This window comes from Stenella coeruleoalba (genome assembly GCF_951394435.1).
Source record: "Stenella coeruleoalba genome assembly, chromosome: 14".
NCBI classification, from domain to species: Eukaryota; Metazoa; Chordata; class Mammalia; order Artiodactyla; family Delphinidae; genus Stenella; species Stenella coeruleoalba.
The window spans coordinates 26,567,826-26,669,575 of NC_137160.1; the positions used below are offsets into that span (position 1 = coordinate 26,567,826).

The window sequence follows — 101,750 nt, forward strand, 5'->3', positions numbered from 1 at the left end:
CACCGCACCAGAAATCGTTTATCATAATTCAAACCGCATCTGTTAAGATGAAACAGATTTTGATATCTTTTTCCTGTGTTTAATGTCATACACATCTCAATGCCTGTTTGTTTCACTGGCTGATGTGCCTGAGAAAACCAAATATTTTATTTTAAATTATTTATGTATTTATCTTTGGCTGTGTTGGGTCTTCGTTGCTGCGCACGGGCTTTTCTCTAGTTGCGGCAAGCGGGGGCTACTCTTCGTTTTGGTGCGCGGGCTTCTCATTGCAGTGGCTCCTCTTGTCGCAGAGCACGGGCTTTAGACGCACGGGCTTCAGTAGCTGTGGTGCCCGGGCTCAGTAGTTGTGGCTCACGGGCTTAGTTGCTCCACGGCACGTGGGATCTTCCCGGACCAGGGCTTGAACCTGTGTCCCCTGCATTGGCAGGCAGATTCTTAACCACTGCGCCACCAGGGAAGTCTCCCAAATATTTTTAAATGCCCTTGGGAGTAAATCACTAAGGAAGACAGCAGAACGTAGCTCCAACTCCTAGACACGTATCTTCTAGTTGGGAAACTGAGCTATCTTCAGCTAGTTCTGGCCTCTCCAGTTCGCCACAGTCCCCCACCTCTTCCTTGTCTTCCTTTACCCATGTGTAACTATATTCCAAGTTCCTATAGCATTTGAGTTATGACCTCTGCTTTAGAAGAAAATACCACATGTGGAATTAGGTTCAAATTTCCTCCAACAACTAACGGGCCAATCTCCTATATCCCTATAAACTTAGATATACTTTTAGTCTACTTTTAAAAAAATAACCAGAGACTCTAAACAGTAGATTAGTCATGTATTAGTTGATCTCTCTCAAAGCCCCACTAAAAGAAGAGGAAAGGAATAAAGATGTTATAAACCAACAAGGACAACCCACAAGAGAATGGTAGAGGAGACAGCAGTGGATGACAGGCTTCAGTAATTCGGGAGATGGAAAGAAGATGATGGAGTGTTGATAACTAAAATCAACGCAAAGGAAAAAAACCAAGATTCATCCTGTAGATTATCACCTCAAAGACTCAAGGCTTGGAGACACTGGGTAGAGTGGTCGTGAGGTGTGAGGCAAGGTTGAGAAGCAAGGAATTGGTTCAAAGCTGGGAAAGTGGCTGGAGCCCCAGAAACCCTGAGCAGCCAGGCAGGAGAGGGTGGGGGGGGGGGGTGGGTTACGCTCTGGAGAAATGGAACTATGAACGTTCAGGCCTTGGAGAAACTGGACATGGTGGTGGGCCAGGCTGAGAGGCAGGGCTGAAAACGGGATTAGGGAAATCTCTGCCTGTTCTACAGCCATTGTCTGGTCCCCTTCCCCTTTACAACCAGGACCAGAGAGCGTGGGAATGGAGTTGAAAGTTAATCTGATATGTTTGGCCATTTAGAAGACAATACTGATGGATATCGGACAGATATGAAAATGTTGCCCAAAAAATTAAGAATAAGTACTTAGAAAATTAAGCAAAGGAAAAAAATGAGGCAGTTATTAATTCCAAGAAAGACAAAACTCAACAAGGAAATGTAATCCTAATCCACTAGTTGGCTCTTCATTAAACAATGTACAGTGAACAATATCATAAAAATATTGATTATTGAGTTAACCTAAAACTGTAGTAAAACTGTTTGGGGATGATTAGGGAAAGACGTGTGTGGTAGGGATGGGGCAAAGGGCTGAAAAGGCTATATTTCATTTCATCCAAAGCAGGAAGTCATTAGATAATGTATAAAACTGATAAGAAGCCACCAAAATAAAGGCATGACCTAAAAGCATATGTGCGTGATCATTTGTAGACAAACTTTCCAAGGAATGAGAAGAGAAGGATGGACTGTGTGACTGAATGTACAAAGATGAACTTGGAGATTCTTAAAAGGAATGGAGGGAGGATGTGGAGGTGGGTTTTGGAAGTGGAAGGTTACCGGTATGTGCTGGGAGGGATGGCCAACCACACTTACCTGAACGGAATCAGGAACTCCAGAGCAGTAAGCTAAAAGGGCCCAACCCTATTGTCACAAAGCATGCTGTCCACGGGAGCCCTCCTCTGCCCCTCTGCCTGTTCATTCTTAGGTACACATATAGTGCACACTTAACCTGCTTTCCAACCACAGCAAATTAGCTATTATTGAGGTTCCATCCACTTGAGATTTTATGAAATCAGAAAGGGTGGCAAAGGCCGCAAGCAAATGGACTAACAGCTATAAGAAATGTCAGCTGACAGCCTGACAAAATAACCCAAAAGCACAGACGGCAGATGTTGGAAATTGAACAGCACAGCAGTCTAGGCCATTGAGCTTAGAGACCTCCATGCCTGCATATCGGCAGTGCTCACAGGGTACTACCTAGTGACCATGAAGAAGTTTCAGCTGAGCTTCTACTAAGATGAAATGTCTTTTTGTTTCTTTTAAACTCATTCAGTTTGACTACATTTTCCATAAAATGATATTTTAAGAGGCATTTGAGAATATTCTATTCAAAACAATCAAAACCCCAAATGTTTTTGTTTAAAAGGGTGAAATACTTTGGACTATTTAGCCCAAATGTCCCTTTTCCTGGAAGTGTTTTCTTCTGTGGAGGAGTCTGCCTTGCAGGGATGAAGAAAACAAGGCAAGGGAGACAACAAAAGGTGACCATAGGAAAATTCTAAGCAGGGGGAGGGGTGGCATTACTTAGTGGAAGCCTTCAAAATTTACCAGGAGTTGAAAGTAGATGCCTCAGATTGTGGGTTTCTGAATGAGATGTTTCTAGCTGTTTCCAACCCCGTAAGGAGATGTGGAGGAGCCTAAGCGCAGGGAAGACTGTTCAAGAAGCTCAGGTACCCCATCCTAAGTTTTGGATCCAATGAGGAGCTGTGGCAATGGAAAGAGAAGGGCAGAATACACAGGATGTGAGATGTGAAGATGTTATTAGGGGCCAGAACTCAAAACACTGCAACTGGTAGGTAGTAATAGTGGGGTGCTTGTTACCACTGCTATTAGCTCATCTCCAGAGATGGGCCAGTGATATTCCTGAGTGGGGCTAGTCTGGTAGGGGTTTGCTCTGCTGATAAAACTGACTGGAGTCAGAATCAGGGAGAGCAGATGAGATTCAGAATATTGTCAAGAGAAGCAGATGCTGCTTCTCTTCCTTGCTCCCACCCTTATCCACCCTTGAACTGTCAGCTGTCAGATGGTCTGTCAAGCTTAGCTTCTGATTGGCTCCCCAACTTAGAACCACCCTCTGCATCCCAACACAACTTTCCTTACCACATCTTTTTCGAAATGAAAATGCCAGGGCTTCCCTGGTGTCGCAGTGGTTGAGAATCTGCCAGCTAATGCAGGGGACACGGGTTCGAGCCCTGGTCTGGGAGGATCCCACATGCCACGGAGCAACTAGGCCCGTGAGCCACAACTACTGAGCCTACGCGTCTGGAGCCTGTGCTTCGCGACAAGAGAGGCCCCAATAGTAAGAGGCCCATGCACCGTGATGAAGAGTGGCCCCCGCTTGCCGCAACTGGAGAAAGCCCTCGCACAGAAACGAAGACCCAACACAGCCAAAAATTAATTAATTAATTAAGAAAAAAGGCTGCAATAGTAAGAGGCCCATGCACCACTATGAAGAGTGGCCTCCGCTTGCCACAACTAGAGAAAGCCCTCGCACAGAAATGAAGACCCAACACAGCAAAAATAATAAACTCCTACCCCCAACATCTTTAAAAAAAAAAATGAAAATGCCAGTTCACAAATGAGGAACACTACAAGAAATCATTCATCTAAATTTTATGGGATCTCGTGAGAAAAGTCTCCGTTGCAAGACCTCATAGCACACATACCTGTAATTGGAATCTTCAATATTTTGCTGACATCGACCATGAAAATATATATTTCCAAAATGGTACAGTTGTCCAAATTAATCCAGTCTTCAAGAATAATTTTCTGTTTTCTATTCCAAGCATAATATTCTTCTTTCACTTACACTAATTAATGAGGAGGCCTCTGTAGTTGTCTTTGTGGCCAAGTCAGGGTAAATGTGATTTCACACAGACTCGAATTCACTTTGCCAGGCTGAGTATCTCTGAGTCAGATTTTTTGCTGAAGGCTTGGTGTGGGCCAGCACATCCAAAAAGTCAGCAGTGGTCACTGTATCCAGCTGGATCCCAGGTAAACTGCTGCTCTCTAGATAAAAACACAAGAGGAACAGCACAACAGTCTACCTAATGGTGATCAGTGCTCTTGAAACATTAATAGACCTTCTTTCAAGACAATGCACAATGCAGCATTCTTAATGGTTAAGGCAGCAACAGGCAAGACTAAAGAGGGCTGGGGAAAAAAGTCTTTAATGTGCAACTCAGCCCCTGAAGCCCATACACAAAATGTGACTTAAATGTATCATTATAAAGTGTTATTTAATATTTATATAGTGCCACAAATGGATCCAGCCCAACATAGTGTGCCAGGGCAATAAAAGCCCGAGCCCTAAGGAGTTTATCATCCGGGGGCAAAGTTGATCCGAAACAGAACAGCAGAGGAGGAAGGAGTTGGGTGCAGAAGGAGGATTTTTGACCAAAGAATGAGTGCCAGTGTAACAAGCCACAGAGAACAGGGGCAAGGTGCCACCTGCTGGTGAAAGACCAATTTTTAAAAACAAATTTCTCTCCCAGAGCACCTTGGCTGTCATCCTCACCATACCTGACTGCTGATTTTCAAGGGCATTGAAGATCTTCCTCACAGGCCGCATGGCTGCTTCCCTGCAGACTAGCTTGATGTCCGAGCCCGAGTAGCCCTCCATCTCCTGAAACAGCCGCAAACCCAGCCATTAGGCAGCAGGCAGAATGCTGGTGGTGGTTACATTCTTACAGGCAGGACAGGGGGTCAGAGCCCCTGTTTGGATTCTGTATCCGTCACCCATGGACACTATATAAAGATTCCCAGATAAATAGTGTTTAGGGTGAGAGAGGCTGCTAATGTGTTTGGATAACCTAAGGATCTGGGCCACAAACAACTTCCTAACACCATCCAAACGTAGGTGGTGAGATGCTGGTGACGACTGGCCCACCCAAGCCAGCCTAATGGGGCCCTTGTGCCCAAATTCAAGGATGGCAAAATTTGGTAGACACTTCTGTTCTTGTAAATAGGATTATAACCTGCCTTTAAGGAACCTCAGAGAACATCACATTCAAGTGTCCTCTCAAGGAGGCAATGACACCAGTGGGCATGGGGGTAACATGCTTTTCCTTTTGTGAAAGACTTGCATTTAATCATCACAGCAATCCTCTATGGCCTGTTACCCATTTTACAGATGAAGAAGCTGAGGCTCAGAGAGGAAGTGACTTCCTTGATGGCACACAGTTAATAAGTGGCAGGGCCAGAATCTGACCGTAGGTCCTCTGAGTCTAAACCCTATTCCACTTTATCACATCTCTGCTTGAATGTTCCCGAGGGACAAAGAGCTTGGTCTTTCATGAAGGAAAGGCCCGTTGCACTTGTTGGGGCAGCTTGGATCTTTTCTAAGTGACTCGAGGCTCCGAACAGCTGAGAAGACGGTCACAGGGCGGCCCCTGGGCCTAGGCGCCTCCCCAGGCAGCTCACCCTGCTCAGCAGGCTGTAGTCCAGCTCCGCGCGCAGCTCCAGGGCACAGCTCCTGCTCACGGGCGGCAGCCAGTGGTGGATCATGGCCTGCCTGGCCTCCTGGCTTGGGAGGTCCACCAGAATCCTCTTCTCCAGGCGCCGCAACATGGCACAGTCTAGGTCCCTGAGTCACGTCCAAAACACAGGAACTGGTTAGAGCAGTAACTCACTTCTTAAGCAACAACTATATTTGAAGAACAAATTTAGCAGGAACCAATCCTGCATCTTAACTGTTACTCTACATCTAAGTCTGAGTGGGTAGGACCATTACTTCATGTTGTTTGGGAGAAACAAATGGTTAAAAAGAAGAAAAAAAGAAAGGAGAGATAGGGAGGGAGGGAGTAAGGAAGGAAAAAAAAGAGAAAGGAAATATACATCCCCCAGATACCTCATGTGAAGGAGGTAGTTTTAGGTGACTTAGTTTGAGGGGGAATAAATCCAGCTAACACCAACCAAACGTGAGCATTCCCACTGCAGTTGTAACATCAATTATTCAATCTGACCCTGCCAACGAGTACACTATTCCTGACATAACTTGGGCACTCTGGGAAGTACGCTAATTCTTCAAAAACTCTCATATATTCTGGAGTGAATGACTATCTCACTCCATTGCTCTGGTGAAGTAAAGTGCGAATGCTCCTTCCTGGGCACCCAGTGCAAATGTGGCCCTTTGAAACACTCATTCCTGGCCTCCCAAAACACTGTCAGGCCAGGTTTATGCACTTTGCATCTGCAAGCCATTTCCTTATATTTCTTAATATAAAAATTTCAAGCAAATAGGAAAGTAGAATAAAACAACAAATATCCACATACCTACCATCTTGATTCAACAACAGTTAACATTTTGCCGTATCTGCTTCATACGCATTTATCTATTCTTGTTAAATTATTTCAATGTAAATTACATCATGAAACCCCACCCCCCAACGCTTCAGTATGCATTTCCCAAAAAAGGGACATTTCCTTATATAATACCATTATGACACTAACAGAATTAACACAGATTGAATAATATGTCTAATGCCCATTCCATAGTAAAATCTCTCCCATCACCCCCAAAATATGTTTTACAGTTTTCCCAACCAACATTCAATCAAGGATTATGCACTACATATGATTATGTCTCTTAAATCTCTTGTAATCCAAAGCAGTCTCCTTGCCTTGGCCCCTTTTTGAATAGGTAAGGCTAGTTGTACGATGTCCCACATTCTGGATTCGTCTGATGTTTTCCTAATGGTATCAGGTAACTGGTTTCTGTATCCCCTGTCCTCCAAGATGGAAGTTAGACCTCAAAGCTTAATCAGAATCAGGATGAACATTTTTGGCAAGTATATTTCACAGATAATATGTTTTCGCATTCATTACATTGGAATCCAATGTTGGTGTGCCTCACTGCTAGTGATGGGATGTTTAATTACTGAGATCATCTGGTGACCACAGCTCTCTTCACTGGACGATCTCTCAGGCATCTCTTTGTAAGGAGTAAATATTCTACATACAGTACTTTAGCACCATGTGAACACCCCCTTCCCCATCCCTTTCAACTAGTGGTTTTAGCATCTGCTGATGATCTTTGAATCAACTGTTTCATGAGAGTGGTGCAAAATGGTGATTTAAAACTTTTTTCCATTCCAAATGATTATGTAGAATTATTATGTAAAGTAGAGCTTTCCCTCATTAACTGGGGCTCTTTGGTTACCTTGAGTTACCATTCCTATTAAAAACAGATCATTTTTGAGTGTGAGTTTGTGAACCCTTTTTACGTTAAAATTTCAAGCTCCTAGATGGGAGGGAAGTATCTCTTTGATTTTCTAGCACAGAAATGAGGAAATGCCTGTGTGTTGGTCTGGCTTAGCCGATAATAAAGAGTAACAATGAAAAGCATCATCACCGGATTTTCTCACTCATAAAGATACCAAGAATTTCCAAAGCACCCTCGCTTTTTTCTTATTCTGAATCTATGTCATGATATTTCCTTTTAGATCGAAAACATGAAAATACCCTTCCAGGGAGCATATCTGAATCCTAAACTGGAGCAACCAGGTTTCTTAAAAGATTGTGTCTTTTCTTTACCTATTATTCCTCCCGTCCTGAGCTGAGAATCCACTCCAGGGCTGCTTTCCCGGCAATAAAAAGTACCTATTTCTTTTTTGTATTTGCTTTGTTCTTATCAGCTTCACCCTGTTGAAATTCATCTCAGCAGAGAAAGCCACCTGCACAACCACGCCCCCTCTCAGGGCCAACATTTATATTCCAGACACAGGGTTGAGGGAACTTTGCAGAGCTCTAGGAAATTATTTTTTACGTTTGAAATATTAATAAAAGCTAGTGCTTAAATAGCACTCACCAGGTGGCAGGTACTGTCTCAAGCATTTTTCAGATATTAATTAATTCTCAGAACCTACCTATGAGGTAGGTAATATCTTTGTTTAAGATGAGGAAACTGAGGCATAGAGGTCGAGTAGCTTGCCTGAAGTCAAGGCTAGTGAATGGCGGCCCTGAACTTGAACCCGAACAGTGAGACTCTGGAGACTGTGCCTCAGTAACTGGCCTGATACTAGCACAGTAACAGCAGGGAGACCCCAAGTCACATCACGGTGAAATCTCAGAACCCTGAGAACGAACAAAGGATCATAAAAGCTTCCAGAGAGGAAAAACAGGTTGCATCAATGAATGGAGAATAAGATTTCTCATCATCAATGTGAGATATTAAAAGAAAATAGAGCAATGCCTTCAAAATTCTGAGGAAAAATAATTTTTTATAACTTTACTTTTGGCTGCATTGGGTCTCTGTTGCTGCGCGTGGGCTTTCTCTAGTTGCGGCGAGCAGGGGCTACTCTTCATTGCAGTGTGCAGGCTTCTTATTGCAGTGGCTTCTCTTGTTGCAAAGCACGGGCTCTGAGCACGCGGGCTTCAGCAGTTGTGGCACGTGGGCTCAGTAGTTGCAGTGTGCAGGTTCTAGGGCACGCAGGCTTCAGTAGTTGTGACATGCAGGCTCAGTAGTTGTGGCTCGTGGGCTCTAGAGCGCAGGCTCAGTAGTTGTGGCGCACGGGCTTAGTTGCTCCGTGGCACGTGGGATCTTCCTGGACCAGGGATCGAACCTGTGTCCCCTGCATTGGCAGGTGCATTCTTAAGCACTGTGCCACCAGGGAAGTCCAGGAAAAATAATTTCCAGTGTAGAAATCTGTATCTTGAGCAAACCATCAATTAAGTGGGAGGATAGAATAAAGACATTTTCAATATGCAGAGCCTAAAAAATATTACCTCCCATGTACCCTTTATCGGGAAAGTACTGGAGGACCAAAGGGAGGGAGAAACCAAACCAAAGGGCCACATGGGCTCCAAGAAACGGAGGGTCTGACACAGAGAGAGAAGGAAACCTCCAGGATGATGCAGGGGGTGCCTAGGGTGCAGAGGACAATCCGCTCATTTTGGAGAAGGAGAGAAGGCTCTGGAAGATGTGCCTCCAAGAAGATAAACTTGACTGAATACCTGGTATGTCTGAGTAAATCCAGAGCTGTTTTAGACAGTTAGCAGAGAGATGGGCCTCGATTAGTGGCAGGAGGAGGTGAGTGAGGGGGCACGAAAGGAGGGGGGTCAGGGAGATATAGAGAAGAGACACCATTAGACTCACATTTAGGAATTCGGTCCAGCAACATTGCCCACCCGCCAAGTGTATTGTCACTGCTGAGTCTCCGATACACAGAAGTGAATATGACAAACTCCTTACTTCAATGTAAATAATAGGCAATAACTGGGAGGTTTGGGCCTTGGACTGCAGGAATGTTGGTCCTGTAAACTTTAAAAATGAAATAAGACTTGGGAACCTGAAGCTAAAACCAGGAAGGAAGAGAGAATAAGCTGGGGAAATGGCAGTGCTGGGTTGATGAGCAGTTGCCGTATTTCCCCCAAGGCCTTTCCTTGGACCAGCTGCCCCTCCTGAAAGGGCAGGGGCTGCAGAAGGAAGGCTCTTTGGTGGGAGCACCTCTGGTCTCTTCATCCCAGCCAGGGGGACTGCTTATTGAAAGGAAGACCAGATCCCCAAATGCCCTAGGAAAATGCAGGCAGGCAGAGGGAGGTGGGAAAACAATCCCTCACTATAAATGACTGTATTGATCAGCTAATGCCCTAAAGCAAGAGATTTACCTCAAAACTGCTTGTAGGCACAAAATAAGTGCAACTCTCTGACAGCCAGGCCTGATTAATGCACTTTTAATGACATCAATAATTATAATCATACAAGGGAGGAAACAAAGGACAAATGGAATTTACCCAGAAATCATTCTTTATGCCAATATATTTATGTGAAAAAATTTAACCTGCGGCAACCAGAAAACACTCCCTTTAGCTGCTACATTTTGATTTTCACACCCAAGTTATTCTGTTCTCACATCTCCTTCATCTTGGTCATTTGGTACTTCCATCACCTCGAAGGTCAAAAGCAACCAGCAAGAGTGACTGTGACACAGTGACGGCTCACAGACATCACAGCCTGGCCACTGGACCGGTGCCCGCTGCTATATACAAGGTGGCAGCGCCCACTGGTCACCTAGACAGCTTGCATGGGCCACGCGGCCTTGCACCTGAGCACCTGGGCTCCCACGCCAAATCTTCGGGGCCCTTCCTCAGCCCCTGGCCTGTCTCCTCTGTTAAACCATGTTGTTCCTGGGATAATGATCATTCCAAATTTTACAGAATTTGGAAATCAAACATAATTCTAGTGTGTTCATTCCATAGTGAAAACATTAAGTTCAAATCATCTCAGTGTGACAAGAGAAAAGGATCCTTCAGTTTTGTAGGCAAAGTCTTTGCAGTATGTCCCTAACCAACGTGAAGTCAGAGATCGTGGCAATCTTTGAAAAGCAGATTCAGGAATTGTATTCTTTGGTAGATGACAGGGAGTCAATGAATAAAGCACTGAAGTTTACTTTGTCTCCTGCACTGAGCTCTGTGTAAGTTGACTCCTACCTACACTTCCCACTTGGGCCAAACTGCTCTGTCGGCCGTTATCTGAATCTACATTTTGCCATCCTAGTTGAGCATGTACTCAGGTCATTTTCTTTACTTGGAACTTCCAGTTGGTCTACCAAGAGCCAGGTCCTTTTCACAGGTCCAGTGCAAGTGCTCTCTACCCCCTTTTCTTCTAAATATCTTTAATCAGAAATGGCCTCTTCCCGATATAATTTTATTCTACTTATTGTCTGTACCAGCCACGTGGCTGGCTGTATCCTCACTTCTTAGTGATTTGCGTTTATATCTCATCCATTGTCCCATCAGATAGCCAGCCTCTAGAGGCCAAGGATCATGGACCATATATCTTGGGTTCCCCCTCCTTCCATCATGCAGAATACTCACAGTAGATACTCAATAGATACTACTTGAGTGAATGAATAAACTTTCAGTTCAGGGCTACTGGCTTCATGTAAGTGATCTGCTTCCTTAAAGCCCAGTCTTTATTTACGAAGGTAAATCTGCTTTGTTGAAAATTAGCATTTTATAAGCATCATTAGTTCGAATTAACAGAGAAAACAAGCATCAACTTAGGAATAAAGCATTCTATTTTCATCTTTAGTTAAAAAAAAAAAACAACATGGAAATGATGATTCAGCTCACTTGGCTGGGCAGTGCTTTTGAAGATGAGGTGAAAGATGTAGTTTCCATAGGGGGCCTCTCATCTCCAGAGACTGCACTTCTCATTCTGAAGAGTGAGCTCACAAGCAAGAGACAAGGGGATCCAACAGGAGAGCCATCAGTTCAGTCTATGTCCTACTGATGTTAGGGTAAGAGCATCACATATTTATAATAAAGAATGACAATTACTTCGAGTTACTAGAATACCAACAAGGAGATATATTCCTATTACTCTTGCCAGAAAATGTATGACCAATAATTGAGAGAAGAAATGGGAATCTTCTTTTTCCAGCAAAATGATGAACTAGATATTCAGAAATCTCTTGTTATAAAGCCACTTTAAAAGCTCGGTGAATTATAGGAAGGAATCACTTTTGGTATACACAACAAATGAGTCCACAGGAAGCAGCAAAATTCTCAAGCCCTAAAAATGAAGAGGAAGCCAAACATCAAGACTGGGCAGCTGAAATTGAAGCTGTGGCTGAGTGTCTGCCTCTTAGTTACAAAAAAAAGTTTGGATTTTAAAGTCTACCTGTGGCACAGCATAGAAGGCCTTGGGCCCATTCAAGATGGTAGGTAGAAACAAGGCCCATCACGTAAAACAAAAAACCAGGTGGCACATCCTCTATGAAAGGATGGGTTAGAAAAATATCCCCACTAGCAATGGAAAGAACCAAGGGAATCTGTCTTATACTTTGGGGTGGGAAAAAGTCTTCACTGATAATTCAGAATCCGACCTACCCTCACTGGCATGGATGAAGAAACCCTATGCTAAGAAATTAGCTTACAGTTGTCCAAAGCCTGTCAGACATAAATTTTCTGTGAAAGGACACGTGTAAGACTCTCACAGATAGAGTTCCCCTCACTAAATGTAAGCTCACCATCCCAAATTCTGAAACATATAACGAACCACCAAGAATGAGAGTCTGAAGAAGAAACTAAGAACAGAATTAAACTCCACTGATACAGACGATAAAATAATTGTGTTTAAGATGTATAAAATGATAAAAGAGGGAATCAAAAATAAGAGAGAGACTCGCTTCTGGCCAAGATGGAGTAGCCCATCCTTCTCTAGTCCACACACTACTACTAAAATTCATTGCATGTAATACAGCTTCTAAACATAGGAAGACGCTGGAAAGAAGGAGGACGAGGGGCTAGGGAGCGGGGGACATGAGGAACGGCAGGGCAGTGTTCTCAGGTTTCTGTTTTGCCTCCCTCAGACCTCCCACACGGGGCGCTGGAGAAGCCCACTGACAAACTGCTAACAGGCACAGACAGAAGCCTCAAGGAAAGCTCATTCTCTCTAACAAACGGCTGGGAAGAGCAGGTCCACCAGGACACAAAGCCTTTTTGATAATACCTGCCCTACCCCAGCTAAACGTCAGAGGGAAAACTGCCCCCCACAGAGTGTCTGTGCTGGGAGTCGTGGTGGAAGGAGCTTGGTCCAATGCGCTGGTGCCATATTAAAACCCTCAAGAAAAAGAAAAGTCAAATAAATTAAGGCCCACCCATACGTGGGATTCTATATGGAATTAGGTAGATTTTCAAAGTTGTCCACAATGTATTAAGTGAAAGAAAAAAACAGGCCATAGAACAAAATAATACGTATCCATGTTCACATTTCTGTTTGTGTGTGTGGGGCGTGGGGTGGTGTCTGTGTGTACAGTTATAGGGGACTGTGCACTTTCAAGCAACCCCAAAGCATATAAAATATGACTTTTATAATGAACATGTATTATTTTTCTAAATAGCCAAAATGGTGAAAATGATTTCCCTCTTGGGGAAAAAAATTACCACAGAAGGATACAAAGGCAACAAATGAGAGCAAATAACCAAGCCATCTTCACCATCAGGGTGTATACAGAGATGATGATACTTACGTCACAGTGGTGAAACTATGAGTAGTTTTTCCCTGATTCTCAAATTTTCTGTAAAATGGTTATGTTAATTTTATACTTTTTAAAATTTGGTTTTAGAATTACAGTTCACATGTCAACCTGCACCCTGTTAAGATAAAGTAATGCCACAGCAGGCCAGGCTGCACTCAATTCATGTCTGATGAAACCAAAAAACTGAGAAGGTGTGAATGGCGCAAGGGCAAGGTTACTCCTAGTAACCTCCTGCCCAGTCAGTCCTGGGCCTGCCCCGCTGCACCTACCAAATCCTGCACCACACACTTTTTTCCTGGTTGTGTCAGAATCACCCATCAACCACATATGGAGGGTCATGAACTTGGTATCATTGCACAGGTTAGTGAAGCTTTGTATGGAGAGAAGCAATTTCAAGCAAAGCAATTTGACCACTGGTAGGCACGGACATACTATTGCTAAAAAACAAAATTCAAATGAGTAAATTTAAAGATCTAATTGGCTTTGTTCAACGATTCAGGAATCCAGGAGCATCCCATCTAGCAAATAGAAAGGAGCTCTGAAGACACGTACAAAATGGAAAATGTTTTATGGGCAGAAGGAGATGCAACAAGAAAGTTATGAGCAAAGAGTGGATTGTTTTGGGTAAGGTCACCTTCTTTTGGGGAACAGCAGAGTCTATCCAGTGGATTACCTCACTAGTACTGACCAGGTAATTCCAGACTGACTGGTTAAGATTACATTCCTGGGAGAGGCTGAAACTGCTATTAGGTTAAGTATTGAGTCTCAGTTTGATGATGTGGGCTTAGAACAAGTGACTTCATTTGGGGCCTGTTGTCCCTTTTTTAAAATGATAAAAGATTTTAAAAACCTGAAAGCATGATTGAATGCTATTGCAATGAAAGATGCAACTATCAGATCAGAGTGAGTTAATGCAAACCACTGTTTCCTGAAAGGTTTTCAAATAGAACATTGGTCTTATGAGATGCTCCTTAAGGAAGGGATTCTGGGGTCAAATAAATATGGAATGTACTGCTTTCTCATAGCTTTTCTTGGAGAGTCACAACACACAATAGCATCTTAAAGGCACTGCGAACTCCTGCCAGGGTGGAAATCAGTTGAACTGTAACTCAGTATCTCTGAGTTAAATTAGATCCCACTAGATCCCATTTTTGGATAAAGACCTGTGGGGAACCATTCTTGGAGAAATGTTGATCTAGAGGGTAATGATAGTCAAGGCACGAGGCCAAAAGGTAGGACCTCAGAGAGCACAGCTTCTCCCTAGAGCCCAGGAGACACATGGAGCTACTGCGGAAAAACCCAGGGTTATGTCTGCTGACCCCTTCAATCACATGTATACACGTCTATAGGAATCTCATGCCAGACAGGAGAGAGCCCATATGGGAAGAAGTCAGTTTACATGGGTACATTCTTCCACATTCCCAGTGCCAGAAGCTCTAGGATCTTATGCTTTCTTTACATATTAAGATTTTTTTTTTTTTAAATCCAGACTGTGGTCATACTAGGTGGATGATTTTTAAAAGGGATAGTGAAATGTCTAGCCCTTTTGCAAATAACAAGGAAAAGATGAGTTTCAACACGCTTCACACATACAATTTTTATACCTTCTTTGTACAAACTATCATCAAGTTTAGTAGACATCTAAAGATGGCATTTGCCTTAATAGCCCTGTTCAGTATTTTGTTTCCCTCTGTACTCCTAGGCCTGAGTTTGTGAATACTCAACAATACTAACTGTGCTTGTTAAACATTTCTTCCATGGCTATTACTTTAAGTGGTAATATTAAATATGCAACATTCGTTATTCTTCTCATTGCTAATTTACACATCAAATGACACAGATGAGCTGTTATTTCTTGCTTCCTTCTTGTCCTTTCTGTGATGCTATAGATCAAGGAAAGAGGTCCTCAGAGGAGAAGCACTGAATAAATCAAGATGCTGCACGCCACCTCACTGCTGAGAAGGGAGAAAATGACTAGCCCTTTGAGACAGAACAGATTTGTCTAGGGAAAGTGATAAGTTAACAAGCAATAGGTGATAGCCTAATGCCTTGGAAGATGCTGTAGATAAGAAATACCACTAACCAACCATAAAGAATTTCTTTGGGGATTTTACGACTGGATTTTTACATAGTTTGGTATAATTTAGTTATTTCCCCAACAAGCATAGATTGCTTGAATCAGATAAGTTTATTCCCTCATCTAAGACCCTGAAGCCAAAATAAAAGTCTGTCCCAATACTCTTTTTTTTTTTTTTGGTCCCAATACTCTTGATAAAAATATACTATTTCCTAATTTAAGGACTTGGACAGTATGTAGCAAAATACTTAAAAATAAAAACTATGCCCTTTCATACAGCAATCCTACTTCCAGAAATCTGTACTCAAGAAATAACTAATTGTTGGTCAAAGATTTTTATTCAAGGAAGTTCATTTCAGTGTTATTTATAATAGAGAAAGTTGGGAGCATCATTTATGTTCAACAGGAAAGGAATGATTAACTAAATTGTGGTATATTCACATGTGGGAATTTTGGGCAGCCATTACAAAATCCAATTTTCAAGGATTATTTAATGACGTTGGAAATGTTCTTACTATAATGTTAAGTAATGAAAGCAGGACCCTGGTGGGAATACAAAATGTACAACCTCTATGGAGGGAAATTTGGCAAATCTCTACTATAATTTCATGCACATTAACCCTTTGACCCAGCAACTCTACTTCCAGGAACCTTCCCCAAAGATACACTGGCAAACACGCAAAGTGATACATGCACACCATTACTCACTGCAACATTACTTATAAGAGCAAAAGAGTAGCAACAGCCCAAATGCCCATCAGTAGGTGACTGGGGTAGATTATCATATGAACAAGATGGAATACTCGCAGCTACAAAGGGAAGGAGGGAGAACTTTCTGTACTTATTTGGAAAGATCTCCAGAACATTTTGTTATGGAAAAAATAAAAATACAGAACAATTTCTATAATATGCCGCTTTTTGTGTAAGTAAACCAAGTTCAGTTATTTTATGGAGTTCTTAAAAAAAACTTGACAGTTTATTTGTGGAGGATGTGACAGTCTGTCTCTAAATAATGTCTTTCTAAATAATGTCTGTCATTCCTTCCATTAGTCCAGTGAGCCTCAGCCGGGGGTAATTTTGCCCCCCTCCCTGGGGAACATGTGGCAATGTCTGGAGACCTATTTGGCGGTCACAACGGGGGGTGATGCTACCAGCATCTAGTGGGGAGAGACCAAGGATGCTGCTCAGCATGGTACAGCGCACAGGAGGCCCCACAGCAAAGAATTCTCTGGCCCCAAATGTCAAGAGTGCTGAAGATGAAAAATCCAGAATTAGCTCTTCCATCTTAGTTATGCCATGTCTGTACCATTTTCTTCATCAAAATGTTACTGTTATGATAGGTTTGGTATTATTACTGAAAATTCTGTTATAGTCACAAATATAAAATATATCTACATATTAGGATAAAGTGAATAACAATTATATTAATGTTGTTAAGAACTAAAATGTTCACAATTAGAGAAAAGACACAAATATAAAATCAAATAATTTAAAAACCTTGTAATCTTAAATTTGAGTGGTAAATATTAGTATGAACTCATCATTTGCCTCTTTTTAAAACTAGGTATGTATTTCCTAGCTCTGCCCAATCAAAAGGCCAGGAAGCAATGATAATCCAGTAGCAAGGAACACCCATAACTGTGAGACTGTGATCTCTAAATATATTTCCCATTAAAGGGAACCAGGGCTCTGTGAATCAATGGCTGATTCCAGGTCTGGAGCAGAATATCAAATTGAGCCTGGGTCACCTTGTGCAAATGACAAAGAAGCTTGGCCCTGCCACACCTAACAGAAGGGGAAGCTAAGAAATAGAATCCAAAAGTTGGGGTTCTGTTATGAAAGTAGAAGGATGAAGTAAATATTGGGAGGCAGGGGCTTCCCTGGTGGCGCAGTGGTTGAGAGACCGCCTACCGATGCAGGGGACATGGGTTCGTGCCCCGGTCCGGGAAGATCCCACATGCTGCGGAGCGGCTGGGCCCGTGAGCCATGGCCGCTGAGCCTGCGTGTCCGGAGCCTGTGCTCCGCAATGGGAGAGGCCACAACAGTGAGAGACCCGCATACCGCAAAAAAAAAAAAAAAAAAATATTGGGAGGCAGTTATCAATCTCTGCCACAGCAGCATGGGGGCTGACAATCAGTCTCTGATCTGCCCTGTCCAGTAGAGTAGCTGCCGACCACATGTGGCTACTGGGCACCTGAAGCAAGGCTAGTCCAAACTGAAGCATGCCCTAAGTATAAAGTGTACACTGGATTTCAAAGATTTAGTATGAAAAAAAGAATGTAAATATCACAATAATTTTTATATTGATTATATATGGAAATGATAGTATTTTAGATATATTGGGTTAAATAAAATATGTTATCAAAATTGCATATTATCTGTTTCTTTTGATAATTTTTAATGTGGCTACTAGACATTTTTTAAGTATGTGTGCCTCACATTATATTTCTATTAGACAGCGCTGCTCTAGAAAAACCAGTTACAGGGTCTTCTGAAAGGCTCGGAGCTTGGGAAATGGGACAGACATGGGAAGTTTAGCAAAGGCATGGAGAAAGAGGAACAAAAAATTCAGAGAGGGAGGGAGGGAGGGAGGGAAGACAGACTAGTGGCCACAGAACAGAAGAAAATATCTACAAATCTGATAGAGGACGAAACAAATCTTATCACTCAATAATTTAAAAACGGACAAAGGATTTGAAAAGACATTTCACCAAAGAAGATATGCAATTGGCCAATAAGTACACGAAAAGATGCTCAATATCACTAGTCATCATGGAAATGCAAATCAAAGAGAGGAGGTACCACTGCTCATCCACTAGGATGACTATAATCAAAACGACAGAGAATATCAAGTGTTGATGAGGATGTGACGGAACTGGAACTTTCATCCATGGCTAGTAAGAATGTAAAATGGTGCAGCCACTTTGGAAAACAGATTGGTCGCTCCTCAATTAAACATAGAGTTACCATAATAATTGCACTCAGAGGTATAAAAATAGGCAAATCTATAGAAACAGAAAATAGATTAGTGGTTGCTTAGTGCTGGGGGTGGGAGATGGGGATGACTGCTAATGGGTACAGGGTGTCTTTTCAGGGTAAAGAAAAATATTCTAAAATTGATTGTAGTGACGATTGTATAATCATATAAATATAGCTAAAACCATGAATTGTACACATTAAATGGTGAATTGTATGGTATGTGAGCGATATCTCAATAAAGCTGTAAAAAAAAACTAATGATGTTATACCAAACAAGTCATGAGATCATAGTGAGAGAGAGAGAGAGAAAGAGAGAGAGAAAGAGAGAGGGAGGGAGGGAGGGAGGGAGACTGACTCATTGGTTACCACTGGAGGTTGCTAGGGCACAACTCATGACTCTAAAAATCAAAGAGAAAGAATTCTGATTTTCAAGTATGAACTACATTTCAGGGTAACCAAATAACCCTATTGGATGGGGCAAAGTTCTACGGTAGAGAATAATTCCAGCTATCAATCAGAAGGAATGATAGAATCACACCTCTAGTGAAATAAATGATTCAGGCAAAGATCATCAATGGATGCTACAACCATTGACGGGAACTATAGAGCAGAGGAACCTGGCTGACACACCTGAACCCACTGATCAATCTTGGTACCACCACAGGTGGGACAACAGGGCACTACATACTTCTGCATGTGATGCAATGTGATGTACTCAGCATCATGTATGAAGTATGTCGCAAAAAATTATATTAATCCTGAATCGAATCTAATCAATCTAACTTTTAGTCTAGAGTAATTATAAGGGCAAGAAGAACTAGCTAAGTATTACCATGAGCATACAGTGAGCCACATCCAGAAAGTTTAGACTCTGCAGGACAACCTCCCTAGCAATCAAGTCAATAGCAAGTGGGGGAAAAAAAGAGGGAGTCTGTTCTGGATTAAAAGATACTTAAGAGAACAACTAATTACAAAATGCAAATCTTGTTTGGTTACCAGTTCAGTAAACCAACTGTAAAAAGACATTTTTGGAACAATATGGGAAATCTGAATATAAACTGGGTATTAGAGGATACTAAGCAATTACTGTTAATTTTGTTGGGGTTGATAATGACACTGTGATAATGTAAGAAAATGTCCTTATTTTTTTTAAAGATGTATGCTGAAGTATATATATGTGAGAAATAACATAAGAATCTAGGATACAGTTTAAAATGTTGCGGCAAAACGAGAGGAGGCAGCAATAGATTAAATCAATTGGGCAAGATGCTAGTTATGGAAACTAGAAAATGGTGGGTTCATTGTGCTCTTTTCTCTTTAGTGTTTGTCTAGAATTTTTCATCATAAAAAGTTTTTTTTTCAACCCAGCGACATTCAAGAATGGGTAGGACTTACCGGTTCCCAGATATGCTGAAAGGATGCAATCTGTGATGTCAAGGAATCCAAGCTCAAAAGCACATATGTATTTGCCATTTGACATGAGGAGAGGCAATTCTTTCAGAAAAACCCTTCTAGGCGTCTTTATTTTTGATTGCTTACTAGCTTTTTGTTTTTCCTCTCTGAACCATTTTATGTGAGGTTTCCCAACAACTGATCACCTCAGGGAAACTGCGGCAGCACTATAACCTCCTCAGCTAAGCCCAGGTTTCGCTGGGAGGTAAGGGCTCTCTATTCCTCCCTGCGGGGCACAGCCCTTCCCGGAGCCGTGCACGAAGCTGTCCAGTTTTCACCCACCCTCCTCAGCTGACTCTCACGGTCCCCCTGGGTCATAAGTAAAGAGGTTATGATCAACCCTCTTTCAAACAGGTGAAGGAATGGAGATTCTTTCTCTAAAGGACTTCACCGCCACATTTAAATGATGGTTCTCTGTGTGGATTCAACTTTAACATTGTGTGTAAACACCTCTCTCTTCACAATGTAAAATGCTGATCACCTTAGCACATTAGAAAAGTCTTATAAATTTGAGAAGAGTTGAAGCTGGGCTGAAATTATGAATATAGTTAAAATAACAGATTACACATGAACATCATCACCTCTTGCCAGTGACGACTTCTCTGGGAGCCTAGATGATCAGCATGCACGGCAGAAGGGTGTCTCTTTTCACCTTGGAATGTAGAAACAGAAATGGACGAGGTAGGGGGAAGGGGAAGAGTGTCACGAGTCCCAGCTCTGCCGCACATAGGATGTTGACTTTGGGTGGACTGACCTCCCTTGACCTTGGTACCCACTCTGCAAATGGCAAGAGCAGCATTTCCTTATCTGGCTCCTGTCTTATCTGCAGCTCAAAAGAAACAAGGTATGTGAAAATATTCTTGTAACTATAAAGGGATTATAATTATTTTTTAAAATATTCTCTCCAAGTAGATATTATTTTTCTCTAGTCAACATCTCTTATTTCCCAATTCTGCTTCTAGAATTGGTCTTAAACTACTCTGGGATACAGTCTGAATAACAGACTCTGAGAGTAGATTATATTTTCAATTAGACATTATTTAGCTTCCTATTTACTGCGCAACATTAAGGTAAAGATTTTCCTCCCAACTTAAAGTTTAATTTTAACATGTTAAAATCCAAACATGTTATTTCTGGAATATTCTTTGAGTCCTGCAGATTTTAGCATTTTACAGTTCTCTGCCAAACCCCTGCTTAAACACATTTAATAATTTGGCTTTAAACTCAGAGTCTCCATTTTAAATATTGTCAGTGGTAGCCCTGACCTATGTTCCTTCTGTTCAGGCAGATTCTTTCACGGTACAAGTAGCAAGGATTGAGGACTTGACCAGGAAAGCCTTCAGCTTCATCTTCCAGGGCTGGAACCAAACAAGAGGACTTTCCCTGAAGTGCTCAGTATAATATCTTCATCTGTACTCAGTGGCTCATGAAAATGCATTCAGAATGTACTCTCTAGATCTCTTACCATGGCAGGTTGGAGGCTGCTAAGACAAACACGAGATCCTCGGAGCGGGCCAGCCCATCCATCTGCACCAGTAACTCAGTCTTCATCCGCAGGCTTCCTTCGTGCTCTCCCCTAGAGGAAGACGAGAAGGTGAGATGCTCCCAAGAGGCAGAGTCTTTGCTTTCATGACCAGAGTGACACTCATAGCAAGGACTCAGTGACGGCAGACCGGGTTCCCTTCTGACAACTAACCCCTTCCCTGCCGCATTCTCAGGAGCTACTCATCCCAGGGTTGGAGAAAAGAAGCAATTGGTACTACTTTCAAACAGTAACAGAAAAGAAGTAAATGAATATAATGATGATATTGAAAAGAAAAACAAAGGTTGACAACGAACCAGAAAATAACTGAAGGGGAGACAGTGGCACTAGTAGATTAAAAAAGGCAGCCCCACTGTGTCGACCTGCCGTATCATTTACCCTTTTAAAAAATGGCTTCATTGAGAATAATCCTTTTCATTTATATAGCAGGCATGAAAGTACTTTACACACACTATTTCTTTTAGTATAATGTATGGACATAAACTGTCCAAGAAGAGATGAACCACACACAATATTTCATTCTCTTCTAATAAGAGACAAGATAATGACACAGAAACTAGGCTTTCCTTGCACAGCAGAATAGAGGCAGTTTTCTGTGCAAATTCATCCTCTGATTTTCCCACCACCCTCACTGCTGAGACCCTCCAGCCAAGAAAGAGGTCACTACACCATAGGACGTGCACAATCAAAACTGGCTCAAAGTCCTGACCAGCTCCAGCAGGCTCTCATGTAGATCAAGTTAAAAGGAAAAAAAAGTGCCTTTCTAGCACAACACAACATTCAGTTTCTCATCTCTGCCTGTATATGGTGGCAGCCCAAATTAGGCTTATGGGTTTTTTAAGAACTGTGCCCCTTTCTATCTAAGAGGAAATATAAATATCGTTATATATTTATCTAGCATTTACACATAATTACTATTCTTTTAACATAACATGACCCCCAAAGTCTTCAGACCACCTGCCCTTATTCCTTTATCCTTTGAAGACTCTCGTTTTAGTGTTTAACTTCCAGACAAGGAAACTGACACACTCAAGGCTGGTAGATGAAGTTTCCAAAGTAGCTCAATCAAAGCTGTGGAGGGCCCTGGGGATGGAGATGGGCAGAGTGCATGTAAGGGCGAGTGTCACTGCAGTAAGGCAGGCCAGGAGCACAGGGCATTGCAGAGGAAGTGACCACTAGGGCGGCCTGGTGGGCTCCCAGCCAGGCCCCCAGGCAGCTGCCTGTTCCCGCCAGGCCCCCTTTGGAGAGGCAGATCACCTAGCCTGGGGCTGACTAGCACCCATGAAGCCATAGAAACAGTTGCATTTCAATCAACGACATGAATCCCATGCATCTTGGATGCATCTTGATGGTTGTTTTTCTCTGCTGGGAAAATGGTTTTTAATAAGTAAAATTTCATAAATTATATTCTAGTTATACTTCCAACAAGATAATTGTTTACTTTTTATTAATATTAGTTCTGCCTTGATGATAGACCATTAGAAGCCATCAATAAATGCAGCTGTGTTGAGTTTTCCCTGAGAGCTGTTTTTTCAAGCCAGGGATACCAAGTTTAGTAAAAAGTTTCAAAGAAAAACACCTCTGATGAAGACAGAAAGGTGTTCTTAAAACACACACACACACACACACACACACACACAACCTCATTACAGTCTGAGATGTGTTCTGCCTGCTGCAGACATTAGTGGACACTTAATCTTTAGAGATAACATATGTGACATATTTAAAATCGGTCCGGCTGAGCCACAGTCTGGTGTCACAGAGAAGTGGCGGCTTCCCTGGCCTCACACGCCTTGTCCAGGGCTGCCTCTCAGGGCTTAGCCCTTGGTAGCCCCGTTCCCCCCAGGCAGCCCCTCTGGCTCCAGGAGAGGTGTTCACGGGGGGCTATTTGGAGCCAGCAGGATGGTTATGGCAGCCTGGGATCAGGGGCTGGGTGATCTTCAGGCCTGAAATCCACTCTGTGGGGAAAGGGCAAGGGAGAATTACACTTCCTCTGGTTATAAAAACTATTTAAATCAGCTATTCAGTTAACATGATCTAATTTAAAGACCTTTCCGTGTGTCTGCAGAAAATCTGTGGGCTTATTAATAGGCTCATTCTGCTGGTAAATGTCGATGGGCTTCCGACCGTCAAACACACTTACGAGAGGGGAGAAGTGATGACAAAAAAAACCCTGTCTGTTACCCAGGAGCCGTGCCTCTCTGACTCATCACTGACTCCAGCTCGTCCAGGAAGATGGTGGAGGGGGCGTGATAGCGGGCAAGTTCAAATAACACCTGGGTAGGAGAAAAGCAACCACTTGTTAATTCATATACTTAAAGTTCTCAGATGCTCCCAGAGATTAAAAGCTTAGGATAGCTGTAATATTAAGCATTTATGCTTCACTTTGTTATTTCACAATAACTTTATAATCATTACAGTTACTTCTCCCTAGCACTACCCCATGGTCCAATTATTTCCATTTACCACTTGGTAAAATTTCAGCCAGAGAGAGTAAGTGGTTAGCTCAAGGTTATTAATCATAGGATTTCCCTGGTGGCGCAGTGCTTAAGAATCCACCTGCCAACGCAGGGGGACACAGGTTCGATCCCTGGTCCGGGAAGATCCCACATGCCGTGGAGCAACTAAGCCCGTTCGCCACAGCTACTGAGCCTGCGCTCTTAAGCCCACGAGCCACAACTACTGAGCCCACGTGCCACAACTACTGAAGCCCATGCGCCTAGAGCCCGTGCCCCACCACAAGCAAAGCTACCGCAATGAGAAGCCCATGCACTGCAATGAAAAGTAGCCCCCGCTCGCCACAGCTAGAGAAAGCCCACGTGCAGCAACGAAGACCCAACACAGCCAAAACTAAATAAAAAAAAATAAATTTATTTTTTTTAAGTTACTAATCATAAATGGGAGAGCTTAAGATAAAACTCAGTTCCTGAACTTTGTTAGTTAGTTTGTTAGCTAATTTGTTAGTTAACCCTTGAGACCCCCCTGCCAATAACATGTTCCATATGGACACAAAAGCCTTGGAATACGTAAAATCAGTTAATAATTTTTTTTCCCTTACCACTTAGAGACAATAAGGTTATTCTCGGAAGGAAGAACTGCAGAGAAAGGGTAGAGTTCCGGTCATGGGCAACAAAGCCAAAGAATTTTGCCCTTTCTGCTCACCAAATTACTCCACGGGGTCCCCAACACTGCTGTTTGGTAGGCTCAGGTACTTGAAGGCAATTCCCAATTGAATAAAATGTTCCATTCCATAATAAAATATTATAGACTGAATAAGAACAGGAAAGCAACCAGCAAAAGAACAGCCATAAAAACAAAATCGAGAGCTCTAAAGGGAGATGTGGTGGCGATGAAAAGAGTATAAAAAACTATACCTTTTTTTAAAAAACCCTGAAACTAATCTCTTGAGCACCATATACAATTCTTCCCTGGTTGATCAGAGAAAGCATTAGAGACTTAGAAAAGAATAGATGTTCTTTAATAGGCATAGGAGATTTACTCTCTGTGTCACTTAGCACTAGCAAAGCATCACAGAATAAATAAGAGGGGAAGGGCTCAGAAAAGGCCAGATTGTGGTTTTCATAGTAGTAGCAGGTCGTCCCTTACAGGCCTCCCTGTCACTGAATGGGAAACTCCTCACCTTCACTGCTGCTTGTGTGTGTGTGGTCCCTTCCCTCCATGCTCATGTGCAAGTGTTTTCCTTTCACAGAATCCTATTTCTGGCTCAGCCCAGTGAGCTTAAGAGAACAGTGTCAATGCCGGGACACTCATCACAAATGTTTTTTAGACACAACAGAGACCAACTCATTAGCAGCAGGTAATTTGTCTTCCTGTCACAAAAAGAAAAGCTCAAATATACCTGGTATTAAGGATGATTACAACAGCAGCAATCCACCCAATGAAAAATGGCATATTAGAACACTTTTACACGTTTTTAAGGAGCTCCCCAAAGTGCAGAGAGACCAACAGCCTCGATAAGACCAAACATCCTGCTGGAAGGAGAACCACGTCTGGAGCCTATGTCTCCACATGGACCACACCACTACCCTTCCACTGCCAGAGAATATATAGAATATATAGAACCCTGGGTAAGTGCTTGGGAAGCACTAGTCTAAAATTTTCAGAAGTTCTTGGAGGAAGTTAAATCACACAACTGGGGGAGGGTGGAATGTTGAAAGATGTGAGCAGCAACAGGTGTGTCCATTTGCTAAAGAGACCACTCAGCTACTCAATAGCATCCACTCCTAAGAGACATGAACATTAGGAGGGGAGGGAGAAACGTAACCAAGGGCTCCCTATAAATAACTCTTTAACTGGAATAGAAAGAGAAGCAAATGGTAGGAAAGCGTCTCTGATTTAGGGGAAGGCCTTGAAGGGCTTTCTTTATCTGAAAGCTTCACTGTAAGAATCTTGACAGCATGACCAAGGTTTTCCAGGTGAGGCTCTTTCCAGGAGCTCAGAAAATGAGAGTAATTTCTGAAAGGACAGAAGATAAGATCCTTCCAGATTAGCATTAGCAGAGTTATCTGGTTTCCTTTTTTTTAAAATTAATTAATTACTTTATTTATTTATTTATTTACTTATTTTTGGCTGTTTTGGGTCTTCGTTGCTGCATGCGGGCTTTCTCTGGTTGTGGCGAGCGGGGGCTACTCTTCGTTGTGGTGCAAGGGCTTCTCCCTGCGGTGACTTCTCTTGTTGCAGAGCACGGGCTCTAGACTCGCGGGCTTCAGTAGTTGCAGCACGCAGGCTCAGCAGTTGTGGATCATGAGCTCTAGAGCACAGGCTCAGTAGTTGTGGCTCACGGGCTTAGTTGCTCTGCAGCATATGGGATCTTCCCGGACCAGGGCTCAAACCCGTGTCCCCTGCATGGGCAGGCGGATTCTTAACCACTGCGCCACCAGGGAAGTCCTGTTTTCCTTTTGAATTATTTTTTAATATCCAAAAAATGTATTTCATAGAAAATAAGAAATATGAATATCTTCTAAACCTATAGAAAGATGCTCAAATTCATTCAGAATGAAAGAAATGCATGTTTGAGCACTTAAATATTACTTTCACTATCAGACTGGCAAAGATTTTTAAATTTGGGTACTACATGGTGTTGGCCAGGGTGTGAGGAAGCAAACACACACACCACTGATGGGCATGTAAGCTGGTGCAACCCTGTCGGCAGGGAATTTGGCAATCAGTGGTTTTCTTTCCTTCTGACCCAGCAACTCTACTTCTAAGAAATTGTCCTACACTACACTATATGCAAAGACACGTGTATAGAAAGACTCTTCACTGTAGCTTTCTTCATAATAGCAAGAGACTGGAAACAACCTAAATGTGTATTAAGAAAAGATTGGTTAAACACGTTTTGGTACAACCATGCAATGAAGTGTCATGCAGACATATTAAAAACATGTTCTGTCTATCTATAATAGTGTGGAACAATATCCAAGTTACATTGTTAAGTGTGAAAAAATCCACAAGGTACAGAAGAGTATGTGTGCTATGTTCCTACTTGTATCTTAAAGGGAGGGAGATGGAGATACAGTTGTTGATGTTAATGTAGATATAAATAAATGTTCTGGAAAGCAATTGTAGTAGTTTCCTCCAGGGAGAAGGCTCAGGGGTCTTTTTTACTATTTTTTTCAGAAAGACTACTTTTTTTTCTTTGGCTGCATTGGCTCTTCATTACTGCACCTGGGCCTTCTGGCTTTCTGGCTTTCTCTAGTTGCAGCGAGTGGGGGCTACTCTTCCAGGGGCTCCTCTTCGTTGCCATGCATGGGCTTCTAATTGCGGTGGCTTCTCTTGTTGCAGAGCACGGGCTCTAGGTGCGCGGGCTTCAGTAGTTGTGGCACACAGGCTCAGCAGTCGTGGCTCGCAGGCTCCAGAGCACAGGCTCAGTAGTTGTGGTGCATGGGCTTAGTGGCTCTGTGGCATGTGGGATCTTTCCGGGCCAGGGATTGAACCTGTGTCCCCTGCATTGGCAGGTGGATTCTTAACCACTGCGCCACCAGGGAAGTCCCTGAAAGGCTACTTTTTAAATGTATGGTAAAGGAAGGGGAAAAAATTGGGGGCGGAATCATTTCCTAACTCTTAGAAGTCTAGCAAAACAATACTGAAGCAGAGGAAAACTTGAGTTAAATAAAATGCTCACACAGAATGGAGCATTCTAGTTAAATGACTTTTCTGGCTATTCAACATTAAACAAGAAAGTCCATTTAGTTTAAATCTTTGTTAGGAATATTCATTAGGGCTTCCCTGGTGGCACAGTGGTTGAGAGTCCGCCTGCTGATACAGGGGACACGGGTTCGTGCCCCGGTCCGGGAAGATCCCACATTCCGCGGAGTGGCTGGGCCCGTGAGCCGTGGCCACTGGGCCTGCGTGTCCAGAGCCTGTGCTCCGCAGCGGGAGAGGCCACAGCAGTGAGAGGCCCGCATACCGCAAAAACAAAACAAACAAAAAAAAAACCCAGAATATTCATTAAACATCTGAATTTCTTCTTTGCCTGGGTGAGTCTTGTCCAGGGAATCTTCCTCCGAGCACCTTGCAGTGTTTTGTGCTCATAGTTCAAAACACCACTTTTCATAACAGGAGATGAATCTAAACTGATTCTGGGGGCACCTTGTAAGTTTTGTTGTTCCTCATCACGCAGAAATGGAATGTTAAAGAGAAAAGTCTTCAGGCTGATAAGAATTCTAGTTTGTTGGATTTAAGCTAATGGAAATCTAGCTAACTAGAATCACATGGAACCCATAAATTTAGAAGCAGCTAAAATTAAACCCTGTCTGGCACTGAGTTAGACTCAAGATGAAGAACAATGAAATAGAAGATGTCAACATAGATTTCCATGAATTACAATCTGGTAGGGGTGATAAGAATTTATAAAAACTTACACATTTGAAGTAACTTGAGAACAATCACAAAGTAATAGGTTATTTTAGGTAAATCAATCCTTTAAAAATATTTTATTATCACTTCCAAATAAGCCACAATATTTCGAAAATAAGTCTATCCAAAGTAATGTAATTTAAGCATAATATTTTAGAGTAATTTCTTTTCAGGAAATATATCATATTTATCCACTTTGTATTGATTACTTATCAGTCATCCTACAGAGTGCAATAGTTTAACAGGATTTCTAAGCAGGACCTACCTTACACTGAGGCATAAATCAAAAAACAAGTGTTCTCATAAGGTGACTGGAAGATATAGTAAAATTTTATAATATAAAATATACCATATACTATGAATGAGATATTGTAAAGATGGAAACAATCTCTGAAGGGAAGAAAAAAATCCCTACAGGCTATGGGCTCTGCAAAGGAAAGTTGCTCAGAGGACCTGAAAGAATAATTAAGTTTTAAGTTTCTTGATTCTTCCTTAGAGTATCTAGTATAGGGGCTAGCATACCATAGTAGCCTCTCAATAAATGTTAACTAAATATACTGCACATGCTTAATAATAAATGCTTCTTGAATGAAGAAATAATAGACCACTTCAGAGACAATTTTTTCCAGCTTCTATTCCCAAGTCGCATGAATTGCAAAAGGGCTGTTGGTCAAATTCCCAAAGGAAGGGAGATCATGTTTGATGATAGGGGCATGACTGATAGCCACACATAGTAGTCAATCTACCTCCCAGGTTTTTGGTAATTAAGATCCAGGATAAATTTGAACATACAAATCACTTAAAACAAATAAGATATAACCTCATTTTGTACCACGGTATTTTGCCAGAACTTATTCTAAAAAACCAAAATCAAGAATCCCTACCCGAACAAGCTTTTCTGAATCCCCTCTCCATTTGCTTACGATGGTAGATGCAGAAATATTAAAGAAGGTTGTTTTGCATTCCGTAGCCACAGCTTTGGCCAGCAAAGTCTTTCCTGTACCTAGAATCACATGTGGGTAAAATATATGAGCGGCCCTCGAGCTCCATTCCTCTGCCTGCAGACAGAAGGCAGTCACACAAGCAAAACAGGAGGTGGTTACTCAGCAAGCACTGCCCCAGCCCTGAAGTAAGGACAGACGGGGCAACTCGTCCTCTGCACACACGCTTTATACCAAGGCCAAAACAGAAAGCCCTTTACCTGGAGGTCCGTAGAGCAGCAGTCCTTTCCAGGGGGAAAGGATTCCTGTAAACAGCTGTGGGTACTATGGGAGCAAGGAACAAGGATGAGGTTTAGTATCGGTACGTCAGCCTGCGCGCCCTGAGCTCAGGCAAGCTAGGGGAGCTAGGGTGAAACACATGCAACTCTGCGTCAAGCCCTCCTTTTTTTTTTTTTTTTTCCGGTACGCGGGCCTCTCACTGTTGCGGCCTCTTCCGTTGCGGAGCACAGGCTCCAGACGCGCAGGCTCAGCGGCCATGGCTCACGGGCCCAGCCGCTCCGCGGCATGTGGGATCTTCCCGGACCAGGGCACGAACCCGTGTCCCCTGCATTGGCAGGCGGACTCTCAACCACTGTGCCACCAGGGAAGCCCAGGCCTTCCTTTTTTTAAGGCTGGCTTTTTCCTTCCCTCTCTCTCTCTCTCCCTCCCCGCCCCCCCCCCCCTCTCCCTCTCTCTCTCTCTCTCTCTCTCTATATATATATACATATACATATATATATCTTACTTATCCCAATTTTACCTTCACACTTGATAGGATGCATGGCTTAATTTTTGTCACTTTTTAAAAGAGCAGTTATTTTAAGGAGAAGAAAGGCATATGTAGGTACTTTTCTCTCCGTTTCAATAGTCATTTCTCACATGCATAACATCATTTCCCCCAGAGTTCGACATATATGCAGAGCATCTGGCAATCTTTTGAATGTTGTGAAGCAGGTATGCTCTTTAAGATACATACTAGAACCAACATACAAAAGTGTATGTGAATAAAGCTCAAAGCTATGGTGAAGCCTGATTTGGAAGTTGCAAACATTCAGTGCAGAATACATTATGAGACACTGACTCCAAACAGGACATGCGTGGACTTTCAGTGAGTCTCTCCCATTAGTTCAAACTCAAGCCATCTGGAGTTGATAGAGAACCAAGGAGAAGGAAAAATAATAGTAAAATTATAACTAGCTATTAGTTTCTTGCTGATGCTAATGTCAAAATGTTGACATCATGTGGAACTTCTAATACCATGGAGATAACAGATAACCAGAGTCTGATTGGGCAGTTCTATTCTTTCGTACAAGAAGTCTTGTACAATAGAGCCACTCAGAGGAAATAGGGAATAAATACATTTCTACTAATTCTGAACACCAGTATATTTCTTACCCCCATGTCTGAACACAGGAAGGAAGAAAGGGAAGACAGTCCAAATTTACTGATTTTGTCCCATTCAAAAAGAAGCATCCAAAAATCAGGGGCTGCAAGGGCGCAGTGGTAAGAATAAATAGGTTATTCAATAAAGTAAATCTGTAATCCTAACTGCAGGAGATTACAAAAAATGGCCACAAATTATTTGCAGCTCCTTCCACCAAGAGGGAGAGGATATCTGTCTATCGCTTGAATCTGGATTTTGCCTTGTGAATTTGGCCAGTGGGACATTAGCAAATAGAAGAAGAGACTTGAAAATAGAGACGAGCAAATATACGGAATATGAGAAGAGACACGGGAAAGGCTCACGGATTGGGTCCTGCCCTTTCTTGCTTCTGTCTGGGAACTCTCTGCACCGTGTGAGCAAGACTTGGGCTCTCCTGCCAGAGGACGAGAGGCAGAGAGAGGCCTCAGCTGCCTGGTGATCCCAGCTTTCACAGCTTTTCCAGCTTTTCCAGCCACCCCAGATGCCCCAGACGTGTGAGTGAGCCCAACCAACATCACGTGGAAAAGAGCCAAGCTGGCCCAGCTAAGCCCAGCCCAAAGAGCCCACCCACAGAATTGCAAACAAATAAATGATTGTCATTCTAAGGCACTAAGTGTTGGGGTGGTCTGCTATACAGCAAAAGCCATGTGGTACACTGACCTTCTCATCACCACTGTTGTAAACCAAACATGAAGAGTCTTGTTTTCCTATTTTTCTTCCTATTTAGTGAGCCACTCTGCACAAAACTTTGTCAGGAATAAGCTGAGCACAGCCCTATGGCTCTATTGGCCAGTGCCCTGGAAGGGGCTGTCTAGTCTTTACAACCAGCTGAAAGCAAAGCCCCCAATGATGGGGGTGTTGGGGGCAGGGGGAAGATCTATGCAAACAAAGTCAGATGCTCTCTCTTATGGCAGGTATTTCTACTCTAAATATTTTTAGGGAGGCAGGCTGATTTGAACCTATAGTAACTGACAAATCATATATGCTATAGAGTCTTAGATCTTAAATTACCTCTTAGAGCAGACACCTGCCTTCAAATCATGTAACATGATTTCAAATTGCCTAGAATGGACTGAGCCTTGGTGCTCCAGTGTTGACAAAATATTGTGACACAGGCAAAAAGTTAATTTGTGGACAGAAAAGCACCCTGTCATTCTCTTCCTGATGGGTATATGACATATAGCTTGTCCAATGGATAATGAACAGAAATATCTCCCAAGAGGCTTCCTTCCCATCCTTACCCTTATAGGATACACAACAGCTTCTTTGACTAACTGCTTGGCTGCATCGAGTCCAATAATGTCATTCCACTTTATGTTTGGATTATGGAGATAAATGTCCTGCAATGCACATTTGATCATTTTGTTAAAACTAATGTTCTCCTCCACAGCTGTAATAAACATTGGAGCAGCAGAATACCTGACTTACAATAGGACATAAAGTGCCTGTGATAAACACTTTTCATATTAGATACATGTGTATATATACACATTGTAATCTGAGGCTAGTTCACCAAAGGGATGTCATGAAAATATTCAGTGATATTCCCTGAAGAAGACATTGCTGATATAATATGGTACTTTTAGGGTAAAAAAAAAAAAATCTTCTAATGAGGGACTATACCTGTCTTCGGTCAATAGCAAACCATGCTGATTTACAACCGTAATCAAAGAAGCTACAGAATATGCCTACAAATTACATTAGCTTTTACTCTGAAACATAGTTCCTAGCCGTTGCCTGCCCTCTCTCTTACTCCTTGATCTCGAAAACACTTTCGTAATTTGCTGCCTAAAAGAGATAACGCTCCTCTGAAACCAATTTCTCTTTTTCCCTAGTGATCGCTCCCTACTTCCATCAGGAGCAATTGCTTCTACAAAATCCAAGGAAGCCAACAACCAAGCGAAAGTCTTCCCCTCACATAGCAGAGCCCTGCAGCAACCACTGAGGGTAATCAATTAAGGTAGCTTTTACTGATACTAATTTACAGTTTCCAAACTTCAATTTCGCTAGATGATCAGAACAGTCACTCAGGGGCCTTTCTCAGTAGGAGCTGTTTTGGGCAAGCTGAATGTCTAGAGTGTTACGGACAAAAACAAAACAAAACAAAACAAAAAACCCACCTCTTTTCCAAAGTCATTCTGAGTGACTACAGAACAATCTGGAAACTACTTTTATATTTATTTAATTTTTAAATAAATAATACATGCACATGGTTCAAAAATATACAAACATATTTTAAAAATTCTGGTGAGATGTTATACCTCTACTTCTGTCCCCCATCCTCCCAGTTCCCTTCACCAGAAGTGACAAATTTTATTAGAGAAACTATTTATGCAGGTGATTTTCATGGTGTATGATGTATGTATGACCCATTCCTGGGTGAGCTGACAAAGGTCTCAGTCTTCCAAAATCTTGGGAGAACCACCCTGTCTTTAAAGGACCACCCACTCATTCTTATTACCACACTTTCTTAGGAAAAGCTTGGCGCACAGTGGGGATTCAACTACCCTGGAGTTCAAGGCATCCATAGATAATAGCAGTATTCCTTGCCTTCTTCTAGAGTTGACATTGAATTCCACGTGGTACTGTTTAAGTTCCCAGTAGGAAGTCCCTCCTTATATCAATCAAAAGTTCTCAAGACTCAGCAGGACTGCCTCAGGAGGTGGTGAGCTTCCATCCCTGTCAGCATTCAAGCAGGGTCTGCACGACTGCCTCCCACTGTACTGTGGGAAGGGTTCCAAATGGAATCCTTTCAGGCCACTTCTACTCTACTTTATTATCACTAGTCCTGGTATCCTTTTGCAAAAACACTAACAAGACTATTGATTTGGGGGTATAAAAATATTTTTCTCTGCTCTCTTATGCATCCTAATTACCACAGCCTGGCTCAATCCCTCATCCTCTCACTGGCAATAACTTCAGAGCTGGTCTTCCTATCTCCATGTCTTTGATAGCCTTCCACACTGTCATTAGAACAAGCTGTCTAAAAGTACATTTGATTGCCCCATTCTCCTGATGGACGACTTTCGAAGATTCTCAGTCTCCCACAGACTGACTCCAGCCCTGGGTCCTGTTCGCAGCACCCTTACATGCAGGAACCCTGGCCTCTCTCTCCAGCCCATCTCCCACCATTCCTTGCGTCCCAGGTGGCTCCTGAGAAGCACTGCACAGCGCTACAATTTCACAGGTCTGCACCTCTGCCCAGAACGCCTCCCCCCACCCTCTTCTACTCTTTTTTCACGTGGCTGTTTCCTGTGTATCTTCTTCCCTAACACTTTCCCCACTCCTTGGCGCAACAATACCCATCCGTTATGCTCCCAAAGTGCACCTTGCCCGTGGGACGAGAAACCCTTATGGGCAAGGACTGTGTTGAGTCGTTCACCTTTGTGTTTCCAGCCACCAGCACATGCCTGACACATCAGAGGCGTGCAGGGGACAAATGCTGGGCTGAAAGGAGACCTGGCAGACCTTAATGACCTCAGAGCAGATGTAAAGTTCTTGCATCATTTTAAACATCTCTCTGAGCCTGTCTAGGTTTCAGTCTTTCATTAAATACAAGATCACTGGAAATTAGAAAAACCTCCTATAACTCAGGAATCTATTCTATTCCCAAGGAACTTGCCCAAAGTCACACAGCTAGAAAGAGGAGGATCTAGGAATCAAATCCAGGTCAACCTATTCCACAGCCTGTGTCGTTAACCATTAGACTTCACTGTCTTTAGGTCCTGGAGGCCACTCTTGAAAAATCAGTAGTTTGGATGGTAAGATCCTTCCTACTGATCTGTTTCTTCATGAAAATTTCCAATTAGGAAATCAGACTCCCAACATCTCTATTTCTAGGCTTCGACTGTTTAAACAAGACGCAGACGTGCTCTTTCCTTCTCTCAGAGGCTTTATTTCCTTAAGTCTTGGCTCGGCTCTACACCCTTTCACCTGTCCCTTCCACTCTAAGTCTTTTTCTCTTTGGGTTTTCTTGGCCTCTATAGTGAGATGGTGGGCTTTTTATATTGTAATTTTACGATTCTATAATTTATTCACCATGCATTATTGTGCCTCTAAACAATATGAGTGCCTTTGCAAGTGGGGGCACTTTATAAATAAATGATTATATTTATTGTTATTAATAAAAGAAGCAGCCCACAATGCTCCAGGAGCCCCAATCCGCCTCCGTAAATTTGTGAATTGAATATCAGATCTTACCCGGCTCACCACGGCTGCCAATTCTCGCATCTCACTGTTCATGCCAATAAATGCACTCAGAGGTTTCAACAATCGTTCCTGACAATAGGAATAGAAAGCCTAACGTTACAATATTACTTCATCACTTGGGAAGAAAAACAGGGCACGGATCTCCAGGACACAAATGGTGGCAGGTTGCTATGAACTTTGACTTGATCTCAAGGTTTCTCTGGACTCAAAATTATATTCCCAAAGTTCATCTGGATTTTGGCAGTTTGTAAGATGAATGTCCCATCTTAGCCACTTACTGAAGGGTCTGGGTTGCAGTCGAAGCTATTCAAGCCAAGTTTGCTGGTTGCTCCTTTTATGGCATCTGTGAGCAGCCCTCGGAAGTCAATGATTTGGCCCTGAAACGGAGTAACAGTTATTGAAACGGCTATTAAAACATGAGGGGAGACTAACCTTAATAGCTCAGTTTCATTAAATTAAGACACATTTATGTGCCTTGGTATGTAGTGCAAACTGAAAGCCTCAAAAAGAAACTGCACTAATAATGAACAAGATGATTTCATCACGTTGGGGCACTCTAGGAAAAAGAAACAAGTTATAAAGAAATTCTTCAGAATGGAGTTGGTTTGGATAAAATTCCCAAGCATTTGTCAGTTCCTGACACACCATCTGCTTCCTACATGTCTACTTCCCCTGTATTGTCTCATCCTTTTTAAACATTCCATGCAGGAAGACTTCACTGGCACAAGAATATTGATAGCTCCTAGTTATGGACTACACTGTACATTTACCACTCAGGAGACTGCCTGGCACAAAACAGGTGTGCAAGGTACTTGTGAGGATTATTTCCAATCCTTCTAACACTTCTGCTAGTCGGGAATGGCATCCTAGTTTCACAGATGTGGAGGTAAGGCCAGAGAAGTTAAATGATCTGCCCAGGGCCACACAGCTAACAAGTTACTTAAGACCAGGATTCAAACCCAGATATCTGTCTCCCCTACCCATACTCCTTCTGTCTCCCCTAGAGGCAGAATGAAAAAGCAAGGATGCCTGTAAAAAATAAAAGACAGTAACAGTAGCCAACATTTACTGAGTGCTTATTATGTGCTGGGTGTAAGACTAAGGCACTCCCTTCATTATGACCTTGGAAGTGGGCACTATGATTATTTCCATTTCACAGATGAGAGAAATGAGCCTTGGAGAGATTAAACAACTTGCCCAAGATTCACAGCCAGGAAGGTCTGACCTGGGCTTTGAACCTAGGCAGGCTGACTCCAAAGCTAGTGCCTTTGGAAACAGCACATCTACAAAATTTGCACGGGGGCCTGGGAATCATGAAGCTAGGGGCTCTGAGATGGTGATGAAAGACCCATTTTGGAGATAGGCCCCTGACCATATGCCCTCATTCAGCTTATGAAATGCTAGGGAGAAAACCGTCCACAGTTTACCCTGAGGACATTTCTGCTGCAAAGAGAATTTATAGCCAGATTCTTTCAAAGGTTAAGTGCTGGGTTAAATAGCCCCTTCCTTGACCTGATCAGAAACATCCATTCACATTAACATGAGATGTTCATGAGAGCAGCATTGCTGGGCACACAAGTGACCAAAAACGTGACATAGGTAGTGACGGTGAGCAGGGAAGTATTTCTCCATGGGCAGCAGTGATTCGAATGTGTCACCTCCAGGAATCACCCATATAATCGAGGGCCTAAAAGGAGCCAGTTCTGGCCCATGAAGCGGCTCCCCTTGATTTCAGGGAGATAGATGCTCCCAGTTCCCCTCCAGACACACACACCCAGAGTTTGGTCTGCCTGAGAAGAACTGGCCAGAGGTAAGTCAGCAGTCCCGTACGATCGAAGAAAGAAAGATGACTCAATGATATTCAACCCTGAAAAGTTATAATCAAGAGAAACACGTTGGTGTCGATGCTGCTTTTTATTTCCACGTGACCCACTTTTACCTACCTTTGGCCTACAACTACCCAATATGGGTCCTTTCTGTTTGAGAGACTGTTATTTACGAATCAGGACGTGAGGTTCATTAGGAAAGGGATAAATATCTATTGAGGACAAGATCAGCCTTATATCAACTGAGGTTTCCTGGTTCACATGAAATTACATTCAAGCCTGGAGCCACATCTCCAAGGAGAAAGGAACACTGCTAGTCAACTCCTACTGACAGGGCAGAAAAGAATGAGTGCGAGGCCACAACTCCTTAGGTATCGCAGAGCACTTTGTTACTGTCATCACAGAATTTTTAAGCTGAAAGGAACCTTAGAAGCCATCTCTTCCAAACCCAGCAATTTACAAATGGGAAACTGAGCCCCTTGGAGATGGGGCCGTTCATTCAAGTCCATCCACCCAGGAGGGGGATCCAGACCAGCACCTCAGGGTCTCATCCGCAGCCAGTCCCTTGCCAATTCACCCCACAGCCAACCTTTGATCATCACATATTACTTTTCCTCTTTGACAAATATAACACTTAGAATTTTTCATTTTCCAAAAGAAAAGGGAATTCCTCCATTTAGTGTTCCGTTCATGAGTCCCACTTACTTTTGGTGGGTGGATGTTTTCTTCTCCACTGCCTTTGTTGATTCCAGATATACTTAAGCCAAAGTCAGCACTCTCCTTATGAGTGTGATTGACAAGCTCCTGGAGAAAGAGGAAGACAGTGAGAAGTCAGCTGCGGAAAGCAACTTCGAGATGCTGGCTGCAGCTGCCCGTCCCGTCGTCCCACACCATTCTGCAAACGGGGACTCCCACGTGTGATTCAACCTCTTCTGTGCAGACCCAACAAGATGAATAAACTCTGCCTGTGCCAGGAAGGAGGAGCTGTCCCAGGAAGCCATGGGCTCTGAGAGCACAAGCAGTGGAGGAAATGGTTGGGCCTCCACCCATGCCCACTCACTGGCCTGTCTTTTCTCCTCGGACCAGAGGTATTTGTGGGCAGGGGCGGCTGAGTTTGGAGATGCAACATAGTCGACAGTTAGCCAGCCTCCTGTGGGATTCATCCTGCCCCCCTTCACCTCCCCTCCCCCTGAGCCAGTTTGCAATGGCCAGGACTACACAACCTCCTTGCAGGTGAGAGATGCCTTTTGACCAACTGAGTTTTGTGATGATGCCTTTCTATCCCACCAGACCGCTTTGACATGCATTCTTTCATTCCTCTTCACCATTTCCATTAGTTCTCTTTCCTTTGAAACCTGGTATGTTTTGTCCTAAACCAGAAGGTTCTTGGCAAGGATTTCACCCGCCTGCTGGGCTCTCTCCTCTTGCTACCCATCTCTTTCCCCAGAAAGTCCAGTGTGGAGGTCTGGGGTGGTGACCCACCATGTGCGCCTTGGAGAAACCCAGCAGGAGACTGTGAGGCCCAGCCACACCCAAGACTACACTGGCCTACACTTCGGACCCCAGGGACACGCTTCAGGACAGGTAGAGCTGGCACCTACGGTTTCCTCAAGCGGGAGGATTGTGCTTCGTGAGGACCAGGCCCTCCTGCTCTGACTGGGCCTAGGACTCACCCCTCAAGGCCTGTCACCCAGGACTCAGACCAACGGAAAGCTTGTGGGGAGGAAGGAGTCCTCCTTCCAAGTGAAGAAACGTTAGGAAGCCCGGGGATCTGCCCGTCCTTTTAACCCAGTGTGCTGGAAGAAAATCTACAATTTAACAAAATCAAATTGTGCTCAATAAACAAATAAATGTGACTTTTTTCTTGGGGCTGTTTCTCAGCCACCTGCAATTTTACCAACGTCAAGTAAAGCCGGCCCGACCTCTTTAGGATGCTCCCTGTGGAGGGGCTTGGCGCCCCCTGGCTTCCCCACCATGGTTTTGGACCGTGGCCTCTGCTGGCTGATCTTGGGAAGGTTTTGACAACTGTCGCTCGTCACTCTAGAGGAGGGAACAAAGACCATGGTGGAAGTCCTTTTAACTGAATTTGAGGCAGCTAAACACCTTGCATAGTGCATTTAAAGAGAGTTCTGGAAAGATCTGCAGATGCAAGTCTGTCTGCACCGTCCTCCCACTCTGCCCAGCCCGGCCCTGTCCCTCTTCAGTCTATCCAGGTTCCTCCAAGACTGGGCTAGAGGGTCCACTTCCTCCTGGAGGTCCCTGACACCCTCTCTTCATTTCCCCTTCACACCACGTGGCTTCTACAGATAGCTTTCTATCCCTAAGAACACACTGCTCTACAAGCATTCCTCCGATGTTTCTTCCCACCTTCCTTTAACAACAGTACTCAGACCAGGGGAAGGGTGCGGGGCAGGAAGGGGTCCTCCTGCTGAAATTAAGAAACATTAGGAAGTCCTGGGCATCTGTCCGTCATCTCAATCCATCGTGCTGGGTGCACCCTGCCTACTGCCTTTCAAGCCACGCACAGCCAGCATCAAAAGTGGCTTGTGGAAGGGAGGCAAAGTTCCCTCATCTCTGCTGTCACAGATCATTCACACTTGCAGAACAAATTTTCACCAAATATTGTTCACTTGAGGCAAAATGAACTGATGGGGCTGGAAGTCCCAGTGGTAGCTAACTCTGGTGGAGACGGGGAGCCTTGCCTGCAAGGAGGCCCGCCCCGGGGGTGGGACTTGTGGTGGTTCAAATAGTATGCATGCATTTGACTGTGTTTATGTCATACATCAATTCAAAGGTAAAATAAACCTGTCACTATGTCCGCATAAGTAGACATGGAATATTTTCAGGTAGGCGACGATATCCAGAGAGAGGCAGGGTGTGCTCGCGGGGCAGAACATGAGCTCCCCCACGGAAAGTTGTTTGGTTCTCGTCCCTCACGTGAGGAGCGTTTACAGGACGTTCGCTATAAGTATTTCTCCCCATGTTCTAAGTGGTCTCACAGAGCTGCTATTTCAACCTCATTTTTTTGTAGGAAAGAAAAAGTTGCTGGTGTCTAATATAAACGCGTAGGTATTTGGCCAGCAAGATCACCCACGCCAATACCACACCAGTGTCCGCTCGTGGTGATCCCAGTGTTGGGCCCTCTGGGGTGAGTGTCATAAGACGTGGACAACTGGCGGTTTCTCAGGGCATTTGTCTTTCATCTGTAACCAAGGAACAAGAATGTCTGTCCCTTAGGCATTTTGCTGGCACAAAAATCAACCATCTATGAAATGAGTGCCAAGCATTGTACAAGTACAAACCCTATGAGTAGCATTGGTTTAAATGAAGTAAGGAGACATATATATATATACACATACACACATATACATGTATATACGTGATACATATATATAAAACGTGCCTAAACATCCTTGTGAGGCTGGCGAAGAACCGGGAGCCATTTTCCCACTTTGATTTCCCATTGGAGGTTAACTGATTCACAGATTTGCTTTGACATGACCAAAGACATGTGCACTAATGTACAAGCAATGCAATTCATTTCCAATCAGCTCTAAGGATTGTAAAATTCTTCTGGATATGAAACCAAATTCACCCTGCTTTAACTTTAGTCACCAGTCCTTGGTGTGCCCTATGGAATTCTGCAAAGAAGGCCTAATCTCTCTTTAGAAAGTGAAGACTGCCACCGTGTTGTTCTAGGTGCCCACCCCCACCCCAAGTCTTCTGTTCTTCAAGCTAAACACCTCCAGTTGCTCCAAGCACTCCTAAGGTTACCTGGCTCCCAGAGTCGTCCTCATCCTGGTCATCTTCCCTTTGTCCACTGTCACCTGACTGGAATAGAGCCACTTCCTACTTTTTGGACGCTGTGTTTCTATTGATGAGGCCCGAGACCACATTAGCAATCACAGCGTACTGTCGACTCACACTGCATCTTCTGTCACTCAGATTTCTAGGTCTCAGATTTTGTAATAATGGAGCTATTTGTTGTGAATCTTTGATTAGATCTTAAACATTATTTCATTACAGTTCATCTTGCTATTTTGGACCCGTCTCCTAATTTGTCCAGATCTTTTGGCATCCTAATTCTGTCATTCGTCACACAAGGTAACCTTTCCTCCTTTGGGTCATCTGCAAATCTGTAAAGTCGGAGCTTGCTCTCTGGTGTGAGATGCAGGAATTAGGAAAAAGCACTTTCATTTGTTAATAACCAGTCTCATGACACAACCTCTCACTTCAATAACTATTTTAAGTAGAAAATTATACACAAACACCATGCATCACTTTTCTAGTTATACTTCCTGATGCCAACCATTTGCCATCCAACCTCGATGGTTGCCATGTACAAACAGCTACCCAGAGAGGGGCTGAAGAAGCCCCCAGCTGTCCGATGCCACCATGCTCCAGCCCTAAAGGGAGGCAAAGGGCTCCAGGGACATTCACTCACAGAACGTTCTGCCAGGTAAGGAATGCTGAGGAAGTTCCAGACATGAATGTGTGGCTGAAAAGCAATCAGAATCCAAATGCGCTCCAAAGCTGCCTCTTAAAATGCTGCTGTTTCTGTTCCCAAGTAGTTATCATTTATTACCAGAGTCTGACTAGCTTTATGGAAACCATAAATAAAAGAAGAACACTTTGGTCAAAACAGTAAACCTATTCCTAAAGAATCGCACAAAGCAAAGGGAGCCTCAGGCTGAGTATCACAGTGAGTATCATCAGGAAGCAGGCTCGGGCTCCAGGGCTCTTCTACAAGCGATGTCAAACACCTTCGCTCATAAAAGGTGAGGTGTCTCAGTCCCTTCCTTCTTAGGCTGCAGACAAGGGACTGGAGTCACAGAGCAGAGAGCCTAGTGGGATTCGCGGAATTCACAACACTTCTTGATGGCCTAATGAGTTGCTTATTATGATCACAATCTAAGTTTACTCCTTTCAATTGCATTCTAAGATTTTAAAAAATGTTGTTCACTGCCTGAGTGGTTGTGTGGCCCCTGCCAGAAGCCCACTTCCACCTTCCCCTGAGGTCTGGGCTTTATTGTAATACCACAGGCCTTGATGCCCCAAAGCTGTGCCGTCCGGGGCATTTCTGAACAGGCTCCGACGACAGGGGTGTGGTCTGGAGTGAAGAGAGGAATGGGATGGACACTGAGGCAAGACTGGGGGCCTGTGTCAACCCAGGATGGTCAAGAGACAGAGGGGCTCTAATCAGATACCCCAAGTGCCAGATCAGACTTGGATTTGAGAAGCTGGAGAAAGAAATATAAGGGGAGCATGAGAAAAGGAGAGGAAAAGATAGATCTGATTCCCTTCAGACAGTCAGGACATGTGATCTGGAGTGCACAAAGAAATGACAGGTACGACATGAAAAGGGAAAATTATATTTCTTGGGTGCTTACTATGTGGCAGGAACTCACTATGTGTCAGGCTCCTGCTCCAAGCTTGTAAGTGGCAGAGCTGGGAGCTGAACATGGGTCTTTTAATCTCTGAGGTCCATACTTTTCATACCACCCAGCCTAGAAAGACAGAGCATCAGTGCACACAATTCTTTGTAGTAAAACCAGAGAACCAACAGACATTGGTCCATGTCCTGAACATCTGTAACATGAGGGGAACCCGTGGCTGGGTCCACCAAGGTCACAGGACCAGTCTGGTATTGCTGGTAGGCAGACATGGAGCTGCACTAGAGAATCTTCTGGAAACAGATCCCACAAACTCCTAGAGTTGAGTTGGTCAAGATGAATTACTATTTACTTTACCTTCTGGTCTTCCCTCCACTTCTTTGTGGTAAATTATTTTCTGCTGTGGCAAAACAAATATTGGGAGGAAAAGGAAAGATTTAATTTTTAAGAGAAAGCGATTTTTCAGGTATGTTTTTCCTTTTACATTGTTCTTAAAATTTGTGCTACATCCATAAACTCTAAGCTATTGTCATCCAGAGAGGAGTGGAATTACCTACCGGCGAAGAGAAAGAAGCCCATGCTTCCCAAGCATTTCCACACAAGGACCCCAAAGACCTCAGATATTAAACATGTTCGAGAACACAGACTCAGTGGCACCTCCAATGTGGGCTAGCTTTATAGTTACCATTTTATTAAGTTTTCATGAACTTGACACCATTTTGCTGTGGTCCCTGGGACACCAGGATGACTGCATGAGCCTGGCAGGGAACACTTACCAGTCTATTCTGCCTGTTTACCTTAAAAAAAAAGACATTGTGTCCAATATCCCAGGAGAGTGTGGTTCCAAGCTAGAACTAGCATTCTAGATATCAGATCATGTCAATAACAGTCCTGGCGGCCCAGTGGTTAGGAGTCAGTGCATTTTCTGCCAAAACCCAGATCCAACAACCAGCCAAGGATGTGGAGCTTTGAACCCTGCATTGGAAGGGAGCTCAGATAAAACACCACCCTCTCAGAACACCTCCAGCTCTGAGATTCAGTGCTGGCTAATTTTAATTGATATTCCTCTTGGTTTCCTGGTCCCCACATGAAATGTTAAAGTCTGTGGCTTAACAAGTGCCTTGTAAACAGGACAATGATCTCCCTTGGTTTATAATTACTTTCCCCACTTATAGACTTCTAAGTCAATGTCACTACAAAACACAGGACCCTAACTTTAGATCTTTCCTCCAGCCAGCCTCCTTGACTGTTAACCTATACTGGGTCTTTGCATTATATTGATCATTATCTGGATTGATGGCTTCCAAAAGCATTTCATTATCTATACATGAGCTATTAGCCTCACCAATACTCATTTTCATGTTATTTTCAAGATGGATAATAGGTCTTCCCAACAAGAAAAAAGTCTTCTGTCACTTATTGTCTTCCAACAGCTCTTTTCATCTCTAAAGAAACGAAAGTAATGCTGGTCTTCTAAAAAGTACCTGTGACACACTGGGGTTTTGCTTTCACTGCCCTAAATCATACAGTCCTCAAACAAATGCCAAAGTGACAAAAGGGACATCAATGTCCAGATGTCATGTTTAAATTGTCTGCACTGGATCTAAGAGAGGCTACACAATCCTTCTGGTCTATTCCTTCAGTGTAGGGTGGGGGACATCATCTATCTGGAAATAAAATGAGGAAGAAACACGAAACGTAAAGATACCTGTGTCTGATGCCTTTTTGACAATTTTGGGGTATTTCTGAAATTTTATAAAATAATAGCTCTCATATTCCATCAAAATAGTTTCAAGATCAACGTTGTCACAAACTTCAAAACGTCGTAACCCCAGTTTAGTTTCTTGCTCCAAAGCATTGGCTGCATCAATATATCTGGCCATTTCACAGGAGAAAGAAAAAATTAACTCTAGGTAAAAAGAATGAAGGCAAACAGGCATCATAAGTCCAAGGAGACTCAATACAAATAGTAAGCTTATATTAAAGAGTACATCAAATGAAAACTAGAATACATGGGGTTTGCCTATAGAGAAAGAAGCCCCACATAGGTTAAGTATATACAAATATTGTCTTTCAAAACATTTTGTAAGTACTTAAAAGTCAAATAACTAAATCAACTAAGAAAATGTCTTGTAATTTACTTTTACTCATTTTTAGCCAAAGATGATTATTTGCCCAACTTGATTACTTCTTTATTTACCAGTATTCATTTTAGGTCACATTTGACAATTGATAAAACCCCAATTCAACCCCAACAGGCAAGATTTGCCATCACTGAGGCAACTCAAAAGAATATGTCATGTGCTCTAAAGGGAATTCCAAAAATATGTTGATCAATATCACCGAGGAAATTTAGTATAAGAAGACGTCATCTACTTGGATGTACTGTATTTCTGATAATTTCTTCATCAGTCACAGATTATACTACCAGGTGCCTCTGCATGCATGTAGTGTCATCACCATGGGTGTCTCACTCGTTTTTAACGTGGTCAGTTGTAAGGCCATCTGACTTAAGTGGTCTTAGCAATGAAGGCAAGCTCCTTGTCTCACAATCCTCTGAAAGTGGAAAAACTCTCTGGTTTTAATCTGAGTCCCTAACTTCTTTTAAAACCAAAAATTCTCTCCTGAAAACTGTGCAATATGCACAAATTAGCATACAATTCCAGGCGCTCATCCGAGGACCTCAGATTAAAAATTCTCATTGCAGTTAGAGTTCCTTCTCTTTGATTTCAAATCTGGGAAGGTAGAGGAGAAAACTCTTTTTTATTATGCTTCCTTCCCTGTCCCAGATTCAGATCAGTTAGAAGACTGGACTTCCTTGAAAGAGGTTGCCGTGGCTATTTCCAATGACCTTGCTAATTTTAAAGAATTTGCAAACATCAATTGACTGTAGTCTGTCAGCTTCTATACTTATTAATGGCTCACCACGCTTCTACCCAATGTCTTAATCACCATTTTACAGAGAGAAAAACTAAATACATTTTTATTAATAATTTTTGTTTAGTATGATGTAATACATGTTCATTTAAAAAAACACTAGAAAATACAGATGAGTCAAAAGAACATTCCACTACTCAGAGATAATGACTGTTAACATTTTCTCTCTTTCCAAACATTTTTTAAATGATTAAAAACACATATACTTACATATATGCACTTGTTTAAAAAAAAAAAAAAAGATGGGAACCTACACTATAGATTGCTTGTATATATAAAGATTGTTTTTATTGTCAGCAATATAAAGATTGCTGACATCACATTACATTCTGAACTCTTCCCAGGATCATAGGGGGTTTTTTTGTTCTTTTGGGGGCGAGTCTTTTTTTTTTTTAACATCTTTATTGGAGTATAACTGCTTTACAATGGTGTGTTAGTTTCTGCTTTATAACAAAGTGAATCAGTTATACATATACATATATCCCCATATCTCTTCCCTCTTGCGTCTCCCTCCCGATCATAGGGTTTTGACTTAAACAAAAATTGTAAGAATACATGATGAGGGGCAGAGTCAAGATGGCGTATTAGGAGGATTTGGAATTCGCGTCTCCTCACAACTAGGGTACCTACCAGGCACCGGAGGGGAACCATGGACACCTAAGGGGACGGGAGGTACCCCCAGCGGCCGGGTAGGACGTGGGTCGTGGGGGGAGTGCAGGGGGAGAAGTGGAGGCGGGACGGGAGTGGCGCCCGAGGGGCGGCTGGGGGAGGGGAAGGGATCCCACGCCCAAAGGGGGAAACTGGGGAACACTGGGAGGGCAGAGGATCCAAAGGGAGCGTGGCCAGGTTTCCCCTGCCCACTTAGGCCCTCAGGAACCTGCTGAGATCCCAGGCCTGATACTCTGCCCACCTAGGCCCCCTCCAGCCACGCGGGTCCTGAGGGAGTGGGAGGGAGGGAAGGGGGAGCAAAAGTAAAGGCCAGACCTCCGGGACCAGCATCCCTGAGGGGTGGCTGGGGGAGAGGAGGAGTTCCTACACCCAGCGGGACCCACCCACAGTTAGGGGTCCAGTGGCGACGGGAGAGACCCTGAGGGAGATGGTGGGGGAGGGGCATGAAGGAATGGAAGGGAACGGGGCCAGCACTTTCCCTGTCCTCTTAGGCACCAGGGAGCCTCTTGGGCTCCCGGGCCTAATCCTCTGCCCTCGGAGCCTCCCTCCTGCTGTGCAGAGCCCAAGCCCCGCCCCTACACCCCCACACAGGGCCCCACCTCTACACTCGGAGACCCTCTCCAACGCTCTGGGCCTAAACCCCACACACACACCCTCACCCAGGGCCCTACCTTCAAACTCCGGAACTCCACACTCCAGAGACCCCCCTTTCTACATGCTGCCTCTCCCCTTCCGAGCAGGTCCTAAGCAGAGGCCCCGCCCCACGCTTGAACGTTGCCCCGCCTAGGCCCCACCCCCAAGGCCTTTTCTGGCTGCATGGGTCCTGAGCCTAGGCCCCGCCCCATGCTCAAACGTCACCTCCCACCTGCCTAGGTCCCGCCCCACCCTAAACCCCACCCCTGCCTAAATTCCACCCTGCCTAAACTCTGCCCCCATAGCCAAGGCTCTTTATTTTCCTTTTTTCCTCTTTTAGATTGGGGTTCTGTTTTACCTTGTTGATTCATTGTTGTTGATTCTTTTATATTTTTATTTTTCCTAATAAATCTTTTATTTTCCTAATTTTCTTTTATTCTTTATACTTTGTTATTGTTCTCTCCTTCTGGCTTGTCTCCCCCACCCTTTTTATTTTCTTTTTTCTGTTGTGGTTTTATTTTACCTTGTTGTACTTGTTTCAATTATAGTTTTATTTTTCCTAATATATATTTTATGTGTCTAATGTTATTTTGTTTTTTATTCTTTGATATTGTACTGCTTTTTTTCTTTCTTACTTTTTTTTTTCCATGCCGTGAAGCTTGCAGGATCTTGGTTCCCAGGCTGGTGGCTGGACCCAAGCTCCTGTGGTGGGAGCTCTGAGTCCAAACTGCTGGACTAACAGAGAACCTCAGACCCCAGGAAATATGAATCGGAGTGAGGCCTGCCAGAGGTCCTCATCTCAGCACCAAGACCCAGCTCTATCCAACTGAGTGCAAACTCCAGTGCTGGACATCTCAGGCCAAACAACCAGTAAGACAAGAATACAGCACTACCCAACAACAAAAACAAAAAACTGAAATGACAAAAAAATATGTTACAGACAGGGAGCGAGTTAAAAACCTACAAGACCAAATAAATGAAGACGAAATAGGCAAACTACCTGAAGAACAATTCAGAGTAATGATAGTATAGATGATCCAAAATCTCAGAAACAGAATGGAGAAAATACAAGAAACATTTAACAAGGATCTAGAAGAACTAAACAGCAAACAAACAGTGAGGAACAACACAATTACTGAAATTAAAAATATTCTAGGGCTTCCCTGGTGGCACAGTGGTTAAGAATCCGCCTGTCATTGCAGGGGACATGGGTTCGGGCCCTGGTCCTGGAAGATCCCACATGCTGCGGAGCAACTGAGCCCATGCACAACAACTACTGAGCCTGCGTTCTAGAGCCCGTGAGCCACAACTACTGAGCCTATGCCACAACTACTGAGCCTGCGTGCCACAACTACTGAACCTGCGCTCTAGAGCCCGTGCTCCACAACAAAAGAAGCCACCGCAATAAGATGCCCACACACTGCAACGAAGAGTAGCCCAGGCTCTCCGCAACTAGAGAAAGCCCACGCACAGCAAGGAATATCCAATGCAGCCAAAAATAAATAAATTAAATAAACAAATTAAAAATAAATACTCTGGAAGGAATCAACAGCAGAATAACTGGGGCAGAAGAATGGATAAGTGAGCTGGAAGATAAAATGGTGGAAATAACTGCAAGGGAGCAGAATAAAGAAAAAAGAATGAAAACAATTGAGGACAGTCTCAGAGACCTCTGAGACAACATTAAAAGCACCAACATTCGAATTATAGGGGTCCCAGAAGAAGAGAAAAAGAAAGGGTCTGAGAAAATATTTTAAGAGATTATAGTTGAAAACTTTCCTAACAAGGGAAAGGAAATAGTCAATCAAGTCCAGGAAGCACACACAGTCCCATATAGGATAAACCCAAAGAGAAACACACCGAGACACGTATTAACCAAACTATCAAAAATTAAATACAAAGAAAAAACACTCAAAGCAGCAAGGGAAAAGCAACAAAAAACATACAAGGGAATCTCCAGAAGGTTAACAGCCGATGTTTCAGCAGAAACTCTGCAAGCCAGAAGGGAGTGGCAGGACATATTTAAAGTGATGAAAGGGAAAAACCTACAACCAAGATTACTCTACCCAGCAAGGATCTCATTCAGATTTGATGGAGAAATTAAAACCTTTACAGACAAGCAAAAGTTAAGAGAATTCAGCACAACCAAACCAGCTTTACAACAAATGCTAAAGGAACTTCTCTAGGCAGGAAACACAAGAGAAGGAAAAGACCTACAAAAACAAACCAAAAACAATTAAAAAAATGGTAATTAGGAACATATATATCGATAATTACCTTAAATGTAAATGGATTAAATGCTCCAACCAAAAGACATAGACTGGCTAAACGGATACAAAAACAAGACCTCTATATATGCTGTCTACAAGAGACCCACTTCAGACCTAGGGACACATACAGTCTGAAAGTGAGGGGATAGAAAAAGATATTCCATGCAAACGGAAATCAAAAGAAAGCTGGAGCAGCAAGTCTCATATCAGACAAAATAGACTTTAAAATAAAGACTATTACAAGAGGCAAAGATGGACACTACATAATGATCAAGGGATCAATCCAGGAAGAAGATATAAAAATTGTAAATATTTATGCACCCAACGTAGGAGTACCCCAACACATAAGGCAAATGCTAACAACCATAAAAGAGGAAATTGACAGTAACACAATAATAGTAGGGGACTTTAACACCCCATTTTCACCAATGGACAGATCATCCAAAATGGAAATAAATAAGGAAACACAAGCTTTGCATGACACATTAAACAAGATGGACTTAATTGATATTTATAGGACATTCCATCCAAAAACAACAGAATACACTTTCTTCTCAAGTGCTCATGGAACATTCTCCAGGATAGACCACATCTTGGGTCACAAATCAAGCCTTCATAAATTTAAGAATATTGAAATCATATTAAGTATTTATTCTGACCACAACGCTATGAGACTAGTTATCAATTATAGGAAAAAAACCTGTAAAAAATACCAACACAAGAGGCTAAACAACATGCTACTAAATAACCAAGAGATCATTGAAGAAATCAAAGAGGAGATCAAAAAATACCCAGAAACAAATGGCTATGAAAACACGACAACTCAAAACCTATGGGATGCAGCAAAAGCAGTTCTAACAGGGAAGTTTATAGCAATACAACCCTACCTCAAAAAACAAGAAAAACCTCAAATAAACAACCTAACCTTACACCTAAAGCAATTAGAGAAAGAAAAACAAAAAAACCCCAAAGTTAGCAGAAGGAAAGAAATCATAAAGATCAGAACTAAATGAAAAAGAAATGAAAGAAACGATAGCAAAGATCAATAAAACTAAAAGCTGGTTCTTTGAGAAGATAAACAAAATTGATACACCATTAGCCAGAATCATCAAGAAAAAAGGGAGAAGACTCCAATCAATAGAATTAGAAATGAAAAAGGAGAAGTAACAACTGACACTGCAGAAATACAAAGGATCAGGAGAGATTACTATAAGCAACTATATGCCAATAAAATGGACAACCTGGAAGAAATGGACAAATTCTTAGAAAAGCATAACCTCCCGAGACTGAACCAGGAAGAAATAGAAAATATAAACAGACCAATCACATGCACTGAAATTGAAACTGTGATTAAAAATTTTCCACAAACAAAAGCCCAGGACCAGATGGCTTCACAGGCGAATTCTATCAAACATTTAGAAAAGAGCTAACACCTATCCTTCTCAAACTCTTCCAAAATATAGCAGAGGGAGGAACACTCCCAAACTCATTCTACGAGGCCACCATCACCCTGATACCAAAACCAGACAAAGATGTCACAAAGAAAGAAAACTACAGGCCAATATCTCTGATGAACATAGATGCAAAAATCCTCAACAAAGTACTAGCAAACAGAATCCAACAGCACATTAAAAGGATCATACACCATGATCAAGTGGGGTTTATCCCAGGAATGCAAGGATTCTTCAATATACGCAAATCAATCAATGTGATACACCATATTAACAAACTGAAGGATAAAAACCATATGATAATCTCAACAGATGCAGAAAAGCTTTTGACAAAATTCAACACCCATTTATGATAAAAAGTCTCCAGAAAGTAGGCATAGAGGGAACTTACCTCAGCATAATAAAGGCCATATATGACAAACCTACAGCCAACATCATTCTCAATAATGAAAAACTGAAACCATTTCCTCTAAAATCTGGAAAAAGACAAGGTTACCCACTCACATCACTATTATTCAACATCGTTTTGGAAGTTTTAGCCACAGCAACCAGAGAAGAAAAAGAAATAAAAGGAATCCAAATTGGAAAACAAGAAGTAAAACTGTCACTGTTTGCAGATGACATGGTACTATATATACATAGAGAATCCTAAAGATGCTATCAGAAAACTACTAGAGCTAATCAATAAATTTGGTAAAGTAGCAGGATACAAAATCCACAGAAATCTCTTGCATTCCTATACATTAAAGATGAAAAATCTGAAAGAGACATTAAGGAAACACTCCCATTTACCACTGCGACAAAAAGAATTAAATACCTAGGAATAAACCTACCTAAGGAGACAAAAGACCTCTATGCAGAACTATAAGACACTGTTGAAAAAAGTTAAAGATGATACAAACAGATGGAGAGATATACCATGTTCTGGGATTGGAAGAATCAACATTGTGAAAATGACTCTACTACCCAAAGCAATCTACAGATTCAATGCAATTCCTATCAAACTACCAATGGCATTTTTCACAGAAGTAGAACAAAAAATTTCACAATTTGTATGGAAACACAAAAGACCCTGAATAGTCAAAGCAATCTTGAGAAAGAAAAATGGAACTGGAGGAATCAGGCTCCCTGACTTCAGACTATACTACAAAGCTACAGTAATCAAGACAGTATGGTACTGGCACAAAAACAGAAAGATAGATCAATGGAACAGGATAGAAAGCCCAGAGATAAACCCAGGCACATATGGTCACCTTATCTTTGATAAAGGAGGCAAGAATATACAATGGAGAAAAGACAGCCTCTTCAATAAGTAGTGCTGGGAAAACTGGACAGCTACATGGAAAAGAATGAAATTAGAGCACTCCCTAACACCATACACAAAAATAAACTCAAAATGGATTAAAGACCTAAATGTATGGCCAGACATTATAAAATTCTTAGAGCAAAACATAGGAGGAACACTCTATGACATAAATCACAGCAAGATCCTGTTTGACCCACCTCCTAGAGAAATGGAAATAAAAACAAAAATAAACAAATGGGACCTAATGAAACATAAAAGCTTTTGCACAGCAAAGGAAACTATAAACAAGATGAAAAGACAACCCTCAGAATGGGAGAAAATATTTGCAAATGAAGCAACTGACAGAGGATTACTCTCCAAAATATAAAAGCAGTTCATGCAGCTCAATATCAAAAAAAACAAACAACCCAATCCAAAAATGGGCAGAAGACCTAAACAGACATTTCTCCAAAGAAGACATACAGATTGCCAACAAACACATGAAAGGATGCTCAACATCACTAATCATTAGAGAAATGCAAATCAAAACTACAATGAGGTATCACCTCACACTGGTCAGAATGGCCATCATCAAAAAATCTACAAACAATCAATTCTGGAGAGGGTGTGGAGAAAAGGGAACCCTCTTGCACTGTTGATGGGAATGTGAATTGATACATCCACTATGGAGAACACTATGGAGGTTCCTTAAAAAACTAAAAATAGAAGTACTATATGACCCAGCAATCCCACTACTGGGCATATACCCTGAGAAAACCATAATTCAAAAAGAGTCATGTACCACAACATGCATTGCAGCACTATTTACAATAGCCAGAACATGGAAGCAAGCTAAGTGTCCATTGACAGATGAATGGATAAAGAAGATGTGACACATATATACAGTGGAATATTACTCAGCCATAAAAAGGAACAAAATTGAGTTATTTGTAGTGAGGTAGATGGACCTAGAGTCTGTCATACAGAGTGAAGTAAGTTGGAAAGAGAAGAACAAATACTGTATGGTAACACAGATACATGGAATCTAAAAAAAAAAGGTTCTGATGAACCTATTGGCAGGACAGGAATAAAGACACAGACGTAGAGAATGGACTTGAGGACATGGGGAGGGGGAAGGGTAAGCTGGGACGAAGTGAAAGAGTAACACTGACATATATACATTACTACATATAAAATAGATAGCTAGTGGGAAGCAGCTGCATAGCACAGGGAGATCAGCTCAGTGCTTTGTGACCACCTAGAGGGGTGGGATAAGGAGGGTGGGAGGAAGACTCGAGAGGGAGGGGATATGGGGGATATACCTATGCATTTGGCTGATTCACTTTGTTATACAGCAGAAACTAACACAACATTGTAAAGCAATTATACTCCAATAGAGATGTGTAAAAAAAAGAAATAGATGATGGCAGGCCCCATATTTCCTAAATTAACTGATCAGGGGAACAGAAGTGCTTCTGTGTTCCTATTCCACTGTTTGGACTTGAATGAGGTCTGAACTTAATAGGGTTGGCAGGAGGAACCACTGGAAATTCTTAACCAACAGAGTGACAGGACAAGACTTCAAAAAGAGGCATAAGCAGTAAAGAGAAAGACAGAGTAGGAGAGACAGGGAGGCTGTTAAGAGGGACTTAGGCCAGAGGAGATGCATGTGCAGACCTAGAAGAACCTGTAGCCATGATCCTCCACTGTCTGATCTCACTAACTCTCCCTCATGCATTTGAACTCTGCTCTTTCTGTTTCCCTAGTGGTTCCACTTACGCCCTGCCCCTTCTTTCTCTGTGCCCCTGCTTAGAATGTCCTTGTCCATCCCATCTGTCTATCCATATTCTACACATTTTTCAAGACCAGCTCACATCGCCTTCCCTACAAAGCTTTCCCTGATTGTTTATTCCAATACACAATAATCTGTCCTCTTTGTGAATTCTCAGTTTTTCGTTAAAGGCAGGTCTACTTTTCTGAAACTGATATGTCCTTAAAAATACCTATAGTTTACTTTTCATCTTGATAATCCACTGGTGAGTCCCTTTCCCAGCAGGTCTCAGGAAAATGATCAACTCTAGTATAATTTTCATCGTTTCTAGATTCAAGAGGCCATCTTGTGGCAAAAAGGGTAAATGCATGCTTTGCAAATAGGAAACTCTTGAGGCCATAATAGCACCTGCAGGAGAAGGGAAATCTATCTGACTTTTGTCTTTTTGTTTTTACAGTTCTCCTTTCTGATACAGTTTCTGAAATACAGAATACATTACAATAAAAATCAAGAATTATCTGTGTAAACGACTGAGTCGCTTTCTAATTATTCTACCCATCTACCTGCTAGTAAGTTCTTTAATGGCTGTTCAAATAACATTTGCCAAACATCTATTAATACAATGCTCACAAGGTTGGGGTCTTGTAAGGTGAGTTCAGGTTTTAAAAGGGTCAATTAATCTATGAAGGCAGCATTTCTCAGAGTGTTCCATGGAAAACTAGTCCCTAAAGTTGGTCTGAGGAAAAAAAAGGGTTCCTTGGCCAAATTGGTTTGCAAAGCCCTGAATACTGTGACTTTAGCACAGATATTCCCATTGCACATTAATAAGTCAGAGGATCTGAGAAGTCCTGAAATAAGAGAACCTGTTTAACCCGGTTTATCCCAATGTTTGCCAAGCTTACTTGACCATAAAGCTCTTTTAAAGTTACATCAATTGGGCTTCCCTGGTGGTGCAGTGGTTAAGAATCTGCCTGCCAATGCAGGGACACGGGTTTGAGCCCTGGTCCGGGAAGATCCCACATGCCGTGGAGCAACTAAGCCTGTGCACCACAACTACTGAACCTGCGCTCTAGAGCCCGTGAGACACAACTAATGAGCCCGTGAGACACAACTACTGAGCCCGTGTGCCACAACTACTGAAGCCCGCGTGCCTAGAGCCCGTGCTCTGCAACAAGAGAAGCCACCGCAATGAGAAGCCCACGTACCGCAACGAAGAGTAGCCTACACTCACTGCAATTAGAGAAAGTCCGTGCGCAGCAACAAAGACCCAACGCAGCCAAAAATAAATAAAATAAATAAATTTATAAAATAAATAAAATAAAGTTACATCAATTAACATTCTGCAGAACGATTGTTTCAGTGTTCCACGCACTTAGAAAACACTGCCTTGAGGTAATTTAGCTCAGGGTTTTTTGAATGGAGCTGAGATTTTATCAAAAGATAACGTAAAATGTGCCAAACCCACATTCCCACTGCTTCAAGTCCTTTGCTGAACCAGGTTGGGTATTAAAAGAATAAAATCCAACTCCTACCTCCTCCATAGTAAAAATAGCAAAGACTCATATACGCTTACTTTGTGCCAGGCACTATTCTAAGCATGTCACATATTTAATCCTCATAATAATAACATCTGCATGACACTTAAATACTATCTTCCATTACTCCATTTTACAAGCAAGGTAACTGAGGAACAAAGAGGATAAGTAACTTGCCCGAGGTCGCTGGTTAGCAAAGAGTAGAGTGGGCATTTGAACCAAGGCAGGTTGGCTCCTGAGTCTGTGTTCTTACCCAGGAAGCCCCCCTACCACACCAACCCGCCAGCCCTTGTCTTAGAGCAAACACTCAGCTCCATGCTGCCCTTGGAATTGCTTTCCATGGATGGTGAACAGTGTGGAGCAACTTCAGGAACACTCTCATATTCCAGATGGGGGAAAAAAGGCACAGACAGGACCAAAGTCAGCCTTTCTCTACTCGGGCTCTCACTTCCACCCCCTTGCTGTGTGTGGACACAGAGATTTAGCAGTTGAGCATCACCTGATTGGCCTGCCTGCCAACCATGGGGGGTGGAGAGGGACTCATTTCTCTGGTCTGAGACTGGTGGTGATGTGGAAAGAATGAGCCATTTTCTCAATAAAATTTAAATCCCCAACACCAAAAAGAGAACTGTCTGATAAAACCGTTTCAAAGTAAGTGGACTGAGAAACGTTTTTGTGTTAAAGATGATACAATTCATCATATTTACCCTGAGAAAAGGGCCATTTCCAAAATTGTGATGTTAAGGTATTATGAAAAAGGCCACATTTTGTAATTGAAGATCTTACATGGTCAGTCCAGGGGAGAAAATAAATCAGATTACTCAATAACAAAGTTTGTTCAGAAGTGCAGTGTTATAATTGGTCACCAAAATGCAGTGCCTCTGAAATTTTGGCAAAAAAATTCAAATCCTTCAATGACTTAGATAATAAAAGAATGCTTAAGTACAGTTGCAGTGATTTCATTTTCTGACTTTAAAAAGCCATCACTTTTTTAAAAACTCATAAAATATGCCCCACACACATTCTGATTTTCCTGAGGTGACCCTCAAACAAAACTAAATCTTCCACACTGGAGCAGAGGAATTGGACCCTGAAGACTCTTGGGGTGAGACAGCCTCAAAAGCGCCCCCACCTAGCGCCAGGAGACTTCTGGTAAGTTCCTAGACTCCTCTGAGCCTCGATTTCTTCAAATGGGGACCCTAATACTACTTCCCTTAAAATTTAACAGAAAAAATTCCTCAAGGTCCCTAGAACGGTCATTCCCCTCAAGAAGGCACTAGACTCATTTAAAACAGCTGTTGCTGGCACAGCTCAAGAAACAAGGATCAACTCCTCACTCTCATCCCAGCTGCCTCCTACCCTCCCGCCCTCATCAGCTTTCCTTCCTACCTCAGCACTAGGGTTGCTAGATTCTCAAATGTGGCTTTTAGTTACGGTAGCTCTCCTAGTGCACTGATAGCTACCATGTTTATCAGAGGAAAAGATGCTCTTTCGAACTTTTGGGAAAATACAGCAGCTGGTTGGTTCCTCCCGCTCTAAGGCAGGGTTTCTCCGTCTTGGCGTGATTGACATTTGGGGCTGTCCTGCGCATATGAAGGACGTTTAGCAGCATCCTGGTCTCCTCCCACTAGATGCCAGTGTGCTGCCCGGGAGGTCTCCAGACATTGCCACATGTCCTCTGAGGGGTTCTCCAGGTTGAGAACCACTGCTCTGACTTGAAAGTTTTGAGCCCGAACCCTGAAACCTGAATATTTTCTTCCTGGCTGAAAACTGAAATGAAAGGAAACTCTAAAGAGTAGCCTTCGGATACTTGGTGGTCTCTCTCCCTCTCGCAACTCCCAGCATATCAGCAGCCTTCATGTAAGTGCTCGCACATGAGGTAGGTGGCCAAACTCAAATGATTCCAGATTTCCTCCCCCTGCCAGCTATAGAATGGGCATCGCACAGGAAAGAGATCTGAGCACAGGTCGTCCAGGGAAATGCAATACTTTTATTCCGAGAGAAGGAAAACTGAGAAGAAAGAATGTTATCTTTATGTACATTAGCCAGCAAGCAGTGGGACCCTGGAAGCCGTCTTTGAATGGCCTACACTATCTTCAAACCTGAATGGGACAGGGAAAGTATCCCATGAACTGGGTAGCTTTGTTAATGAAGTTTTCAAATGCATAACGTGAAAAATATCTAGGTAAATGAGACAATAAAAGTATGTGTCTTGGGGCTTCCCTGGTGGTGCAGTGGTTGAGAGTCCGCCTGCCGATGCAGGGGACATGAGTTTGTGCCCCGGTCCGGGAAGATCCCACATGCCGTGGAGCGGCTGGGCCCGTGAGCCATGGCCGCTGAGCCTGCGCGTCGGGAGCCTGTGCTCCGCAACGGGAGAGGCCACAACAGTGAGAGGCCCGCGTACAGCAAAAAAAAAAAAAAAAAAAAAAAAAGTATGTGTCTAGGTTGCTGTGGGTGGGCAGGGATAGGTAGCGCACAAGAGATTTTAGGGCAGGGAAGCTATTCTGTATGATACTACAATGGTGGATATGTGACTTTATGCCTTTGTCAAAACTCGTAGAACTGTACAACACAAGAGCGAACCCTGATGTAAACTATGGACTTTAGCTAATAATAATATATGGATATTGACTCATCAATTACAGCAAATGTACCACACCAGTGTAAGATGTTAGTAACAGGGGAGACGGGGCAAGGCGGGGTATTGCTGGTGTATGGGAGCTGTCTGCACTTTCTGTTTTATTTTTCTGGAAATAGAAAACTGCTCTAAAAAATAAAGTTATTAACTGTTTTTAAAAGTGAGTATTTGGAAAAGCAGAGGTCAGAGAAAGAAAGGAATCATCTCTGTAAATATTTGTAATGTAACATACCCTTCTTGTGTTAGATAATGCAAAATCAAAATAAGAAGATTTTTTCGTCGTGCTTCTGTCCTCATCTCGCACTATGAACAAAAAAGAAAATGTAGGTGAGACGATAATGAAATATAACACTCCTTTTATAGCAATAAACCCTTGATGGTAAATGTAACCTGTCAAAAGCAAGAAGCATAACTTAAAGGCTGGAAGGCAGTTTGACGTCTCTAAGGATATATAAAGTTGTTTTCCATTGTTATTTTCTTCTCAGAGCTGCCTTCTCAATTGTAAACTGAAGGTACAGTGATTTCGATTGGGATTGCACTTGACTAGTTAACTTCTTACTGCCAAGCTAATTGGTATTTTGTTGCTTATCACCGCAAAGAAACAAATATATGCACATTTACTTGGACCAGGTGAAGGAAAGTGATGATAAACTCATGAGCCAGAAATCAAGATGTACCATCACAGGTACTGACTTGCTACTGCAACTTAAATTCACTCGGAGTCCCACCCAGACCCTGCACAAACGTGGAGATGAGTTCCAATAATCCATTCAGGGGGACCCGGCAGCTGAGCACTTAGAATATCCACTGAGTAGCAGAGGCCATAAAGGGGACATTCCTGCATAACAATGTACTTATTCAAACTGGATGAATTTGCACTTTTATTCACAGTATTAATGTGCTACATTATGTTACCTGGTATCTCAAATTCCCCTGAAATATATTCAGAAAATATTTACTTTCACTAATACTTCCCTTACTTGAAAATAACTTACATTTATCTAAGGAGAACACAGGTAAGAACTGGATGAAAGCAAAAAAGGCCCTTGAGTGGCCCAAATTATGTCATAAAATCTAGGCACAAACACACTGATGACATAAAAATTTTTCAGGCATTCATCTAATCTTTCTAAAAATTAATGTAATAAAATTAAAAGTGCATAGTTACTTAAAAATCAAATAGTACTATATTTTCTTTCATTTTAAGTTGCTCTTTCATTGTGATAAAATACACATAAAATTTACCATCTTAACCATTTTTAAGTGTACAGTTTCGTGGCGTTAAGTATATTCAAATTGCACAACTATCACTACCATCCATCTTCAGGACTTTTTATCTTCCTCAACTAAAACTCTATATTCTTTAGACAATAACTCCGTCCCCGTAACCCCCGCCATCACCATTCTACTTCCTGTCTCAGTGAATTTGCCTATTCCAGGTTCCTCGTATAGGGGGAACTCATTTGTCCTTTTGTGACTGGCTTATTTCACTTACAATAATGTCATCAAGGTTCATCCACGCTGTACCATGTGTGTGGCTCAGTAATATGGTACTATACATTTGTAAGGAAAAGCAGTAATCTCTGTCCCACTCCACTGCCCCCTCCCCCCACTCCTGAGAGGCAACAACCTTAATTACTTTAGCTGTTTCTTCTGATATTTGCCTCCATGTTTTTAAACATATCACTGTTTTATAATATATGAATATTAGACATTAAACTATTCACTTGTTAAGGCAGATGAGCAGTAAGCTGCCTTACAGACCTCTCACCCTCTCCTCCCCTTACAGTTATAGCAGTATGCAGTGATTACATTATTATGACTGTAAATAATGTTGCTGAGTCAAAAAGTACTGTGGTTACTTTACCGTTTCTGGACAACATTATTTTCCTTGGAATGAAGAATTGCCTCATGTTAAAAATTTGGTTACTTTTCTATATACCTATTGCTAATTTTCAAATCCCAACATACCTCTAAAGGCCCCTCGCATCACTTTCCACACATCAAATACATCAGTCAATGTGTCAGTTACACTCCCCCCAGCCATGGCTTCCCTGAAGCCTCCACCCTCCCTCTCCACTCTAGGTTGCTGACTGTTAGGCCTGCTATGGGTGCTCATCCAGGGATTTCCCTTTGACACTTTCCTGCATTGGATCCCCTAGAAATGGAGTCTTCTTTACTGGTCACTGGTTTGGTTTAGTGAAGCACACATCCGCTAAAGTAAAGGTACAGGGAGATAAATGTGGTTGAGAATTTGCATGCCTGCAAGTGTTTTTATTCTATTTAAAAATTTGATAGTTTGAAAGGGCATAACATTCTTATTCCTTTGCAGATAAAGGATCTTTTATTCCCAGGAAGCTTTTAGAATCTTATTTTTAACTCTGGTGCTCTGAAATTATACAACTTCGTTGGTGCCAGCCTTTTTCCATTCACTGTGCTGGCCGTTGACAAGCTGGACATTCTCATGCCTCCGTTCTAAAAGAAAATGCCTTTTATTTTTTCTGTGATAAATTACTCCCCTATGTTTTCTCCAGTTTATTTTTAAGAACCTCTATTAATTGAACGGGATATAACCTGGATTGATCTTTTATCTTTTAAGATTTTTTCTCCTATAGTGTCCCTTTTCTTTGTCTCTTTTTTCTATTTTCTGGGCAACCTCCTTGGCCTTGTCTTTGAACCACTCTCCAGAATTTATTTAGACAATAATATTTTTAACTTCCAAGAGCTTGTTCTTTTTTTTTTTCCCAAGAGCTTGTTCTTATTTTCTGATTGTTCCTTTTTCACAACATCTTGTTCTTTTTTTTTTTTTAAGACATATAGCAGTTTCCCAATATTTATTTGTTTGTTTGTTTTTGCCACACCATGAGTCACATGGGATCTTGGTTCCCCGACCAGGGATAGAACCTGCGGCCCCTGCATTGGAAGTGCAGAGTCTTAACCACTGGACTGCCAGGGAACTCCCTTGTTGTTTTTTGAATGCACTATTCTCTTATGATTCAATGTCAGTTATGTTCAATATTTGCTGTTTATGCAGGCAGGTAAAACACTATTTTATAAAGATATCCATCCAAAATTATTAAAATAAAGTTTTGTTGCTTAAGGTAATAAGTTTTTATTCAGACTGCCAGAAAATAAAGAAAATGAAGCAACCTGTGTTTCAAAGAGCTTGTGAAGGAAGTATAGTAAGTACCACTTTTTCAGCGAAAAGGTATTCTGGTTTCTGCCACTCAAAAGGTAGTTATTGTGGTTGAGAGTCCGCCTGCCGATGCAGGGGACACGGGTTCGTGCCCCGGTCCAGGAGGATCCCACGTGTCGCGGAGCGGCTGGGCCCGTGAGCCATGGCCGCTGGGCCTGCGCGTCCGGAGCCTGTGCTCCACAACGGGAGGGGCCACAACAGTGAGAGGCCCGCGTACAAGAAAAAAAAAAAAAAAAAAATCATTAAAAGGTAGTTATTGCTGTTTTAAAAAATTAATTTGCATTTTATTTATCACAGTTTTATACACATTTTGTTGTTGTTTTTGTTAGTTTAATGTTTTGCTTTGAATTCACGCTAAAATAAATGAAATCAAGTTCTCAGAAGTCTAAGAGAAAAGGAGATTTAAGGAAAATTATAATCCTTGAAGTAATAAAATATATAACACAAAAAATAGTGACTTAGACTGGGATAAAATATTTGCAAATGACACATCTGATAAAGAACTATTATTAAAAATATACAAAGAGCTCTTAAAACTCCACAATAAGAAAATAAACAACCCAATTAAAAATGGGCAAAAGAGATGAACAGACACCTCACAAAAGGAGATATATGGATGGTAAATAAATATATAAAAAGATGCTCAACATCATATGTCACCAGGGAATGACAAATTAAAACAACAAGAAGATAGCACCGCACACCTCTTAGAATGGTGAAAATCCAAAACACTAACACAACCACATGCCGGTGAGGATGTAGAGCAATGGGAACTCTCATTTATTGCTGGTGGGAATGCAAAACAGTACAGCCACTTTGGAAGACATTTTGGTGGTTTCTTACAAAATTAAGCATACCCTTACCATATGATCCAGCAGTCACACTCCTTGGTATTTATTCCAGTTGAAAACTTATGTTTACACACAAACTTGCACACTGAAGCTGCGGATGCAGCTTTATTCATAATTGCCGAAAGCAACCAAAATGCCCTTCAGTAGATGAATGGATAAATAAAGTATGGTACATCCACACAATGGAATATTAATCAGTAGTAAAAAAATAATAATAAACCACCAAGCCATGAAAAGACATGTAGGAAACTTAGATGCATATTACTAAGTAAAAAAAGCCAATGTGAAAAGGTTACAATGCAAGAAATTTTCACATATTGAGGTATGGGGAAGTCATTCTGGCATATACGTGATTTGGCTTGAATAGAATAGCCTGTTCTGCAGCCTATCAGACAAATTGTACGTCTGCTTTAACCATTAAGGAAAAGACGCGTTTAAAAATCAAAACGGAGTAACTGGTTCAGGCATCCAAAGTGGAGCCTGGTGGCCATTGTGGATATGGTTTCAGACACGTTCCTGCATTACTAAGAACTTGAATTTCTGAACTGTACCAGACTCAAGGACACCACCAGCCATTCTCAAAACAAGATCTGCTAGCAGCTGCAACCATTTTGGACCCAACCAATACTTACTTAACAAGCACCCTTACTTCTTGCCAGCCCCAATCATAACTCGTGATAAACAATTCATGTTAACTAGTTGTAACCTTGCAATTTTTGCCTTTACAATCCTCCCCCATTTTGTAGTCCTGCAGAACATAATTCAAATGCTTCCTGAGTCTGTGTCTCCTGGATTATAGTCCTCAATTTGGCTCAAATAAAACTCCTTTTTAGTCCTTTTATAGATTATTTATTGGCTATTTGTGTCAACAGCTTTATACTGTATGTTTCCAACTATATGATTCTGGAAAAGGCAAAACTATGATGACAGTAAAAAGATATTGGTGGCCAGTTTGGGGGAGAGGGAGGGAGGCAGAGCACAGAGAATTTCAGGGCAGTGAAATTATTCTATATGATACTATCATGGTGCCTACATGTCATTACAGATTTGTCAAAATCCATAAAATGTGCACCAGAAGTGAACTCTAATGTAAACTACGGACTCTGAGTGACAATGACGTGTCAAAGTAGGTTCCTCTGACACAGGAGGTTGATACTGGGGAAGCTGGTGCATGTGTGGGGCAGCCACACATGCTGGTGCATGTGTGGGGAAGCTGGTGCATGTGTGGGGCAGCTTTCCACTCAATTTTTTTTTTTTTGCGGTACGCGGGCCTCTCACTGTTGTGGCCTCTCCCGCTGTGGAGCACAGGCTCTGGACGCGCAGGCTCAGTGGCCATGGCTCACGGGCCCAGCCGCTCCACGGCCTGTGGGATCTTCCCAGACCGGGGCATGAACCCATGTCCCCTGCATTTGCATGCGGACTCTCAACCACTGCGCCACCAGGGAAGCCCTTTCCACTCAATTTTGCTGTGAAACCAAAACTAATCTAAAAAAGTGTCTATTTTTTAAACTATTAACTGACTTTTAAACAAATATATCGGACTTAATATATTTAAATGGAGTCACCCTTCAACGTAGTTACCTCAGCAGGTCATGCTTTTATTCCATTGCTCAAAATATTTCTGAAACTCCTCTTTTAAAATTGTCTTCAAGGTAGATTAATGACCACAGTCTTCCCCAGCCCACATTTACAAAAATAATATGTGGCCCTGTAGAAAACTGGGACAATGCATAAAGGCAGAAGAAAAAAATTAGATGTTTTGGTCACATTCTTTCCATCTTCTTACAAAATAGGCTTCTCATGTGTTTTGATAACCTGTGCTTTTTCTTCTTAAAAATATCAATACTTTGTAAATATTTTTCCCAGTTATTAGAAGTTTTTCTAAAACATGACTTTTAATGACTGCAGAGAATGCACCGTAACTTAATCACCCCTCAGCTGTTGGAGAGTCCTCTCATTTGAAGTAGTGCCTCACTAAATTTAAGAACGCACTTTATTAGCAGTTTTGACTCTTTCTAAAATCCAAATTTGCCCTCAAGGACAGATCTGATAACATCTGGAGAGCTTTAAAACTGTATGACAGGTCATTCTTAAAAACTGACCTTTGGTACATTTCTACCTCTGTCCTTGAAGAAACCCCTTTTGTCCGAGTGAGTTAAAAAACCGGAAAGCAACTTACCAAGACGAGTTAAAGACTCAAGAAGGCAATTACAGTTATCTTCTTTGCTATGTTTTTATTATTATGAAATATATAATTCATATAGAAGAATGTATAAAACATCCATTCATTTTTAATAATAATAATAATAACAAGCATCACCCTGGTTAAGCCCCAGAGCACCTTCAGTGTCTTAGAAACTCCCTCGTGCTGTTCCTTTCGGACGTTTCCCCTCCTCCCACCAGAGGTAACTTCCATCCTGACTTTTATGCTCATCACTCCCTTTTTCTTTATGGTTTTTACCAACTATACATCTGTAAAAAAAACAGTGTTTAGTTTTTACATTTTTGAATGTTATATGAATGGAATACACATGTATTTCTTGTGACTACTTTTGTTTCACAGTATGTAATTTCCCCCCAAAAAATTCATATCAGGGCTTCCCTAGTGCCGCAGTGGTTGAGAGTCTGTCTGCCGATGCAGGGCACACGGGTTCGTGCCCCGGTCCAGGAAGATCCCACATGCCACGGAGCGGCTGGGTCCGTGAGCCACGGCCGCTGAGCCTGCGCGTCCGGAGCCTGTGCTCTGCAACGGGAGAGGCCACAACGGTGAGAGGCCCGCGTACCGCAAAAAAAAAAAAAAAAAAAAAAAAAAAAAAAATTCATGTCAGAGTAAGAGCTTAGGTATGATCCAGCTATTCCATAATATCTTCACTTCAATTATCTGCTTCCACAGTTTTTTTAGTCTGGGGGCATAATTTTACAGTGTCTTACAGGGTTGCTCTCTAAGGCTTCTCAAGTTAACTCTTCTCTTTCCCAGAAAACAGAAGTATAGTTAAGTATTTCTTCATGGCCCCCCAAGTACCTGGCATGGTGCCAAGTGCTAAGCAGAGACTGATATTTCTTGATAGGTCCACTAGAAAACTGTTTTTGTCAAACTACAGGTCATGAAATCAATGGGCTACAGCAGCATAGTTCAACGCAACAGAATTATCACAGAATGCATAACAGGTAAGAAGGCTTAGTATCGCTTCGTGAAACTTCTGTTGCGTTTGCATGTGTGTGTCCACTGGATCCCAGTCTAAGACGTCTCACAGTTGGTCACAGTAAAAAAAAACTTGAAAGCCACTATACAAAATGACATCCTATTAAGATGTCCAACACTGGCAGTTTTCCCTCATCTTTCTGAAGATGCTGACACAACAACTCTTGGTGAAGACTGAAGCCTTTCTAATTTACCAAAATTAGCCTTGGTAGTCAAAGTCTCTATTTTTCTAAGTTGATTTGCCTCGCCTGTAGTGCCATCTAGTGTATGAGGAAGGGAAGTACTTCATGAAATTTAGGTAGTTCCAAATTACTACTTACATAATAAAAAAGATGACAATCATCACAAAATTTAGTCCAAATCAAGTTTTCAAAATAAAACTGCATATTAAACAAGCAGTAATAAGATTGATGGGATATGTTTCTAAATGTCCACATTCTCAAACTCATGCTTGGGGGTTAGGCTCAGAACCGAGGTCTCTGGTTCCGGCCTGTGCCCTTCCCTGCATCAACTCCTCCCCTGCATTAACCCCTCCCATCAGTGTCCACTCCGGCCCCTGCACATTCACATCTGACCAGAGAGAAGCTGCTGTTCTAATCTGCCAAAAATTGTGCCAAATTTGCCCAAATTAAACAACCGTGGTTGCCAGTCTTAGCTGAGCTCACATAGCAACAAATGGTGTCTCTTAAAATTCCTCAAACATAATCTCACAATTTTAGTGACCATTTCAAAGCAACTACTGGCTAGACCTCAGTTAGTTAGTCACCCTGCGGCACCAGGAGGAGTGCGTCTTGTAGGAGATTATGCCTTTAATTCCTGAAAAACACAGTCCTGCTGTACGTGAAGCCCATCCATCTCATTTGTACGCAAATGTCTTTGAGAACAAAAGGATTTGAATTAAAGAGCCATGAAAGCCATGAATATCTCCAGAGGAACTGCACTCGACACTGACCAGGTCCACTTCCACCTGGTGTTTTGCAAACTGTGGGGTGCTCTGCCAGCCTCAGGTCAGTGTTTGGTGGGTACTTAACAGCTGTTAGTTGCTTTGTTCATATAGTTCAGAGACCCTCCATCCTTCACTCTGAAAGCACGTGCTTCTTCCTAATCTAAACACGCACTAATGCAAATGGTCCCTTATGACTAAGATGCTGAGAAAAAACAGCCGGGAGTGTTTTGCTTGTGCTCCTCAGTACGACACACACTGCACTGGCTTTGGCTGACAGCCCTGAATTTCCTAAAGGTGGTCACCTGGGTAGAGCCCAGATCAGATTTATACAACTATCACCATGATAATTTAAAAACATATTCATTACCCCAAAAAGAAACTCTGCACCCCTTAACCGTCACCCCCTGTCCTTAAAAGCCATAGAATTGCACACTTTAAATGGGTAAGTTAGACTTCCCTAGTGATCCAGTGGTTAAGAAGCCGCCTTCCAATTCAGGGGACGCGGGTTCCATCCGTGGTCAGGGAAATAAGATCCCACATGCCGCAGGGCAACTGAGCCCCTAGTGTGCCTCTGCTAGAGAGCCCGCACACCACAACTACAGAGAAGCCCGCACGCCACAACGAAGATCCTGCATGCCACAACGAAGACCCGGCACAGCCAAGAAAAAAAATCTAAAAAAAGAATCATCTTAGAAAAATAAAAAATAAATGGGTGAGTTGCATGGTATATGAATTATATCTCAATAAAACTGTTTTAAAATGCATAAAACAGGGAGAGTTAGGGAGAAAAAGGCTAAAACGAACGTAAATAATTTGAGCAATGTTTTGAGTAATATAAAATAAATGATATGACTGGAAATAGAAATGATTTCATGCAATATTTTGAAGTTATTCAAAATGGAAATGGGGGGGCTGCTTATCACCCACACTGCTGTGAGGGCCTCCTCACCACCCTGATGGTAGAGCCTGGTCATGTCTTGGGATGCGGCAATGATGCTTCTTTACTTGCTCTGATGACTTGGCTGTAACAAGCTTGCTGAGTCAATGTGGCTACAGGGTAGACTCCCCAGACAGAAAAGAAATCACAAAATCATCTAGGCAGATATTTCCTTTATGTTTTCTTTCTGGTGTTATCACAACTTGCAGTACACAGAAAATTTGAAGAAACCACCTTAAGTAGTGTTAATATTTCCTCAGTTCATTTGGAAAAAAATAAACTTCTTTCAAAAAGAATCTCAAAATTTTTTAACACAGAAATTTAAAAATTTTTATCCAGATAATATTCAGAGTTGGCAAGGTGTGAAAGAATATGTACTCAGATACAGTTGGTGGAAATATAAACTAGTACAACACTTTTATACAGCAAAAGGAAACATGCACATGCCCACTGACCCCGCAATTCCATACCTCACCATTTATGCTAGATCAATTATACTATATTATAGAAATACTTCACATGTGCAAAATAATAAATGTTCAAGGACGTCCAATACAGCATTATGTGTATTCCCCTCCAAAATTAGAAATACTCTAAAATGTCCATTAGTGGTTAACTAAATCATGATACAGGCTTACTATGTATCACTTTGCCCCAATAAAAAGAACGAAGTAGATCTATATACACTGACGAGGAAAGATTTTGAAGACATTGTATTTTCTCTCCATCCACTTACTGTCCACTCCCAAATAGAAAGAAAGTGTGAATTAAAGGTGACGTTTAACTCTTTGACATAAATCACATCAGGATCCTTTTTGACCCACTTCCTAGAGTAATGGAAATAAAATAAAAAATAAACAAATAGGACCTAATGAAACTCAAAAGCTTTTGCACAGCAAAGGAAACCATAAACAAGACGAAAAGACAAACCTCAGAATGGGAGATAATATTTGCAAATGAAGCAACTGACAAAGGATTAATCTCCAAAATATACAAGCAGCTCCTGCAGCTCAATATCAGAAAAACAAACAACCCAATCCAAAAATGGGCAGAAGACCTAAATAGACATTTCTCCAAAGAAGACATACAGATTGGCAACAAACACATGAAAAGATGCTCAAAATCACTAATCATTAGAGAAATGCAAATCAAAACCACAATGAGGTATCACCTCACACCGGTCAGAATGGCCATCATCAAAAAATCTACAAACAATAAATGCTGGAGAGGGTGTGGAGAAAAGGGAACCCTCCTGCTTTGTTGGTGGGAATGTAAATTGATACAGCCACTATGAAGAACAGTATGGAGGTTCCTTAAAAAACTAAACATATGACCCAGCAATCCCACTGCTGAGCATATACCCTGAGAAAACCATAATTCAAAAGAGTCATGTACCACAATGTTCATTGCAACACTATTTACAATTGCCAGGACATGCAAGCAACCTAAATGTCCACCGACAGATGAATGGATAAAGAAGATGTGGCACATATATATATACAATGGAATATTACTCAGCCATAAAAAGGAACAAAATTGAGTTATTTGTAATGAGGTGGATGGACCTAAAGTCTGTCATATAAAGTGAAGTCAGAAACAGGAAAACAAATACTGTATGCTAATGCACATACATGGAATCTAAAAAAAAGGTACTGATGAACCTATTGGCAGGGCAGGAATAAAGACAGAGACGTAGAGAACGGACTTGAGGACACAGGGGTGAAGGGGAAGCTGGAACAAAGTGAGAGAGTGGCATGGATTATATAGACTACCAAATGTAAAATGGATGGCTAGTGGGAAGCTGCTGCATAGCACAGGGAGATCAGCTCGTGCTTTGTGACCACCTAGAGGGGTGGGATAGGGAGGGTGGGAGGGAGGCTCAAGAGGGAAGGGATATGGGGATATATGTATACATATAGCTGATTCACTTTGGTGTACAACAGAAACTAACACAACATTGTAAAGCAATTATATTCCAATAAACCTATAAAAAAAGTAATGTTTAAATTTGACAAAGAAAAACTTCGATTAGTACAAAAAGTTTAAAAAGAAACATTTCTCTCTTCACCCTATCCACTATTGTTAATTTCTCATGTAATCATTCTGAAAGGGGTTTATGAATATATCAACATATATATGCACAAATTCTTTTAAATTTGCAAAAAATTTTATCATTTTATATATACTGTTGGGCATCTTGCTTTTTCCCCCACTTAATAATATGTCTTGAACATCTTTCTATGTGAGCAGATGCAAATCTACCTAATTCTAAGACATATGTAAGGTGAAAAATCACGGAAATACATACCCACACTCTTTCACTCATAGAAAAAGAAAGGAATAAACATCCAGATGTGCAGTTACCTCTGGGTAGAGGAAAGGGATGGGGGCACAGTGGCTCAATTTTTTATCCATAGACTTCTGAATTGTTTAACTTCAATACTTTGGCAAGTAAATAGCAAAGAAACACGTTGGCTTGGGTTCAACTGTTCACAGATCAAAACACTTCCAGGCTAAGGAATTCCATCATCACCTTGGCAGATGAGCCATCCTGACATCTGGGTTCCCTCCCCTCTCCTCCATCAGTAGATATGGGGGTGGGGTGAGAAATGTCCTGACACTGATGCTGGCCTTGGGTGTTCCATTCACTAGGAGGGAAAGATCCAGACAAAGTCACCCAAAGGCAGCTCCTCCTCCACACTACACTTCCTACTCCCATGTCCCCCTGAATTTACCTCCCTCCCTCCATGTGCATATACACTGAGGGAGAGAAACATAGGAGTCTTACTGTCCACTATCCCTAGGGAGAGCTTTGGCTTTCACAGCTGCCCTCACCAAACTTGAGCTGGAGGATTTGTCAGAATAATCTCCCTCAAATTCCTTTTAGAATCCCTGGAGAGTCGCTTAAACAGTGAACCACTGACCTAGTGAACTCATGGTACATCAGGATGAATAGGAAGGCAAAGCTCTAATTCTTGGGATGGACTTCCGGATCCTGAGCTGATCTGAGCAATGTTGATCGTATTTTTGAAAGACTATAAACATTCTATCAGAGGGACTTGTGCAAAGCTTTCATTATATTCCTGGAAAACGATAGCTGTCCCAACTCCAATCAAGAGTATTTCTAGGGCTTTATGGCTGGAATCACAAAGTTTGGCAAACAGTCCTGATCTCTACAGCAGATGATGGGGACTGAAGGATACTCTGGTTCAGTGACTTAGAATTGTTTGATAATGAGGTTGCTTCAAAAATGGCTTTCTTACCATGCAGACTGTGAAACAGCTTATAGTTGGGGTGCCCAGGCCTTAAAATAATAATGCTACTTCTGCTTTAAGTTTGATGGTAATTCAGAATTTAAGGAGAGATAAGAAAACTCTATTAAAATACCTAGTGTTAAGTATTTAAGGCGTGAGGTTACTTGAAACACAGAATACGGTCTTATAAATTTGTTAATTAAAAGTATAAAGTTTGCCAGATCTATAACACCTTTCTACTCATGCCATTCAAATTATCATAGAAAATTGTCTTCTGAATTAAAAGACTAAGAATAGGCCACCACCAATGGTCAATTTAAACTGTAAAAGATGGTGTGCCCCTGAAATGGACACAATTAGATGCTCAATTAGTTTCTGTCTACCAAAGAAAGGAGGCCCAGAAGTGAGCATCTAACTGGGGTGTCTCATTTGTCTCTGCTTCAATAATCTGGCTGTTTTCTACTTCCTTCATTTCCTTTGTGGGCTACTGTGCAACAAAAGTGCCTACATTATCAGATTCAAAATTGAATCCTATGATACTGTAGCCTGAGGAAAAGAAACATTGAATATCATTCCTAGCTTTAGACCCAGAAGATATTTAGGAAATGTTACTGTATATACACCACAAACAGCATTAGTGCTTTTAATTTCTTTTTTATGGGTGCAATGGAGATTAATTTGCACGAGCTCGTTTCAATTTCTGTAATAAGATCTAAATTTTGCATTAAGCTTTCCATCTCAAAAACAAACAGTTAAAAAGGACACATTTCTTCTTTCAAATGTTTTCATTATAGTTCTATTTTACAGTCCTTGCATCTAATATTCACTTAAAAGCTTGAATATATATACCCATAGGTTCTAATTTGTTTCCTGATTATCTCCTGTTTCTACCAAGAAACTTCCCAAGTTCCAAATGCTGCACAACTTGACAAAGCACTAGAACTACCAGAAGGGGTATCTACAGATCCAGGGAAGGTATTTATTGGATTTAATACAAAATCAGAACAGGTCAGCTACACTCAGGAACAGTGTTCCATGAAGGGAGGCATTTGTTGTAAATCCTGAGATTGAACTGGTTATAGAATTGGGGATTTCAGGGAAGTATAAAGCCTACTGAAACACAGGGGACTTGCTGTGCCATGCCATTGTTATTAAACACGAAACTAGATTATGGACAGGCTACTTTCTAGTTGCAACACAGCTGCATGATGGAGAGATCAGACTGCAATCACAGTAAGGTGACACCACAGTCTCACCAGGGATAGAACAGCAGGTGAAACCTTGAGGAAACAATCAGACAACTGTAGAAAGGGAGATGTTCTCCAAAACAATTGGCATTGTTTCTTGAACAGGTTAGTGTCATTAAAAATAAAATAGGAGGGCTTCCCTGGTGGCGCAGTGGTTGGGAGTCCGCCTGCCGATGCAGGAGACACGGGTTCATGCCCCAGTCCGGGAAGATCCCACATGCCGCGGAGCGGCTAGGCCCGTGAGCCATGGCCACTGAGCCTGCGCGTCTGGAGCCTGCACGTCCGGAGCCTGTGCTCCGCAATGGGAGAGGCCCACGTACAGCAAAAAATAAATAAATACATAAAGAATAAAATAAAATAAAATAGGAGAGAACGGCCAAGATGGTGGAGTAGGAAGACCCTGAGCTCACCTCCTCCCATGGGCACACCAAAATTACAACTATTTACAGAGCAACTAGTGATGAGAAAGACCAGAAGACTAGTAGGAAAGTTCTTCTACAACTAAAGACATAAAGAAGGAACCACAATGAGACAGGCAGGAAGGGCAGAGATGCTGTATAGTCAAGACCCATACCCGTGGGTGGGCAGCCCACAAATGGGAAGATAATTACAATTGCAGTGGTTCCCCACAAGGAGTGAGGGGTTCAAGCCCCACATCAGGCTCCTGAGCCTGGGGGTCCTGCACCTAGAATGTTTGGCTTTGAAGGCCAGTGGGGCTTACTTTCAGGAGAGCCAGAGGGCTGTGGGAAATAAAGACTTCATCTTTAAAATGCACACAAAATCTCACATGTGCTGGGACCTAGGGCCGAAGCAATAATTTGAAAGAAGCCTGAGTCAGATGCACCTGGTGATCTTGGAGAGCCTCCTAGAGAGGTGGGAGGAAACTGGAGCTCACCCTGGGGACACAGACACTGGTGGCAGCCATTTTTGGAAGCTTGTTCTACCACAAGGACACTGTTGCTGGCCAATGCCATTCTGGAATCCTCCCTCTAGCTTATTAGTGCTGGGACTGGCCCCACCTACCAGCCTGGAAGCACCAGTACTGGGACATCTCAGGCCAAGTAGCTAGATAGGTGGGGATAAAACCTCACCCACCAGTAGGCTAGCTGCCTTAATACCCCCGAGCCCACAGCTGCCCCGGGACTCAGTCCTGTTCCCCAGAACCCTCACACCAGTGAACCTGCACTAGCCCCGGGACCTCATGGGCCTCAGCCTCACCCACGGCAGGCTGCCACTAGTCCTGGGAACCCCTTGGCCCTGGGCCCATCCACCAGCAGGCCAACACTAGCCCCAGGATCCCCCCAACCCCAGGTTCCAGCCCCACTCACCAGCAGGCCAACACCAGCTTTAGGACACCCCAGACCTCACAGACAGCTGTGTCAGGAACAGGTCCCACACCAGCAGGCCATCTAGTGGATCCGGGACACCTAGCCCCACAACCACCATCCTAGAACCTGGCTCCACCCATCAGCGGACCAGCACTAGCCCCAGAACACACCAGGGCCTTGTACCCAGCTGCCCTGTGACCCCGCCTCACGCACCAGTGACTAGCAGCTTCAGCGCAAGACAGGGCCTGACAACAAACCAGTTTTTTAAATACATATATATATTGCTATATATAAACCAGCCAGGCATACCAGACCACCCACAGTAGTCAGCCTGTCACAACAGAAGGACCCACACAGCCCACAAAGGGGGCACCCCTAGAGCATATAGCTCTTGTGACCAGAGGGAAGTGCATTGCTGGGAAACACAGGACATCTACAAAAGTCCACTTCTCCAAGGTCAGGAAACATAATCAACCTACCAAATATATAGAAATAAAAACAGCAAATTAGGTAAAATCAGGTGACAGAAGAATATGTTTCAAATGAAGGAACATGATAAAACCCCAGAAGATGAACTAAGTGAAGTGGAGATAATCAATCGACCCAATAAAGAGTTCAAGGTAGTAACTGTAAAGATGCTCAAAGAACTCAGGAGAAGATTGGGTGAGCAGAGTGAGAAGTTGGAAGTTATTAATAAGGAGTTAGAAAACATAAAGAAGAACCAAAGATAAAGAATACAGTAACTGAAATTTTAAAATACACTAGAAGTAATCAGCAGTAGATTAGATGATACAGAGGAATGGATCAGTGAGCTGGAAAACAGAGTAGTAGAAATCACACAAGCTGCACAGAAAAAAGGAAAAAAATTTTAATGAGGATAGCTTAAGAGACCTCTAGGACAACATCAAGGTACTAACATTCACATTATAGGGTCCCAGAAGAAGAGGAAATAAAGTGGTAGAAAACTTATCTGAAGAAATAATAGTAGAAAACTTCCCTAACCTGTGAAAAGAAATGGACATCCAGGTCCAAGAATCACAGAGATTCCCAAACAGGATCAACCCAAAGAGGACCACACCAACACATATTGTAATAAAAATAGCAAAAATTAAAGATAAAGTGAGAGATAAAAATAGCAAGAGAAAAACAACAAGTTAAGTACAAGGAAACTCCCATAGGCTATCAGCTGACTTTTCAACAAAAACTCTGCAGGCCAGAAGGGAGTGGCAATGTATTTAAAGAGATGAAACAGGAAAACCTCCAACCAAGAATGCTTTATCTGGCAATGCTTTCATTCAGATTTGACAGAGTGATCAAAAGGTTTACAGACAAGCAAAAGCTAAAGGAGTTCAGCACTACCAAACCAGCTTTACAAGAAATGTTAAAAAGACTTCTTTAAGTGAAAAAGAAGAGACCACTACTGGAAATAGGAAAATTATGAAAGGAAAAATCTTATTGGTAAAGGCAAATATCCTATAAAGGTAGTAAATCAACCACATGTAAAACTAGTAGGAAGGTTAAAAGACAAGCATACTAGACTCATCTATATCCATATTAAGTATTTAAAGGATATAAAAAACAAAAAGATGGGAAATATGATGTCAAAAACAATAAACATGGGGGAGTAAAAATGTAGGATTGTTAAAATGTATTTGAACTTAAAAGATCAGCATCTTAAAATATATATTGGTATATATAAACCTCACGATAACCACAATCCAAAAATCCATAATAGACACACACACACAAAAAGAGAAAGGAATCCAACCATAACACTAAAGATAGTCATCAAATCACAAGGGAAGAGAGCAAAAGAAGACAGAAAGAAAAAGAACTACAATAACAACCCCAAAACAATTAATAAAATGGCAATAAGTACATATCTATCAATAGTTACTCTAAATGTAAATGGACTAAATGTTCCAATCAAAAGACATAGAGTGGCTGAATGCACACAATAACAAGACCCGTATATATGCTGCCTACAAGAGACTCACTTTAGATCTAAAGACACACATGGACTGAAAGTGAAAGGATGGAAAAGGGTATTCCATGCAGACTAAAATGAAAAGAAAGCCAGGGTAGCAATACTTATATCAGGTAAAATACTTTAAAACAAAGACTACAACAAGAAACAAAGAAGGACATTACCTAATGATCAAGGGATCAATCTAAGAAGACAACTGTAAATATATATGCACCCCATATAAGAGCACCTAAATACATAAAGCAAATATTAACAGACAGAAAGGGGAAAACAGTATTACAGTATGACAGTATTACAATAATAGTAAGGTAATTTAACAACCCCCACTTACATCAATGGACAGATCATCCAGACAGAAAATCAATAAGGAAACACTGGCCTTAAAAGACACATTAGGCCAAATGGATCATATCCATATACATGAAACAGTCCATCCAAAAGCAGCAGAATACACATTCTTTTCAAGTGCACATGGAACATTCTACAGGATAGATCACATGCTAGGCCACAAAACAAGTCTCAGTAAATTTAAGAAAACTGAAATCATAACAAGCATCTTTTCCAATAACAACACTATGAGACTAGTAATCAAATACAAGAAAAAAATGCAAAAACACAAACATGTGGAGGCTAAACAATATGCTACTACACAACCAATGGATCATTGAAGAAATCAAAGACAAAATTTTTAAAACCTGGAGAAAATTAAAACAAAAAAACACTATCCAAAATCTATGGGACAAAGCAAAAGCAATTCTAACAGGGAAGTTTATAGCAACACAAGTTTACCTCAGGAGACAAGAAAAATCTCAAACAACCTAACCTTACACCTACAGGAACTAGAGAAAGAAAAAACCCACAAAATTAATAAAAGGAAAGAAATCATAAAGATCAGAGCAGAAATGAAATAAAGACTAAAAAAAGAAATAGAAAAGATGAATGAAACTAAGAGCTGGTTGTTTGAAAAGATAAACAAACTTGATAAACCTTTCGCCAGACTCATCAAGAAAAAAATAGAGGGCTTCCCTGGTGGCTCAGTGGTTGAGAGTCTGCCTGCCGATGCAGGGGACATGGGTTTGTGCCCCACTCTGGGAAGATGCCACGGAGTGGCTAGGCCCGTGAGCCATGGCCGCTGGGCCTGAGCGTCCAGAGCCTGTGCTCCGCAACGGGTGAGGCCACAACAGTGAGAGGCCGCGTACTGCAAAAAAAAAAAAGAAAAGAAAAAAGAAAAAAATAGAGAGGGCCCAAATCAACAGAGTCAGAAATGAAATAGGAGAAGTTATAACCAAGGCCACAGAAATACAAAGGATCATAAGAGGTAACTACAATTATATGCCAATAAAATGAACAACCTAGAAGAAATGGACAAATTCCTAGAAATGTACAATCTCTCAAGACTGAATCAGGAAGAAATAGAAAATATGAACAAACCAATTGCCAGTAATGAAATTGAAACAGTAATAATAATAATTAAAAAAAACTCCCGACAAACAAAAGTCCAGGACCAGATGGCCTCACAGGTGATTTCTACCAAGCATTTAGAGAAGAGCTAAAACCTATCCTCCTCAAACTATTCCAAAAAACTGCAGAGGAAGGAACACTTCCAAACACATTCTTCCAAACATGAAGCCAGCATCACCCTGATGCCAAAAGCAGACAAAGACATCACAAAAAAACCAGAAAATTACAGGCCAATATCACTGATGAACATAGATGTAAAAATCCTCAACAAAATATTAGGCAAAACAATCTTCAGAAAATAAGAACAAAGCTGGAGGTATCACACTCCCTGATTTCAAACTTTACTACAAAGCTACAGTCATCAAAACAGTATAGTACTAGCACAAAAACAGACACATGGATCAATGGAACAGAATAGACAGCCCAGAAATGAACCACAACTTATATGGGCAGTTAATCTACAACAACGGAGGCTAGAATATACAATGGGGAAAAGACAGCCTCTTTAATAAATGGTGTTGGGAAAACTGGACAGTTACACGCAAAAGTATCAAACCAGAATACTCTCTCACACTATGCACAAAAATAAACTTGATGCATTAAAGACTTAAATGTAAGACCTGAGACCATAAAACTTCTAGAAGAAAACATAGGCAGTATGCTCTTTGACATTGATCTTTGTAATACTTTTTTGAATATGTCTCCTCAGGCAAGGGAAACAAAAGCAAAAATTAACAAATGGGACTACATCAAAGTAAAAGGCTTTGCACAGTGAAGGAAACCATCAACAAAATGAAAAGCCACATTCTGAATGGGAGAATATAATTGCAAAAAATATATCCAATACGGGGTTAATATCCAAAATATACAAAGATCTCATACAACTCAACATCAAAAAACAAACAACCGGATTAAAAAACAGGCAGAGGATCTGAATAGACATTTTTCCAAGGAAGACATACAGATAGCCAACAGGCAGATGAAAAGATTTTCAACATCACTAATCATCAGGGTAATGCAAATCAAAACCACAATGAGATACCACCTCATACCTGTCACAATGGCTATTAACAAAAAGACAACAAATAACAAGTGTTGGTGAGGATGTGCAGAAAAGGGAATCCTCTTGCACTGTTGATGGGAATGTAAATTGGTGCAGCCACTATGAAAAACAGTATGGAGATTCCTCAAAAAATTAAAAATAGAACTACCATATGATCCAGCAATTCCACTCCTGGGTACTTATCCAAAGAAAATGAAAACACTAATTAGAAAAGATCTATGTACCCCTATGTTCATTGCAGCATTATTTACAATAGCCAAGATATGGAAGCAACCTAATTGCCCAACAATAGGTGAATGGATAAAGAAGATGTGGCATATATATACAATTAAATATTACTCAGCCATAAAAAAAGAATGAAATATTGCCATTTACAATGACATGGATGGACCTAGAGGGTATTATGCTAAGTGAAATAAATCCAACTGAGAAGGACAAATACTATATGGTTTCACATATATGTGGAATCTAAAAAACAAAACAAATGAACAAACATAACAAAACAGAAAAAGAGTTATAGATACAGAGAACAAACAGGTGATTGCCAGAGGGGAGCGGGAAGGAGGAAAGAAATAGGTGAGGGAGATTAAGAGGAACAAACTTCTGGCTGCAAAATAAATGAGTCACGGGTAGGAAATGCACAGTGTGGGGAATATAGTCAATAACTATATAATATCTTTGTATGATGACAGCTCAAAACTGACTTACTGTGTTGATCATTTTGAAATTATATAAATCGAATGTATATCAAGTCATTATGTCATATAACAGGAACTAACATAGTATGGTAAGTGAATTAAACTTCAAAACAAACAAACAAACTCATAGAAAAAGATCAGATTTGTGGTTACCAGAGGCAGTAGGTGGAGGGAGGAGGAATTGGATGAAGGTGGTCAAAAGGTACAAGCTTCAGTTATAAGATAAATAAGTACTAGGGATACAATGTACAACATGATAAATATAATTAATACTGCTGTATTTATATATGAAAGTAGTTAAGACAGCAAATCCCAAGAGTTCTTATCACAAGGAAAATTTTTTTTCTATTTCCTTAATTTTGTCTCTATATGAGATGCTAGATGTTCACTAAACTTGTGATAATCATTTCATGATGTATCAAGTCAAATCATTGTGCTGTATACCTTAAATTTATACAGTGCTGTATGTCAATTATATCTCAATAAAACTAGAAGATAAAATAAATAAAATAAATAGAAATAGAGAAGGTAGGGGATGGGAGAAGCTGTGCAAATTCAAAGAGACATAGGGGATACAACCAGATACAATGCATGATCCTGTTTTGCGCTCTGGTTAGAGAACTAGTTGGTTAAAGAACAATATTTACAATACAATTTCATTTTGATAAAATATACGGGTGTGTGCATGTATATGTATATACACACATAGCAAAGGATCTGGAAAGATATATGGATATGCACCAAGGTTCACTGTTGGGTAATAATACCTTAGTGTATCTGGGTTGTGGGAATGTGGCGGTTTTACTTATTTATTCTGTTTGTTACCTATTATTTCTTTAAGCTTGACTTATTATTACATAAGTAATCATTAGAACTGTCAATTTATACTACTGAGAATATTGAAAACAAAATAAAAATAACTGTCAGGAATTCTTAGATCTAATAAATTCTAAGACTTTCAGTTTACTCACCCGTACAATGGGGATAATATAACTCTTCTTTGGTTGTGTAGAGGCTGGAATTAGTCGATGGCAAGCGCACAGCGCTAGGGTTGTCGTCACTGTTGATTGATTCCTGCTGCTCTCGGGACCCAAGTGGGACGGGGCGGCCCAGGGACTCCCGACTGGTGGTGATGTAATTTGGGCACAGCTCTCAGCCCCCTCAGGAAGGGGGCGCTGGGGCTTCCTTGCGTCCCGGACGCGCGCTGGTGGCCATTCCCGTGGGGGCTCCGCGCCCCGAGCGCCAGAGGCGGGGCCGCGCCGTGTGCACCCGGGGGAGCTCGGGGCAGGGCAGGGCCGGGCGGCGGCGTCCGGGCACCAGGTTGCGGAGGAGGCCGTGAAGAGACCAGAAGCGCCACTGGCCTCGCCCGTTCCGGCGGCCGTTCTCACGGAGAGCGGGGTCGGCCCGATGGCCAGTCGAGGGCACAAACACCAGAGCGTCGGAAGCCTGGCCGGGACCTGGCGGCGCTGTGGAGGAGGCTGGTTCCAGTGGACGGAAACCCCGAGCCTGCCGAGAGGGACCTGAGGAAGAGCGATTCCCAACAGCCCCTAGAGGACGCTCCTTCGGCGAAGGAGGCGATGGAGGGGCACGGCCACGCACACCGCGCAGCCCGCAGAGACGGATCGCACGGCCGCGAGCACAGACCAGAGCTGCACAGACACCCCTCAGAGCTCGTGAGGCCCTGCCACGGGTCCCACGGCCGGGAGAGGGGCGAGGACAGAAGGCGGTGCCGCGGGGGTTCCCCAGTTTATTCTTCGGGGCGGGGATCATCTGGTTACAGCTGGTCTCCTCCTCAGTCTAGCCGTCCTTGTCTGATGTACGGGGACTGTCACAGACGCCTGGTGGAGGCCCGTGTTGCACAGCAGAGGCCTGGAGAAGGCCCCTCAGATGCCCGTTGGGCCAGACTGGACCGCCGCCTGGGTGCACCCCAGGGAAGAGGGGCTGGGAGTCTAAGCAGGGGACACCAGCCTCCCCACAGGGACAAACGCCTGGTCTATACCAAGGGACACGAGAAGTCCTCTGCTTTGACCAGACGAAAATCAGGCCTGGCCTTTCTCCACAGGAAAGGCCGCGGTCTCTCCCCCGGAACAGCGCAAACGAGAATCCGCCCTCTAGTGGTGTCGAGAAAGAGAAGGAAAGAGAGGGTCGCGGCATCCAGGTTTTACCTCCCTTCAGACAAGCTTCAGACCTTAAAAAGCGAAAGCACGAAGACTCCGAGAAAACCAAACTGGACAAAAACAAGCAGCATCTCGACCGCTTGGACATAGCAGAGGGGACAAGAGGCCTGTTACCCAAGGTGAAAGAGAAGGTTTCCAATAACCAAAAGATTCAAGAAGGGAAAGTAAGACCTCCTCATTTGGATGGAAAGCCTGAGGGCTTCCTCCCTAAAGGTGAGGAGGTGGATACGGATAATGAATTCAAGCCGCCCACCATGTCTTTTGAGTCATACCTCAACCACAACCAGCCTAGGGAGAAAAAGAAAAAGATTATGAAAACTTCAGCCACTGCTCTTGAAGAAAAAGGACCTAAAAAATATGATTCAAGTGAAAACTTGGACTTGGTTCAGGAACTACCTAAGGTGAATGAAAACAGATCAGAGAAGCTGCAGCCCTCTGGAAACGTCTGGGCCAAGCTGGAAAAAGTCCCCACTGATGCACCAGTGTGGCCGGACCTCCCATTACCCAGGGTCCAGGCCAATGACCGTCCACTTCTTGCCTCTGGATTGATGTCCTCCTTACGACCAAAGCAAAAAGCACTGTCTTCACCCCAGGACGAGGAAGAAGTTGGATTTACTGGACACAGAATGAATTCTAAGATGCAAGTGTTTTCTGGCTCCAAGTGTGCCTATCTTGCCAAAATGATGACCTTGCGCCAGCAGTGCATCTGGGTACTTAAAACAACATCAATTCAATCTTTAAAGTGGGAGGAGTCCCATATTCAGTTCTTGAACCCATCTTGGAGAGCTGTACACCTGATCAGCTGTATCGCATAGAGAAATACAATCATGCATGAGTCCAAGAAACAGACAAATTATGGAAAATTCACTCTCACCAAAACTTTAGGAAAGAAAGGCCAAAAGAGCACGAGACATGGCGAGAGATGTACATGCGGCTTCAGGATGCCCGAGAGCAGCGGCTTCAAGCACTGACAGTGAATATCCAATCTGCACAAGTCAATAAGCCCAAAGGCCAACAAGCAAAGATGATCCTTCTCAACTCTCTGGCCAGGCCACCTTCTGACGTTCGAAGGAGGCAGGAGAAGTTTGAAATAGGAGAAGCAGCTGCCCCTGAAAAAGTCAAGATCAAACCAGCCCTGTACCCCACAGGAACCATCCATATTCCCTCCAGCAGAAACAGCCTTAACCTCACCCATGAGGAGCCAGCCAGAGCCTGCTCAAGCACCACCAGTACCCACTTGCCGCGGGTAGTCTGCAGCAGGAAACCTGCAAAGAAAATCACCCCCATGATGGCCAAGACAATTAAAGATTTCAAGAACAGGTTCTCCCGACAGTAAATTGAGGCCTTGCCTTGCAGCTGGAATTCCAGAGGAGGAATACAAGGGCAGTGGGTGTTAGGGAATGGGACTTCCAAAGGAGACCAGAATGTTTTGCTTTGTGGAAACTTTTGGACTCTGACTACTGTAGTTTTCAAGTGCTGTACCTGTGAGCTGCCATAGCCACTGCCTCCTGCCTGGAGAACACTTCAGAATTCTGAAGATGAGACGCCTCAGTCCCACTGATGATTTTAAGATTCATTATACTTTTGTTGTTTACTAGCCTCTTTGTAAACAATATGACATAGTCTTAACAAATATTATCCCCAGATTGTGTTTATATAAATAAACAAAAGTACTTAACATGAGATTTTTTTTTACTCTCAGAGTAGATGAGGTCTTCTTGGACACAAACCCAGAAGCAATTAATTAAAAAGACTGATATAGTTGACCACATAAAAATTTAGAAATATATAAAACAACAAGGTCGAAAGATAAACAACAAACTGGTAAAGATATTTATAACTCAGTTAACATTCAGAAGGCAAATTTCCTTTATATATAATAAGGCCCCACAAATTAATGAGAAAAAAACCCAATAATTTACTATAAAAATGGGCAAACATAGGAAAAGATGGTTCACACAAAAGAAAACACAAATGACTCTTAAATATATGACAAGATGCTCAATCTTACTAAAATGCAAATAAACATAATATGAGGGAGGTGGTGGTGGTGGGATGAATTGGGAGATTGGGATTGACATATATACACTAAATATGTATAAAATAGATAACTAACAAGAACCTGCTGTATAAAAAAATTAAATTCAATTAAATTCAATTCAATTCAAAAAAAAAGAAAAAAAACCCATAATATGATACAAATTTTCACCTACCAGTTAAGTAGAATTCAAAAGCTTAATAGCCTGCTGTGTTAGAGCAGATGATCATACATTACTAGTAGATGATAAATTAATACAACTTCTATTGAAGTTAATAGGCAAATGTTAAATATATATTCTTTGGTACTACAATATCACTTTTAGGATGAGAAACTGAATATATAAATGACTAATGACCAGAACCACATAAGCTCAGGAAGCCAAACCACAACCTCTGCAGCAACCATCCCAGAAAACCAAATCACAGACTCTCCAGCAATCAGTCCAGGAAACTAAATCACAACCTCCTTAGCAATCGGCCCAGAGTGGTGAGGATTTGGTCAACAGCTCCCAGCCTCCCAATTTTTGCCCTCAGCCTCCAAGTCAGGACCAACCAGAGAAAGCCAAATATGATCTCCAAATCAATCACATAAGATGCCCCGCTTCTAGTTAGGCCCAACTCCGGATTTCCCAAGTCAGCAACCTCCAATCAGAAAATACTAAAGCCTTCCCTTAGTTTTTCACTATAAAGCTATCCCACTCCCCTGCCTGCCAAATGCGAGTGATGGTAGCTGACTCCCTTGCTATAGCAAGCTCTCAATAAATAGCCTCTGTTTGTTCAGCTTGGGTGGTTTTTATTTATTTCCACAAGAATTGTATTCTACAGATGCACATATATCAAACATACACATATACAAACTCTGATATAGCAATTTCACTTATAGGATTTTATTCTCCAGACACATCTGCGTGTGTTTGTGTGTGTGTGTACTCAATTAATACAAAGACATGACCATGGCACATGAATCGAATTTTTCTCCAGGACGTTTGCCTGCCTCTAAGAGGCTAAGATGCTGAGTAGTGTGTTTGACAACCTCAAAGTGCTACAGGTGCAAAAGTTCTAATCCAAGACCCACCAAGATAGGGGATCCTGGTAAAACCAATGAATACTCAGTCCTTATTCAGTCCAAGGAATAAGGACAAAGGATAAGTTAGGCTGCCTAAGCTCTGTATGGCCCAGAAAAATCTCAGTCCCTGAATTTGGATTGAGATATTCCTAGATTACTAGCTCCTCTCCCCAGGCACAAGACAGAAACAAGCCTAAATTACCTCTACAGGAAGATATCATCATCCTTCATCTCAAATTATTTCTAAAAACAAACCATCAACTACACTGCCATATACAGTCTAAGAAAAGAACAACATAAATGAAAAACATTAGGAATAACAGACAACTGAAACAGATTCACATGGGCCTCAAGATACTGGAACTCTCAGACACAGACTTGAGAAAAACTATTTCAACCAATATCATTTACAATAGTATATAAAAATCAGATAGGAACAAATCTAACAAAAGATGTTTCAGATTTCTTTTGTGGGCTGAATTGTGTCCTCTCCTCCCCAAATTTATACATTGAAGCCCTAACCCTGAATAATTAAGAATGTGACTGTATTTGGAGATAGAGCCTTTAGGGGGTGATTAAGTTAAAATGAGGTCATTAGGGTGGTCCCTAATCCAATCTGACTGGTGTCCTTAGAAGAAGAGGAAATTTGGACACACAAAGCGACACCAGGGATGTTCTCCAATGTAGGAAAGATCATATTGAGGTCACAGCAAGAAGGTGGCCATTTGCAAGCTAAGGAGAAAGGCCTCAGGATAAACCAAACCTGCCAACATCTTGATCTTGGACTTCTAGCCTTCAGAACTGTGAGAAAATAAATTTTTGTTGTTTAAGCCACCCAGTCTGTGACATTTTGTTATGGCAGCCCTAGCAAACTAATACAGCCTCTATGCTGAAAATGACAAAATAGGGATAAGAGGTACTAAAGAAGATACAATGTTTATGAATTGGGAAAATGAATTTTGTTAAGATGTTAATTCTCCTGAAAATTGATCTATAGATTGAATGAAATCTCATGAAAAGCTCAGCAGACTTTTTTGTATAAATTGAAAATCTGATTCTAAAATTTATGTGGAAATTTAGAATAACCAAGACAGCATTGAAAAAGAGTTAAGTCAGAGGATTTACACTACCAGTTTTCAAGGCTTAATACTAGGCCACAATAATTAAGATAGTTTGATATTGGCACAGAGATAGATAAACCTATCAATGGAACAGAACAGAGAGTTCAGAAATAGACCCACAAATATATGATAATGTGATTTTTTACAAAGTTGCCACTGTAATTCAAAAAAAATTTTAAAGGTACTGGAGCAACTGGATAACCAAATAAGAAAAAAACAAAGCTTAACCCCTATCTCACATAAAACCCAGAAATTAATTGAAGATAACAATCCTAAATTTTTATGTACATAATAACATGGTATCAAAATAAATAAAGCAAAAATTGACAAAATCAAAACGAGAAATAGGCAAAAAAATACAATCACAGTGAGAGAGATTTATATGCCTTCCTCAATAATTAACAGAAGAAGAAGAAAAAAATCTGTAAGATATAAAAGATTTGAACAACACAATTAAGAAACTTAACCATTCACTGAGCCATAAAACAATTCTTGACAAATGTTAGAGGACTGAAATCACGTAGATTGTTATGTAAATATTGTTATGTAGACACAATGCGGTTAATCTAGAAAACAATGTCCAAAGGTATCAATAGACTTCCCATATGCAAATAATACACTTCTAAATACTTATGGGTCAGAGAAAAATCATAATAGATGTTAGAAAATATGTGAAATTGAATGAAAAGGAAAAAATTAAAATGCTACATATTAAAACACGTGGAAGCAGGCAAAGTAGTGATTGGAGGGAAATTTAAATCTTTAAATGCATCTCTGAAAGAGAAAAAAGGTATATCTCTCCATCTATTTGTATCATCTTTAATTTCTTTCATCAGTGTCTTATAATTTTCTGCATACAGGTCTTAGGTAGGTTTATTCCTAGATATTTTATTCTTTTTGTTACATGGAACAGGATAAAGAAAAAAGAATGAAAAGAAATGAGAAGACAGCCTAAGAGACCTCTGGGACAACATTAAATGCAACAACATTCACATTATAGGGGTTCCAGATAGAGAAGAAAGAGAGACAGGACTGGAGAAAATATTTGAGGTGATTATAGTCAAATACTTCCCTAACATGGGAAAGGAAACAGCCACCCAAGTCCAGGAAGTGCAGAGAGTCCCTGGCAGGATAAACCCAAGGAGAAACGCGCCGAGACACATACTAATCAAATTGACAGAAACTAGAGACAAAGAAAAATTATTAAAAGCAACAAGGGAAAAATAACATACAAGGGATCTCCCATAAGGTTAAGAGCTGATTTCTCAGCAGAAACTCTACAAGCCAGAAGGGAGTGGCACGATATATTTAAAGTGATGAAAGGGAAGAACCTACAACCAAGATGACTCTACCCGGCAAGGATCTCATTCAGATTTGACAGAGAAATCAAAAGCTTTACAGACAAGCAAAAGCTAAGAGAATTCAGCACCACCAAACCAGCTCTACAACAAATGCTAAAGGAACTTCTCTCAGTGGGAAACACAAAAGAAGAAAAGGACCCACAAAAACAAACCCAAAACAATTAAGAAAATGGTAATAGGAACATACATATCGATAATTACCTTAAACGTGATTGGATTAAATGCTCCAACCAAAAGACACAGACTCGCTGAATGGATATAGAAACAAGACCCATATATATGCTGTCTACAAGAGACCCATTTCAGACCTAGGAACACATACAGACTGAAAGTGAGGGGATGGAAAAAGACACTCCATGCAAATGGAAATCAAATAAAGCTGGAGTAGCAATACTCATATCAGATAAAATAGACTTTAAAATAAAGAATGTTTCAAGAGACAAGGAAGGACACTACATAATGATCAAGGGATCAATCCAAGAAGAAGATATAACAATTATAAATATATATGCACCCAACATAGGAGCACCTCAACACATAAGGCAAATGCTAACAGCCATAAAAAGGGAAATCGACAGTAACACAATAATAGTGGGGGACTTTAACACCTCACTTACACCAATGGACAGATCATCCAGACAGAAAATTAATAAGGAAACACAAGCTTTAAATGACACAACAGACCAGATAGATTTAATTGATATTTATAGGACGTTCCATCTGAAAACAGCAGATTACTCTTTCTTCTTAAGTGCACACGGACATTCTCCAGGATAGATCACATCTTGGGTCACAAATCAAGCCTTGGTAAATTTGAGAAAATTGAAATCATATTAAGCATCTTTTCCAACCATAATGCTATGAGATTAGAAATCAATTACAGGGAAAAAAACGTAAAAAAACACAACCGCATGGAGGCTAAACAATAAGTAAATAAATAACCAAGAGATCACTGAAGAAATCAACGAGGAAATCAAAAAATACCTAGAGACAAATGACAACGAAAACATTACGATCCATAACCTATGGAATGCAGCAAAAGCAGTTCTAAGAGGAAAGTCTATAGCAATACAATCATACCTCAAGAAACAAGAAAAATCTCAAATAAACAATCTAATCTTACACCTAAAGGAACTACAAGAACAAATAATAGTGTGACCATTTGACAAAAAAAGAACAAGTAGAAGTCTTTGCTCTAATGGATATCAAGAATGGATACAACTATATTTATTAAGACAGTGTGGTATTAGCACAGGAAATAGACAAAAAGGCCCATGGAACAGACTTGAGGACCCAGAAACAATTCTGCATATTTTTCAAGTCTGTTAAGTTCCATTTTATTCTTCTTATATCTTCTGTTTTTCTCCTTTTTATAATCATGTTTCCCTTAAATGTTTAAACATATTTATAATAGCTATTTTTAAAGACCCTGTCTGTTAATTCTGTCTTTTGTTGTATTACTGGATCTTCTGTTGACTGATTTTTGTCCTGGTTTGGGCACATTTTCCTGGGTTTTATGACCGCTAGTAGTTATTTCCTTGGATGCCAGTCTTGTGAATACCTAGGTTATATTGCCTTCTTTTAAGTATTTTGAGGGTTTTGAGGGGGCAGATAGGTTAGTTATTTGCAGGTAAGTCTGATTCTATCAAGCTTTGTTAGGAAGGAGGTTATCCAAAGTCAATTTTATTCTAAGCCTAGTTTAGGGTTACTCTTAATGCACTGCCTTCCTGGAATCTCTACTAAATGCTCTGCTGTTCCACAAGAAATCTCCACTCAGGTTGGCTGGACTTCAAATGTCTCTCAATGTTATGTGAGCACCAGTAGTTGTTCAGCTTATAGTTCCCTGATAATTGGTTTTTCCCCAGCTTCATACATTTCCACTCTGTGTATGCACAGCTTAGTATTCAGCCAAAAACTCAGATGTATGGAGCAATTTGTTTGCCTAGCTCCCTCCTCTCTGTTCCTCTTCCCTCCCAATTCTAACCAGCTAAGTCTTCCCAAACTCAACTCCCTTGTCTCATCTCTGCAAAACTGCTGTGCTCTGCCTAGATACTCCCTTGTGTGCTAGAACCCAGTTACTGCTTCCAGGCAGAAGATCTTGTCTCATGATCACATTGCCCAAAGTCTGAAAACAGATTATTCATATACTTAGTCCAGTTTCCTAGTTACATATAGCAGGAAGGCTAGTCTGGTACCATTTACTCTACCACATTTGAGAGCAGAAAGCTTTATCATTTTTTTAATGTTTACAAGATTGACCTGAGTGGAGAGATATATACTTTTTATCCTTAAAAATAAAACCTAATAAAATTAACATTATTTTTACAAAAGAAAGAAAGGATGTTTTTAACCCAAAACATCAGATATACAAAGTCATATCTGTATATTCTCATATTCTCAGTTAGTGGTTAAAAAGAAAAATAAAAGAAAAAAGAACAAATCTCCAAGAGTAGCAATGTGACACTAGCAAAATGTTCCAGGTTGTCTGATCAGCCGCCCTTTCTTGGTCCAGGTACAGGAAGAATGGGGCTCAACAGCAGCCACAGCACTTTTAAAGATGCCCACAAGGCTACGGCAGTGCTCGGTAGTGAAGTGGTTAACCTTCCTTAGGTAAGAGCAGAGCCGAGAACTTAAAACATGAGTTACTTAAAATTCAGCTTAGCTTTATGGTGAGGTAGAGTTTGTTTAATTAGTATTTAGAACTGCACATTGTTTAAAGTTATTGGTATTTCAATAGATGCTTAAATGTTTGAACATTTAAAGCTTAATAAACCTTAGTTCTCTGAAGAAAAACATTGATGTAATTAAATTTTCAATTACTCTAGTTTTTTTTTTTTAGGGGCCCATGCAATTAATAAAAGCTAAGGCATTTAACAACGCTCATTTAAAAACCTAATCTGACACCTCATTAATTAGCTAACACTTATAGCAGATATTTTTAATATAAGTTTCACACAAGCAAAGTCACAACTTTTGAAAAGTACATGTAATGACACATGAGAATAAATAAACTTAACTATTTTTCAGATTATTTTGTGTGTACACACGAATGTGTGGATCAATTATGGCTTTCTAAAAACCATTCTTCTGCACTGAGACCAATTACTGTTTGTTTGGTTTTAATTGTATGGTCAAACTAAAAACACTGAAGCAATTGCTCCTCAGAGCTTCCTTGCCCCGAGGATCTTACCTTCAAGTTTAAAAAAAGAAAGTGGCGGAGGTTTACAAATTGCATATAGTCTTATTTTAATTAAACACTAAATTTAAAATGGAATAGGAGAAAATTCTCCACTCACAGATTTTGCTACCCACAGATCACTACAACATCAGTACCACAAGAGAGTTCATGATTCATGCCCCATCCAGAACTACTGGATCACAATCTGAATTTTCAAAACATCCCAGGTGTTCAGGGTGCACATTAAAGACTCAGAAGCCCTGCAGAAGCATGATCAGTTTACCAGTCAGGAAAGAAACTTGCCAGAGTCCTTGCCCTCAAGGAGCTTATAGTCTACTGGGGTCAGGGGAGGCAATCAACAAGGAAAAATTCAATTATAATTTCCTGGGATAAAGGTGGCATGGCGATGTCTACTCATTGCATCAAGGAGGGGCACTTTGTCAAGTTTGGGAAGCAGGCTGACCAAGAAAGGCAAGTTCACATCCTAAAGAACAAAAATGTAAGGGGCAGAGAAACGTAAGCTCATTAAGGAGGCCAAGAAGGAAAACAGAACTCTAGGAAGCTGTAGCATTATGAAAACCAAGAGAAGAGGCATTTCCCACGGATAATCAACTGTGTCAATGCACAGAACATCATGGGTATCTCAAAACACCACGTTTTATACATAGCAGTCACTAAGTAAGTGTTCATTGTATGAGTTGATGAATAAATGCATATTTACCTCAGTATTAAGTAAAAACCGGGGTATGAATTCAAGAGTATCTAACTCCCATTCTTATGCTCAGCCACCAACCCCTATCATATGCAAACAAATAACCATATTTAAAAGTAAATTTTAATATATAAACATGTATGACAAATGCCTAGCTTGAAACCAACAATAACAAAATAAAGTTATCTTTTAGGTATGAATCATATATTAGTTCTTATTTTTTTTTTTTTTTTACATTCACCTCTCTGAAACCACCCCCTACAAAAGCAACTAGTACGAGTCTTTGTACCCAGTAGGCATTCAATAAATATCTGTAAAACAAAACTGTTCTGGAGATTGTTTATCTCTGCTCTCTTCCAAAATCACATTAAAGTGATGGTAAAGGAATTTTTTTTAAAGGAAGGAGTAATTAAGTATAATTTATACACTGAAGAGTGAGGAGAAGCCCCCAACCCCCCCACTCAATTGTCTTTCCCTGTTCAACTCCAAGAGTGGTGGCAACCATGCTTGTTTTGCCCTCATTCCCTGTAGAAGGGTGAGAAGGACTTCTCCTTAGAGAAACTGAAGGCCTCAGAGCAAAGACCTACAGACACTAACTGGCATTTGGGGATGTCCCAGTGAAAAGGCCCCTGGCTTCGTGATCATCCTACAGAGAAACCCATCTTTATTTGAAGAGCCTCTTCTAAAACACACGGATTCTAATTAGCTTTTAGGTGTCTCACCTCAGGCAAGGTTCACTAGACTTCTGAGGAAAACCTCCTACATGAAAGACAGAGCACCAGGGAAAAAAGCAAAGAAAAACCTGAGGGGAAATAGACATAATGCTAGGAGCAAAAGACAAAGAGGGAGGGAGGGAGAGAGAGAGAGGAAACCTCAGGGAGATAAAAGGAGCCATGGCATCCTGTAAGAAGAAGATGCCGTGAAAAAGGAACATTGAGACAATAAGAAAGTACCTGGAAATAAAAATACGATAGCAGAAATTTAAAACTCAACAAAATGGGATAAAAAGTTGAAGAGGTCTCTTGATAAGAAAAGCAAGAAAAGTAAGCGATGTAAAATAAAACAAAACAACATGATTAGAGGTTCCATTTGGAAGTCAAATATCCAATGAATAGGACTTCCAGGGAAAAGAAAAACCTTAAAAATCCAAAAGGAAGGAAGGAAGGAAGGAGGGAGGGAGAGAGAGAAAGAAAAAGAAAGGAAGGAAGGAAGAGCAAGAGAGGAAAAAAAAGAAAGGGAAAAAATTATCTAAAGAAATAATGCAAGAATATTTTCCAGAATTGAGGGCATGAATTCCCTGATCTAAATGGCTCATAACTGCATACCAGTGCTGTGAATGAAAAAGGATTCTCAACAAGCGATATCTTCATGAAAATTCAGAAACCAGGGACGGTAAGGAGAAGATTCTAAAAGCTTTCAGAGAAAGAATAGCACCAGACTTGTTGCAGTCACATTGGAAGCTAAAAGATAATGGAGAAATGCCTTCTCAAATGAGATGAAATCAATTCCAGCCTAGAATGTTAATCTCAGCCAAACTATCAACAAGGTGAGAGAAGTACAGAGTTTCATACATGGTACCTTACTTCAAAAACTTTGCCTCCCATGTACCTTTTCTCAGGCAGTCATTGGTCAGTATGTTTCACTAAAACAGGGATATAGGACAAGAAGGAAGAAGACATGGGATCCAAGAAACAGGGTTTCTGACACAGGGAAGAGGGGAAGGGATTTCCCAGGAAGAATGCTGCATAGCAAGCCCAGAGAACAACCAGTCTACAAAGCAGGAGATGCAAGAGGTCCAGAAAGGATATCACTAAGAAAAAAAAAGAAACTGCAAGATTTCCTGGTGAGCTTCACCATATGGAAAGGAGTTTTACAATTCCTTCAGAAAATTTAGGAAGAAAGTAGTCATCAAATATACAGAAAATTAAGCCAAAGGGTAAGGCATAGTTAAGCTATGATTGAGTCCTGCCCAAAGTTAAATAAAAAATAAAATATAACCACAGTGTACCATATCAGCTGTGAATAACACTTGCATGGTCAGATTAATATACATAACTGTACTGAATATGTATTTAACCAAAAATTGTGATAAAATGATCTTGGGAAAATGGAGGAAGGGAAGTTAAGTATGGGCTAGTGATAGAGGATGGGGAAGGAGCAAGGTAGGTTAAAAAAAGCCAAATGCTCATTTTCCATCAAAGTAAATAGAATTTACATCTGAGAATGAAAAATCAGAATTCAGAAGTTTTAACTTGTTATTTTGAAGAAGCTGCTAAGAAGGGTAAAAGCAGTTGCTTCTGGGGAGCAATATTTGAAGGCGGTGTGAAAGGAAGCAGGAAACTTTTTTTCTTAAGTTTTGTAGAACTATTAAATGTTTTTAAACTGAGTGCTGGCATTACTTTGTTTAAAACAGAAATCCAATATATATATATTTAAAATATATATATATATATTTTTTAAATTTGAAACTACAATAAAAATTAACCAAATAAAAAGGAAGTATTCTTGAAATCCTAATACAGTAGACAACATAGATGATCAAAATTCCTTGTGGACATGCAATCCTCTTTATATCCAACTCACTGATCACCTCCCCCACCTCAACCTTATTCCCTCCACAGACACAGTTCTTGCACTCAGACCCCAAAAGTTCAAGACATCAATGAGCATACCTAAATATGGCTCTTAGTCCCATCTATGGAATAGAACAAAAAAATAAGACTGGGTCTCTGTTTCCAAGTCACATGAATTCTGTTTGAGAGGCTATGTCACATGCAGGAAATAGGTAATAACATAAATTAATCACAATTAAATGGTAACCTGTGTGGTACAAACCATACGGAGTTCAGAAACATGTCAGATCTGAGAGAATGTGCCTGGAGCAGTGCGAGGCAATATGGAAAGTGGTGAGAAAGAGGCTGGATGTAGAAGTTGGGCCACATCACTGCCTGCTCTACAGATCATGTCAAGGTTGGGGGTTTTATCCCAAGTGTAATGGAAAGCCATTAAAAGGATCCCAGCCAGGGAGTGATACAATTTTAAGATCACTCTGATCATTAGATGAAGAATGGACTGGAAGGAGGCAAAACCAACAGGGGGAATAGTTAAGAGGCTATTGAACTGGTTCAAGTGAGAGATGATAGTGGCTTGGACCTGGATAAAGGCTATTATTAAAGATCCATTATAGAAATAGAATCAGTAAGATTTGCTGATGCCTTCCTTATGTAGATGACGGGAGGAGGAATTAGCAGGTAGAAGGAGCTAAGGATGATTCCCAGAATTCTGATTGGAGCAATTGGGTGGATGGCGGTTTCACATTCCCAGAGAGAGGAAGACTGGGAAAGATAACAGGTTTTAGAGAAGAAGGTTAAATGTTAGGGGTTGAACAAGTTAACATGCAGATTCTTGAGATTCCCCACTGGATTTGTCAAACAATCAATTGATTCATTGTGCTCTCCGTGTTCCATATTCTAAGATATCACATGGGTTTGGGGCTCAGCAAAGAAGTCCAGTCTAGAGTCAGTTTGGGGGAGTTGTTGGCATACAGATGGCATTGGAAGTCATGAAAATGTATAAGACCATCTAGGACAGTGGTTTTCAAACCTGGAGTGTGCATTTACAATGCAAGTTTCAAGACCCCCATCCCTGAGAGTTTCTGATTCAGTAATTCTCAGGGAGGTGCAGGAATCTGCTTTATTAAAAGCCAGTTCAAAATGTTCTGATGCAGGTAGTTCAGGCTCAGGTTGGAATGGACAGAGGTGAGGAAGTAGCAACAGCAAGTGTAGCCAATCCTTTCCAGAAGTTGGAGAGAAATTGGAGAAGTTGGAGAGAGGTTGCTAGGTAGAGGGGATGTGAGACCAAAGGGTTACCTTTTTCGTGTATTATTAGTTTTTTTTTTAAAGGTGGGAGACACTAAAGTGGTGGTTCATAACCTTGGCTACACATTATAATCACCTATTGAGATTTTCTAAAATATCAATGCACAGGATACAACAAGACCAGTAAATCAGTATCTCGGGAGGTGGAGCTTAGATACCAGTATTTTTGTTTGTTTGTTTGTTTGTTTTTTGCGGTACGCGGGCCTCTCACTGCTGTGGCCCCTCCCGTTGCGGAGCACAGGCTCCGGACGCGCAGGCTCAGCGGCCATGGCTCACGGGCCCAGCCGCTCCGCGGCATGTGGGATCCTCCCGGACCGGGGAACGAACCCGTGTCCCCTGAATCGGCAGGCGGACTCTCAACCACTGCGCCACCAGGGAAGCCCCAGTATTTTTTAATTTAAATTTTTTAAAATCATTTTCCCCCTAAAGCATTGCTTTTATTTCCCCAGAGCCTGGCATATAGTACATCTTCAATTCACATTTTTTGTTGTGGAAAGTATTGCTGAGCCAGTTAGTGGATAACACAGACAACAGGAAACAGTATGGTATTGTAAAATTCATGTTAACTTCCTGTGAAAAGGATTGTAATCCAATTACCTACTTTCAAATGGGGAACCGGAACCTGAGAGAGGAATTGAATTCCTAAGGTCTGTCAGCCTTGGTAGTAGTGAATCAGGACCAGAACCCAGTATTCCAACTCCCAGGTCAGTGTCGTCCTGTCTTTGAACAATTCCATTTTGAACACACCCCAAACCCGCTCACCCATCAAGACTCGGCCTGCCTAATAATACCTCCCCTTCGACACCTCACTTCCTCAGTCACAAACCAACCCTGCCGTCTCTCAACAAACCCGTTGTCAAGTCCAAACCCGCCTGCGTCCCAGACCCATCCTTCCCTCACCCCCTGCCTCAAGCCCAGTCCCCAGACTTTGCGCTTCCTCCACTCGGGCAGCGGACTCTGTCACCATAGCAACTGGAGACACTCGAATCGGCCCGCAGCAACAAGGGGAGAGGAGCTCCTGGTAGTACAATTCTTTTTTTGTATATGCTTTCCTTACCGCTTCCCGCGCCTGATGAGTGAATTTGAGAGTCTGGTAAGAAAGCTCCATCGACAGCAGGGAGAAAAGGAACCAGTTTCTAGGCTGACAGTACATCCACCGATGGCGGCTCAGGGAAACCTGACGCTTAACCAGCCCGCCCCCTTCAGGATTGGCCAGAGCCTGGACATGCCAGCCAATCACTGGGCAAAGATGGACTCTTTACTCATGCCAATCAATGTTAAAATAAGTCTGTTAATCCAGAGGTTTTGCACGGCACTGACCAATCGAGAGACAGAAAGGGGATGATTGGCAGGTCTTGGGTCATTTGCAATTGTTTTGTTTCCCTAAATTATGCCTCTAAAGTTTATGCACCATAGTATTTGTCCTTGATTTCGGCAGTTGTTCAGGCCTTCGTGACCCAATGCTTCTGTTCCCAAGACTCTATTTTGGCATCCCGTCTTCTCTAGGCCCCCCTCTCCCTCCTGATTAAGAAAAAGGTTTGGAAATTCCTTCCTGCTTTACTTTGAAATTGTCTGTACTTGGTCCATCTAGACTGATAGAATCTGATGTGGACTATGGCTGTCAGGGGCTATCTTGGATGCAAACTGTGCATTAAACTTTTCTTCCCCTCCAATTTCCCCCACATCAGACCTACTCATTAGAAGTGGACAAACATGAACTTTACTTTTTCCTCTGCTTTATTTTCTTCATCTACTAACTACTCTTGTGTCTTCAAGGTCTTTCCCTTCAGTCTCTTTTGCTATGAATCTTATTCTAAACATCTTCTCCTCATTATCTTTGGCTTCCTTCATCCATTCTCCCCTCAGTATACAAAAATATTCAAGTCTCCTCAATCTAAAAAAAAAGTTCTCGGGCTTCCCTGGTGGCTCAGTGGTTGAGAGTCCCCCTGCCGATGCAGGGGACACGGGTTTGTGCTCCGGTCCGGGAAGATCCCACATGTCGCGGAGCGGCTAGGCCTGTGAGCCATGGCTGCTGAGCCTGCGCGTCTGGAGCCTGTGCTCCTCAACGGGAGAGGCCACAACAGTGAGAGGCCCGCGTACCACAAAAAAAAAAAAAAAAAAGTTCTCATCTTGTATTGTTAAATTGAATCACCTCTCTGGCACTCACTTCAAGCTTTCTGGAAGAACTGGCTATCCTCTTCTTCACTTCGTCACCTCCCATTCATTTCTCAACACTTTCTGCTCCTACTTCTTTGAAGCTGTTCTTGCCAAAGTTGCCAATAACTTCCTAAATAGGAAATCCAATTATAGATTATTTTACACTTTACCAAATTTAAACTTGGCACCATTTGAAGTTGTTCACTGCTCTCTCATTAGTAATAATAGCTATAATTTATTAAACATTTAAAGTAGGGCACCAGGCAATGTACTATGTGATTTATGTGTTTATCCAATTTACTCCTAACACCCCATGGAAAGTTATTAATACTCCCAATTTACAGTTGTGGAAACAGGCTCAAAGAGCTGAGTTAGCTCATTTTAGGTTATCAAACTAGATAGAGTTAAGATGCAAACCTAGGTCTCCTGACTGAAGCCAGTGTTCCTTTCCACTACACTCTCTTGCTATTCTTTCTGTCCAGTTTCACCTGTCATTCCCACCCTGACCCAGACACCTCCCCTCATCTCTCACTCCAGCATAAATGAACTGCTTACAATGCTTGTGAACCAGTCTTGAGCGGTTCATTTTGCTTGGAGGATCATTCCTACCTCATTTGCCTAATTGAAGCCTATTTTGCCTACTAAGAGTCAGCTCCGGAATCACTTTCTAGGACAAATCAGTGGTGTTTATCAGATCACAATACTTACTCCAGGCAGAGCTTAGGTGGAGAGAAAACTAATTCCTGATTCCACTATATATCCTTTTACGCTACACTTAGCACATTCTTTTGTTGACATGACTTTCAAAAAAGTTAAAAACATGGGCTTCCCTGGTGGCACAGTGGTTGAGAGTACGCCTGCCGATGCAGGGGACACGGGTTCGTGCCCCAGTCAGGGAGGATCCCACATGCTGCGGAGCGGCTGGGCCCGTGAGCCATGGCCGCTGGGCCTGCGCGTCTGGAGCCAGTGCTCCTCAACGGGAGAGGCCACAACAGTGAGAGGCCCGCGTACCGCAAAAAAAAAAAAAAAGTTAAAAATATGACTCTCTTTGATATGAACGGACATAATGTCAAAGGTTTTATCTAACTCACTGAGGGAGCCAGTAAGATGGTAAAGCTGGTTTAAAGAGCATTTTGGGGAACTGGGTATTTATAGGCATTTTGAGAAGAAAGGTTAGGATAAGATTGCTAGCTTAGATACAAAATTAGTTAATGTTCTACAGGGCAGTAAAATCTTGACATTTTCTTTTCTAAAGGACATAGAAACATTCCTCTAGTTTTGGCCATTTACATTTAAATTTTAGCTAATTAAAATTAAATAAAGTTAAACATTCAGTTCCTCAGTCACACTAGCCACATTTCACATATTCAATTGTCATATGTAGCTAATGGCTAATATATTGGACAACACAGATATAGAACATTTCCATCATCGCAAAAAGTCCTTTTGGAAAGCAGTTGGGCCTCTTAAACATTGCTCTAGTATGACATTGAAAGGATATGCTGTACTATCTTTTGACTTATTTCCAAATGTAATATAAATGTTTCTAAAGAATTTTCTCTACATAACCACTGGCTTTCAAATGTTTCCAACTGAGACACACATTAAGAAATACATTTTTGGTCAACTAATGTTTGACAAGGAAGCCAAGAATACTCAATGGGTAAAGGACAGTCTCTTCAATAAATAGTGTTGGGAAAACTGGATATTCCCATGCAAAAGAATGAAATTGGACTCTTATCTTACACCACTCACAAAAACTAACTTGAAATGGATTAAGGACTTGAATGTAAGACCCGAAACCATAAAAGTCCCAGAAGAAAACCTAGGGAAAAAGCTCCTTAACATTGGTCTTGGCAATGATTTTTTGTTTTCAATATGACACCAAAAGCACACATGACCAAAACAAAAATGAACAGGTGGGATTATATCAACCTAAAGGCTTCTGCACAACAAAAGAAATGATTGATGAAAAGGCAACCTATGGAATGTAAGAAAATATTTGCCATCGTTCTGATAAGGGGTTAATATACAAGATGTGTAAGGAACTCATACAACACAATAGCAAAAAACCAAACAATCCAATTTTAAAATGGTCAGAGGACTTGAATAGATGTTTTCGCAAAGAAGACATACAAATGACCAACAAGTACATGGAAAGATGCTCAACCTCATTAATCATAAGGGAAATGCAAATCAAAATCAGAATGATATATCATCTCACACCTGTTGGAATGGTTATTATTAAAAATACAAGAGATAAGGATGTGGAGAAAAGGGAACTGCACTCTCAGTGAAACCATAAACTAGTACAACCACTATGGAAAATGGTATGGAGGTTTTTTTAAAAAATTAAAAATAGAGCTATCATATGGTATAGCAATTCCACTTCTGGATACATACCCATAGGAAATGAAATCACTATCCTGAAGAGGTATCTGCACACCCATATTCATTGCAGCATTATTTACAATAGCCAAGACATAGAAACAACATGAGTCCAGATGGTCATAGTAAACATCTTTAAAGGGCTGAAAGAAAACCAAATACTGTGAAGTTAAGTGTTCTATACCCAGTGAAAATATTCTCCAGAAATTAAGGTGACTTGGAAAGGGTGACTGCCAGGACCTGGGAGGTCAGAAATGAGGCTGTGTAGCCTAGATGAGGGGTCATGACATGGGGACTATCATGAATGAGACACTCTCAGAGGACATCTTTGGAGGTCACTTGACCCCTGACTTACTCCCAGTGTTAGTTTTCTAGAATAGAGATCTTATCACACTACTACCTACAAAATCCTGTAACCTAGAGCATTCAAATCCCTCATTTTCACATGTACATCACTCCCCAATCTCATCTCACCCTGTCTTAAAATTAGTTTTTTGTTTTGGGTTTTTTTCTCTTCTTCAAATATTCTTTTTTTTTTAACATCTTTATTGGAGTATAATTGCTTTACAATGGTGTGTTAGTTTCTGCTTTATAACAAAGTGAATCAGTTATACATATACATATGTTCCCATATCTCTTCCCTCTTGCATCTCCCTCCCTCCCATCCTCCCTATCCCACCCCTCCAGGCGGTCACAAAGCACCAAGCTGATCTCCCTGTGCCATGCGGCTGCTTCCCACTAGCTATCTACTTTATGTTTGGTAGTGTATGTATGTCCATGCCTCTCTCTCACTTTGTCACAGCTTACCCTTCCCCCTCCCCATGTCCTCAAGTCCATGCTCTAGTAGGTCTGTGTCTTTATTCCCGTCTTATCCCTAGGTCCTTCATGACCTTTTTTTTTTTTCCCTCAGATTCCATATATATGTGTTAGCATACGGTATTTGTTTTTCTCTTTCTGACTTACTTCACTCTGTATGACAGACTCTAGGTCCATCCACCTCACTACAAATAACTCAATTTTGTTTCGTTTTATGGTTGAGTAATATTCCATTGTATATATGTGCCATATCTTCTTTATCCATTCATCTGTTGATGGACACTTAGGTTGCTTCCATGTCCTGGCTATTGTAAATGGAGCTGCAATGAACATTTTGGTACATGACTCTTCTTGAATTATGGTTTTCTCAGGGTATATGCCCAGTAGTGGGATTGCTGGGTCGTATGGTAAAATTAGTTTTAATTAAAGCTACCACTTTAGAAAGAAAACACAAAGGCAGCAGCATGTGTTTTTTCCTTTAAGAGAGGAACCCATTTTTTCTCACTGAAATTCTCCAGCTAGATTTGTTGGGCTAGGGCAGGGTCTCTCTATCTCAGCACTGTTGACATTCGAGGCCAGATAGTTCTTTGTTGTGGGGGGCTAACCTGAGCATCGTAGGATGTCTAGCAGGTCCCTGACCTCTACCCACTAGATGCCAGAGCACCCCCAAATTGTGACGACCAAAAATATCACCAGACATTGCCAAATGCCGATTGTCCCGTGGAGGGTAAAATTGCCCCAGGTTAGACCTATCTCTTTTTCTCAAGAAGAAAAAAAACCCCACTGCCATGTTTATTAAATTTAACATTTCTCCTCATCTAAAGAGAAAGATGTCAAAGAAAACCTAAGGCATATACATAAGCATGCACTTCACCATCACCACACCCCAACCCAGATAACCTAAAAGAAAAAATAAGGGCAAAGTTCTCTTCAACAATGTATCTTTGCTTCTGGAAGATGTTTCCACATCCTCTTTCTCCTGAGGCCATTTGGGCCTTCAGAATAACAGTTTTTCACCGGCTGGCCCCGAGCCTTGGTTTTTCTTTTTCATGCTTTTTAACGTGGGTGAGTTTTTCAGCATATCTGGCAAGATCAGAAAGTGGATCTTCCTGCCACGGATGTACAGTCCAGGTGAGCCGCCCATCACCTCTGTAGGGGACTGTGACCTTGCACATCTGGCAGTTCCTGTTGTCCCCTGCCTCATGAACTTCCCATGATACACGTCGCCGGGTTTGTCTGACATTCACAATGTGGTCCTCAGCCTCATGTAGGACCTGAACATGCACAGCAATAGACATCTCTGAGGAAGAGCGTGCTGCTCCTGTCTCCCTTTCTTTTGCGCCTCCAGGAACAGGTGTGTGAACAACCTGCCCACGCTGCCAGAACCATTTCAAAAAATGTGTCCATTAATTGCTTCCTATACTATTCATACCTACAGACAAAAGAAAAACTCCCCTCTTTCTAAGGAAATTTTTATTTTCCTCTCCTTCTGTAAAACATTCGTTACATTTCTTATCCTTGAGTTTTAAAACATTGTTTCAATAATCACCAAAGTAGCAAAATTGCATTAGGTGTCCACGTTATTGATGCTTCCAAGTTGTGTTATTTGACGTGTATGAAACAGAGCCAAAGCTTATCTCTTGTTTCTCAAGAGATATTATTTCTTTTTTTTTAAGGCATATTATTTCTAAAATATTGAAAAACACAGTGCAACTTCAGTTGGAGAAAACGAGTTATTCCACTTGTTCTTTCTCTTAGAGCAAGGATGTTTTATAGGGTGAACTCTGAGTGTTTTTTATTCATAAACTTTTTTGTTTTACCGATTATGCTCTTCAAATTGTGCGTGAATCCATCAATGCCTATCCCTTTCTCTTCAGTAGCCTCTTCCCATACAAACACCTTGGAATTCTGTATTCACAGCCTCACTTATGTCAAACCACCTTCCACAGAGCTTCTATAGGCATGCAAGAATGAGGGAGAGTTTTCAAGAATGACAAGAAAGATACCCGCCTAACTGCAAACCCTCTAACAGTCAACTATAACTCATTTCTGAATATATATTGTTAAAACTCCATTTTTTATGTCACCTAAAAAGAATGTATCCTGTCATTCTTTAAAAACTGTTACCTCTGTCAGTGGAAAGAGAAAAAGTTTTAATCATACAGACAGTCTGTGTTGGTATAAATCTCTCTCTGCCAACAGTTGTTGAAACATAAGAATAGAGAGCTTTTACTGGATCTTATCCAAAAATAGAATGAAATCTGGGTTTTAACCTTCACTGTTATCAGTGTCATTTTCTAATTTACCCTAAATGGTATCAGAATGTGTGCCCTGTCTTCCTAACTTTATCTGTGAACAGTCCTCCTGCTGCCATTCCTGCAACCACATTCAGAGGCACACAGGCCAGGATTGGAATCTTGCCCCATCACTTACTGCTCTGTGATTTAGGAAAGGTATTGGACCTGTTCAAGCCTTGTATCGTCATCTGTAAAATGGAAACAGTAATACCTTCTCATAGTGAAATGAGACCTTGTGTGGGAAAGACTGCCCTAGTCAAGTTTCCCTGATTAAGAGAGTGCTAATTTTTGTTGTTGCTGTTGTTGGTTTGTTTCTAAGAGAATGAATAACCAACAAAGAAAGTAACCTACCTGTATTAGTTTTAAAAATGAAGGGAGAGGATTTTTCTGGAAGAATAGTCGGGTAACTTTTGTCATTAGCCAATGAAACATTGAACAACAAGGTTCAGAAAGGGTAGATACCAGTGCAGCTTTCAGGACCTCAGCAGTTGTTCCTTTCACTCAAAAATGTCCTGCCATTAACATGACTCATCCTCAAACTTCATTAGCGCACATGTCACTCAGGATAAATTTTTGAGAAAAAGAACCTGATTGCTTCCCCCTGGCTAACATATGGGTTTTTCTCAGTCTCCTCTCCTCCAAATCCAATCAGCTGTGGCTAGGAAGGAGGTTCCTATGTCTCAGGTTTGCAGGGCCTCTGAGGAGAGCAAGGCTGACATGCACCCCAAAATGTAAGTGGTTCTAGTGCTTGGAAATGCACATAATAAGTGCTTAATGGGTCTTAGCAATTGTTGTCATTATTGAGAGTGTACCCTGTCATTTTCAGGCTCCATACATTTGATTACATCATTTTTTTTAACCACTGAAATGTTATTCCTCCTCTATATGAATGAAAATGAAATCATTCATTTTTTTCATTCATCCAGAAAATATTTATTTCATGCTTAATATAAGTCAAATGGTATTCTTGGCAGTGGGGATACAGTGGAGGACAAAGTCCTTGCCTTCCTGGAACTTATATTCTAGTGGGGGCGGGGACTCTGGGAAGAATTGTACCCATAAACCATGAATTAATATAATTTGAGGTAGTGAGAAGTGCCACAGTTTGAGGGAATAAGTAATGACAGTGGAGGAAGAATAAAGGCTAAATGTGGGAGATAAAACAGGGCCTGTGGACTCCGGTAAGGAGTTCAATTTTTATTTTTAGAGTGCTGTAAACCTGTTGAAAGATTTTGAATAGGGGATGGTGAGATCAGATTTATATTTATCAAAAATCATTCTGGATGTTACATGGAG

General features: G+C 41.5%; 2 protein-coding genes across 8 annotated transcripts; one reads left to right on the plus strand and one right to left on the minus strand.

Annotated features, from left to right (window-relative positions):
- Nucleotides 1–3,089: 3,089 nt before the first annotated feature.
- On the minus strand, nt 3,090–93,949 carry KATNAL2 (katanin catalytic subunit A1 like 2; the record flags this gene model as incomplete). 7 transcript variants are annotated; one of them, XM_079941830.1, is made up of 16 exons in its annotated part: nt 3,090–4,168; nt 4,682–4,784; nt 5,582–5,744; nt 21,117–21,227; nt 23,379–23,470; nt 28,958–29,076; nt 29,275–29,338; nt 31,718–31,816; nt 34,677–34,754; nt 34,964–35,062; nt 37,217–37,315; nt 38,434–38,551; nt 42,262–42,304; nt 43,613–43,779; nt 57,326–57,396; nt 93,854–93,949. In XM_079941830.1, 16 exons carry the CDS (start codon nt 93,947–93,949, stop codon nt 4,029–4,031), a joined length of 1,662 nt encoding a protein of 553 aa, XP_079797956.1. In that variant the 3' UTR covers nt 3,090–4,028. The 7 variants fall into 7 exon arrangements, with proteins under 7 accessions (XP_079797956.1, XP_079797957.1, XP_079797960.1 ...); XM_079941832.1 differs by having other exon boundaries at nt 4,035–4,168; nt 5,582–5,769; nt 93,854–93,941; XM_079941831.1 differs by lacking the exon at nt 31,718–31,816 and having other exon boundaries at nt 93,854–93,941.
- On the plus strand, nt 64,245–80,776 carry LOC307196951 (elongin-A-like; the record flags this gene model as incomplete). Its single annotated transcript, XM_079942438.1, is given in 5 exon segments — nt 64,245–64,308; nt 78,413–79,254; nt 79,326–80,154; nt 80,157–80,272; nt 80,276–80,776. Coding segments are annotated over 5 exon segments (2,352 nt in total).
- Nucleotides 93,950–101,750: the final 7,801 nt, after the last annotated feature.